The sequence below is a fragment of the Phaethon aethereus genome (assembly GCF_964289735.1).
Source record: "Phaethon aethereus genome assembly, chromosome: 2".
Lineage (NCBI taxonomy): Eukaryota > Metazoa > Chordata > Aves > Phaethontiformes > Phaethontidae > Phaethon > Phaethon aethereus.
The window spans coordinates 26,270,417-26,414,595 of record NC_138582.1 but is presented as its reverse complement, the minus strand read 5'-3'; the positions used below and the strand labels follow the sequence as shown (position 1 = coordinate 26,414,595).

At 44.5% G+C, this 144,179-nt stretch overlaps 4 protein-coding genes across 6 annotated transcripts in view; 1 reads left to right on the top strand and 3 right to left on the bottom strand.

Annotated features, from left to right (window-relative positions):
- GDF6 (growth differentiation factor 6) overlaps positions 1-4,239 on the bottom strand; it is a gene marked incomplete at its 3' end in the record, with an annotated part of 10,377 nt that extends 6,138 nt beyond the window's left edge. The window contains exon 1 of the mRNA XM_082014982.1: positions 3,737-4,239. Within this exon, the coding sequence (XP_081871108.1) occupies positions 3,737-4,073 (337 nt within the window). The 5' untranslated portion in view covers positions 4,074-4,239. The remainder of the gene's footprint in view (positions 1-3,736) is intronic.
- Positions 4,240-40,046: 35,807 nt separating this feature from the next.
- Positions 40,047-44,756, bottom strand: UQCRB (ubiquinol-cytochrome c reductase binding protein; the record flags this gene model as incomplete). Its single annotated transcript, XM_082014572.1, has 4 exons — positions 40,047-40,284; positions 41,427-41,593; positions 43,366-43,437; positions 44,738-44,756. The coding sequence occupies 4 exons, from the start codon at positions 44,754-44,756 to the stop codon at positions 40,207-40,209; spliced, it is 336 nt and encodes a 111-aa protein (XP_081870698.1). The 3' UTR covers positions 40,047-40,206.
- A 3,858-nt stretch (positions 44,757-48,614) lies between these two features.
- Positions 48,615-64,142, bottom strand: MTERF3 (mitochondrial transcription termination factor 3; the record flags this gene model as incomplete). The annotated part of the gene is made up of 7 exons (XM_082015423.1): positions 48,615-48,809; positions 51,125-51,286; positions 54,190-54,261; positions 55,558-55,705; positions 60,297-60,486; positions 61,504-61,656; positions 63,812-64,142. 7 exons carry the CDS (start codon positions 64,140-64,142, stop codon positions 48,615-48,617), a joined length of 1,251 nt encoding a protein of 416 aa, XP_081871549.1.
- Positions 64,143-65,063: 921 nt separating this feature from the next.
- On the top strand, positions 65,064-93,964 carry PTDSS1 (phosphatidylserine synthase 1; the record flags this gene model as incomplete). 3 transcript variants are annotated; one of them, XM_082015258.1, is made up of 13 exons in its annotated part: positions 65,064-65,242; positions 70,676-70,767; positions 72,330-72,374; positions 74,608-74,732; positions 77,754-77,912; positions 81,275-81,426; positions 83,396-83,537; positions 84,415-84,527; positions 86,073-86,138; positions 90,554-90,653; positions 91,845-91,913; positions 92,444-92,513; positions 93,855-93,964. In XM_082015258.1, the coding sequence occupies 13 exons, from the start codon at positions 65,064-65,066 to the stop codon at positions 93,962-93,964; spliced, it is 1,422 nt and encodes a 473-aa protein (XP_081871384.1). The 3 variants fall into 3 exon arrangements, with proteins under 3 accessions (XP_081871384.1, XP_081871383.1, XP_081871382.1); XM_082015257.1 differs by having other exon boundaries at positions 93,852-93,964; XM_082015256.1 differs by having other exon boundaries at positions 92,444-92,544; positions 93,868-93,964.
- Between the last annotated feature and the right edge of the window lie 50,215 nt (positions 93,965-144,179).

Genomic DNA, 144,179 nt, shown 5'->3' with positions numbered 1-144,179 from the left:
GTGCTGGGGGGGTGGGGGGGTGTGAAAAAAACCCAAACCCCCGAATATCCCGCAGGCAGCGTGGAGCCGCATCCCGCCCGCCGCCTCGTTGCCGGCTCCGCGGGCGCGGAGGAAGCCGAGCCGGGCCGGGCCGTCCGTTCTTTCCGCGGGCGCGGAGACCGGGCCGGGAAGCGGCGGCTCGCTGCCGCGCTCCCGCCGGCTGGTCTGCATTAGTGCTCTTACACGAGGCCCGAACAAATCGAATACGAGGTCACCAAATAATTAACAGTTGTGAATTCCCTCCTTCCCCATTAAAATACTTCCCTGCTTATATTTCATTTTCCTTCTGCCAACGACAACACCGCCCGGGCAAAGGCGCTGCGCAGATTACACTGCATTGCAGCTTTCGGTCCACCCAGAAACCCGCTGTTTTGCATAAACATGTTGCACTAGATGAACTTCAAGTGGGATTTACCCTTTTTTTCTTCTGCCACATTCACAGCCTGGCCATTTCCAGCTTCTGCACACGGGATTCCCCCCCTTTCCTCACCGTCTCTCCCCCCCCCCGACCCTAACGGCAAGAGCGAAATAACGCTGGCCGGACCCCCCCGACCCATCTGAACCAGATGCCTCTCAGATGGAATACGAAACTGCACGAAGAAAACGAGGAGGGGGAAAAAGGAGACGATCCCGACCCCATTTCGGTTTCCCCGTCCCTCGGGCGCGGAACTCCGCATCCCCGCGGGGAGCGCCCGGCCCCGCGGCTGCGGGCAGCGCTGCAGGCAGGGGAGGGAAGGGCGAGGAGCCGGCCCCGGGGCTTTCCCTTCCCACGGGAGATCCCTCTGAAAATCGCGCTCCCTATTTCTAGGGACCGGCAACCCGGCTCTTTTTTTCTTTTTTTTTTTTTGGTTGTTGTTATTTTCGGTTTGTCCCGACCCGTGCCGCGTTTCTTGCTAGCTGCGGATTTGCTTGTTTATAGCTCCCTTCTCCAGCTCCCTCCCGCTCTCTCTCTCTTTTTTTTTCCCTCTCCTTCCCCCCTCGTCTGATGGAGTCCTTGCAGCTCCTAATTGTCCTGCCTTACTGCGGAGCTCCAATGCTGGGGGTCCTGAGGCCAGCGAGAGCACCATCTGCGTTTTAATGAGTTACTTCATGTGCCAACAGTAATTTTCCTACATTCAGCTAGGTCCTGTCTGATCTTGCGACCGTAACAAGGGGGGAGCGAGTGGGGGGCGGGACGGGATGGAGAAGGGGGAATCGCAAACCCTTTCCCCCTTTTCTGCGCTGTTTTTCTACCGGTGCGGGGAAGAAAATATACATATACCTATATATATATACACACACATATATATAACGCAGTAGTGTGGTTTTCGTCCTCTCGAACTAGCCTGAAAGCTGCGATCTTCTTAGCTTCAAGCGGGAAGGAGGGAGGCAAAGGAGAGGAGAAGCGGCTGCAGGGGCCGGGGCCGGGCGGGCTCCGGGGCTGCCGCAGGCAGGAGCCGGCAGCCGAGCTGCCTTTCACGGCCACGCAGGCACGGCAGTCCACACCGTGCGGGAAGGGTATTTCTCGGCAGGACTAAAAGCTGCTTCTTCGGGGTCCTGTCCCCTCGTCCCCCGAAATCCTGCGATGAAGGATGCCATGCGGACAGGAGGGACGGCCACCGCCGTCTCCCCCGGAGCTGCCGCTTAGGTAAAGAGCAGCCCATCTAATTGGGTCAATTTGGGCGGCTATATTGTCTGGAAATTAATTGACAGAAACTCAGCCCCCCCGCCCCCCCCTCCCACCACCCGCTCCCCTTTCCCTGAGCAAAGACTGTTCATCATCAGCACAACTCCAGCTCGCCAATTAACTGGACTAGGAGCCCACGGGGAGGTGGGCAGTAAAATAGCTACCACTTCAGAGGAACGGAAGCTCTCTTGAAGTTTTTTGGTGATGTGCCATTGGCTGGTCCGCTTCATTATGGGAGACTAGACAATATTTGATATGTTATGACATGAACACTCAATTAGATCACTGAGTTGAAATACTCCAATCAGTGGCTTGATGCTAAGCAACCCTCAGAAGGTCCAGCAGAAGGTCACAGCCTGTGACACATCAAATCAAAATCAATGGGGAAAAGTGAGGCATTTCCTTAATCAAACCAGGACTTCTGGGGCAAATCACTTCCCCCGGAGTAGAATCTCCCATGCGGCGAGATGAGCTAAATTTCTTAAATTAACTGTCTGTCTTCTGGTTATCAAGAATAAAATGATCTTGAGTGCGGCTCTATTTCCCCGCGGCTCGCAGAATTAGCACCCCGTTACCTCTCCGGGGGGGGACAGCGGGCCACACTGTTTCTGACGGCTGAACTTTCGAAACCCTATTTCTAGAAAGCGAGACCTCTTCCCCCCACTCCCCCCCCCCTTTTTTTTTTAAATAGAGACCAAGAAAACAACCCCCACAAGGCGAAGGCAGAAAGCGAAGCCCCTCTGTCCCCTCTCCCCTCGGAAGCGGCTGAGCTCTTCCCACCGTAGGGTTCCACCCACCGTGGGTTCTTCCACGCACCATCCCGAGCCCAGAGGGGCACTACGGGCACCGGGGCGGGAGGGGAAGAGCCCCACAGAGCCTCCCCCCGCGCGGGGGAGGACCCCCTGAGCCAGGGATGCCGGTGGGGAGGGGAGGCTGCGGAGGGGGTTGGTTTGGGTTCCCGTTTGGTTTTGGGAGCGAGCGGGTGCCGTAGCTCCAGGGACCCGGGCGGTTATCCCGGGAACGCTTCCCCCCTCCGAAACGGCCGGGGAGCGGGGAGGGCAGCGCGCTTCCCCGGCCCCCGGCAGGTACACGGGCAGGGTCCCGCGGGGGGGCGCGGAGAAGGAAAGAATGCACAACCTTCATTAAGAACCTGTTAATTAGTCCGTCGTTAATGGCTCACAAACCAGGGTAATGTAAAACAAACAAACATAAAAAAAAACCCCACAAACAAAAACACCACCAAAACCACTACATTTTGAGGGAGGGGAAATTCTCTTTTCCTCTGGATCGCAGAGAAAAATCTTCAGCCGCTGCCCCGAGTACGAGCGATAAAACAACGAGAGAAAAGCAAAGCAGGGCCCCGGGCGGAGCTGCGGGTCGCGGAGCCCCGCGGCATCGGTGCTGCCCGGGGGGAGCGGGACCAAGGCCCAGGATTAGCTGGGTTTCGGACTGAGCCCCAGCGCTTTCAAACGGGGCTGGTGCTCTTCCAGGTAACCCCGATAAAGCGACCCCCGGCGAGAGCAGCGCCAGGCAGCGACCGCTTGCCCTCGGGCCGTTCGAGCCTTACAGCCGCCGTGGCAGGAGCGACCCTTTCTTCGGCGGAGGGAAATAAGCCAGAGGAGCGATTATTTTTTTTATTATCTTTTCTTCGCCCCCAAGGTTGCATTTACACCTGAAGTGCGCCCTGCAAAGCTGGGGCGTGTTTCCCACCACCCCGTGATGATTCGGGAGCGAACACGCGTGTTTCTCGCACGCAGCAGTTAACGGCTGCCGTGGCCCGGGTTTCAGCGCCGTGGGGCAGTTTGCTTTAAAATCAAACAACGCGATCCGCAATTTACCGAAAGATCTACTTTTCTGCAATACCGAGGAGGGGGGATGGAAAAACACCCGTTACCGGTGCAGCGCGCTCCCCGCCTCCCCAGCGCCAGGCTCGGCGGGACGGCAGCCTCCTCGCACGGCGGAGCGCCGCGGGAAGGGACGCCCGCAGCCCGGGGAGGACGGTGAGGGGCGGGCGGGGAGGGCAGAACTTACCTCGTCCCCTGTCTACGAAACTAGTGATGGTGTTGGCGGACTTGGACGACTGAAAAAAGCTGGCGTTGATGCCCAGTTTCTCCGCGATGGAGTAAGTCCTGAACAGAGACAGCATGTACTCGTGAGGTTCCGCCCGTGGGAGCGCCCGGCCCACGGCGTGTCCCCCTTGCCGCGAGCGGTTCTCCCGTGGGGACCGCGGCACCCTGCGGCCCCGTCCGCCCTTGGAGGAGGCGGCGAGCTCCGAGGCGGCGGGGAGGGAAGCCGGGAGGCAGCAAGGTAAATCCCAGAGGAGGCTGGCGAGCAAGGCAGCGGAGAGCAGGGCCCGGCGTGCATTCATAGCGAGCGGCGGCGGCGGTGGGGAGGAAGAGGAGGGCGGCCCGACGTGCGGCTCCGGCGGCCCACGGAGCGGCGCGGGGACTGCGCGGCGGCGTGGCGCGGAGCGGGGACTGCACCCGGGCGGGCTCGGCCCGGAGCAGACCGCCCCGCCCCGTGGGTACCGCCCCGCTGCGGACCGCCCCGCGAGGGCGGGCTGGGTGCCCCCACGGGGCGGTCCGTGGCGGGGCGGGACACCCCACGGTTGGGTGCTTGGGGGTCCCTTTGCGCCCTCCTCGCTGTGGACTCCACGCGGGAAGAGGACACGAGGGTCGGGGAGAGATGCCGCACGTCTTGCTGCCACACTTCAGGCACCGCTTCCCGTCAACCCGCCAATGCTTTGGTGTGTTCAAGGTGCCTCTTGGGTGCTGCAGTTTCGGGTGTGGGCAGCCTCGTGCGAGGCTTATGATCTTGCTTGAGTGTCTCCATATTCCCACAGCCACATGCCCGAGAGCGGGTGCAAAGTGGGGGGGTCTCTCAAGGAGGAGAATTCAGTGGAAAGTAGGGGTCTTGGCTCGGGATGCACCAAGGCCCAGCTAGCGGGGAGCCTTGAGGCAGGCCCTGCCACCCTTCAGAGAGGGAAAAGAAAGCACAGGAGTGAAGAGCCAGAGACCGTTCTCCTCCTCTCAAAATCTGCACAGTCACTGAGAGCGGACCAGCCTGAGAGTACCATGCCAGGCTGGGTAACATGCAGCACTGGGCAGGCAGTGCGGGTGAGACAAGCCCGGCAGCCTGGGGCAGGCAGGAAAACCTCCTCAAAGCAGGGCATAGATCCTCCTTGCGCTGGTCATGCAGAAGACAGCAGTGGAGCAGAAGCAAGAGGATTCACTCACCCCTTTTCATTTGGCTTTTCAGAGGTGCATCTTCCAGCATAAGACTGGTGTCAGCTCTCCAAATGATTTCATCCAACCACCTGTCTAGGGTTCACAGCCATGGACAAAGCACGGTAACAAGCTTGCGTTACCCTACCTGTCTTGTTCCCTCCTTGCTCCTTCCCTCCCTCTCATCCTCTGAGGACAGGCTGAGAGAGTTGGGGTTGTTCAGCCCGGAGAAGAGAAGGCTCTGGGGAGACCTTATTGCAGTGTTCCAGGGGGTTACTTAAAGGGGGTTTATAAGAAAGATAGGGACAGATGTTTTAGCAGGACCTGTTGTGATAGGACAAAGGGTAATGGTTTTAAACTAAAAGAGGGTAGATTTAGACTAGACAGAAGGAAGAAATGTTCACAATGAGGGTGGTGAAACAATGCACAGGTTGCCCAGAAAGGTGGTAGATGGCCCATCCCTGGAAACATTGAAGGTCAGGTTGGACAGGGCTCTGAGCAACCTGATCTAGTTGAAGATGTCCCTGCTCACTGCAGGGGGGTTGGACTAGATGACCTTTAAAGGTCCCTTCCAACCCAAACGATTCTATGAGACTATGACTATGCTCCTGCCTGAACCACAGCACTGCTGCTGCTGGCAGCCAAAGCCACCCACCTCCGCTTCCCCACATTGCTTTCCTTTGCCCTGTGCTGAGCTCCTCTCCTCGCCTCGCCTTCCTACCTCTCCTGTCTGCCCCAGCTCTGCCACTGGTGGATTTTCCTCTCATTCCAGCAAGAGATGCTGCAGCCTGAGTGTCTTGCCAGTGAAAGCTCAGTCCATAGCTTCCGCCCCACATTGAACCTGACATCTCTGACCACACTACTCTATCAGCAGCTGTTCTTCATGGACGATGCAGTCAGGCACTGGACTTTCTTGTCTTTTTCTTCCCCCTTCTCATTTTCCACCAAGAGAGGGCAACTCACGCCTGGGTTTTTGGCAGCGCTCCCAGTGCAACACACGCATCGGTGAGGTGAGGCAGACCCAGCCGGAGCGCGTGGAGCTGGCGTCTAGCCTGGCAGGTCCCGCTTTGCCTGTAGGGAGCTCAGTCCCGCCGTGCTCCCTGGCTCTTGGGGAGACATGGAGCATGCCAGGGGACAGTCAAAGCAAGTGAGGGACCCAGGTTCCAAGCGACCCAGGCTGCATCTCTGCTAGGGAAGAAGATAACACCAAGGCAGGGGCTCACGCGTTGCCCTGCAACCCTCCAGACACAGCTTAGCGAGCTGCCTGGTGTGGTTTTGGCCCATGCCAGCTCACACTTTCCCAAGCAGTGCCCAGGCCTGTTACAAGTTATGGCTTGTGCTGGGGGCTGTCCCTAGATGGCTGTTTCGCTGTGACCATGTGGATGTGGGACACATTGTATAGCTTGGATTAGAGAATGGGACCAGTCACTGCCTTGGCTTCTTTTTAGTAGGATAGATGTACTGCGAGATGCTGGCAGATGAACTGTGACGAAACAGGGCTACAAAAGTATCAGTGACAGTGCAGAAATGAGGCAAGTGTTCTGCAAAACCAATTCCCACCTTGCTCCGTCCCGTTTTTTCACCCCCTTTTATTTATTGTGCTTTCACTCCTCCCGCATATCCCCTGGCTTCACAGCTGCCCTCCTGACCATAACCCTCCCTTTTCATCAGCTGCTTTTCTTCTCTGGGACCTTCCCCCTCCTCCTGTCCCTTCGGCTTCACTTTTCTGATGCCTCACTTTTGTTACTTCTGCTCCTGTTTGCAGCTCTCATCCCTTCTGCTCTGTACTTAGCATTTTGGCTATTTTTTCTTGCCATGACCCAGTTCCTTCCGGAGCCTTATCATCACTTTTTTGTTTCCTTCTGCCCCTTTTGTGTCCTCTTCACTTATTCCACGCTCCTGCCTGCTATCTCCAATCAGCCCAGCTCCAGTTTCTTCTCTGCCAACTTCTGCCCAACCCTAGTCCCCCAGGCTCTTTCTTTTCTCTCCTGCTGCATTTCATTGTCCTATTTTCCTTTTCTGATATTGTTTCCACTTCCCACATCCCCTCCTTGCGGTCCCCAGCGCTGCTGCTGCATGGCTGCCCTTTCCCACTCCCACCCCGCTGGTTTCCAGGGTCCCCTTGCCGCTCCCGAAGTGTCTGTTCCCTTCCTGCCTTTGTCTCTCGGTCTGTCTCTCCTCTTCCCTCTTTGTTCTCGGCTTTTTCCTCCCTTGGCCTCCTCCTCTCCCAAGGGAAGGTGATTTCGTACTAATGCAAAGCTGCAAGGGTCGAGTGGTCTCGAGAGCAGCTTCCATCAGCCCGATTTTGTTTCTACCTGCTGCTTTTGCACGTTTTAACACACTCTCCAAAATTGACTTGGACGGCTGCTTTCCACCCTCGCTTCTTTATCGGGCACCTGACTCGAAGCCCTCTGCAGCCAACGGGGGTCCTTCCCTGGGCCCCGGCGACCTTTCAGGCAGCGTGGAGGCTGGGTGGGGGGAGCTCACGCCCTGTTGTTGTCACCCCAAGACAGCGATGCTCACCGGATGGTAGCGTACGCAGGTAGTACTAACAGCCATGAAGTAGGCAGCGCTGCTCTCCTGCCGGTTTCTGGCCCCGTTGCTCGGGGTGTCCCCTCGCCATTTCGGAAGACAATGCCATTGTACAATACAGCTAATTGACAGGACAGTCACTGAAGGGAGCGATGGAGCATAGGGAACCAAAAAGATGTAGCAACCATGGCGCCTTATGGCAGCTGCACAGTCAGATCACTGCCAGGGACTTGAATATAGCAAAACTTCTTAATAAGTTTTGGGTTTGATCGGCATTGAGACAGCGGTGTGGAACCGGACCTGGGAACCGCAGGCAGGAGCTGGCACCTCGTGGGGCAGCGCGAGAATGAATCGGCGCCTGTGAAACACTTGGGATGCCGGCTTCGGAGCTCGGCAAAGGGCGTAATAATGGCAGCAACAATAAGAAGCGGCAGCAACAATAATAGCAGCCACCAGAAAAGAAGAATGGCATTTTTAAAAATTATTTCCTTTCCGGTTTTCTCAACAATAAAAGTTGGCCAGATTTCAGTTTATAGTTGCATTATAAATATTTTGTAACGATTTTTAAATTTCAAATATGTGTCTCCAAACTAAAGCAAATTGGAGACTGCAAAACTGCAGTTTTAAAGCCAGTTTCATTAATTTCCTTGCACTAGCACGCACAGTTTTCACATCTTTCGATTTTTTTCCTTTCTGTGAATGTGCTACTCTGGGAAAAGAAAAATCATCAGAGGCAAATTTGAAAGACAGGACACAGCCAAAATCAAATGTAATTTTATTTTTCCCTGGAAGTTTAATGGAAATTTCTCTTGTTATAACCATAAAATGAGCAGCAATGTTGAGGTCTAGTGACAGAGGTTAAAAATTCATCCCTGCACAAGCGGTCAAGCCAAGGCCTAAGCATCACTCGTTTCACTTCTGGTTTGTGGCCTTTTGGAAGACACTGTGGCGCAGAAGTGGCATTAGTACAGAGCTGATCAGTTTGTAGACAGTCCCTCTTAATATCTTTTCTTTTTTTACAGCTAGGTTGTGGCTTATTTTAACATGAATGATCCATTGTAGGGTATTCATTTCTGCGAACCAAAATCATTCCCTGTTAGGATGACTAGAAAATGTATCCACTCAAAGTACAGGCTTCTTCCTCCTTTACCGCAAAAAGCTCCGAAAAGGCCGTGGTCACACCACATAATCGGGGGGTAGGGATTCCTACTGGTAGAGCAGTTAGCACAATGTTTTCTGAAATGCCCGTGCAGTCCATATGTGCTGGTTTGCAGCAAAACATCAGCCTCCACAGGCTTTGGCTTTGAAAATGGGACTTGCCTTTCAAAGGCCCCAGATTTGAGGCATTAAACTCCCATTGCTTTTTGCTTCAACATTTTTAGCACCTCTGTTTCCTTGCTGCAGTGCCCCTGAGAGGGTTGCTTTTCAGCACTCCATACTAGCAGGAATATTTGTTTTCAGAAGGTAGATTTTGTCCCAGAAGTTCCTTCCTCTTCCCCAGGTGGGTCTTCCCTCGTGGGTAACACGCCAGCTCCTCTCCCTGCCTCCCTCCCGGCCGGGCTGCCCTGCTCTCGGCTGAGATCATCCTTGGGGATGGAGCACCAAGCTCCCTTCTCTGCTGCCTGCTGCCTGGACCATCACATTAGCCAAATACATGGGGTTTTTTTGCATAACACAGCAAACCATCGCTTTTTCTCAGCATATTTGTTTCAGCCTGCCTGCTCTTCAAACTGTTACCATAAACCTCAAAAGTCTAAGCGAACCAAGAATTTTAACTGTCCAAACTATGGCATGTGAGCTAACAGGAGGTGAAGGAGCGTACCCAAATAAATAGGGTTGCTTTTCGGAGTATCTGAACCAGCTCCCGTGTTGCGGTCCTCCAAGGAAAGCTCTATTTCGCTTTCCAAGCATCCTGCAAGGAATCTGCACCTCTCCCAGCGCCCCACGGCCCGCAGGGCCCTTCCAGGCGAGCCCCCCGTGCTCCGGCTCGGCAGAGGCTCGTGCAGCCCCACAGCGCGGGGACGGGCTTTCCCATTTCTCTTCCTTTTGCTCCTGCTTTTGGCGGTTAGTCTTTTCACAAGAAAAGTCAGGAGAAGTAGTTGGGCTAACCCTACGAGACACTGTTGCTTTTTACAGCGTTTTATTTTGCCACGAACCAGTGGCAACGTTGCTTCTCTGCAAGCTCTCTGCATTTTTGTCACTGTCTTAGATTAGAACCATATTGTCTCTCGCACACAGTGAAAAACTTAATATATGGGCACGAAGAGTGAAGCCACTCCTGCATTCTTGGTGCGTCAAAACACATCCTGACGTCGGGGAAACAAACTGCGGCGTATAGAGCGGGAGAAAGGGAAGAGGTTTGCAAGAGCGGTTGTTCTGCTGCTTTCGTTCTCTCTGGTGTACAAAATTAAAATGAGGTAGGAAAGTGTCCTCTCTGTTTAGGATAGATTTGGGTTTGAAAAATTACTGCTAACTTTGTAAACATTAAAATAGAAGCAATAAAGATGTGAAATTTCACACAGGGGATCTACAATGTTTGTATAATTATAAGCATATGGTTACTTTACATGAGGTCTCTGTTATACTTTTATTTACTAGTGCTTGGGGAAAAGAGAGGTTCTCAAATTCAGTGTTTATTTACATGTATAGGGAATGTCACAGTCCCCATTAACCTGTCATAACCTGTATTTCTGTCTCGAACCTCCAGCTATATAAACGGAACCCCCAGTTATACTATCATTTCTAATTTGTTGAGCTACACTGCTAACTCAGACAATTTCTGTTGTTCCTAAATAATGTATATCCTGCTGCCGGTGGCAGGATGGGAACCACTTACCGCCTCGGCGCCTGCTCATTTCAGCTCTTGGGGGGCTAAAAGTGAAAGGCTGTTGCTTCAGTGGAGTTTTCTCTCTTCTAAGGAGTTTGGTGGCATTTTAATTTATTGTTTTCTTTTTAGTCTGACTTTCAACTAGGCTGCGAACCCAGCCCTGGAGGATACGCAGCATTTCTTCTTCGGTGCAGAGTATCCACAATTCCTAATTTTGTAGGACACAAAAGGCCCTCAGCTCCAGCAGGATCCAGCCCTCCATTTGTGGGCTGAATTTAGACAACTATTAAATAGACAACTATTTGTTGTCTTTAATACTTAGTGGCCATATGTCTAGGGCTGCTCTTTGCTTTAGTGCAGTGAGTGTAGGAGTTCATATATGCATAGTAATTTCTGATCTTAGAAAAAATGTGTAATAATTTGCAGATTTGTACTTTCACATTCTACTTAAGGATACTTACTTACAGTTTTGATAAGCTAGATTTAACTGTAGGTTTTGGGGTCTTTTTGGGGTGAGTACCTCAGCTCAGGCATCCAGCTTTGGCTTCGCTCAGGCTGGTGCTACGAAACGATGCTCACTGCCACGAATGATCACAACCACACGTTCTGCCCGGAGAGGGACAGGGACATACAGCAAATTCCTTTTTTAAAAAAATGAAGGAGTCCGTACAAAGTGCTGCATCATCACAGTTTGGCCTAACAGCATGAAGGAATTTATTTGTATCCTTTTATTTTACAGTTCCTTTCTCCTTCCTCCCGTTTCCCTCGCTTCCCTCTCGTCACTTCAGCAGTGCATGGGCACTCTGCACGGCAGCCGGGTTTTCTCGCAGGCCCTGAGATGACTTGACAGCATCTCAGTCATTGTCCTGTTACCAGGGTTGGGATGCAGGTGAGCAGCTTACCTGAGACCCTGAAGATGTGGGTACCAACCTCATCCGTACTCACACTACCTCAGGAGTTTCACTCCATCTCTCCTTGCTGTTGTTTCTGCTTCATTCCTTGTTTCAGCTGCAAACTCTTCAGGACAGGGGCTGCTTCCCACCATACCACTGCTATTTTTTTTTTCTTCTTGGAAAATTTAATTTTTCCGTATGTTTATTCAGTTCAAAGCAGTCCACCAGTGCCAGCTGTGCTGAACCCACTGGGTGGTGTTTACTGCTTTTCCTGGACAAGGACATACAGCCGTTTCCCCTAAAGAAACCCCTTTAGGAGCAGCGTCGGAGTCTCGCCGCATACAGACCCAAACCAGGGGGTGCCAACTGAGCAGCCTCTGGCAAAGGAAACCAGCCCCTGGGAAGTACAAACTTCGTGTTGACCCTTGTCAACGCTTTGGTGTCAGAAGGAGCCGTGCTGCAGCAGTCCCCAGGCTGGGGACGTTCCCTGATCTGTGGAGGTTATGCCTGAAGACGGTGGCAGGGGAAGGGGAGGCACAGGCTGAACCGTGTGATGGTGACAGCTGTCATGTTAATTCCATTTTTTTTTCCCCCTATTCTGTTTTTTGTTGTGTTTACTGAGGAGAGAGTGAAATGCATAGAGGGGAAGAGGAGGGGATCAAGGAAGGAGAGGAAAAGGCAGGCTGGCTGCGGTTTTCTATCAGAAGGTTAGCTGTTGGCTGGATCTGCCCCACTAAACAGAGGGGCACCATCAGCATGAATTCAACTTTGCCTGAGAAAACATCCCCGCATGCTGCAAGTGTTCCTTTCCCTTTGCATTTCCATTTTTGCATTTTAAAATTTCTGTAATTTTAAAAAGCCACTTTTCTGATCCCTGGTACAGGGTGAGAGACAGGCACAGTGAGGAGAAGGCACTGACTTTCCCCAGGGCAAACAGTTAAAGTATTTAACTTCTCGTACGGGGCAGCACTACGGCACACAGCCCCACGTCGAGCCGGCTGCCATGGAGGGCTTCCCTGGCACGCAGACCCGCAAGGCCCCAACCCGAGCCAGCTGTGGTGTCCACATCCTTTCTCGCTCCCAAATTAACTCAGTTATTTTGCTGAGGAAAAGATGATTAAACAGGCAGCGAGATGTTATCGTTAGAGGCTTCCTATTAAACTATGACTACAAATACTGGCACAGGGAGGATAAAACTTCCTCAAGCTAAGCCTGTTAGCAGCTAATGTTTCCTTAAACATTGTCCGCAAAATGCATTGGCTGACCAAAATGTTTATCAGCGCTACCTCTTAGGAAGCCAAACCATTTTATTTTCAGTTCCTCTGACTGCTTTATATTTAGTGCAGTAATGTGGTTACCTTTTACATAAAACTGCATCATTAAATAGAATCCCCAAATGATTTTCAACACCACAAAGGCAAAAGACTAATACAAAAGAATGCCGAGGCTGAAAAAGAAGCATTCACCAGGCAGAGCACAGCAAAAACCTCTTGCCCATAGCATATTTCGATTCCTTCACAGCTTAATCATAATTTCGGTTTTCCCTTATTTGAAACGCCTGTTCTGGGATTAATTAAATCAGCTGGTCCAATCCTTGAGCTACCGATGTGTACGCTTACTCTTTCTTAATGTAAGGTGGGTTTTTCCCATGTACAGGAGCAGTGGTAGCAAGCCAGAGCAGCTCCAGCGTGCCGTAGCAAAGAACGAGGTGTGAAGCAGAAGTGGATGTCGGAGCGCTGCTCGTCCCTGGCGATGCCAACACTGCCCTGGCACAGGGAACCACGCTCCCACCCCTCCAACCACCACACCTGCACGGCTGCTGGCGTGGGCAAACACCAGCAAGGCAGGAGGGAACGGTGAGCAGCGGCAGGCTAAAAATATTACTGCATTTAAAAGCAGAAAATGTGGGAATTGCTTTTATCCTGGGTATTTTATCTATGCCAATCAAGCAGTGAAAAAGTCCTTTAAGAAAGCCAAGCCGAAATTGTGCAGTGTAGATAACAACCCCCATGCTTGCTGCGGACAAAACAGAGGATAAATGTGCAATACTTCGTGAGGTGCTGGTTTGCCTCTGAATTTCCAAAGTCCGGAGAGATTTATTCATTTTGGGCCTGAGCCCAAAGCCATCCGCAGGCAAGGGGAGTCTTGGCTGGGGTGAAGGGTCGACCTTTTTATGGCAGGGCTGGTCTACGGTGATCGGAAAAGAGCTGCTTCTGTTCAGCCCATGTCTCCTTCGCACGGGGGAACGTGCAAATGTTGCTCTCACTGACGTTAATGGGAATTATATTTGCAGTTTAACTTCCTCATGTGCCAAGGTATCCCACAGGTAACAGCCTGGGTGTGTGTATATGAATTAGTTCTTAAAGCTGCACGCATTTCTCCTTGTTATAAAAGAAGACCAGGCACTCTATAACTGCTAAGAACAGGCTGTCTGAAAGGTGTTTTATTAACTAAAGTTGGGGAAGAAAATGAAACTGAAAAGAATACGACTGCATATTAAACTACATGAAGTGGTCATGACAACCGGGGATCTCAGTATCATAAAATTTTAACAGCTGGATGCAATCAGTGGGGATTTTCCATTTTTCTTTTTTTTTGTTAAGCGTAAGAAAGAAAGGGGGGGGGGGGAGAAAAGCTTCATTTTACTCTAGCAAGCTCTTTATCCAGCTCAGCTTTCTTTGCTCAATATCAGAAGTTGTCTTTACTTCTCTATAAATCTCAGCACTGCCTGTGCTCAGCCGATGTCGTCCCCTTCCTGAGGCAGGGATTCCACAGCAGGAGGAGTTCAATATCCCCAACAGCAGCATGACAAGGAATGGAAACCAGAGAAATGTGCATTATAGGGAGACTTCCCCACCATGTATACAATTTTCAGAACTTAGAAAATAACAACTAATCGACAACAAATTTTGCCTTAAAATTCATCAAGACTCATTTGTGCCTGAAATCCCATAATAGTTCTTCAGCAGAAGGACTGAGTTCCAGGGTTAGTCAATAGAAACACTTTACTGTTTGGTTGGGCATCTTCCTTTTCATCACATGTAATCACAGCCTGGGCTTTCCCTTATATACATTTCTTTTGCTCTAGCACCACTTACTTCTCAGTGATGTTAACACTTGCTTTGAGGTAGCTAAAGAAATATTTCACAGACTGAGCTTTATCAGAGCTACAGAAAAGGAGAGCATTGGCCAAAAATAATGCAATGGGCTTCTTAACAAATTAATTAATGTATATGTTTAGAAAACAAGTCCAGAATTGTATATAACTTACTGGAAATGTGCTCCTTGATAGCTCCATCGAGGACTGCTTTATTCATTCAGGGAATAACAGGATATTATTCAGCATAAGTAAGTTTGATGGCTCTCAGTCTGATTCGTATGGCTTTGCTCAGGCAGTCTTACAAACAAGCGTGTTTCCTCAGTTTGTTGTTATTTCTGTGTCTGTTAAAATGCAAACCAACTCCAAACTTCTGACTTCACCTTCCAATGGTTACATACGAATGCTTGTTTATTGAAATAACTTCAGTTTTCATTTACCAATGCCTCATGAAGCCTACAACAGCATCCACACATTTGAAGAAAATGTGCTGCTCTTGTTGCATTTTCAGCCCATCCAAACCCCATTTGTCTCCAAAGTCACAGGTTTTCCAGAGCAGAGCTTGGGTTCTGGATAAAATCTGAAGCCCTAGTTTTGAGAACTGCGGATGGTCCTTGCTTCTCCCGAGGGTCTCGGTGCTGCGCGCTTATACCGGGGCTCAGAGCAAGGTGGGATGGAGCACTGAAGCTGCAAAAAGAGCAGATGTCAGCCTGGGGAGTTTTCACGTTGTCTCCCAGTTCCTTCAATGGGTTGCCCTAAATCTTGTTTGCCATTTTTCTCCCAAGAAAGTAATTTGGAAACACCTGTAGGAGGGCCAAAATAAACATCAGCAGATGGTGACTGGAAAATGTCATGGGCTGCCCTTTGCCCAGGTGCCTGGGAAAGGAGCGGAGTTGTCCTGGCAGTGCCCGTAGCAGAGAGCTGTGGAGAAAACAACTGGTGGGCAACGAAATGCTGGCTGGACTCGGTGACTGCTGAGAGCTGGGAGGGGGATCCGGGCTCACAATTTGGGAGAACGTGTCTGGGCTGTGATGGACATCTCAATTGCGTGCTTGCTTCGATACCGAATGTCTCGGAACTAAAGCGAGATGTTGCTAAATGATATCGTGAAGCTGCCGCAAGCTTCTTGGGCAGAAATGGGAGCTCAGAGCCATCAGCACAGAATAAAACGATCAGAGGGAAGGGCCAAGAAACGTGCCTGTCCATAGTAAGACCAGTTCACAGTAGGACCAAACCTCAGTGCTTGAACTACGTGGTGCATTTCAGAGGCTACTACGAGGCACTGGGCAGTGAGAAGGCTTTTTCTTCTATTCCAAGAGAAATTGCGGCCTCAGAGGGTCCTTGGGAAAAGCACTGAGCCTTTCCGTGCATCACCCAAAAGGAGCCCAAGTGAAAAACCCGGGCAGCCGGTGAATACACCCTCCGGGGGGAATACGTTCGCTTGAACATAAGGGTCATATTCGCACCTGAGGGAAATCTCCGCGCGATCAGCGGGGTAACGCCGGCAGCGCTGTGCCGGCCAGGCCCGCGGGCTCCCGGCAGGTTCCCTTCCCTCAAGGCCGAGACCGCGCACCGAGGGCTGCGCGGCCCGGCGAGGGGAGGCACGCGCGGTGTAACGGCTCTCCTCTCGTGCTTCCTGACCTCCTCCTCCTCCTCGCGGACGGCGCGCAGGGCCCGCCGTGCTCCCGGGAGCGCAGGGCCGGACCCTTCCACCGCGGCGGCCCCGGCCGGGCCGTGCTCGGGGCGACAGCGCCACCTGCCGGCCGCAGCCAGCCGCGGCGGTCGCATCCGGCCCCCGGCGCGGCTGGATGGGCCGGGGGGGACACACGACACGGCACCGACACGACCCCGGCGGAGCCCCCGCCCCTGCCCAGTAGTGTGTCTTCCCCGCTGTCAGTCCACTTCTGGCAGACAGGCACACGGACACGCCGTTCTGAGTGTCTGCTGCACGCCTCTCTGACAGGCACGCGGGTCTTTTTGGGGACAGTTCACTTGATTTTGTGTCTACTTCCTGGCGTGGGGCTGTACCGCCGAACTGCCCGGACTTCAGGAAAATCTCTGACCTCATATCTGTGTTTCTTTTATCTGGATGCTCATGTCTGTGCTCAAAGCAGCGGCCCGCAGGCTCATTTTTCCGTATGACGCTTGCCCTGTGCACTGCGAGGATCAAACAGGGATGACGGCAAAGACATCAAGCAGCTACAGAGAGCATCCCAGGCGAGGAAGCCGGAAGGTAAAGGTTGAAACAGCGGGCACCCAACCTGGAAATCACACAAGCCATTCGCAGCACAAGGGAATGAAGAGATAAAGGCTTTTCTCACAGTAATGAAGAGGAGAAATGCAGGGCTATGAAAAATTGGAAGTTATTTTCCCACACTTAGTGTTAAGTCCTGAAATAGTGAAAAGTTTGGGGGAAAGCAGCTCAGTATGTGCTGGTCCATCGGCTTTGTCAACCTGATGGGTGCAACAGCTACCCAAGGGACTCGTGTGGCCTTTGCTGCAGGTGCTCTTGCAGGGAATACAAGCTTTCTGAGGATTCACGCTTTTTTGCATGTCCTCAAAGGACAGCTTATAAACCCTGTGAGAGCGCTGCCTGAGACTACAGGCTCACAAAGGTACGCTGCAAAATGATAAAGCCAGCGTGAACTTCAGGAGCGGTTCTGTAATGCATATAGACCTGAAACCCATCAGCACATATTCTCACGAGGCTGTGGAGAGCCAAAACCCTGCCCTGTGTGTCACTCACCAGTGTCAGAAACACCACTCATGTTTCTAGATTACTCTTTTCTGATGGTGTAAAGTGCTAAACTCTAAATTGTGGCAGATAGATTGAGTCATGTTATATTCGGTTTTGTCACCCCTGCTAGGTAGCAATGACTTCCAGCAAACTGCCGAGAGGCTGGCACCTGAAACCGTCGCTGTGGTATCTAACGGAGCCTGCCCTGTCCACAGGACCTATGAGATATACAGGCTTAGCATCCTAACGGTCCGTGAGGCGGCACGTATGGCCCTGCACCTCCGCTTACACAGCCAGGACTCAGGTGCAGAAGTAAAGTTCTTCTGTGGCACCCGAGCCCTGCAGGTCCCTGTTTTCCACTCCTTGGAAAGGTTTCTTCTTGATGTAGAGTGGCCTTTTAAAGATTTTTCTTTTCTAACATTCACATACATTTTCGCCTTTGAACTTACTGATAAATGCAACAGCCCGCTTTCCATTTTCATGATGTGTTTTGCCCATGAACTTAATCTTCTCATCAGATGTTGAGAGCTGCAGAGGCACTTGGAAAGCTCGCAGCTCACATGCGCTGCCTCAGACCACACCTTCTCCTTGAGGAATTCCCAGGCTTTCAGCTCGAGACTGTGATCTTGGTAAACCCTAGTCTGTGATGTCTGAATATTTGTAGTGCTTCCAAGTGCACGGGGCGGCTTGCCATTCACCAGCAGAAATGTGCCGGGCTTCCTCCAGCAAAACTTTCTCACCTCCCCAAGCTCTCCTGCACACACCGGCAGGCCATCAAGGAGAGCCGGGGGCAGAAAATCACGGCCACCTCAGCAGTCACTAGAAAACCTTCCTCCAGCTTCTGCTGAGTCCACGCCGTGCCTTCCTTGCAGATGTCTCACCCCACTGTCCCCCAGGACGTTGGCTTCTCCCTGTTGCAAGCTGCACCCCAGCATGGCGGATGCTGCTGTGGCCGGGCGGTGAGCGCGAACCTCGCTCGGCGCCGGTGTCCTGCTGCGTCAGCCACCGGCCACCTCTGTCAGAACCAGGGAGCTGCACGGCTATGGACCCTGAAGGAGTTTGTGGGTGGGAGCAGAAAGTCATCTCTCTTAAACATACTTGCTCTGGGCATGAGAAAGATCAAGTCTTCAAATTGTGCCTGGACTACTCGGTGCTTCATAAGCTTTGGTGCAAGAAAAGGGAGAGCCTGGGAGTTCCAGTGAAAGAAAAAAAAAACCCCACAGTACATAAATAAGATTTAAGACTAATGGAGCTGTAAGAACAATAATTGCGGAACTACATGCTGGTAAATTTTTATCACACAATAATACATATGGCACCAGCAAAGAGAGTCTCTGATTTCTTTGCTTAAGCATATAAAGTACCACACATTTATAAAAGCAACCATTCCTATTCTGTTATGCTGTTCGGAATGTGTTTGAAAAGCACATTAAAGTGTGGGGAAGTGTCCAAAAAAGTTGGATCGGTCTGGTTTATGACTGACAGGAAAGGCCAAGCAATTATCTGAACTCCTGATGGGACAATTTTGTTCAGATGTATTTTGGGGTCAGGAGGCAAGGATTTCATCAGAGAGAGTTCTTCAGCTTATGAAAAGTACAATGTGTCCAAAACAAGGTCTGAAGTTGATTAGACATAAGTATTCAAAAGGAAATGATTTACATGACAGCCCTGGATGTATCGTCCTCGCAGTAAGATCTGACCCAGCAAAGCTGAGATAACTTACTTATGAAATAGGACTTGTGGACCCAGCTAAAAGATTCTTTTTTTCATTATAGTGCTTTTCAGGGAATTAGTACATAAATCTTCATAAACCAGGTGAAAATAGAGGAACAGTTCCTCAGCTGGTGTAAATCAGCATACCTCCACCAACTGCGCTGGTTTACATCAGCACTAAACTGGGGCCGTGGTTCCTACATGGGCTGAAAGGTTTTGCTGCGTTTGGGATGCTATTTGTCAGGTGCTTTGAAAGACACATTTCTGGGCATTTTTACTCCATTTCTAAGTAACTATCATGGACAAATGACAGGTTCATGGATTTCAGTGGAGCTCCTGTGAAAAGATGCCAGTGTGATTGCATTCAACATCCAGGTTGCCTGAGCTGGCTGGGTTGCCCAGGTGGTACCGGGGTCTTTTCCTCCGACGCATCACATGCCTCACACATGCACAGCTTTGGCACAGCCACTGGGCTCATGGAGTCTGCTCAGGAACAGATGCCAAAGCCAAAAGAGATGTCTCCTTTGCCACATGGGTCTTTGCCACAGTGGGCACGTTGGGGAGACCTGCAGTTTGCGTGGCAGCAGGCAGCATGAGGACGGGGTCTATGTCTGGTGCAGCATTTCCCTCTTCTTTATCAGCTGGAAGACATATAGTCCGAGTGCCTTCACAGGGAAAGCTTGCATAGAAAGTATTAAAAACCAAACTAGTTTTCCTGCATTTTCTCCCCTTCTTTCTTTTTCCCGTTACTTTTTTTTTTGTTATTGAAGTAGACAAAGCAACCTATCTGCAAGTGTTTTATCCTTGGTGTGTTTAAATGTTGTTACTAATTTCTATGCCTTTTGCATTTTTGTCTTCAAATCCTGGCAGGCACGCAGAATTTGCTGTGAAAGATAGAGAATGGACATTTCCAAATTTGAACAGGTTCACTTCTGCAAGCTTTCCTCTTACAGGTGAGATCCCTTTCTCACACCTTCTTAGAGGGCTTTGCAATGTTCCCTCATGCTTTTAGCAAGACAGGCTTGATTTCTCTGGGAGATTTATTATGAGTCACAACTTAATCAAGGAACCAAGAAAGATTCATTTTTCATGCAACTTGTACAGCATCACCACCTGAGAGACTTGGCCCTAGTAAATCTTGCTGGCATACTGTGAAGGGTGATCCCAAATTTTCAGAGACTCCGCAAATGCAAACTGAAGGGATACACTGCTTTATGTCTCCTTCCAAGCCGAAAAGAAATATGTTTGGGAAATAAGCCCTTTAGATGGTAATTTAATTTGGGGCAGATGTGCCCAACAGCTATGACATCATCCTAAAGCAGGTCTTTTCTTCTTCTCCGCTCCCCCCCTTCCCAGCTTTACAGGAAAGATACAGAACGTAAAGGGATTTATCAGGTGTCTTATCATAAATGTGCTTTATATCCTGAAGTGCCTCTGTGAGCTGGTTCTCATAGGTAAAACCAGCTGTTAGCTCCAAATCAGGACAAATAAACAGAAAAAAAAGACTGTGCACAGGAAAGAAAGAATTTCTAGCAATCGTATATGGTGTGGGAAGGAGGAATAAAATCAAATATACATTTCATTTGTCTTTAAGCTCGTGATTTCTTTTGCTGTCAGAACTGTAGGTGAATTTGCTTTTCATCTGAAAGCAAATTCAGCTCTGGATTTAGCAGCAAGCAGAGCTGCTTGCAGTGAAACTGGAGAGACCATCTTTGGCTGGTAAATAAGGCTCCATCCGTTTAATCACTGGCAGCTCTGCCGAGGCAGTCAACGCAAATGTAAAGTAATGTCACCTGTCGTGGTGGTTTTGGCTCTCTGAACACCCCTCCTCAAAACCTTCACCCACCACCAAATTAATTTAATATCAATTAACAGTTACCATCATGGGTGGCAGAGGTTAGGTGCCAGGGACCTGGGAAGTGCCAGGGACCTGGGAAGTGCAAGGGACCTGGGAAGTGCCAGGTCAATGTAGGTACCTCCTGGGAGGAGACAACCCTGGAGACTAAATCACAGCCTAGAATATAGGTGGATTTTCAAGTCTGAAGTCCCAATTTAGTTGAGATTTAGGTGGCCTAGATCTTGCCCCTATGTCATACCAGAAGTAATATATTAGAAGGAAGAAACATGGGGCTTCGAGATGTGGCAGGCATAAAGGGATTTTGTGGCATGCTTTTGTAGGCATAGCATGCAAGGGATTTCGCCTTCATTTTCCGTAGGTGTATTGGGAAGCATGGAAATGCTGTAGTCTTTCCTCAGAGGTTTTTTTACGTTATGCTTTTTTTTTTTGATGTGAAAGTCTTTAGGTTTTCACAGAGCAGTAATGTCCAGCCTTTTGGCAAAAATGCAGAGATCTCTTGGCATGGGGCAGCTTGTGAGGGTGAACGCATAAGATGCCGCATCACTTCAGCTGGTCCTTGTGCCCCACCACATGAACGTGCTCCTGTCACATGATGGAAAACCCCAGTGCTTTCACCACCCAAACCCCACATGTTTTGTTGGGTAAGGGGCAAAAGTGCCTACCCCGAGGAGAAAGGCTTCTGGGACAAGGAGTATTGCTCGTCACCGTGCAGCTCTTGCTGGGAGAATAAGATGGCACACGCTAGTGCTAAGAGGCCCAGGGGAAGTTCTGCATGTCCATAGAAGCATAAATATCTGCTTAAATGAACAAAGAGGAGGAAAAAAATGTTAAATGAAAAAAAAAAATGCTAACTGCAGTACTTGCTTTTTTTGCTCTTTAAATATCTGCAGCCAGCAATGCTCACAGCAAGTGCCAGGAATATGAAAAGGTTGATGAAGGGCGAGCGCCAGCAGTCTCAGCCTTTTCACACTTGTTGCTGCTGAATCATACATAACTCCACATAAGTCCGCACAGCCCTCTTTGGGGGTATGCCAGCCATTGCCAAGACAGTGACATCTTTGGGCCAGCCTAGACTTTTAGAGCGTGGAGAGCGGCGTTGATCATGCTGAGGGAACTGGGGGGGCAGGATTTATCCAAACATGACAGAAATATGTGTATTTGGGAGAAAAAAAAATGAAGAGATCAGGATAGAATTAATTTTTACTGCAGCCATTTAGGTCTTGGCTTTGTGAAAACTGTTTCAAGCCATTGCCTTTCCTTAGGCGGGTCAGCGGGCCAAATCCAATGATAAATACAAAATTCTGAGATCATTATTCCCTTCTTGGATTTTAACTGATGAAAAGCTCCATTCTGTTTGGCTGGGCTGCGGTCCAAAGCCCAGTGACCACCCTGCTGCAGCAAAATGCTGAATTAGGGTATTCTTGAAAACGTAAAACATCACTTATGCTTTTCCTGATAGGAAACAGATAAAATTCGGCCATGTCTCTATCTTTAACTGTTCATGCCCTTGCAATTGTCTTCTTCTAGGCTTGAAAATAACCCTCCTGCAGTTGAAAGGAGTAGCAGTTGGGGAGCTCAGTGCCAGCACAGATTTTTGTGCGGGGATTTCACTCCTGGAAAGCAGGGGAAGGCTGGCTGCCCGCCGGGCAGCGTGTGGGCAAGGCTGCCTGAAAACCCGCGGCGGGCCGGGGTTGTGCCACTGCCTGGGCGGCGGCTAGGACATCCATCTCTGCTTCTTGAAGGTGTGCACCAAAATCTGGGTTGAGAGCATCGTCTTCAGTGGTGTTAGCAACACCAACTGGATCTAGACTGAAGTAATGTTTTGATTCGGCAGGTTTTAATCTGGGGCATGAGTTCAGTACATTTTCTCAACAGTCTTAAACACTGATTTCCAGTGGTCCTGTATGTTCAAGCTGGAATATTTTAACATTAAACTCCACCTTACTTCTGATTTTAAGTGGGGATGAGCATTTCAGGACAAAAAGAAACCCAAGCTCCTTAAACCTGTCCACCTCCACTGCAGTAGGTGAAACTTGCTTTCCACAAGAATTCCCAAGCATATTACGGCAAATTTCCCCAACCTTTCTGCAGCTGCGCTGGCAGGGGGCCAGCAGGCTAAAGGCAGTATCAAACTGAATGTAAAGGTGCAACATACATAGCCCAGAGCTACCAGCACAAAAGGCTCTGCCCCGGGTCCTGCTGCTGCAGAGGCCACCGTGACACCCAGTGCACACCCAGCCTCCGGCAAGAAAAGTGCGTATTAAAAACTATTTATCTCTTCACTTATGATGAATAACGGAGTCCTGTCGCTCCTGGAGCATCTTCTTCATGTTTGTGCCTGAGGAGCACAGCCAGACTCTCCTCTGGATGCTTCTCCTCCCTCTGGGGGATCCTCCACCAAAGGAGTGGTCGCCTTTCTTGGTCTGGGTAAAAAAATTGTATCTCCATTTTCTGAACTCCCTGTGAGGGCTGCATGGAAATGTTAATCCTGTCTTGAATCAAGGAGAATGATTTTTACCTTGAAAAGGCAACAGTATGACATCCCTTGGCCTTTCTGGGGCTGTGGGTGCTGCTGCTCTCACTTGCTGGCTACCAGAGGTGTTGGATTTTGGTTTGGAGGAGGCTATGGATGAACCCAGGTGCAGATACAGGACAAGGGAACAGGCTGCTGCCTGTGTGGGATGCTGCCTTGCTCTCTTCCTTCCCTTCTTAGCTGTTTCCTTGGGTGCTTGGTAGTAAGTATTGCAGATTCGTGATCATGGCAGACTGAGCTGGGTGGGAGTGTTGATATGCTGGAGGGTAGGAGGGCTCTGCAGAGGGATCTGGACAGGCTGGATCGATGGGCAGAGGTCAACTGTATGAGGTTTAATAAGGCCAAGTGCCAGGTCCTGCACTTGGATCACAACAACCCCATGCAACGCTACAGGCTGGGGGAGGAGTGGCTGGAGAGCTGCCCGGCGGAAAGGGACCTGGGGGTGCTGGTTGACAGCCAGCTAAATATGAGCCAGCAGTGTGCCCAGGTGGCCAAGAAGGCCAACAGCGTCCTTGCCTGTATCAGAAATAGTGTGGCCAGCAGGAGCAGGGAAGTGATTGTGCCCCTGTACTCGGCACTGGTGAGGCCACACCTTGAATCCTGTGTTCAGCTTTGGGCCCCTCACTACAAGAAGGATGTTGAGGTGCTGGAGCGTGTCCAGAGAAGGGCAAGGAAGCTGGTGAGGGGTCTGGAGCACAAGTCTTATGAGGAGCGGCTGAGGGAACTGGGGTTGTTTAGTCTGGAGAAGAGGAGGCTGAGGGGAGACCTTATCGCTCTCTACAACTGCCTGAAAGGGGTTTGTGGCGACGAGGGTGTTGGCCTCTTCTCCCAATTAACTAGTGATAGGACAAGAGGAAATGGCCTCAAGTTGTGCCAGGGGAGGTTTAGATTGGATATTAGGAAAAATTTCTTCACCGAGATGGTGGTGAAGCATTGGAACAGGCTGCCCAGGGAGGTGGTGGAGTCGCCATCACTGGAAGTGTTCAAAAAACGTGTGGATGTGGTGCTTCAGGACATGGTTTAGGGGACACGGTGGTGCTGGATTAATGGTCGGACTTGATGATCTTGAAGGTCCTTTCCAACCTTAGTGATTTTGTGATTCTGTGACTCCAGCATTTATCAGCAGTAAGAAACGCCGTATTTAACAATGTGGTGTTTTACAGTTTTAAAACAGCAATTGCCAAAAAATTCCCTGACTCCAACTGATGCCTTGCAACTGGTTGGGCAGGAGCAGTCCTCCTCACAGCCTGGCGTGGCATGGCCAAGGTAAATCTGATTTGGAAGAACAAAGATATTACCTCTCTCTTGGCGACGGGCAGGGAGCAGCGATATGGACCTTGACTAGAGCGGGGCATTTAACTGTGTCCCCCGTGATATTCTTATAGGGCCAGATAAGGAAATATGGGCCAGATGAAATCATTAGTCAGTGGGTGCGTAAGTGGTTGAAAAACATGCTGAATTTATCACGGTTTGCCATCAAACTGAAAATTAATTTTTAATGGGGTCACCCAGGGTCTGCCTGGGGCCCGTTTCTGTTTGATATTTTCATTAGTAACTTGGATAATGGAATAAAGTATGCTTATAAAATCAGCCCATCACACTAAGCCAGGAGGATTGCGAGCATATTGGGGCCCGGGATTAGCATTCAAAATAGCGATGAAAAACTGGAGAGGTTTTCCAGAATCAACAAACAGAACCAAAGAGAGACACGCGGAAAGTGCAAGGAGGTCAAAAGGACTTGTATTGAAACAGGGGGTGGCTGACTGGATGGCAGAAGAGACCTGGAAGCTACCGTGGGGTAAGCACAGACTGGCTGACCCACGGGGACGGGAAAGCCAAGGGCTGGGTGGTAACTTCACAGCACTGGGAACTTCTCAGCTAGAGTGTTGCATCCAGGACTGGGCATCACCTTCTAAGAAAGATGTAAATGAATTAGAAAGCCCTGAGAGGCCAACAAGGGTGTAAAGAGGTTTATAAAACTTGACCTGTGAGGAGAGGTTGAAAGAACTTGGGGTTGTTTAGTGTAGCCAAGAGAAGATGGTTGTGACTGGAGGGAGCAGGATAACAACCTTCAAAGATTACTGTAAAGAGGATCAAAATCAGTTGCCTTGATGTCCACTGAGAGTGGGACACAGAATAATAGGTTTAACTGGAAGCAAGGGAGATTTAGATTAGATATTAAGACGAACTTTCAAACTGTGATCAAAGATAAGCTCAGGAGCAGGCGAAGTTAGTGGGCTGGGGGAAAGCAGTCATTAGAGGTTTTTAAGAACAAATTAGATAAACATCTGTTGGAGATGGCCTATTACAGCTCGTCTCACCTCAGTATCGGGGAATAAGCCAGGCAGCCCTACCTTTCTGGGATTGCTTTATCTTTCCCTGCAGTAATTCGCTGGAGTTCTGCTGAGGGAGCTGTGTCGATAGCTTTTGGTCTGCTGCCTAGGAAGCAGAGCAGCACCGGCAGGAGGAAAACCCAAACTTCTACCTGGAACATGAGTAACATGAGCACATGGTGGCTGGTACTTACACACGCAATAGCCACAGCTGCATGTCTTTGCTTACAGAGCAGGCAGAGCTTCATTTGTCATCAAGCTGTACTTGAGCTTGCTCACTCAGTGGGATCCTTCCTTAAAACATCTCCTAAGGCAGCTGAAGGCAGCGATGTTCTTCTCTGAATCCTCATTCCTGATGTTTAAGCAGGTTTGGTACTTGGAAGTGGCTCTCACAGGAGCCATCTAACACCACGGTACCGAGGTTATACATTGAGTCAATCTCTACGACACAGTTCCTAATTAAAAGTACTGAAAAGTAAAACATCAAAGCTGCAAATGGCAAAGGCAACCATACATCAAATCAATTGTACACTGGTAACTCATTGTCCTCCTATTTCCCTACCTTTTTTCGGTGTGAGATAGCCTGTTATCAAATGTGCTTCAAAAAGCAGATGGTTAAACAAGATGTGCAATCTGCTTACTATTACAGCTTCTGCCCTGAGCTGTGAATCAGTGCCTCTTCACTGTGACAGTCCAGGATTATTTGAGCATACAGGTTTGTGTTCTAGGAAACAGTAAAAATTGTCTACTCAATGATAAATAATTGCTTCTTCTTTAGAAGCACTTGTTATCACCTCCTCGTAATGAGTATTTTTAGTACTAGCAGAGTATCTTCGTTTCAGCTCCTTTGAGACATCTGCTCTCCATATGGCGGACTTTCCCCTGCTTGCACAGCCTGTTTCTGGGAAGGAGACTCCCGATATGACAAATTGGAATTATTTCCAGGTCTTCAAACACTTCACTAGTTCCTGACTCCTGTAATTGAGCCTAACAAATTCTGCACAATTGTACATGTTTTAATCCCTCTTGCCTACCTAATTTTTGTCATATTGCTTCCGCTGTCAGCAAGCTGCACTTAAAACATCGGTGCGAGGTTGTCGGTGGCAGAAAGCCACTTAGGAGCCAGCGCAGGTGTTGAGCCCACCGAGGGTACATTGATCCGCCGAGCGCTCCTGCTCCTCAAAGGAAATCCGCTGGAAGCAGCACGGTCACCCCATCCCGGCCATGACAGCGGGGCCGCCGGCGCAGGAGCACAGCCTTTTGGAGCATCCATGCTGGCTCCTTAGCACCGCGACTCATGCAAGAAAAACGGGGCCATCCCATCACTATGGGCCATGCTGTTTGGCTTCTGTGGCTTCTAGACATCCTTCTGTGGAGTGGAGACTCCTTCTGCAATCACACGGAAAGGGAATGGCATTTTTTTTCCTTTGGTTTGGCAGTGAATGGCAGAGGATGGATGAAGAGCTAAAAAATAACCACTCACGTTTGTGTTGTTGTGCATATATCTATAGTTACCCTCTTATTCCCCATTGTACCCTGTGATGTATGTGTACTCTCTGACCTCACACTGTACAAATATATACTGTACCCATGCACTATTCAAATACATTTCCTCATGCCTTACTATAGGAACTGTCAGTCTGAATTTTTCTAGAAACTGTTACAGTACAAAGAGACACAAAGCTCTGACAAGTAATGAATTCAGCACAACAACATGATATTGCGAGCAACAGTGGAGGAAAACCACACGGATGATGTTTTAAGGGCAAGACCTTCGTAGAGAATGAGTGGACAGCACTGAATATTGATACCTCTGAGTCATAATGGTCGCACATTTCAATAACGGTCAAAGCACCCGTTCTCCTTCCGTGCTTGCAGAAATTGGGGAAGTGCTGTACCAACTGATCGGAAGAAAGCTGTGTGTGCGGGGAAGAGCAGCACCAACGCCCCGCTGAGCTGCAGAGGAGTGGGGAGCGCCCCGCGTCAGCGGACCCCCATCATGCTGACCCCCCAGCATGCATGGTCTTGGTTTATACTGAATCAGCTGTGATTTCGTCTTGAAAATCTAACGCTTTAAACTCTCCACACTGTATTTTTTCCAAAATCTATAGCTAAAACTCCAAGGATATGATATGTGGCCATGCGAAATGCATCTAGCCACCCCATTTTTTCTATGATACATATTAAATCTTTCTTAATGAGAAATAAGAGAAGTCAATTGTTTTGGCAGCTGAGTGCTACATACAAAGTATCCGGTGAAGAGAAAAGTGCTCTGGATGCTACCGAAAATACTGGGGACAAAGTAAAAGCAGAGTAACCCAGGTGAAAAATAAAAATTGGGAAAAAAACCTCAATGTTTTTCTTAAATTTTTGGTTAATGAGAAACTAAGTTACCTGTCTTTCTATCCCTTAAGTAAGATATATGGAACAAAGAATTTCTTTCATGCAAATTGAAGTAATATGCATACTTGCTCTTTTGAGATGTCTCAGAAGTCTGTGTTTTACGGAGATGCAAATAAACTTTGCATACAAAGCAGCAGATAGGGCACATTCAGCAAGCATATTATCACTTAGCTTCTGCATATAAGAGAGTTTCTGCAGCTAAACAATATTAAATACTTTAGTAATTCATTGCATCATTAAGGACCTAAAGGGCAAAGACGTGTCAAACTGAGTACACTGCTTTGTCTCAGCTTTTTCTACATCCAAGGTTACAGCAGGACAGTTCGGTGGCATGTTCCCAAACACTGAGCCACTGCCAACATTTTCTTAATGGGATTAAATGGTGCCTTGTTACTGTACAAAGACATACTTTAAGTATGCTTGGCTGTTCACTTGATGTATGATTCTCTTTGGCTGTATTATTATCCTAGATTTGTAAATAGTAAAGTCTTTTTCATTACTTGCTGTAATTCTTCTTCTAAAATTTATCCAATTAGGGATAGAGATATTAATAGAATGGAGAAGCAAGATGGATCATTCAGAAGTTTCTCCCTTCTGTTAGCATCTCTATCAAAAATTTAATAAGTACTAGGAGAAGTACAGCATCTTGATGTATGTACAATTTAAAAAAAAATGTTGAATTGATAAACAGCTCTCTGGAGGGATTATCCTGAGATGACACCCTGCTTGGCAGAACCAGAAGGAGGGGTTTACAGATGGCAGCAATACTAACCACAGCTAAAACAAGGCACAGGCTGGTCAGGGACAGGGCTCAGAGGCTGGCATGAGGATGGGGATGGCGATGAGGATGGGGATGGAGAGGGGACTCCTGCCAAAGTGGGCCTTTGGCATTTTTCTGCCACAGGCGATAGAGCAGCAGGGATCATCACTCCAAAGAAAGTCATCCTCGGGCTGTGATACAGGTGGTAGCCACAGCCACAGCAGATTAAACACACCGAAAATATCTCCAGTTGCCGCAAATTCTAGATGAAATTGTAACTAAAAGGCAGTTTTCCCTCTCTTGAAGCTGGCCAGACACACATCTGCAGCACGCTCAGGTTAACCAGGCCCCTTTCCTCCCAGCTCACCCCTCTCCCGCGAACGCAGCAGCTCAGCCTCCGCAACGCAGGCTGGTCCCCCCCGCCCTGCCGAGCAGCGACAGCGAGCCCCGGCGCCAGAGCCCCGCGCCTCGTCCGCGCGCAGCAGAAACACATACTCTGCTGCAAACGCCGTTTTCAAGGTCTCGTATGAAACAGCTTGCGGACTTTTGAGCGCCTATAACAACAGCTTGCGGATCGAGGGGACCATCCCCGGCTCTGCGATGCTGCTTCATCCTCAAGCCAGGACCAGCACCCAGCCTGGGCAGAGATACCCAGCCTGAGGCGGGAGGGAGCGAGTCCCCGCTACAGAGGCAATGGGGGCTTCTATCAGGTTAAGTGAATCACACAAGTGCAACCTGTTGCAGAGGTGGGGAGGAAATTAGGAAGGTGTAATTAAATGTATTTGGGGCCGCACAGGCAGGTGACACCCATGCAGGACCCCAGCCAGCAGCGCTGGAGACCTCTGCGTGCCCACAGCGGGTGGCTGGCTGGATACCAGCAGCATGCTAAAGCCTCTACAACAACCACAGTCTGTATTAATGCGGACACAAGCTCTTACCGCAGAGTTGTTAACCATCATAAAATGTCTTCTACAATATTTTTTGAGAACTCAACACTCAATACTCAAACTCAAACTCAACACCATGACCGGCACTCTACACCACTTGGTTCCTGCAATTGTTCAGCAGGTGAAGTCCTTCACTCGCTTAAACATTGATTTATTAAAGATCTGATTCCGATCTTATTTCACAGCTATATAATTCCACTGCTATGACGTTATCCCGTATGACTTTAAAATACAATGCATAAATGTGGAAAAGTTAGGATTGCCAAAAAGAGCGTATATATACATGTGATTTTGATGCTGAAGCCCATAAGCCTAATTCTCTCCTCTTGAAGTCTGGTAGAAACCAGGATGAGTGTATTGCAGTTACGCTGGTAAATACGAGAGAATAATTAAGGCAATGACTTATGTCACAGATCAATGTTTTCTGTCTTTCTAGTTTTATTCTAAAACCCTTTCAATTTCTGTGTATAATCACCAAAGGTGAGCACTGGTGACTAACTATGCTTTATAACGAAGGAGGGTTGCTCAGCTCCTTCTCACAAAGGATCTGAGACAACACTACCAAGGTCTGCACTGCTAACAAGGACTGCACCACTTCCAGCGCAAAAGCCACCATTGGTAGAATTAAAACAAATTTATGGCAAAAATTAAAACCTTTATATTTTAACATCTCCAGACTTTATTAGGTGTTCTTTATACAGTCATCTGGTATGTTTAAAGAGTGAGCAATCATATAAAAGGAAATATGGTCATAACTGATTGAAGTAATAAAACCCTGAAACTAAATAACATCTCATAACTCATTACACAGCATATATTAGATTTCATTACATCAGTATATGACTTAGTAGTAAATTCTCCTGTTGGTCATAAACCTCTAAAGTGTTGTCATCCTGAGAAATGAAATTAAAAAAGAGAAGACAATGCCAGACGCTTCGGTGGTGCTCGTACTGTTACAGCAGAGCCCCACCTTGCGTCGGGGTGAGCTGGCCTTGGTGGGCGCGGGGGATGGGCAACGCGTTTCTCCCCACTGCCGCCACCACGTCCAGGACAAAACCGCCCCTTGACACGGGGGACTGGCATTGCCAGGGGTTCATTTTTGTGTAGCCGACCTGCTGCTGAGCTCGTCACCCCTATGCGCTGACGAGGCCACATCTGCCTCCGGCACCGGCCAGCTCCTGCGAGGGCGATGGGCGAGCGCACCCTCCCGACGCGCGCCCGGGGGTCGGCAACCCCGCTGGGGTAGCGCCCGAAAGGCAGCGACGTGCCGGAGAGAGAAGCCAGAGCCACGGGCCGGGTGCCCGCGTTCCCTCTGCCGCGGCGCCCGCGAGCGCGAGCCGCGGGGGCCGTCGCTCACCGCCCCGGGCGGGGCGGGCGGAGGGGTCGCTCCCCGCCCCCTGCCAGAGGCCGCGGCACGGCGCCGCTGCCGGTTTTCAGGCGCCGCCGTTCACGGCCTGACGTACTGCTGCGCGCGGGCGAACGCAACGCGCAGCTCTGCCGCGTGCCCTGGGCTGCGGGGAGCTGGACAGACACCTCAGCTACTCGCCACTCGGGGAGGGGGCAAACGTCCCAGAGGAATGGCGTGGCTGGAACCCGGCGGGACTGTGAGCTGGGGCTGCTGGAAAGGACCTCGGAGAGGCAGCTCACCAGCCCATGTTACCCTATGGAAACACCAGCGCGGGGGCTTTCCAAAACCCCCTCTCTTTCTGAGCCTGAAGCACCTCCCAACACTTGAGCTGCTGAGTCCCAAAGGCTCTTCAGGGTGCTGGTGCCTTCCAGTGTCCTTCAAAGGGCTGAGCAGAGGGTCACTGGTGGCTCGAGCGCACCCCATGAGGCCAAGTGCCCTGCCTGTGGGTGTGAGGGGTAGCACCCACCCTTGGGGAGGAGAGGAGCTGGGGCTCATCCCTGGCACAAGCTCACCAGGCCTCTTGCTCCCTGTGCCCACAGCTGCTCTGTGCTACAAACAGCAAATGCTTCACAGAAACTGCACAGAAACGCACCTTTGAGCTGGGGACAGACTCCAGTAAGTGTTTGAGCTGCCCAGCTACAGCATCAGGGACCTGCTCTCCATCTTCTTGCAGTCCTCCAAGTCTTGAACTCTTGTTGTGCTGCAGCACAGCACTGACACCTTGTCTGGGGCTCTCTCCTCCAGCTGCACAGCCCAAGTCCGAGCAGGGGACCAGCCCTGGAGCTGGGTAAATTGTTTCCTCCCCCAGGGCCAGCAAGGCTGAAGCTTTTCCCCAGGTCCCTCTTCCCATCTGGGTGTCACGGCTGGCATCTCCTGCCTCAGGACCAGACGGGCTTCTGCTAGTGAGGTGGGCAGCAGGTCCCTCACCCAAGGCTGGGAGATGCCGCCAACATAATTTCTGAGGAGCCCTACAATAACCCCACAGCAAGCTCCTTGCTGGGGGGCTCACCCCCTCCACGCAGCACAGGCATAGGGTAGGCTCTGAGACATGTCCATGACACTGGCCTGGCAAAGCCAGGCATAAGCAAAGGCTGTCATGACTCTGTGTGTCAGCTATGAACAAGGGATCTTCTCTTCAATTCCCCAAAAGGCTCTTATGTTTTTTTTCTTTGAGAACCACCCTCCCCTCCTCCATTTGACAGTTTATAATTACCCAGAGCAACCGATCGGCAACTATGCCATTTGAAACATCTGGGAGATTTTAAGGCAGATCCCAGTCCAAGCTGCACTGATGTAATTGTTTTGCTGGGTGAAGGATGATAACTCTCCCCACGTGTGTTTATACTCCTTCAAAATAATCCAATGGGTTTTTTTGAAGCTCACTTATGTCAACACGTGCTTTACTGTGTCTTATGTGTTTTTAAAGTGCTGGATGGAAGCACCTGGAGAAGTCCCCTTTCAAAGCATATGTCCTCATGTTCTTTTGAAGTAGCTTGTCGAATCACTATAAAGTATCAAGGCTTTAATGGCTGTTTTAGAGGTGTCCAGCCACACTATTGGGTTCGATATACCTATGAAAAGCTAAGTATAAAAACTCATGAAAGAGATTCCCCAAAGCTCCCGGCGTGAAGGTGGCTACACCCCTCCCTTCCATAAGAAACAGCAAGAGCCTGCGATCAGAGCAGGACAAGGCTGTGCAAACCCACACACCCTGTACCACCAGCTCTGCACTGAGAACCAGCTCTGGGGAACGGCTGCAAACCTACAAGTTGTCCAGCAGAAGATGCTGCTCCCAGCAAAAGTTGTCCTCAAGACCTGGGCAACAGACAGGGTGGATAATGATGCTCTTTGGGGTAAGCCAGATGAACCTGGGCTACCATGTGCAAACATTAAACTACAGATCTAAATGTCTGTCATAATGACATCACCAGCCTTATAATGGGAATAGCAGCCTCTCCGTAAGACAGCTGTACTTCTGAAAGGAAATGTGCTTTGTTGCTTTTTCCCCTGGATTTTTTTTTCTTTTTAAAGAAAAATAAAGCATCTCTGGCTGCTGCCAGTGCAGACCTGGTCCTGACTTTGCCCTGCGACAGCCTAAGTGCTCCTAGGCAGGGATGACTGCCTCCATAAAGCTCCAAAATCTCACTCCTCCTCTGGTACCTCAGCTTTTGCAACGCAAAGAGCAGACCTGAGCCAAACCTCACCTGGCAGGAGAACACCTTTTGCTTTTTATCAGAGCCACCTCCACACTGCCATGACAGTCTCGTGAGCTCCAGCAGGCAGGCTGGGCACCGAGCATTGCTGGAGGTCTGCTTATACACCAATGGAAAATTAAAGTTTTCCTTCGTCTTCTTCAGGGTGAGAGACTGCAGCTGAGAAACATGTAGGATTTGGAGAATTTTTAGTTAATTGAAGTAAACCAAACATATCTAACTGCTTTTATGACTATTTCATAATAGTATCTTTTAAAGCTAATACTCCACCGGGGAACACAACTTGCAGACAAAAAAAAACCCCTCTGAAGTGCCTTGAAGAGATCTGAGCTTTGGACTCTGAACTTTGCTGCTTATAAACAATCATTTCAATCTGCTGGGCCGCAGCGGGAGTATGAGGCTTCATAAAAGGGCTTAGGTGTTGTAATACTGAGCGCAGCAGCATTTAACTCCATGTCTTGCTATCCAGCCTCCCCATGCAATCCAGAAGATTTAGACACAAAGAACCAGATCCGCACAGGCCAGCGGGGAACCGCTTTAGGAATCGCTGAGGAGAGCACAGCCCAGCTGTGCTGAGGTACCTCTTTCTGATCGGGTTTCAAGCCCCAGATCCCTTCCCAGCACAGGAACTGAAGCAGCACGCTCTCATAAAACAGCAACAACAATTCCAGCACTTGCTTAGGGTTTGGAAGGGAAAGATCCAGTGCTCCTCTTTCCCTGCAGAGATGCGAGCAACCCAAACCCAGACCTGCCCTGTAGCTGTCGGGGCACCCTCTTGAAGCCACTATGGTTTTCCTCGAAAGAAACAGATGAGATTGGACCAGAGGAGATGGGCACTTCAAGCACCAGAAGGTCGCTTCCAGGAACTCTGGAGGGAGAACAAGGACAGCTTGGGCTCCACTCATGATCCAGTTCAACGAATGATTCTTAAATATTCTTTAGGGAAAACTTAAGCCTCAGTGAGTGCTATGAACTTGGGTTTCCCAAAGTTAGGAAACACAGGCATCACCCTCTGCAGTAGTCTGCAAAGCACCCTGGCCTTTGCCAAACCACCACATACCTCTCTTTCCTCACTGTCCTACTCAGTGCTCCTATTTCCCAAAATGTGTTCAACCACAAATTTTTCTTCCCTCCCCCTTCCCAGTGGCCATCTTTGGTCTGCACATAAATGCCCCAACCGCACCCTCGCCATGCACCCGCAAAGCAGGCAAAAGGGATTGAGGTCAGCTTATTTTCCCTACACCTCTTCCGAAATCCTGCACATGGTTTCATAACTTTGCGTCTACCCCAGTCCCTCACCCATCCCATGTTCCTTGCTCAAGCCCTTGGCTTATCTCCTAGGTCCAGGTGCCAGGGCTGGCTCAGGACTCAGGTACTGCAAGAGAGAGCTGAGCAGGCCAGAAGCCATGAGTGCAGAGCTGGTGGGCAGTAATTGCCCAAGCAGGAAAGTGCCTCTAGGCAGGTGGAGTCAGGCATTGCCCTTATTTTGAAGCAGTTTGTAAACGAGCCTAGAAAACAGCTCTAACCAACTGACACCAAGCTGACTGGTGTGGCTGACACACCTGAGGGACAGGATGCCGTCCAGAGGGACCTGGACAAGCTCAAGGAATGGACCCGTGTGAACCTCATGAGGTTCAACAAGGCCAAGTGCAGGGTTCTGGACCTCAGTCAGGGCAACCCCCAGTATCAATACAGGCTGGGGGATGAAGGGATTGAAAGCAGCCCTGCCGAGAAGGACTTGGGGGTACTGGTGTATGTAAATACCCAGCAATGTGCACTTGCAGCCCAGAAGGCCAACCGTATCCTGGGCTGCATCCAAAGCAGGGTGGCCAGCAGGTCGAGGGAGGTGATTCTGCCCCTCTACTGCACTCTGGTGAGACCCCACCTGGACTCCTGCATCCAGCTCTGGAGCCCTTGGCACAGGAAAGACATGGACCTGTTTGAGAGGGTCCAGAGGAGGCCACCAAAATGACTGGAGGGATGCAACACCTCTCCTGTGAGGACAGGGTGAGGTGTGGTTATTCATCCTGGAGAAGAGAAGGCTCCAGGGAGACCTTATTGCAGCCTTCCAGTACTTAAAGGGGGCCTACAGGAAAGATGGGGACAGACTTTTTAGCAGGGTGATAGGACAAGGGGTAATGGTTTTAAACTAAAAGAAGGTAGATTTAGACTAGATATAAGGAAGAATTTTTTCACAGTGAGTGTGGTGAAACCATGGCAACAGGTTGCCCAGAGAGGTGGTAGATGCCCCATCCCTGGAAACATTGAAGGTCAGGTTGGATGAGGCTCTGAGCAACCTGATCTAGTTGAAGATGTCTCTGCTCATTGCAGGGGAGGTTGGACTAGATGAACTTAAAAGGTCCTTTCCAATCCAAACAACTCTATGATTCTACTCGAGTCACAGTCTCTCCTGGTGCAGTTAATTACACCTTTTAACGCAGAAAGAACAGAGTCAGCCAAAGGGACTAACAGGCCCACATGCACTGTGGAAAAGATGTTAGAGAACTAAAGCATTCACAGAGAAGGGAACTGTGAACCCACACCTTTTTGTGAAGAAAAGGGAATTGAGCCCACAGCCTGCTGGCATAAGGCAGCATTTAATCACCAGTGAGCAGGCAGCCTTGAGGGCTCCTTCTCCAGAGATGCCATGAGAACACCCGCCTTGCCAGGGAAGCAGAAGTGCATGGGATTTCTGGCACCCTGGGTCATCAGACCAGCCTGTCACCTAGTCCCAGCTAGGCACGCCAGGAATTATTTGACACTGAAGAATTTACAAAACTGCACCGAAGGAAGCTTGCCATTCTGCCTGGCCTGCAGAGGAGTTTGGGAAACTGAGTTTTGGGATAAGGCCCAGTTCTTCAAGAGTACTTAAGACGCTAACCCAAATTCCTTACAGTGGAGATAGTTGCCTACAGATTTTTCAGGATCTTAACCCTTTTGGCCTTAGACCAGCTAAAAGAGGCTAAGAAAAGTGAGTCACTCAAGGTATTCAGGTCTGCTGCATGCCACGTGGGACACTGAGTTCCAGCCCCGGTCTCACCCTAGAGCAGTGGTGGCTCAGGTTGTCTCTGCAGAACAGTCTGCACTGCAAGGGCAGCCCTTACCCCGGCCAAAGTTTCAGTCCATGAAAACAGACGGCAAAGGCACAGCAGCACTGTAGGGAAATCCCGAAGATAATCTTTGACCTTTGCTATCTACAGAGAAAACGCTTCGCGTAGGAATGTGTTTACCATATTAAAGCTAAAACAGTTCCATTATAATGACAAGCATGACATTTCATCAAAATTCTTATGAGATTTATATATGCTGTAGCTCTCCTTTGGATGGAAGTTGGATTTAAAACAAGCATATGTTTCTTGTTACAGTACTGCAAAAAAATCCATTGTCTCCGGGTTGACCGATTCAAAATTTAAAGAAATCAGTATGCCATAACAAACGTGATCTTCAGCCATCAAATGTGTTCTTGTATTTCACTATGTATTTAATAAAAGAACTTCAAGTGAAGCACAGGTTTGCTTAAAAGTGATGAAAATTAATTCAAGCTAAAACTGTCATCAAACTGCAGGATTAGCAATATCAACTCAGACTCTCTCTTAATTTGACCGGCATAATTTAGTTGTGCCAAAGATGTTAACTCAAACTACAAAAAGACCTCAGTAATTTATGGAATCTGTATAGGATTTATATCCAAAAAAAATACATTAATGAAGATGAAGGTTTCAAGTCAAGTTAGGAAATGCAAGATGTTGGAAATGGAAATGGCACAAGGAAATGCACAGTTGCCTTGTGCATTACGATATGACCTTAAATTGCAGGTTTGCATTTTTCCCAGTAGAAACTCCTCTCTCATTCAGGAATTCTTTTCAATCCTCTTCAGTGCATGGCTCAGCCTTGCTTTCTGCACTCCGTACAGGCCACAAATCTATCAGCTTCTTTACAAGTATTTCTGCACTTACCATCAGAGCAGTAAGAGTTGTGAGGTCTTTTTCAAATCTGTGAGAATCCCGGCAAGATTTGCTCCTAGTACCACCACCTGTAGTATCCATTGCATGCATGGATGAATATCAACACTTTCACCTAATATTTTCAGAACAGATCTACTGAACCTAGACATAGATGCAATAGTGAGTTTCTGTGAGCCAAGGGTCTTGCTCAGTGTTACAGAAGAACCCTCTGACAGCAGCAGAAGGAAAACCCAGTTCTCCAGACCAGAATGCTTTTCCCTTCATTATCTGACTATCTCTTCACCTCTAGCAATTTGACCCCCTTTAGTGTTATCTTTTCCTTAAAATGAGGCAATTTTGCAGATAGCAAGCTCATGGCTGCACAATCCTAGATCATTCACAGAGGAACACACAGCCTGCACAAGGAATATGGCAAGATCCCACAGAGCACTGCACAGGTGGGATGGAAGCATTACAAGGAAATTACCAATTAGAAAATCCCTAATTTTTGCAAGCCTATTCCTTCCCATCCCAGATACTTTTAAGGATAAATGCAAGGATTCAAAAATGGGAATCACACTGACCCTCCAACTTTTCACCAGGAGGATTCAGATCTTTCATACAAGAAAACTCCTGTTTCTCCTAGCTACAGATTAATGCTAGTAGTTCAGTGAGCACAGAGGGGAACACCAGAGGGTGAAATATGAAATGTTTTCCAAGTTATTCATCTATTAGCCAGTAGCACAAGCATCCAAATCTCACATCACATAATCTAGATAAAAGTTTACAGCCTCTAACACAAAGCTGCTACAGCTCCTGGTTCCCAGGCAACAGATATCCCTATCTTACACCCACCTCCTTCCTCTGTTTCTCACTATTTTTAGAGTCTCCTAAACATCTCAAAGGATACACACCCATCACTGCCAAAAATGACAAATGACATTTTCCTTACTAATATCATTCTAAGAGACAACTAAACAGCATTCATTGAACTTTTTCAAAATACTTCAATGGGAGAGTACTCCACATTATGGGAATTAAAATTAAAAATGGTCAACCCAAGCCAGAAACATCTGAAAACACATCTAAATGAAAGCTGTCAAACAACCTCAGCAAACTGGCAAGCTCTTAACATGGCTTCCTTTTCTCTCTCCTCCCCTTGAACTGCTATAAAGATCACTTGGAAAGATTCTTTTATTAACTTCTACTACTCACCTCTGACTCTTAAAGTTAAATTTGAATGTAAAGAGGTCAGTGATTTCAGGTGTGTTAGGCCAACTGGAGCATGGCAGCTTTGCACTCCACTTGAAGGTCACCCTATATTTAAGTGCCTGATGCCAACAAAACCTTTTTCTCTACACCAAGTAATTTTTGAGAGACTTTGAAGCACATTAATCTTCATCCAAACATATGGTCAAACAAGCAGATGCTGTCTTTCTACATAATCCTAGCTTTTGTAGAAGTTTGACCAGCTATGCCTTTCAAGTGCTAGTTCCATTAGATAATTAAGTCTTCTAATACTATTCTAACAGATAATTAAATACTTCCAATGCCATTAGAAAAAATAAGTATTCTAATAATTCCATAAACAGAAGTGTGAAACTTCAGGCCCTATTTGTCCCTTGTAAGAAAATTAGAAAGTTCGCAAAAATACATCATATTATGTATGCTTCAATCGTAAGATATTACTAGAGGAAAGGAAAGAAACCTCGCATTCTTAATATAACTCCCCACAGACTTTTAAGGCATATCAGTGATGCAGATATTTTTGCAGCATTTTGTTCTACTGCATCAGGCTGTGAAATTTGGAAATAAATATTTCACCCAGGGATCACTGTAGCCATCCTACAGCTGTAAGCAACTGAGGCAAGCAGATGAAGGTTAATAACAGAGTGATGAGTAAAGCTAAAAGGCAGTTTTCATTCTAACTTCTAATCCAGTATTGTATTTATCTGGTGACACCAATTCAGAACTACAGACATGGTTTGCTCCATGTTTTTTTCTAAACTGCTCTAGCTTTTGGCCAATGGATTCTTGCATTTGGCAGACAAGAATGTGTAACGAAGAAGAAAAGCAAGCCTTGGGACTATCGGACAAGATTGTGTGCTTCACACAGAGGGCTATAAAATATGCTTTGAATTTTGCATGTAATACCAAAATCTGTCTCAAACACTACCATTAAACTATGGAAGACTAAGCACAAGGTCTTCAGCCAGCAAGGGCTGGTATTTTCCAGATACAACTGAATTTCTTCTATTTTTAAGCAGAGCCTGAATTCCATGTGTACCTGTAATGTCATTACGCCTGGTAGTTTAAAATACTTTATAACAATCATTGTAAACAACAGCATGCCCTAGGCCATGAAAAAAATATACGGGAAATTAATTATTCTGTTGAAAGTACATTAGCATACCACTTTTACCCTTTTAAAGGATAAAAAGTCTCAAGAAGCTGAAGTGAGACAGTCATTATGGTTCATATGAAAACAGTCTTTTAAGGACTGACAGTGTCTATGGTATAAAAAGCTAGTGAAACTTCCTGATTTTGTAATTAAAGAATAATTTATATTTTCCATTATTGTAATATGTATCTGCTTAGATGCACAGAACATTACATTCTGCTGTCTCATGATGCCATTAACATCAAGCACTGATCCAGTATTGTTGTCTCCAGGGAGGAATGAAGGGATGAAGGAAATAAGCAACCCCTTTTAATATAACAGCACAACTAGCACCAAGAGCCCTGCGTGTTTCTTACCTAACCCTACAACTGCAGAAAACAGCCGTACTATGAAAAGAGTAAGAATCAAAAAGCTGGAAAGACGACTGCATACCACTAAGCTAATATGTAATGTATATGCTCATAGAAAAGATCTGAACATTAGCTTGTCAACATCTACAAAGAACTCTTCCAAGTAGATTTTATACTTTGACATGTTTATTTTAGTTGGATGAACAGATTGAGTGAACAAGCTGAAACAGTATTTCTCAGCCTCACATTTGCCTCTCTGTAGACGTCTATAACCAAATGTTTAAAAATATCAGAAATATATGGATATTTGCATGAACTAGTTCAATAGTTATTTCTTGTTCCATGCTTCTCTCTCAAGTCTTTCACGGATTACTTCTTTTAGGTACGGTTCAAGATAATGCTTATCCTGAAAAAGAAAAGAATGTATTTAAACATATAGGGAGGTCCAGAAACATCTCAAGCCATTCCTACAGATTAGTTCTCTCATTTTTCCTCAGATTTGACTAAAACCCAACCTAATAAGGAAAAAAAAAAAAAAAAAAATCAAATCAAAGATTACTTACTCTGAAAAGGTAAACTCGGTAACTGCCAAGTCTGCAATGACAAGTTCTTTACTAATTCCTAATGCCTCACCAACATTAACAAGCAAAGTAATGTTTCCAGCTATACCTTTAGAAACAATGTGCTTTTGGCAGATACCCATTAAATGTACAAGATCCACTTTCATTAGTTCAAAGTCCAACTATAGTACTGTGGAGAAATTAATTTTGAACTTAACTTCTAAACAGCACTGTAAACTTGGATTGCAATGGAACACCTTGACCGTGTTTAGCGCAAACCAAACTGCTGCTTAAGGAACTACGCAACCATTTATTCAATGCAGCAGTTACCTAAATATGACCAAGACAACCACAAGAAAGAGCCTCTGCTTATATAGAGAAACATAATACCCTTATACTATCCTATAGTCAAAAGTTTAGTTGCAAGATTCCTCTCTGCCTGGTAATTTGGAGAAAGCTGAGATGGACAGTAATGCAAAGTCTGTGAATCAATGCACTGGAAAAAAAAGGGAGGTGTATTTTGTTTTTCAAATTACAAGATGATGCTTATTTTAATGCAAGTTTTCCCTCTACATTATTCTTCCTTGGCATCTTCATGAATAAAAGCTTTGGCTCGAGATTTTCTATAAAAATAAGAAATTAATCAGAAAAGCAAGGGACCTTTTATGAGAATTATCAAGCTAATTACAGTGTATTTCTTTATCCGACAGCTTAGAAGTATTTTGTCTGAATACAATGTGCTACGGCTCTGAGCTGTAGCTTAAGCTTTTGTCATCTTGAGAAAAACTTTGTGATTTCCACTGAAAAATAGAGATTTTAAACATCAATCAAAAGCTGTGTTTTCCAGAGGTACCCTATCAGATACACACTAACTTACTCATTATAAAGAACATGTAATTATGTATTTCTTCAGAGACTGAAAATCCCAAAGACCAGTCATAGCAGTCCTATTTAAGACCTCCACTTTGGAAACACTCTGTACACGTACTTCTTCATACTTCACCCATTGGTCTTTTGGAAGGATCTGATGTTTCAGGCTTAAGTCAAGTGCTCTCTTTATGCGAAATATTCTTTCATTGTAAAGATGTTCTGGAAGTCTCTTCAGTGCTTCTTTTACATCATCATCTTCATACAATGTATCATCTCGCATTAATCCTGTAAAAAGATTTTACAGTATCACTGAATAAATGTTCTTAAGTAAGATTTAGGATTGACATGGGTGTTTCTAAGTAACATGGGCAAAACACTTCCAATGCAAAATTATGAAGAAAACCCAAACCAATCCAGAAGAGATCCACTAACTGCTCACAGAGAACAAACTCTCAACACTGGCTTTCACACACTCTATTTACTTATTTTTACTCCTTTTCTTAAGGAGGAAGAGGGAAAAAGGGTATTTAATTCAAAGTGTTTTGTAAGAGTGTATATATATATACACACAGAACAATAGCTATTCTGAATATGAGGGGTGGACTTATGCTCACCTAATTTTATATCCATATTTAAGATGACTCTCTAGGTAAAGGGTTTAAGAGCTGTGAATCCATTAGAGTCAGTCAACCACAGATGTGACTACTGCAGTACTGAAACTCCACCATGCATAATGACTAGATCTCCATTGACTATATTAAGCTATGGAAAGCTGAAGCTAGATGTTTATGTGTGAGTTGGTTCCTTCCCACACTGCCCCAAATCAGAAGTTAAACCAGGGAGAAGTACCTATAGTTTTCTCAAAGCCAAGAACACCCCCACAGTGTTTCTGAAACAAAGGATTCCTGAAATTCAACCAACTCTGCTTTAAGTTTCAGTATTAACGACACAGGACAAAATGTTACTTCTATAACATTCCAAGACTGATACAGATTACAAGAGTGTACCTACTGACTTGTCATTAAAGATTTTGATCTCATGTGACTGAGTCAGCAGTAGTCTCCCAATAAAACAGAGATTTCTTTTGAGCCACATATTCTTGAATTCCGTTTTGTAATTTATTGCAGAGACACAGCGAGCACGGGTGCTAGCTTCATCACTAGATTAAATCTGGTGTTTCTCCTCAGTTTTTAGTTGCATTCCCAGAAAAGTGGCAAAAAGTATTAATGCCTTTAAGAACTTCAGCATACAGATATAAAAAGAGGGACTAAGCACTGAATCTGAAGGAAAGACCTAAGCTCTACAGTTGTCTTGCAATTTTTTTTTTTCTAACTTCCCCAGGGCATGTATGTTAGCTTCCTTTAAATTATTTGCTCATATTGTGGCCAGCAGTAAATTATAGCCTCTGAATATTCAGATTCTCTTGTCATTCAAGAACAACTCTGCCATCTAAATAGTTGAAACAAACTTAGTAACAACTCTGAACAAATTGAAGACAACAGCATCAAGGCTACCTCTTCTACTTAAGCAAACACTATTTTTAGACCTATGTCACCATTGCACAGGCCAGAGAGACACCAAGTGAAGTTACAATGATACAAAGGGCAGAACTAACTAAATCCTTTTTTGCGCTTTGGATGATTTGCATAAGCATCGCAGGCAGACTGACTGCTATCAGTGGGAAACTCTCCACCTTCAAGGGCAGCCTTTGGGTTAGAAGACACTGGCCGGTAAAAGTGACTTGGTGGGAAAAGATAAATAATCAAGCCTTCAGGACTGATTTGTGCAAGTTTTTTCAACTGCTCCAGCTTAGCCTTAGCTGTTATTTCACTGAAAACAAGAGCAAACACAGAAATAACAGAAAAGTCACTGATTCATTACAAGGTAGCAATCATGATGACTGAAGCTATTGCTACGTTTTTTGCCCGCAGAAGCGGTAGCTAATTTTGATCAAAAAGACTTATGCCAAACTGCACATACACACACCAGTTATAAACCATAACAAGCTTGAGGATTGTTACATTTGCAGAGTTTTTAAAACTCAGTGACACACTTACCGAGTTTGTTGAATCCAGCTGCATTATAATACCACTTGCGAATCCTGTCTAACAGGCGACCACCTCCTGCAACTGAATGTGACCATCATAAATGGCAGAGCAAGATAAAATTCAACATTTACACACTACTACGACAATACACAAATATTTGCTGGCCTCCTTCATGTGCAGTAATGCAACACTACATCAAGTTGGAATTTGAGCATATATGACTTCGCCCCTCTGCTTTTCAGTATCCCTTAACTGACATTGAACAGATGGAATAAGTGCTTGTTACGTACAATAATTTGAGCTCCGTTGCACTAAATTTGAATATTAGACTGCCTTAAGACTTGGAAGAATGCTAGCAGTTCGTTGTCAAAGACAGCACCAACACTTTTAGGCTCCATAACTCTTACATGAGCTAAAAACATAATGCTCTACATAAAGCACAACCATCATGCTTTTCAAATCATTTGCTTAAGTTCCACAACTCTCACTATGGGTTAATGTGATTTCAAGGCCATGATATTATTATGTCATTAACCTTCTGCTCTCCTCTCCAGTTACTTAAATACTATTCCAGAGCTTCCTTTGTCAAAAATCTGCCAAAGGCAATCAGAAAGTAACCACTGAAACCTCAAAAAAGTCATTGACTTTAAAAAGAAAAAATAAAACACACCGCACATAGAATGTTCATCTTTCCTTAACTGTGATTCTGAATAGCAAAGGCATTTTTACATATAATCAAGTATAATGCAATACCAAATACCACTAAAGTAACTCAACAAGGGGTCAAGAAATCCAGAAACAGCACAATATGGGCAATGCAGCCAGCGCAGGCTATCTATCTTTCATAGCTTTAAGTCAGTTGTCTTACTAAGTCACCCCACTGAACCAGGGCTATGTGTGATACCAGCATGCCATTAGCACATTACCTCATCAGGCCTTAATCCTTCGTGCTTTAGGACTTGAGAAAGAATAACATCAGACCAACTAAGCCTGGAGCCAGTACCCGGGTAGGACAGCGATCCCCGAGGCCCCTCTGGAGAAGCCCAAGGGCTCCTCCACTGTTCCCGAGCACCCTCTGCCCCACTGCTTCTGGAAAACCTCAGCATCGGAGCCAGGCTCCCTCCGTTGAGGCCCAGACTGAGGGGCCGCCGCTCAGGAGGGAGGAACGGCGAGGAAGCCCACCCGCCAGTGCCGTGACAGAAGTACACTAGCTGCGGGAGCTGCACCCGTCAAGGGCACACGGCACACTGCGCACACCGGCTCCCCATCTCCCCGTCACGACCCGCCTCACCTACCGACGTGTGACGGAGCGAGCCCAGCACCGCAAGCGCGACGAGCGCAGCCTCGCACAACCACACCTGGCCGCCCACCACCGCCTCACCTGATGCCCTCGCCGCCATCTTGACCTCCGAGCGGCGCGGTGCCTGCTGGGTAACCCGCAGCGGCCCCGGGGAGCGAGGGGCGGGGACGGGGCCGCCAATGCCGCCTAGGCGCGGGCGCATGCGCCCCCGCGGCGGTCCGGCAGCAGCGCAGGACCCGTCCGCTCGCCCGCGGCCTTATCCGAGCGGGTGGCGAAAGTCCCCAAGGATGGAGGCTGCCCGTCGGTCTCCGCCGTGGCGGCCTGTCACTGCTTTGGCTTCCCGCTAGACCGTCTTCTGGCGCGGGAGCTCCGTCCTAACCGCCGCCGGGCTGCCCTGAGGCACCTGCCCCTGGACGGAGAGCACGGCAGGGGGCCGTGGCGGGCATGGGGAAGCCCGTGACTCTTGCCGTGGCTTTAAATAACGCTTATAGGGTCTGAGAATCAGCAATTAAGCCGAAATGAATTAATGCTTGTTCAGAACAAGAGAACACAGCCGCCTCACATGCCTGTGCACTACAGCGCTTCTGCAAACTGGCAGGGGCTCAAACGAAATGTTTTGCCACCATAGTCCCGGCCGCAGCCTTCGCTAGCGGCGCCCGCGTTCTCACTGGCAAACCCGCGTGGCCAGGCCTGTAGCTCGGGGCCTGCAGAGTGCATGGGAACAGCCACTGACTTCAGGTTAAGGTAACCCTGCTGTCAATCAAGGCAGCCGCAACTGGTAGACCAATAACAGCAAACTGAAGGGTAACGGTCAGTATTTGCTAAAAATTAAGTTTGTAAAGCACAGTAAGCAAAGCACCACGTCAGTCACAGAGAGAAGCAGAAACGTCCCTCTGCTCAGGTATCGCAGCTGCCAGGTGAGTGGCTCTGTTTTCTGAGGCGCAGATCGCTGCCTCTTCCCCAGCAATTTTTTCAGACATGGACCGCTGTATTTTTAAAGAAATAAAATAGGCGTGTGGAATTATTCTAGAAATACTGCTACAGTAGGCAATTTCAGTCAGAAAAGCATGAGGCTGAATGTGATACGCAGGCAACCACCACAGCTCAGAGTGCGTGTCAGCAGACCACAAAGTGTCTTTACCATACTGTACCCAGCAAGCCTCAATTAATCAACGTGCTCAATCAAAGGCTGCTAGCCCTTACCAAGAACAGCCGACTACAATAGATTTGGTAATTCTAGGCCAAACATTTCTTCTAAAGATTTTTTTAATCTTAAAGCCAAAAAGTATTTGGCACGATCCTCAAAAAGTTCTTCTATCCTCTCTCCCCTTTCCTTTTAGCACTCCCATAAAATCTTTTGCTTCCTTTCTTCATGGTATTTCTGGGAAGCTATTTTGGCATAAGCTCACGCATTTAACATTTCAAAGAAACTGGTTTAGCTCTGGCAGCAATCATTTTTACATTTAAAAATATTAAAGGAATTAAAAGCTCAACATTTAAGACATTCAAAATATCATGTGCATTCTATAATTGTGCTGCTTTTGGCTGGGATAGAGTTAATTTTCTTCCTAATAGCTAGTATGGGGCTATGTTCTGGATTTGTGCTAAAAACAGGGTTGATAATACAGGGATGTTTGCATTACTGCTGAGCAGTGCTTACACAAAGTCAAGGTCTTCGCTGCTTCTCATATCACCCCACCAGTGAGTGGTAGGTAGGGGGTGCACAAGAAGTTGGCAGGGGACACAGCTGGGACAGCTGATCCCAACTGACTAAAGGGACATCCTACACCACATTATGTTGTGCTCAGCAGTAGAAATCTGGGGGAAGAAGAAGGAAGAGGGGGACACTCGGAGTTATGGTGTTTGTTTTCCCAAGTAACTGTTAGGAATGATGGAGCCCTGCTTTCCTGGAGATGGCTGAACACCTGCCTGACGATGGGAAGCAGTGAATGAATTCTGTGTTTTGCTTCACATGTGTGCACAGCTTTTGCTTTCCTCATTAAACTTTATTTCAACCTGCAAGTTTTCTCACTTTTACTCTTCCAATTCTCTCCCACATCCCACTGCAGGAGGGGTGAGTGAGCGGCTACGTGGGGCTTACTTGCCAGCTAGGGTTAAACCACAACAATAATACAATTTGTATTACAATGATAATATAGATTGTGATAAGGACAGCAGAGTAAATCTGCAAAAGCAAAGTCTTCACTTGGGCATTATGAACACACATCTTTCTCTTAACATCAATTTTTACTAGATTGTTTGAAGATTATAGTTTGTTATTAGCATTTAATACAGTCAAAATGAAGTATGCACATTGAATTCGACTTAAGTATTTTTATTTGACAGGAAGGAATGGGGGAAAGTGTTTAGCTATCACAGTTCAGCCACTACTTTAGATGAAATGTTATGCATCTCCACCAACAGTCTACTCAACAGAGGGTTTCAAGTGATCTTCCCAGGCCAACGGAGTGGGAAACACAAGAACAAAAGACAAAAGAGAGCATCTCAGATATAAATTGCAGACAATGAATGTGGCTTTTTACTGTGTTTCAAGTGAAGATGCCCCAGTAAATCATTTTGCACCCTGCTTGTTCTGACAACAGTCCTTTTCGTGGGTGTATCAATTCAAATTCCAAATTTTTATTTTGGATAAAAGACCCAAGTTGTGATCCAGAGATCACTACTATTCTCATTCTTTAAATGTCTTCTTAACATTACTATATTTCCCACCTATTAGGGGAATTCAACCTTTTGAATTTTATTTTGCTGTCTGCATATGGAGTCTTCTTCAGGCTCTTGCACTTCTGTGACTCAAACTGGTATTTTAAGCTCCAACACTAAGCTTTTAAAATACTGAGAGTTTTTCATTAAATAAGCTTAAATCCAAATGAAAACATCTGGATTTCAGTTTCCTGAACTGTTTTAACTGAAAGAATGGAAACTTCTAAACAATAAACTATCAAGTTTGCATTTGGGTTTAGTCAGATTCTTCACTTTGCCCAAATACACTGTGAAGCATCTGATAATTCTGTATTAACGCAATTTGTTTACTGATAGGATTAAGTACTTTTAATACTCCTGTGATTCCTAATGTTAGCATTTACTTCAGCTGTTACAACTGAGCAAGATAACTCTGTCTACTAAGTATATACTACAGCCTCTTTTCGTATGGTTACTTGCATACTAAAGCCATACAAATCACATTGAGGTGGGGAAAAACTGCTTCCCCTCCTCAAGGGGAAAAGTGACTTAAAATAAAACTATACATGTCCCTGGAATCTAGAAGGAGCTTATTTTCTTTTTGTAACTGGCCTAGATTCAATTTGCTGATTTTCTTTGATATGTCAAACCAAGTTTCACTGCACAGCTTTTAGGATATTAACTTTAGCAGCCAGCTTCACAAAGAAACACCTTTGCAACCTGTTGAAAAATACTTCACACATGTAACGGTGTACTTTTCTACCGCACAAGAAAAAGAATAACATTATTAGCTCTTAAGATAAAAGCAGGTAAACATGTCACTTCTTTGCCACAGCATTATCTTGTTATTCTTACTTTTGGGAGGGAGGGTGAGGGGAGAAGACAGAGGGTGAGACAGGGAATAAGTCACTAGCCCGTTTTTCCATCTCCCAAAACTCTGAAATTATTGAAAGAAAAAAAAAATCTACTTTAATTTACTTTTCTGTTAGTGTGCTGTATCATTCACTCTGAATTAAGTTAGCAATTAATTACAAGGATTGTATCAGTAGCAAACAACACATTCACTTAATCCTTCTGAAATATATTTTTAAGTCACCACAAAGAGTATTACTGTGAACCGTTAAATCCTACAAATGTTTCATAAGCAACAACTTCTTAAACCAGTAATTAAGAAGTTAAAAGAGCATAAAGGGGAGTAGTTTTATAAAATATGTTTATTTCATAACTTTATTCTATTCCTTTTTACATGTGTTACTAATTAAAGTGTTTTTAAGAATTTTTCAAAGTCCTGTATAGAAGCTTTGGCAATCTCTGTACAAAACACCTCATCGGGCAAGGATACGAGCTGGTCCAGAGAGATGTAGCTGGGTTGTGCTGGGTCATACTGGGCTCTTCCCAAGAATGTAAGAAACATATGTCTCTCTTTTATTCGTAATAGCTTTGAGTTGAAAACCTAAGAAAGAAAGAAAGAAAGAAAGGGAAGAATCTTTTAAGTTGTCTAAATTTCAGACGTGATGAATCTAAAATAAGAGCATGTTTTTGTCGAATTGAAGATCTAGGAAGAAAACAAATAATTCGCATCTTTTCTTCTCATTTACGTCAAACACCAGGTAGTTTATATTTATATATAAGTTATCTAAATTCTAAATAAATGCTTCAATACAATATTCTGAGGTACACACACAAGGGAAATCAGGGAATGATACAACTCTCGAGCATGTTAAGTTTTTTGTTTATATATAGCTCTATTACTTTCGTGTAATCACAGCCAAGAAAGCAAAGAGGAGACATACAGAAACTGGGAGCGAGAATACCTAAGCATTTTCCCTATATTATCGGGAGTGTTTACATATACAGTCATATTCAGATGAGTGTTCTATAAGGAAGAAATGAACAGGTGACCACACAGCATGATACAAAAGTGAATTGCAGCGACAACAGAAAAGGTGTGCAGCTGCACCTCCTGTCATAACACAGCCAAAAGGCACAGTGCTGTGGTTCAAAACAACCGCTGGTCTACTGCTGCACAACAATGCCTACTTTTGAAGATACTTGTCACAAAAAGAATTGTAGACAGTCAAAGGCAAGAACAACGGTAAGGGAAACATGAAAGAAATCAGTGGAACATCTAAAAAGAGAGAGAAGCTGGGAAGACATGTAATGCAGTTAAGAAGTCTTAAAAGCAGAGTTCTAGCTGCATTTCTGAGCAGTACAACTGAAGAGAGAGAGATGCTGCTTTAGAGAAAATAATAGTGAAAACAAGAATGCTACAGCAACAAAAGCAAGCAGAAGTTTTGCTGAAAAGGAGAGACTACAGTACTGAAGGCAGGATTTCATGAGGATGCAAACTAATTTGAACTAGGACAGAAAGCAAAACTACTGTTCCTCCTCTGCCTTCCTTCAATGTTAAGAGGGAGTCACAGAAAAACCTTAGCCACTGTTTATGGAGATAGTTGACAGGAAGGATTGTTAGAACAGCAGCTGTAACATCAGAGAGGATTTGACAAAAAATACTGTATGCCTCTTATTTTCAGCATTACTGTCATTTAGGATAGAAGCAAGAACAGATGAAGACAAGTATGCATTTGTAAATGCACAAGTTAATGGCTAGACCATATACAGACCAAGCTGCACTAACCATATGCTAGAACTCAGTTTTTGAGGATGGAAGGGAAGAACAGGGAAGAGAGATGGTGACTGCACCAAGAACAAGGAGCAGAAGAAACTCTCCACTTACCCTTTCAAACAAAGGGAAGGGAAATAATGAGGTGAACCACCAGGAAGCCAACAATAAGACAACCGAGAAGGAAGCGAGAAAGACTTGCGGTCAATACAAGTCAAGGAGGGCAAAAATGACACACAGACTGCAGCTATAGCAAGCATACTTGTTAAGTAAAGATATATTAAATAGCAAGATAAGTAACCAAAATCCTGGGGAGTAGTTTTACTTCTCCATATAACTTCGGCTTTTTAGCCAGTTAGATTAGAGAGTTAGATTCCCTACTAGACTTGCTTTAGGATGAAAATTATTTCAGTTCAGAAGTTGTAATCTGTGCTTTCGTTCTTTCCTTGTAAGAAGCTAGTGTGACTGCATGTCAGCATTAGATGAAGCAACTAATGCTTTCAACTTTTAATTTGTGAGGAAAGAACAGTAATGGCAAGATAGAAAAAACCCAAAATAGTCAACAAGAAACTACTCTATTTTCACTCCTGTGATTTTTTAGCTATTGCTGCAGCAATAGGAAGGTCAACAAGAATCTGATTGCCTCGTGGACAGAACTTCTCTTACCTTTTAAACTATATTTTCAGATCTTGTAATCTATAAAATTTAATTTTTAAATACACAAATCCAAAAGAAGTGTTTTCATATATATGTTATCTAATGAACAGATCTTACGCATGATCTCGTCTTCCCTTGTGTGTCTTAGCTAGGTAAGATTTCAGGACAAGGAATGCCTAAACAGGCAGTACTCTTTCTTGCATGAATCCAGACACGAGCATGACTACTTCCGTTGAAAACTTAAAAATTCACCAAACTGGGGGTGGTGGGGTCACCTGTGCCAGAGAGTGAAGAAGAGCACTTCCACACTGGAATCCTCAATGGTTGCCGAATTGCTAATAAAAGTTATCCCAATTAGAGTAAAAGCCACAGACAAGCTGAAGAATTCACACATGTCCTGCATACAGTGAGGCTCCACCTTCAGCACCAAGCTAGTGAAGCAGCTGTGCAAAGAGTACCTACAAGTTATTCCCAGATCAACAGCTCACCTGAGGAAAGTGAGTAAGCATGTGGTGGGGAATGCCCATTATGTTGTGTAAGTAGTCAAATGTCTGTTTGAGTCTCTTTTTACTTGCAGTTAAAATCTTGGGGGTCTTAAAGACAATCTGTTGAATTTCATTACGTTGAAAACCAAGTTCAATCTGACAAACCTGAAAAGGAGCACAATTTTATCTTCAGAAGTCAGCTGCAAACTTAGCTTATTTTAACATGCCACTGAAATAAACTAATGCAAAATTCTTCTACCCTTTGTCACACAGCAACAAAAATGCAACCCACCGTAACATCTGCCACTCCAGTTCTTCTCAAGTCAGACAGTGCAATTTATTTATCATTCTGGATTAAAGTGTAATTTGTTTATAGAGTATCCCTGAAGTAAAGATGACTTTTGTGAATGCTATGTATTTTTCAGCTTGCCTGAAATATGAACAAAAGCTGCGTCTCAGTGTGCATGGCAGTTACAAGCATAAAAATTCTCCCCTAAGAGTCTTTTATCAGTTTCAATACCAGGCTGTCAAAAGAGACGGAGTTTCTAGTTGTAGAGCTGTTGAGCTCTGTAAAACACAGCAATCAAATAACTAGTGACTACTCTTGTTACTGTGCTTTCTTTTGCTAATGTATCCAAGTTACATTTTTATACTGGGGAGCATAATTTTAGTTCTGTAGTCTTCAACCGAAGTCTGTTGAACCTGAAAGAGATGTGCAGAATATGCAGTGTATTCAGTTTATTTTACAGTTGGGTAAGATGTCTTTTTCAGAGGCTGCCTTTACTTCAATTATGGTTTCCCAAAAGGAAAACACATTTTTTCAATAAAATCATGAGCACTCCTCCCAAAGTGCAGAATGGCAAGCAGTTCATTGAGTTGTTGAGAAAGGAATTCAGCATACAAGAGTGTCTGTTAATTCAGCTATTTCTCCTATCCTCCAGTGACATTTACAAGCAGCTTGTTTTCAGTCATGAAGTGGGTGTGCTGGCCAGTCAACATAGTGAGACTTTCAGATTCAACTCAGGTACTTCTTCAGTTGGCAATAAGGTTATGTTTTTTGTTTTCCCAGTTTGATGTGCCAAGACTGCAGCTCCTGCCCAAAACTGCCTGGCAAATACAAAGGGAAGGACTTACAACCTGGGTTTTGAAGCTACCTTAGGACTTGCAGATCCTTAGAGGGAATTGTTTCTAAAGGTGGCTATAACCAGGTCTTTCAATTCCTGGTTCTTCCTTATCTGCTTAGAAATATTTATAAATATTTACATAACAAACATACCAATATAATATATAATATATTATAAACACCATAATTATCTATTATAAATATATATTATAATATACTGTGTATTATAAATATTTGTGTATCACAAGAAATACTAATCAACTAAGACAGCATTCAAGTATGAAGAGATGTGTTTGCACTTCAGTGGTGTCTTCCACAGATCCAAGCTGGCAGGGGTAACTTACTGCATTAAGATACAGAACCAAGAGTAAGACCTGATGTTAAATCAGTGGAGATGTATAGCTGGTCCCACTGTAGAGGTAATTGCGGCAAAAATCTTGAGCTTTTCTTTTCTAGTCTGTGAAATGGAACAGCTCTTTCTTGACATAAATGGTAAGTTCAAGTGTAAGTTGCTTTGACTGTATTCAGTTTGACAGCAAACATATTTAATAGTCATTAATTTTCTAGACCACATATGCTAATATCCTTACTGTGTAAGCCCCAGCAATATTCAACATACTCCATATGATACCCACAATAGGCAGAGGTAATGCAAGCTTTCCAGTTTTAACCAATCAGTGAATCTCTAATTGTGCTTTATGAAGCCTTCAGAGGATGGAATAAGCCATCCTTTCTGCTCATTTAGTCCATGATTGGTATCTTTTGACAACCAGTATCAGCTGCAGCAGTTGTTTCTAAACAACAGCCCACTCAGACTGAGGGATACCACCAGATCACTTCTGAACTGCTGGCATATGGTTTCACTTCCTGAGTACTGCCTGCCCACCGGCAGCCTAGGACATACAGGTTCTCAACCCAGATTCTGAATGTGAGACATCCAATTCCCTGAAAGCTTCTAAGTATCATCAGATTCTAATAGTGAGGACATAAAAATCCTTCCTCTCTTTCTAGAGCGTGTGAAAAATAAGGATGCTACGCTATACACTTTTTGGTAGATAAAAAAGATAGTCACACAGAACTGAGGATCATAAAAACACATTCAATTATAATATACTGAATCCCTAGCCTGTGGAAACAATGTTCATTAAAAAGAAAGCTCTATTAATTGGAACAGTCTGCTACTTTCTAGTCTCCTCCCTTACCACACACACATTTCAGATTGCAAGATTCCCAGTGTTTAATAGTTTCATAGCAGTGAGTCTGTCTGAAAATTATATATTTTAATTCATAGTTATGCGTTATAGGATAATGGGATTTCTCAAATTGTTACACTACATCATGCTGTTTGGCCTAGATGGCTTTACAGCACAATAATTAAACCAATACATAGTTACATTTTCAAAGGGGAAAGGAGTCCCTGTGGGTTTGAAGTTATTTACCCAACAGTTGTTAATAACGACCATCTGCTATCAGACAATAGGTGTCAAATGCACATTTTGGCAGACTAGCTACCTGCCAAGAGGAAAATAATCAACTGCACATTTCTTGCTCCTAAATCCTCATGGACAATCCAAGTTAGCAGAAAACCATAATAATTAAGAAAATAAGAAAGGAGGGAGCAGGCTCTATTTTTCACTCGTAAAGAAATGGGTAACAATTTGTGTCAGCAGATAGCAACTTTTGGCAAGAAGGAACCCAGATGAAGTTTCTAACCTACATCAGAGTAGAAGACAGAATAAGATACTGCTCCACATATGCTGTAAGTTTGCAAGCTATAGAGGAAAAGAAATTGTTTAACAAAATCCTCAGTCATTTTATACCTTCACTAAAATTATTTCATTAAATTATTTCTGTGCGGGATTCTCCTCCAGGAACTTTTATCTTCTGTCAACTCTTAAACTATGTGGATACGCAGTACACTTTTATTATCTACTAATAAGCTCACCTGAAGATTTTCTTTTACAGGCTCTAATTTGCCAGTCAGTAGCCTTGGAAGACGAATTACCAGATCCTTTGTCTACAATTAGGGAAAACACACAACAAAAAGATTATTATTGAAAGCTTGTTTGTGAATCCATCTGTGAAAGAAAAATAGAGATCTCATAAAAACTCTTTTTTTCCCCAGTTGGAAGAGGGATGCACTTTCACTTGCATTTCATTTTATCTCTACCCCAAAGATGAGTTAGCGTGAAGCAGTGATATATTAAGATGCAAAAAGTTACTCAAATACGTTTATTTGGAAAACAAAAAATAACATAGCTGTTGTAAAACAGACAGGAAGAGGGAGTAAAAGCATGCCCCAAAAGTTAAGAGCATGCTTAAGTGCCCAATCTCTCTCAATGCTCAAGCTGCTTCTTCCCACCTTTTTAAAAAAAGTAAACAAACACTACCTGATAGAGGCTATACAATGCCACTGCAGTTGAAAAATCCTTTGTCTACCTCAGGATCTGGTTGGACCATAGTAATAATACTAATTGCCACAAGGCAATACAAGAAATTACTCCACATCCCTTAAGCCATGTGACTACTTGTAATCTGCCCTGAACTCAAGGCAGTGACTAAGCCCTTTTACCAGAGAGGTCTCTTACCTCAAGTGTGGAAAGGCCAGGAACAGGAACTGTGACAGCTATGACCATCACAGTGCCAATACAAAAGCCAATAGAACAACACCAGATTCCATTTGGAACTTGACATTTATTGCAATCCCCAGCTAGTGCAGGAAACAACTAACACTGCTCACTTACTCCAGGAAACTCCAGCTATTAGCTCCTCTGGTCCTAAATACCTCCTAAGCACACAGTGTGGTAAGCACTCACAAGTGAACCCAAGGGTTACGCTTGGTGAGCTGAGCATATGATTTGGCATTTAGTTTGATGTGATATTCACAGATTAGACTATTCTTCACCGATGAGTTAAGTATGTTACAGTAGAGTTAAGTATGTTACAGTATCTTGAAGAGATGAAGAGTGCCAATTAATTTTCTAGAAGTTGAAAAAGCTGCTTGCTGTTTCAGCAATGGATTCAGTCCTCTGACTCACCTCAGATAATAAAACTGGACACACACATGCTTGTTTGACAATAACCTGCAGCAGATCATCTTCAAGAACTGTACTTCAGGACCTTTGAACGTTAGATGTCCATACTACTTCTATAGATAGTTAAAATCACGGTAGCCTCCTGTAACCCTTTGTGTTCCTATTGGTAATGTCACCAATGTTTGTGGATAACCTCCAAATACTTGAGGTATTCATGTTCCAAGGCCTTACAGTTGTCCCTGACAAAGCACCTAAAGACTTCAGTGTACAATCTTTACCTTTTTTACACTGAGGCCAAGTTCATTTTTGAAGAAACCCAGTCTGTTATCCAGTCTTTCCACTGAAAACAACAGCAAATAGGGAGCTCTTGAGACCATCTGAGCAATTTCTGCCTTACCAAATTTTTTCGATTTTAGGTAAGCCACTCTAGAAAGAGAACAAAAACAAAATAAAATCCAGTGATGAAAATTTTATTGCCTCCATTTATTCAGTACTTGCTTAAATTCCTCAGTGATATCTTATAAACAGACAGATGTTCTAGCATTAACATGCAACCCTGCCAAAAATAATTAGGGGGAAATCTGCAGTTATCATAAAAGCAAAATACCATCCCTTCCAATTAATTAGAAGTAAAATAAACCTCAGAGCAGAATGTCAATACTGAAGACAGATTTTAATTCCTTCCAGCTGTCCTTAAGCAGATAACTATGTTAACCTACATTTAACTACCAGCCTGTCTCCTAGATTGCAAACACATTAATAGATCATCATAAGGTATGGACAAGAAGATATATACAGCCTTTTGCTATTTTAATGAATTCCATTTCTACTGCTGAAAGAACAGAGTACTATACATCATACGTCCCTATTTTGCCAATAGCACTGGAGTAGAAATATACAACAATGCTATCTATAGAGACATTGTCCAAAAAGACATTTCTAAATCAGCTGAAGTTACTTTTGTTACAATAGGTCCCTACTTCAGTCACTGGTCCAAGAATTTAGTTACAAAACATCTGGTTGTCAGAAAGGAGAAGGAACTGACTGAAGTTTTTATGTTTAACAGAGCTTTCTTTCTTTCCAACTCAAAACGTTTTCCAAATTTTTTTTGAATTCAGTGAAAGTGAAATCTGTTTCAAGTACTACTTGCAGTGGATTATTACCATAGCTCCCAGAAAAAGGAATAGGGGGGAAATACAGCACACAAAATAAAGAGACACAATTAACCCATGTGCCACCTTATAAAAGAAAAAAACAACTGAACTACAATTTGAAGAGGTTCCCTATGTTTCTAGATAAGCATATACAGAAGTATTTGCTGTCAGACAAACTTAGAGCATACAAGAACTGAATTTATCTGGCAGTAAATAAGATACAAAATAGATCGAAGAATATTCTGCAGAAGCAGATATTCAGCAAAAGATGGGCTGCATGTTACATCATCTCTTGTGGAGAGAAAAAACCAAAAAATACCTTCCAGTCACTGCAGCCTCCCTCTCCTTCCACAAACCCTAAAAAATGAAGTAATCACAAGCCAAAAACCTCTAGACAGATCTAAGAACAAGCTCTAAGAGGACCAATTCCTAACTAAGCAGGCACCCCAACACAGAAGACAGCAGCCTCGGCTCCAGGTAATGCTGATGGAACTGGCTGAAGCAGCCTCAGAAACAAGGAGATGTTAGGAGGGTGAGAAATGCAGAAAACTACAATAAACAACTGGCCCTTCAAAAATTATCCCATTATATTTTGAATGCTGCAGCTTGGCTACACTATACTACTTCCATTCAATTTTTCAAGGGCACAACTGCCAAGCGTGCTAGAAACATAGCTAAATGAGCAGATTAAAAATAAAACCTTTTGGTTGTCCTGACTCCCCTCTGCTTGTTTTCTGTTAACAAGTCATTAAAACTCACACCTGAAGCATTTCTTCACATCCTGGAAAGGCAAGAAGCTTAAAAGAGGGATGGCAAGACTGTAATAACCAGACTCTAGAAACTGGTGTAATTAAAAGAAGCACAATCATCCAACCTGACCAAGGTTTGGGATAACTTTGTGAGTGTTGGCACCAAGGTTAGCCCTCGTTGTACTACAGGGGTCAGCAGTTCTATGTAGCATGTTAACAGTTTTAAGTCATCATTAACAATACCGTAAAACAAAGCATCTGGTGCAGCTGCAGAACAGACACTGATGTGCAACTGTCAGAATTGTTATGAATTATGGAATGTTTTGACTTTTACAGTGTTTATCTGAAGTCAAATGCCAAATCTATTGAAATTTGTGTTTTGTTTCCTGGCAACATGGAATCCATAGCAATAAAACATTCCAGAGTGATGTAACCAATACCACGTCCATCTGCACCAAAGTGTTTATGCAAAGGTGATACTCAGCTTTCAAAAGACAGCTATGTGAGACACATTCACTTCACAGCCTGCCACATGCCCTCCGCAGCACACTTATTTTAAAGCTTGCAGGAAAGCATTCACCAGTGCCAGAGATAAACTTCCTGAAAAATCAAGCTGCAAAAAAAGAAGAAATTGGATTGCCCTGTTCAGCCCCTACCTCACTAACCAGGGAGTGACACATGACAGTCACGGAAAAGCAAATCTAACTTCACAGAAGAGTTAGAAAGTTTATCATCACAAAAAATACTCTCTTCAAAGTATAAGCAATTCTGACAATCCAGACTCAAAACTACTGCTGAAAAATGAAGCAGGTTCTTTTCAGATACAGTTTCTGAAAGGCCACTTACTGAACAGAAGAATGGAAGAACAGAACAGGGGGAAGAAGAAAAGTCAGGTCTATGTTAGACGGGAGTCTGCTAATGTGCCTGTTTCCAAAAAGCTGCATTTTCACATTTCTGTCTTGGACAGCTGCAAAAGCCAAGCAGACAGACTTTCTTTTCTGGAATTAAATACCAAGGCATTTTGAGTTCATTACAAAGTGCGTGCACACATACATGAGTTGTTCTGTAAAAGCGTGGAATTAATGCAAGCCTGTCTGGGGTAATTTTAAGAACAGAAGTCCATTTTCCTGCAATTTTTTTTATAATCAAGACACCTAATGGAAGCAAGATTTAGAAGAATGAAGTAATTCCACTTCAGAATCTAACTTATCATAGGTACACGCCAAACAAATACAGCTGAGTAAAGAAAGCTAAGATCTCTATGACTTAAAGGCACAGAGAAGTTAAAAAAAAAAGTACAACCCCATAGTCTGGTGCTGGTACCTTCAGTCTGTCATGTCTTAATGCGATCCTACTTGCAAAAACTTGGAAGGAAGAACTAAAGCAAAGGAATATAGTAAAGCTGTTTGTATCCATCAACAACAAGGAAAAAAGTGGCAGTTACAAGCCACTACGCCATCCCTAGGGCAGAGAACCTTTGCAAAAAGTGGCTGTGGATTCATGAAAATACAGGTTCAAAACCTACATTCAGTTATTTCAGACAAATGAAGAATTAAGAATTTTTTTTTTTTAAAGATTGTTTAGATTATTACAATACAATATTTCAAAGATCTTTACTATTTTAATTCCGGTTATTTAACTTCCGGAAGAGTTTTCTTTAGAAGAGAAAGGCTTTCTGCCACAAATACAAATCTCACCTTTAAAGCTCTAGAAATAGTCCTCCGAAGTTAACAATGCAAAAAAAATAAGGACAGGCTTCTGTAAATAGACATGTACAGTTACAACCATAAGACCTCAACCTGACCAGCATCAGCTGGTATCTCAGTTACTGCAGGATGAAGCCCAGCATCCTAGCTTAAACCCACTGAAGGAACAGTCAAAATCTGCACTCATGCAGCCAAAGTGCACACGCACGTGATAAAACAGTACAATGACAGTTGATTTCTGATACAGGGAGAATGGACAGCTGCTATCAGTGTCTTAGTCCATGCTGGGTAGACCTGCCACAGCTCCTCAATATTCTTGTTTTGACCACCTTTATCCCTTTAACTCAGATGCAGGTTTTTAAAGCTACTTTAAATACCAGTATTATCCCATTGTATCTCTCGAGCTGACCAGACAAAGAATTGTTAATGAAACTCCAACTGCCATTAAAGAGAACAAGAAATACAGTTTGATTCAGACAACACTTGGAATTACTGAAATCAGAATACTTCAGTCAACTTCTGACACAAATCCCATCACTTTCTAAGTAAAGCTGCTGGAGAAAGAGGAGTATGCATATATAGTTATCTTATTTCTTCAGTGCAGAAAAAAAGACCCATAAATGCAATTTTATTAAAAAAAAAAAAAACAAAAAACACAAACCCAACAAACCAACAAGAATTCCACCTTTGGTGTTTTTTGGTACACACAAATAAGCTTAAAAAACCCCAAACAACTCCAGAAGAAGGCAGCTCACTAAATAAGCTTTGGTCTAAGATACGATATCTTCTAAAGAGACTATTGTTTACCCTTATGGCCAGACAACCTTGGGTGACAGTCTAGGGCCATACAAGCATGAACACACAAAAATTAGTTTGCTGTAGTCTTGTGCTCAGTTTGAGCTGGACAACAGGAAAAATAAAGTCACCAAACCCTGCTGCTGCTATTAGAAGTAAACACAGAAGAGATCTGGTCTGTTTCTTTTTCTGCAGAATTCACAAGGTATGCGTAGACATACCGTCTAGAAAAGCGCTTTCAAAGCATGACTGAAGAGGTTAATATTGTTCTACAAATTTAGGTAAAGCCTCAGGGACCAACATTTTGGAATCTAAGCTGACACAGGTAAAGCAAGTGGCTTAGAATGGCAAGATGCTTCCTTTTTGGCAGACACACAGGGCTGAGCAGTAAAATTTGTTAACAGTCAGTTTTCAGATGGATCAGGATGTTGACTCGACTTGTGATACCACCACATGTTAATGCTGACTGATGGGAAGGGACAGAAACATGGAGCCAGGGATAAAGTGAGAAAGGAAGCAGCAGCAACACAGGTTCAGAGAAGGTTAAGTCAACTGGGAAACAAGATCTTCAAGCCACAGGGCTCAACACCCAGCTGCTATTTGAAAGGCGTACCTGGTTTCTAAAGCTTCCAGATCTTCAGCAAGGATGTATGGATTTTTGGTCAGGAATAGTCCCAGCTGATTGTCTTCTACACCCACATCCTTAAGAAACAGAAGTATTTTTCTTATATCTTTTTCAAAGTCCAAGGTCAGTAAGAGTTGACCTGCCTTTTGACGTTTCTCCACTTGGGATAAGTCAACTCCTACAACAAACAAAATTAGATATTGTTTTAATTAAACATAGACCTTACTTCCTGTAAATGTTTCAGAAAGGCATGTTGAAATTTACAGGACTACTCCTTTTTTGCACTGATTTAGTATACTTCAATCGCTCAACAAAGCAAGGTCACAACACCTTGTATATTGTGGAAAGATTACCGGTAAAACAAGCAGTCATTTTAGACACTTTTGCCAAGTTTATTTTTTTGAAGGAAGACATGTGCAGTGAATCCTGCATGTGAAGAATCAAGTACGCTAGCATGTACCACATGCAGAGACCTACTCTTGTCGCACAGAACTATGTGTGCAAGGAATTCCCAACTCCATTATACAAGGGAAGGGAACAATTTTGCAGTGAAGTGCCTTTACATACTGGCTCACACATAGCCATTTGTTACTGCATGGAGCCAGATCTCTTCTTCTCAAACATTTATTTCTCCAACCTCATTCTAGTGTTCCTTACACTTTTGGGAAACAAGGGGGTGGCCAGCAACCTTGAATTCAGCTATCCTTGCACGGCCCAAGTGCAAGGCCCAAGTTTTTGATGAGAACTAAGGTTCTCTTCCTCCTTGCTTCTCCAGTTTACTGTGCACTACTTCTAAGGTTCTGCACAGCAACTGCTCTCCTTCCTTCCAAGGACAGAGCGCTGCAATTTCTTTTGCAGCAAATTAAAGCTTCCTTAACCAGCCCAAAAGAAGAGAGACCAATCAAGTTACACAAAGTGCTCCCAACCTCCGGAAGCTGTGGGAGATGCCTCCTTCTAGCACTCAGAGCAGTAAGGGACTAAAGCTAGCCAGCCTTGCAACTAATATAGCATTGCTAGTGAGTCATGCAGTCCCCTTTCTTTTTCCACTTGCCCTGGGTAACATTCTGCTGCCCTTAACCATTGGTTGCTGTTCCTGTTCTCAAGTTTACAGGGCAACCAGTAAGATCAAAACACAAATTATAGAATCTCCAAAGCTCCAGATATAGGCAAACCACGTAAAGAAAATCACACATACCTAGGTGGACAAGTTTTGCCAGGGTTTCCGAGTGATCAACATAATCTCGGAGTGTTGAAGACTGAAGGGGAAGAAGTGGTTCTGCAATGATCTGTACAGCTTCTTCCTCTGAAATCTCCTCCAAAGCAGACGAAGGTGGGATGTCATCCCAGTCTAAGAAACAAATACAGAAGACCTAAATGCATTTTGTGAAAGACAAAGCTGCTCCCACCAAACGCTATATAGATTTCTTAAAATCCACTGCAAAATAAAAGAACACTGTGCATGAGATGAACAGCCAATATATTATTATTTGAAAACATATGAAAACATAGACTTTACTCCCAGTTTTTGTCTCTGTTCCATCTCCTTGTCACTGCCCATCAACTCTTGCTCATGTGGCCAAATCTGAGTGTAGTACCCCAGCAAGCCTGACTTCAGTCTGCTGCCTTGATCGTTGCAGACAACAGATCACATCACCTTCTTGAAATAGAATTTTCTTTCATGTCTTCACAAATGCATTCTTGCCTGATCATATCCAGATCAAAGGCTACTGCAAGGATTATTTTTCATAACCTGACAAGCCCGCTGCTTTGTGCCTCTTTGGAATCTGATGCCTGAACTGCAGTCGCTTTAACTTTCAAGGTACTTCACAGCCAAGTCCAACCAAGTTATTGTGTCTTATCCATTACAGAATGGCTGCTGACTGACACCACCTCAAACAGCTAAAGAAATAAAGCTCCATTTTCTGCTCATTAAGGTTTCCAAGTCAACATCATTATTCTTGTTTCCTCTTAAGTGTTCCAAGTCACAGAGCTCAGTGTCTTTTTAAAAAATATCTCTCTACACTGATCTATTTTTCCATTGACAGCTCAGAGCAGTAATCAAGATTACTGTTTTGCACGCTGGCTGCTAGCATCCACCTCAATTATCAAGCTAATTACAGATCAACAGCCCTAATTATGAACTCTTCAGGACGGGGATTTTTCTGTGCCCTGTACCTTTGCACAAGGACTTCCTAGAGACTAGGGTAACACTTTCATGTCAAGAAAACAAAGTCACACCAGAACTACCAAGACAGGTTCCAAAGTAAGTTGGAAGATCCTACTGTTCCAGGAAGAGTTGCACAACAGGTATCAAAGGCCTTGCCACTTCTTTGACTCAAAGCCTCAGAAACAAAAGCACAGTAAAATGTTTTTAGCAACATTTACAACTTAAACAGTAATAAGAACTCTCTAGGAATCTATATGGATATTAAGCACTTCCTTTCAACTTGTTGAGGACCAAAACAATATATACCAAGTTCCCTTCTGGAAGCACAGATGCTCTTTTTTTGCCTTTAAACCTTGTATCAGGAAACATACCTCAAGGTACAAAAAAAAAAGTTAGCAATTATGTTTATTCCACTATATATACTGCCAGCTGGGCAAAATGCTCCACACACATATACATAACAGTAAGTTGGCCAGCAGATAAAAATCTGGCACATAAATAAACTGCACCGCAGGTGCAGACACATACGAGCTGGCTGACCTGCCAGTTCTGGTGCAGCACTGTTTCCAGAACCAGCTGCACAAACACACAGATCTCAGTTGCAGCTCTGAGCCACCCCAAAAATGAGCTCTGTAGGATCCAAGCTGGCCGGGCTCAAAGCTGAATCTGAACATACAAGACTGCTTAGTAATCCAGAGCAAGTTTCCTCAGCATACTGTAATTATTTTCAGAGGGTGGTATTTTTTTAATCCTCACTTAGATATAAAAGCAGAGAAAAGTGAGGCAATTTCCTCAGCGCAACAACACCCAGGCGACCTCGTATCTATCTTTCCTCAGGAGGCAGTTTAAGGAGGATTTCTCCTCAGGGCAGGCTTCACACTGCTGCCTCCTGTTGTTCACCCCTGACCGTTCAAACAGCCGTGCGGTGCAGGCTGCTTCAGGGGTGGCCTCCCCCACCCCTACTCAAAAAAAAAACCCCAAAAACCAACCCCAAAACCAACAAACGAAACCCTTTATTTTGTACCAGAGCAACTATGAGGGAAAGGCTAATGCTCAGCTACTGCAGGTAGACATACAAAAAGAAAAGCTCTTCAAATAGCAGCTCCAGACCAACATTTCTACCCAAAACATACACCTTTAGCTTGTCTTAAAGGTATTCTTTATATACTAGAGTGACCACAGGAATTCTGCGTTAACTATGGGTCCTAAAAACAAGTGAAAGCCGGGAACTTCAGGGAAATATTTTATATAAACAGGCCAAAAAAGGAGAACCAAGGGTAAGACTGAAAACATCATATGGAGGTCTGGGACAAACGGTATCCCTAAGGCCTCTTACCTTCATACAGTATTTCTGTATTCAGATCAGGTAATGTTTCTGCCTTTGCTTGTTCCTGTTTTACTGGCGATGGCAAGTGACTTTCGGGAGAAGAAAAGGATCCATCTTTGGTATTGTCGGGTGGAGAACAGCTTCCTACAGATACATGCCTGTATGCCTGCAATCTCCACGGAAGACCGTCATTTCTACAGAGCAGCAGAACCAGAGGGCCGAACCCACGACAACCCTGTGCCGTGCTGCTGCGGCCCCTCAGCCTCCGAGAAAATTCAGCACCACGGGCTGTTTGCAGCAGGCAACACCAGCGGGAGACCTGCCGAGCCCACAAAGCCATCTTCCACCTCAGCGCTGCATCCTGCTGGGAGAAAAAGGGCTGAGGAGTAACACAGGCGCTGCCTCACCTCGCTCGCAGGGCTGGGAGCGTAAGCGCTAATTCCCTGAGCACTAAAGCAGAAATTACTCGCTACAAAGCACTAAGTAGATGCTTTGAGGCTTTAAACCTCCAAACGGGGGAGGCATAAGTGAGGAGAGGAGCCGGCTCTGAAGACAGCCGTCCCCTTGGGAGCGCGGCGGAAAGCCCAGCCGGGACCTAAGCCCTCCCCAAGGGACGGGGCCCTCCGCTCAGGGCCGTCACCTCACACCCCGCCACATGGCGGGGGGAAGCCGGGACGCGCTCGCCGCCCCCCGCAGGCCGCCCGAGGCCGGAGGCCTCTGCGTCCAGCCTGCGTGAGGGCGCGCCACTCCGCACGCACGGAGCCCGGCCCGCGGGAGGGCGAGCGGGGCCACCCCACCACGCAGCCCTGACCCACGCCACGCCGCCCATGCGGCCGTTGGAACCCACCACGGCCTCACCTGCCCCTCGCGCAGCTCCCACGCACGGCCCAGCCCACGTGCGTGCCCTCCCCCGCCCCCCAACTCGGGCGAGACCATTCGGGAGCGGGGGGGGCAGTCAAAAAAGTGTCCTTCCCACTGCTTGCTCGAAGGGGGCGGTATGGCTCCGCCTCCCCCACCCTCCACCCCGTTCCTTCCTTCCTTCCTTCCTCCCTCCCTCCCTCACCGCGTGGGCGCAGGGTGCCGCGGGAGCGGCAGCGCGAGCTCCGCCCCTTGGCGAGGCGGGCGCGGCGCTTCTCCCCTCAGCGGTGTCGCCGCGGCTGGGAGGCGGCGCGGGCGGCCGGGCCGGGCCGGTTCGGGCCGCGCCGCCCCGCCCCGCCCCGGGAGAGCTTGAGCTACCCTGAGGTGAGGGGAAGGGGGCGAGATGGCGTCGTGCGTGGGGAGCCGAACCCTGAGCAAGGACGACGTGAACTACCGCCTGCACTTCCGCATGATCAACGAGCAGCAGGTGGAGGACATCACGCTGGAGTTCTTCTACCGGCCGCACACCATCACCCTCCTCAGCTTCACCATCCTCAGTCTCATGGCCTTCGCTTTCACCAGGTGCGCGGCCCCTGGCGCCGCCGCGGGGGCCCCCCGACTCGTCCCTATCTGCCGGCCGCGCGTACCGGGCCGCGGGGCGACAAGGGGCTGCTGGGGAGGGGGCCGGGACTGGGACAGGTCCCCCGGGGGCGAGGACGGGCAGTGCGGCTCCGGCGGGCGGTGGTTGCTGCTTGGGGGCGGGTTAACGGGAGACTTGGTGTCGGGCCGTGACTTGCTGTATGCTGTGCAGGCAGGGGTGTTGCATCGGTGGCTGGCTGGAGAGCACCCTGCTCAGGAGGCCCTCATTTTGGAGTGCGGTTATTCTCCGCTGCTACGTTTCCTGGGAACTTGTTGATCGTTTTGTGGCTCTCTGTTAAAGCATTTACCAAAACGAGCGTGTGTTTCAAGCAGTTGCCAAAAATGGCTTTTATTAGACTATCAAGAAGCCTAGTGATGACATCACACGAGTAGATGACAGGCAGTCAGTGGACAGGAGTGACTGTTTTGTATCGTCAGTTTTATACAACACACCCTCTCTGAGCCCCATCACACGTTGGCTTAGGCCCCAGGAGTGATATGCTTAGCCACATCCTTTCTCCACCGCAGGAACAGCTCTGTGGGCTTTGCCACTGCAGTCATTCATGGAAATAAAGCCAAGAATGGATGCATTTATTTTCAGGAGCCTTATTTGTAAACAAAGGGTATAGCAGTGCAGTGTGAAGGGTACCTTGCAGTATTTTTTTAAGTTGTGCATACTTTTTATTGCCCCCTGCTGAATGGGGCTGTGAAGATGGTAACGTAATCCTCCTCTAGGCTAAATCGTGCAGTCTCTGGGAAAACAGTGATTCCTGAGAGGTTTTAGCTGAGTTGTGTGTAGTGTTTTGGGGCTCATTTATACTTCTGTGACATCGTATGTACACAATCACAGATTTCAATGGCCTTGTTGATTAAACTCTGCATTTGATATAACATCCATTATTTGTCCCTAGGCCTGATATACAGCTCAGTGTGTAATCTATCTTATTCTAAGAATCCAAATATATAGGTTTTTACCAGCTATGAAAATAATGGTCAAGCCTGTGTTGAGCTGAGGAAGGGGAATAAGGAAATGTAAAATAGTGTAGCTGCAAATGGTCTGAGGTATGCCTTTTCTTGTTTCAACTTGTGTATGGCCCCAAGGAAGATATTTTTTGTGAATAAGTCCCTTGTTCTACTTAAGTAACAAGATCTAAGATAAGGTGTAGAATGTCCCAGGGATCCCTTCTTAACTCTTAGATCAGAGACATGTTTCTGTGCTTTGGTACAATGTTTAATTAGAAACCTTTGCTACAAGTGCTCCTCTTGTCTTGTTTCCCCCCACCTGATCACTTTTCTCACTCTAGAGCTAATTTTGGTCAAACTTGTGAGTTACTAAAGGTTTCTCATCCAGACATCGTTCTGAAGGATTAATGGGATTGATCGCTCACTTTAGGAAGAGGAAAGGAATTTTGCCATTAATTCTTTCAAGCAGAGGATAAGCCAAGCAGCAATTTCAGAACTACTGAGTCTTCTAGGCCCAAACAGTATTGCTTCACTTCTGGGATGTTTGTTTGCCTTTTTCCAAGAGGATTGCTAGCTTTTCTCTCCATTTTTATTGCTAGCTTTCTAACTCTGACTTCTTTAGTTTAACTTTCTTCCCCCTGTCTGCCTCTGCTCTGCCCTGCATCACTTCCTGTGTTTAAGTATCCGTTGACTTCTTTTTAACTCCTCTCTGTTTCTCCTCTTCTCAGGTTGTGCAAGCTACTGTGATTTTTTTTTTTTTTTTTTTATTCACCACCCCCCTCCCCACCCCTCCTCACCTTTTGCTATTTCCAGTTACCGCAGGAGTTTCCTAAATCTCCTCAAGTGATACCAGAGTGCTGCCTCTGCCTTATTTGGGACACTGCCCAAACCATAGGTACTCTTTGGGAAGCTGTGGGAGAGGACATAGTTCCCCATGTGCTTAGAGTATGTGCTCCTAGGTCTGGTCTTTCTATTCCCATCAGCTTATTGCCTTGAGCCTCCAGTGTCTGGGTTTGTATTTCCACCTCCTGAGCACAAGGTGCTGTAGACTTTTCAATAAGGTGTGACAAGTGATTCTTTGCTTCCCCTGTGCTGTCAGTTGTTCCATAGGTCTCCTGGTCAATTTGTTAAGCAGGGGATTTTCTATGATACATTCACACGGATACTGTTAAGTAAAATACAATTTTTTTCAGGAACTTCAGCATAGGCAGAGGAAATTCTGCTTCCCGTAAAGTCTTTCTTGTCTCTTCTATAATTGTTTTATGTCAGAAGTATGTGGGGGTTCTGATGAATTTAGAAAATGCTGTAATGTGGGGTATCCCTTGGGATCACTGAGAACAGTTGATACTGTCTTTGAGCTGACAGATAAGGGTGAAACTGAGCTTCGGGTAGCAGTAAATGTCAGGTAGCAATATTAATAATAATCCAGAAAAAGAAACTTGAGTGTGTGTAACTTTTCCATGTTAAAGTGGGGTGTAGAGGGTATTCTGGTTTTTAAAGCACATCCTTCTAGTGCTTCTGACAATGGCTGCAGCTGCCTTGGTTATTTCCTGCTGAATGAGCCAGATGGAAGCTCCTCTGCTTCCAGGCTGCGCCCTGGAGCGGAGGCGTGGAGTGGCTCTAGCTTTCCCTGTCCTCTTCCTCCCTAGAGAGAGGGATGTGGCCTTCTCTGAGCCCAGAGGCAAGCAGCAGCAGGGCGGGTGGGTGCTGGAGGAGGTATTTTGTGGAGCCCAGCAACAGGACAGAGCAAGGTGACAGATTGGTAGCTTCTGCTCTGAAGTTGCATGGGTTTATGGAAGCACGAGTAAGACCTGTGAGGATATAGGGCTGTTGTCTTTCACATCCCTTGATTAATGGAGTTGATTAAACTGGATTATTGAGCATTTAAGTTTGATTTGGGGAGTTTATGGAAGATTTTTTTTTTCCCCAAACACACTCTAAATTTAGTGTCCTAGCTATTTTTTCCTCAGTTGAGTATCCTCTTTTTTTTTTTTAATTCATGATATAATAACTTATTTGTTTACATTTTTGTAATGTGCCGGTGTAATGTAGTGCTCTGGAGCAGGGAGAAGAGCAGGAGAGAGAAAAAGGCTATGCGGTTGTTACGTGCTTTGTTTCTTTTACTATTTCTTTTCCAAAAAGCCACCGAATTGAAAAATGCGCTGGTAAAGTGGGTTTAAATTCAGAGAATTTGCATCTTTCCTCCCACGCAAGCATTAGAAGTCTTGTTTTTGCTGCACAAATGTTTATACTTCAAAGTCAGCATCAAAGTTCCTAAGGCTAAGTGAGGAGATGATTTAGCACATTTTCCTCATTGCAGCTTGTCGTGATTGTGTCTTTCTTCGAATAGTTATTTTGCCTCCCTGTTTCTTTTGGTGTTCCCTGAAATAGTTCTTCCAGGCAAATGCTATAATTCTTATCCTAACTCGTGCACAGTAGCGAGTGTCCTGCTCGTACCTGTTTTTACCGGCTTCTGGCAAGAAGATTGCATGTCTATCCCTTTTGAAAGGTATCTACAAGCCAAAATGAAATGCCTCTACTACTCACTTGGAATAAAATGCAGTTTAACACCATATACAACATTTTTGTTGATTTTGGGGGAAATAGTGCCGAAGTGACTAGGACAGCTTTCCTGAAGCTAGTTGTACTCAGAATCCTGATACGCAAAGGTGAGGACCTTTCAGCCCAGCTGGCGACAATTAAGTGATGTGATCACAGAGTCTTTCACTTCTTTCTTGGCCACGCTGAATTGTGCAGTGGTGTGACTAGTAATCTTTCTTGGCCACGCTGAATTGTGCAGTGGTGTGACTAATAATCTGTTCTCTCTTCAAAAAAAAAAAAATTCCCCCTCTTGGTGGCACCCGTGACAGCATGTGCGTGTGTGTTATTTGCATATGTTAAAACAAGAATATGGTTTTGCTGTCTGAGCCATTGGAGCCTGAGGCTTTGTCTGGGAAGTGCACTGGATGTCATGAGGCTCTTGGGATTGCCAAGGGAGCCAGAGTTAAGCTCTGGAACTTGGGATTCATAATTGTAAGTGTCAGCCTGTGCAGCATGGCTGCTGGAAAATGATTGGTAAATCTGTACTGAACTTGTTTAAAAAAAAAAAAATGCTGTGGGGAGTCCCTGAGGCCTGCAGAGAAACCATTCATGGTTTAATGTACTTTTTCCTGCCATACAGTTAAGCTAACATAGTGCTTAAATGCCTCACAATGATGAAAGTCTGCTGTAAAGCTGTTAAAGTTCAATTTTGAGGGAAAGGGAAATAATTTGGCAAAGTGAGAAATACTTTATAACTGCAGCAAATATCTAATGTGGAGCACGTTTATGCTGTCACAGATTCTCTACAGAACCATCCAGAAATGTGACTGAAGGTCTGCCAGGAAGAGCTGTATCCCTCTAAAGTTTGCTGGGAAGTTTTTGGTATCGTAGGTTGGGAGTAAATAAAGGAATATATTTAAATAGATAAACTGATCCTAAGTACATTAAATTACCCAAATAATAAAACTTTAATTTGAGTTGTAATGGGTGATACATTATGAAATATTAGGTGTGCATATTATGATAGTCTGAAGTTTCTTTCTGTTTGTATTACTGAAGTATCCTAGAAGCTGTCTGCTGGTTAGAAGACTTGGGTGGGCTTTTTTTTTGTTAATCTCACTGCTGTACGCCTCATTCTACCTGCCTGAAAAGAAAGAACTCCTCAGTCAAGTTTGCCTTTGCGTCCCAAACTGTATTTTTAGGTCTGTCTTCTGGCCGTAATATGACAGTAGCACAAATAATACCTGATATTTTGTTCAGAGCCTTAGCTTAATAGATCCATAAGCAAGTTGATGTTTTTCCCTGGTTCTTTTAAATTTTGTTGTCTTGATGTTATATATGGATTCTAAGCTGTATAATCATTACTTCCAAAGGCTGATTGTAATCATTATTTCCCCCCTTTCTGCACTCACCTCAGGCATTTGGCATTGGGAATAGGCCAAGGGAAGTGAAAGGGGATTGCGAGCAGCACCAAAACAGCAAAGGGAAACCTAGGAATTGCATGAAGGCTTCTAGAGTTTTTGGTCTGCTGTGGAAATTACTTTTGATGATGTTTCTGTGACCGTTAAGGCAGGAAGATTTTTTTTCACCTTGTATTAAATTTGGTCATTGCTTCTGCATTGACTTCTAACAATGCTTATGGCTCGCATGTATTGATTATATGCTTAACTCTCTTGTAAGCAAGTGATACCCAGAAGTGCAGGGTGAAAATCATTTGGCACAGCTACTATCCTGACTTGTTATATAACCAGCATGCTTATTTCTTATGCTTATTTCCATGTAATCTTTATTTAAATAATATGATATCTTCAGAGCCTTTCGACTTCATCTTTATAATGCGCTTTAACACTTTGATGTTGTCTGTCTCTTCAGGGATGATTCTGTCCCAGAGGATAATATTTGGAGGGGTATCCTCTCTGTGATTTTCTTCTTTCTAATCATCAGTGTTCTAGCTTTTCCTAATGGTGAGTAAGGTTTATACTGTTTATAATTCACTTTTTGTAACATGTGAATTTCTCTTTATTGCCACTATATTTATTTTGGTTTTTATTAAAGTATCACTTTCAAATGTATTTCTTTTCTTTACTTTTTGAATTCCTTTATGTTAAGGAACAGTCTAAAAATGGGTTGCAATCATACTGAGCAGAGATAATGGTAAAATGCAAGTTATTTATAGCTTGTCTGTATCTAACAAAGAAGTCATGTTTTCAAAATCCCTGTGTCTATTTGCAGGTGCACAGCTGCAGCTCAGATTGCTAAGTAATGATGCTGGTAGATCATTAAATAAAGTTTAAAAGGAGTCTGCCTCGGTGTGTTTTAACAGAAGTGGCGTTCTACAAATTCTCAGATGTATAACACCTTATGTAAATCAGCTTACCAGAAACTAGTGATAAATAGAAATGATCTAAGTCACATTGCAATGTAAAACCACAATTGCTCAGTAGAATTTTAAGTTGGACAACAGTTTTGGTAATTGTGTGAGGAGCAGAAAGAGCAAAAAGGTAAAACTCATTGTATGACACTTAATTCTGTGGTGGAAGTGTTGTCTTCCTGGTTGTTTTTGGTTTTTATTTGTTTTTTTATTTTAATTTCTGTATTTTTAATTTTTACTTATTGCTGTCAGCAAGAGCATAATTCTTGGGTCAAATCTAAACTGTCTCAGAATTGTCAGTGTTCAGGAAAAAAACAGTGATTGTGCTCGGCGTGGGTTTGTAGTTCAGAGTTGGGATGTATTTTTCTGGTATTTTAAAAAGCATTAATCCTTACTTTTTACAAAGCACTGCCTGAAAAACTGGGTTCCAGATTAAAATGAACTTTATGCATACAGTGGAGAAAGAGCAGTCTACAGGTTGTGCTGAAAATATTTGTTCAGCCACTTCTTGGTACCTAAATGTATGATTCATGTTTCGAGGTCTTCTAGTTTCACTAGACTTACCTTCTCTGCTTTTCACATTAAATGAGGGGGTTTTAATCTAATAAAGTCAGTTTAATCACTGGCTCTAAAGTAAATAATATTGGCACTGGTAAAGAGCATAGGTATCTCACTTCTTGTCAGGTATATGATACTCAGTTTGGAAGTTTTAGGAGGCCTGTTTGCTAACATTTCATGGTCATTTGAAGGCTAAGCACCATGTTTCTTTGCTAACACACAGAAATTTGTATTTGATGACTTCATTGGGAGCAAGCCACGTGTGGGCTGTGGTCTAGAAACCAGATCAAGAGATCCTCAGGTGACACCTGAGATACGGTGTCTGCTGAGCAAACGGCATATTACTGCTCTGGAAACAACTCCATAAAAATAATTGAAAATTTTGACTACACCCTACTAATTGTCAGTCTCGTTTTCCTCTCTGTAAGTTTTTTTTTTTCCCCCTGAACATAGAGCCCCAACATTTGGGTATATCGCATAGTTTGGTGGAGAACTGTTCATGCTTATGCCAAATCTGCATATGAGATATACTCAAAAGTAGATTATGTGGTTCTTATTGATGTGCCTTCTAATAGGGTTTTTGTTTACTGTCCACAGGGCCCTTTACACGTCCCCATCCTGCAATATGGAGAATGGTTTTTGGTAGGTTTAAGTTGAGTTTCTGACTTTTTCAGTCCTTCTGCAGGACTGTTCATTTTAACTTTCAGATGAATGGAATTGTCATGAAACATAATTGTGCATCAAACTTATGTGAATGTCTTCCACTTTTGAGTAGTTGCTTATAGACTGTTCTTAATTACATTTGTGAATGTCATTGTAGCATTGTAGTTACTCTGTATTGGGATGGTGTAAATTAAATCACCAGAAAGGGATGATTCATTCTGATGCTCTGTTTTAAACCTGTTTTGTGTTTGTGCTTCCTAATCTCTTTCCCCCACACCCTTTCTACTGCCGTCTCTTCCCACTCCAAAAAGGTTTGGGTTTTTTATAGCTACAGCATATACTATCTAACTTCTAGTAGGGTGCTGCCTTTCATTATTGGCTAATTATGCTATTACTTTATATGTTTATTAAATTGTGTCGTTGTATAGCTTGACATACATTTATTAATATTCTTAACGTGTATATATATTCATATTCTTAACTTATAATTTCAGCAAAAAATACCTGTAAATATTAGTGGCATTCATAGTTTGGAAAATAATTCTATTAACTACAGAACTTACTGAGTGATATCCTGCTACTTAAACATCTGAATTACATGGCAAAAACATAAGGAATTTTATTTTGAAATAATTCAGGGTTCACAGAGTATATCCTAGACTTTGAGCACGTTTGCAGAGAATTAGGCATATTTGATTTAAATCTGATCTGTGTCTTTTTAAGGGGACTGAATGTTTCTTTCTCCCTCCACCATACATAGCTAAAAATAAGTAGCCTCCCAAAGTAGCTGATTACTCATCTGTTGACTTTGAGAGGATACTGCTGATTAGATAGTACTTGTTAAAGAATCCTGTTCCTTGTGAAGTTTGGGAAACACAGGTCCTGCTGCTTGTTTCAGGTTTCAGCAAATGAAAATTAAAAAGTCACTCTCAATGTTGATACTGTCAGAGCTTGACGCCCTGTACTTTTGGGAGAAGGCTGCATGCAAAATCAAGAACATTTTTCACTGTGTAATTCTGCTGCTTCTGGCATTGCATATTTAGCCATGCTTTTGAGTCTCCAACCTGTTCAGTAGATGAAAGGCAGGATGCACCATGGCCTGCAAGGCTGTACTACTTGTAGTAGTTTGTCATCTGTTTACCTAGTGTGTTTTTAGGATGTACTGCAGAGGACAGTAGATATACTTTCTGTTCATGTGTCTGTACTTAAACAGAAGTCATTCTCTAGTGTACAGTGAGGATTAGTAACACATGAGTTCTGGTTGTAGTTTAAAATATCTTTTTAGAATTGCTATAGCTTATTTTGGATGGCAGATACTAAGTTTATTCACATTAATTTTTCTGCCTTCCATGACATTGCTGCAGGACACACGTAAGTTTGAGTGCTAGACTATGGAAATGGTGTTAGTATTTAATGCTTCTTCCAAATGTGGTCTTGGGTATCTGTGAACTTGTGAATAATGTAAAGATATGCTCCAAACAGAAGCTTCATCTACCTGCAGATCTACACCTAGGACTCTTAACTTCTTACAAGTCTTTCTTTTAATAAAAAAAAAAAAAAAATCCATAGTCAGACATTGGGAGGAGAGAGGGAATAGTCCCAACTGCAGTAGTGTTTCATAATTTATAATGGTGTGAAAACAAATCATAATAATCTTTATCTTTAAAAGCTTCAAACAGCAAATACTCCAGCTCACAAAAGTAACTCAAGCATGCATTAGTTTACAACTACTCTTTATTGCCAGCATAGCTCAAAATTGCCAGGTGGGATTATTAAATTGATCTTCATGTTGAAATTTGCATATAGGCTTAGGGACCTGCATTAGTGAGAGCAAGAATATTTAAAGCAAAGGGACAGAGCTAATCCAATCCTGGGATCCTAATGTATTTCTTACTAAAAAGCTTCCTGATCACAACCTTGTGATCACAACTTCTGTCTAAACTGATTGGACTGATTTTGTTTTGATTGAGGTCATGCAGTTGAGCACATAGTCTATCACTTGAAACAGGAGGTGATATGAAGGGCTGAGTGGTCAGAGATTACTATCTAACTTGTGTGTCTTAAGTTTTTTTGCATGTAGCCACTGTATGTAGAAAACTCACTTGTGCAAACTGGGCATGTATAGAGCAACAATTTCAAAGTAGCTTTTTGGACTCTGTGTCCCAAAGAGTTTTGTGAGTGAACATGATTTTAAAGCTGAGTCTTTTTGCAGGTCTCAGTGTGCTCTATTTTCTGTTCCTGGTGTTCGTGCTCTTCCTTAACTTTGAGCAGGTAAAAGCAGTGATGTACTGGCTGGATCCTAATCTTCGATATGCCACAAGGGAAGCAGATATTATGGTATGTATCCATGGCACTTTATCGGACATTTTGGATATACTTTAGGCATGTTTTACATGAGTGGGAAGGGGTAAATCTGAATTTGCTGGCATGAGCAGTGCAAGTTTGTGCCTATACTTGACAGAGTCAATGAGCCATTTGTATCACCTGCTATTTCTTTACAATGAAATCTCTCATTTTTTTCTAATGCAGATATTCAGATAAGTGTGCAGTTGGGAGTGTGAGATATGCCTGCACTGGGGCAGCTTTGGATTCCTTTAAATAATAGATATGAGCCTGGATACTGAAAATAGACTTAGCAAGGTCGTATCTAAATGAGGCCTGTATGGTGTGTATCCCCCAGATCAGTTTTTTTGATGCCACAATGCTGCACTCAAAGAATTTTGCTTTATTGCTCTGAGCTTAGTACATGACAGGCATGCTACTGAGTATGTGGAAATCCAGGTACAGCAGCCACAGGGCTCTGCTGCCTTCCAGTTGCCCAGCTAAGCACTGTTGCTGTTACCACTGGGAAATTACTTCCATAGGCCAATGTCTGGAATGGCATGGAAAGACAGGCTTGTTCTTCTGCCTGTTGAGCAGCTTGCAAAGAGTTTTCAATACAGAAAACATTCCCCTTCAGGTGAGGACACTAGCACAGATAGTTGAGGTAGTAAAAGGAGGCCTGGGAGAAGTATGTGAGGTATGTATACGCAGAAGAGGGTGTGAGCAGCTGAGCACCAAGCAGAAGAGGGTTATTGCATGGAGAGGCAACAGTTGCTGGTCTTGTCCTCTTCACTATCACATCAAATTACTGCCCACCACCTGACCAGTGTGCTTCCTTGCCCTTGGGTTTGCACATCTGCGTATCATGGTCACCTGTTGTATAGTAGGTGCTGTTGTCGGACTCAAGCCTCAAGAGTAAGGAAATACACTGAATTTGGCAAATAGCAATTTACTGCATGTGGAAACTACTGCACAGCACCTAATCAGCAGTGAATGCAAACTCCTGCCCTGTAGCACATAAGAGGTAATGGAAAACTTTACAGTGCAGTAAGCTTACATTAGTTGACTGATAGTGAGGGCTGCATACGGACTCCTTGCCTGGAAAACTCTGGATGCTTCAGGTGTTGCACCTCAGCTGATCAGCAGTAGGTGTTGTGCAACTCCAGCATCCAGAGTAGGGCTGTGACTTTCTGTTCTGCAGGAGATGTGTGGTGGTGGTGAGGTGTGGGCAGTCTGCTATTAGGGTGGTGGGAGGACACATTGCTAAATGTGAGCATGAGCATGGGGGTTAGTGATGTTGCTGAGCAACAAAAGGGAGCTGAGATGAGGAGTCTGTTAGTAAGTCAAATTCACCTGGCTCTCCTGTCATTAAGTTAGAAATAAATAGATTCAAGTCAGGGGAGGACTAGTATTACTACTGGCACAGAACCATAGTACAGCAGATTCCCTGACTGTAGTAGCAGTCAGCAGAAACTACTCTGTACTACTTTGCAATTCTGATACTGTCACTTGGAGTAAATTTTTGAAGTGCAACTATAATGAAGGCTGCAGCTTGGTCTCTTGCACAGGGCTGGCAAAGTTGATTGAGTATGAAAGAAAGTTCAACACATTTCACTGTATGACTGTCAGAGCTACAGCTGGAAAAATGAGATAGAGGGGGGAAAAAGCCCCAGTAAAAATAAAAGCAAAAAAGCAAGTGCCCTATAAAAAGGCTTATGTCTGGAGTAACCTCATTGTGTTCACTCATCATAGAATTTCAGGTATAATGGTGTAGCTAGGAGCCTGCACCTTCCATTGTGCATTTAGAGCTTCTTGTGCAGGCAGATGAGCCAGTTTCAGAGCTCTCTGGGTATGTGCACTAACGCTGCAGCTTTGCCATCCTTAGGACAGGTGGTGCACCTTTCTCTGAATGACCAGCAGCACTGGCACGTGCGAGAAGCAATACCATGCTTTCACTTAGGGAGCACCAGCAGTAAGGGTTACTTATGGTTTCATAGCGGGACTTAACTGCCTCTTGATAGAAATATTTGTGTGAAATCCTTCTATGCCATCCCCTTTTCAACTTGGTTGGTTCGTTTGTGCAGGCTTAGCAATAGTTCTGGCCCGAAAGAAAATCCTTTAATTCAGCAGCACTGAGCAGTGCTGTGTCGTCACCTGCAGGTGGCAATGTATATTTTGGAGTGTTGGAGAGCACAGATTTTTTTAAATGTGTGCTTCCAGTTGGTAATAGTTCAGTTCGTGCTCAGTGACGAGACAGAACCTGACAGATGCAGCCTTTTGATGGCATACAGATTTTTTTTGTTGTTGAGCAATGATCTCTATCACTTGCTATACAATATGATGGGAGAACACATTTCCTTTGCTATTGATTAGTAGGATATTAATTAATATTCTTAAGGAATCTGCAACTCATCTGTGACAGAACAGTTGCAAGTTACCTTTGATTTTTTTTTTTTTAATTCAGCCCTTTGACTGAAGTTTCTCAGTATGAATGTGTTCTGGGAAGTTGCTTTCATGAGGAAAATAAGACACAAAAGATACTCAAAAGAATGAGTATTATTGAGATGAGTAACATAACATCACAAACTAGGGAGGATTAGCCACTGATGGGCCATACCTGAACACCAGACAGCATGAAAATGGGGAAAGGTGATTATTTTAAATCAAGACCCCAAAGAAAAGCAAATAACTACTTTCAGGAGTATTATTTGCTGGTTTGATTATTATTGATTTTATTGCTCCTGCTGTTCTTCTGTCACGTAAGAAATACATGCCTCTTCAGGCACCAAGGTCTATTCTGTCTCCCTTTAAATTAGAGCTGTACTGTGATGACACTGAGTCTTAATACTGAAAGTTTTCCTGCAGAGTTTAGGAGGACAAGAAAGCAGAATAATGCATATTTTAATATCCTTATAATTTCAGGCTTGTCGTGCTGGATAGAAAGAAGTTTCTTCATTATAGTGTTTCTGAAGTTGCCTGTTCATTGAGGTTTCTTGTTGTTGGTTGGTGTGTTTTGTTTTTTTTTTTTATTAACAGGAATATGCTGTGAACTGTCATGTTATCACCTGGGAGAGAATCCTCAGCCACTTTGATATATTTGCTTTTGGGCATTTCTGGGGCTGGGCTATGAAGGCTTTGCTGATCCGCAGCTATGGGCTGTGCTGGACTATTAGCATCACCTGGGAGCTCACTGAGGTAGGCCACTCATTTATGTTAGTTATAAGCAAATGTATGAGACTTGAATTGTTCTTCGGGGAAAGTGTTAATGTTACTAGAAGGATGACTCACTAGTTCTTAGTATAGATTTACATATTAAGCCTTATAAACCAGACACTGAGCAATTTGTGCAGTTGCATTAGTGGACAGCAGCAAGCTAGGGTTTAGGTAAGTGACTTTACTACTACTTGAATAGGAGGAAAGCCTAGGCCAGCCTATTGATGCCATCCACAGTTTGTTTTTCTGCTCTTATGGGAGTCAACACTCATGCTACTTCAGATGTTGACTAATATTCCCTGATTCAGGCAATTCTTCTCCTTTTTCACCTTGCAATATCTGTGATCTACTGTCATCCCCTTAAAAAAGCCCTTTTGTTAAATCATACCCCAAAAGCCTAGTTCATTCATGTTCACTGACATAAAAATGTGATTTCCTCCCCCCGCCCAGACCTGAATCTAAGCTAGTTAACATGCAGTGTAGTCCCCTGCTCCATGGTTTGGAGGACGACTGACTTATTTTTGTTATACAGCTTTACCACAGTTCTCCCAGGCACATGCTTAAGTCATTGACTGTTGGCACTTTCAAATCCTATTTTGGATTAAAAGCACAGATACTTTACTTGATTCAGTCAGCTGACTGTTGGTTGGACTGCTGGTCTTTATTGTTAGATCTATTTTAAGAATTCAAGCTGATCAATTGGTACTCTAAATATTTTCATTTGCATGTAATGTAGAGCTTGATTGGTAGAATATGTGTCATCTAAAATCCAAGTATGCATTTCTATAAAAATGAGTTTAATGTCATTATATTCTTTGATTGGACAATTCAAAGCAAAGGAAGAAAAATCCAAGTTTTATCAGCTTTTGGGACAGCATAATCTAACCTGTTACACTTAAAATACCTGAAACACCTGAATTTAGTCTTTAGAATCATAGTTTTCTGTAGAGCTTACTGTCTTGAGAATGCTTGGCTCATCTGACAAGGCATTTATAATTCAGAAATGTAGATAAGGGTTTAGTTGTCTAGAATTAAACTTCTGTGTGTGAAAATACTGATCCCATGAGTTCCTTTGCAAAACATGTTTTCGTTCTGTGGCATTGAAGGATACGCTGTTTTCTAAGGTATTTTGAAACCCCTTAAATTTGGCATTTCACAAGTATCCATCCCCAAAAAACAACTTTGCTAGTTATTGTAGTATTTTTTTTTCCTCTGGAAAAGAATAAATTTGTATTTGTTTCACAAGCACTCCTATCACTCAGTTGATCATCACACAAGCATCATTTTCAATTTGACACCACATAGGGTGTTTAGTATTCCCTGTTGTTGAAAGGCAGATTACTGGAACAGACAATGTGTTGGGTAAAGTTCAAAATATAGGTAGGTTATCACCACTCAAATGGATTTTTAATGAATTCATTAATTCATGAGAGTCATTAGAAACCTACAGAAGTTATCAGGGCAGTTACACAGGGATTTAGATGTGCATCTCCTATTAGCATTAATGGATTTCAGCTGGCTACCCATTCTGAAATGGAACACTTATCTCATGCCCTGTACTATTGGATTAAAGTTGGGATGCAGACAGACCTTGGTCTCATTCTGAGAAAACAGCTAGCACCTTAGAGATGGTCTGGCTAACACCTGTGCTCTCGTTTTTGCTGCCTTACTATCTGTAACATCTGGTGTCTTTGGCTGGATTATTGCAGACTGAGATTTGTAACCTAGTGCCCCTCTCATCTTAATTTAAAACATTAAAGAGAAACCAGCAGGATAATGGGCAACATTGTATAGTTTGGGTCCTGAAGAGAAGTTCAAGTTTTCTTTTCTACAGGTTGAAATTCCCATAGCCTTGTCAAAGGAAAACAAGTTGATTTGATATACTTTCGAAAGAGTTTTCAAAGGAACTGTCATTGTCAGTATCAGTCATTGTAATTTATTATAAAAGGACCAGTATTCATTCTTGCAGTATACAGGAAACATTCTTCTTGCTCCTTTTCCCACATCTGACTTTTTTCAATATTTTATTTATACGTCTGATAACAAAAGATACCTTATTACAAAATCATACCAATAATCTTTCACAGAAAACAGTGTATGTACATTAACTGGCAAAAATTGTACTGGTTTTGTGGAGGTAAGAATATTATTTAGTTTGCTATGTGTTTTCTTAAGCACCTCCTTGAGTATTCCAAAGGGACTGCTTAACACATGGCTGTCTTGATTTCCGGTCCACAGCTAACTTTTTCAGTCTATTTTTTGGGTTGCTGTGGTTTTTCTTGTAGAATAGAGAATACAATTATTTTCTCTTATATAAGAGTGAGAGCCACTGAATCCATTTTTAGCTCTCAGTAAATTATGTTTATATCTTGCCTTAACTCTTGCCAGTTGTCCTATCAAAAGTGTAGACTCACCAAATGTATCTGTAAATATATAAATGCCTTACTAATGCCTCACAGTGGTCTTTAGTTAAGTTGAAGATTTGGAAAGAAACAGATTGCTTCAGAGGTAAATGATTTGTACACTTCCCAGGGAAAGGCTTTAAGGGGCTGAATATGTTCTGATATATCCAGATGGTATCAGCTTTTCAGTCTGATGTTGGTTTGTTTCTGGCCTGTTTTCCAGTATCTTCCTTGTAAACGTACCTTCATCATTAGTGCTTACCAGAGACCGAGTAGGATGGGAGAGTAGAATATCCTCTTAACTTCTTGAGCTGTTCTGGATCAAGTATAGCAGCAAAACTTGTAGTATCTGAAATATTGGTGAACTCTTAATCTTTTTACAGTTACTAAATTTCCTGAAAATAATAAATGTAAGAATGAGTTTTGAAATAGAACAAGTATTAAGTCCTGAACTCCAACATGCTTTAGTACGGACAATTTTTACAAATGCATCAATTCTACTTACTGCATCTTGTTGGTGGTTTAGAAAACATGCTTCTTAAAACTGCTTAGCAAAAATAAAACAAAGGTTCTGTCCAGTTTTATTTTTTAAAGCACTAAACACCACCTTTCCTCCAGGAAATGCAGTAGTTTTGCTTGTTTCATGCATTTCTATGAATGTTCTGTGTATCATCTTTGAGATGCCAAGAGCTGCATGACATCCTTATATATAGCATAGTCCCAACAGGGAACAGTGAAAAGGAAAGCTCTGATGTCTTGTGTGGTTCTGTCCAAGGCCTTCTGAAGATCATGGAAGGATGCCCATCAAATTTCAGTGATTGCGGCTCATGTCCTTGAAGTATGACATACTGAAAAGCAGATTTTTGAATGTGTACTTAGAAAGTGAATTTGTGTGAATTCTGTGCTGTTCCTCACCCAGAATCTTTTTGCTGTATTCTGTAGCTCTTCTTCATGCACCTTCTGCCTAATTTTGCTGAATGCTGGTGGGATCAAGTCATTTTGGACATCCTGCTTTGTAACGGGGGTGGCATCTGGTTGGGCATGGTAGTTTGTCGTTTCTTGGAGATGAGGACCTATCACTGGGCAAGCTTCAAGTAGGTCTAAATTAAAGCTTGATAACCATTATGTTTGATGTTATAATATTAAATTAATTTCCTTAGGCTGTTGACCTTCTTTGCATATGTAAAATGCATGTGGTATAGAAATAGCATGCAATCTGCATGTGCTAACAATGCTGTAAATTTATTTTAAATTCTAAAAGTCCATCTCTTAGTAATGCTGCTGTACAGCATATATTTGTAAATATGATGATGTATGTATAATTTTCCTTTGCAATCTAAGTTACAAGCCTTGATGCCAAATTAAAATATAAAGTAGTAAATCCATTTACATTTTCAGTTTATTTTATACAGTTTAAACTTTGAAGAAGGCAGTGAACAAAACTAATTGTAATTGTTTTCTCATTATACAATGTTTTTAAATTAGATTTGGCCTCAGCTTGATGAGGCATTAGTGTGGCAATCTGTCAGCACTGGTTGTAATTGCAGAAGAGGAATCAGGCTGTGAATTGCCTTACCCCATTGCTGACCCTCTAAAATAAATGGAATAATTGCAAAATAAAATAGCATTTGTTGTGTAAAAGGGCAACAGCTTGTGGCCTAGTAAGTGTCAGTTCCTAGCTGTCCAGGTACGGTTTCTACCGTAGTATTTTGCCCCTCTCCTGCCTTTTTCCCTGCCAGTTGGTGCTAAGCCTGGTTATCTGCACATTACTAATGGTATAGGTGAAACAGGATCAAGTACAATGAATTGCCAAATTGCCTTGAGAGATGGAAAAGGAGCTCAAATCTTGACTTTTGGATTTGTACCCTACATGAACTTCTGTGCTGTTTTCTTTTCTTACTCAGAAATTTAAGTGCTTTGAGGACCATCCAGCCTTTAGTCTCAATTCAATTTTCCCGCATTTCGGTTCAGGAGGAACAATGAGCGTTATAGAGTTGATGGTCTCCCTGTTTTTAGAGAGTTCACTGAAAGTTAAAACAACAGAATATCTATAGCAGGACTAGTCTGTACTGTCTTTGTGGAATAATTTTTCCTCACATTCTTTTGAATGCATGACTAGATTTTTTTGGGGACCTTTAATATGAAGAGGAACTGCATAGAATGAGAAGCTTTTGCTTGTGCCCTTTCGTTTTCTTTTTATTTTTTTATTGAATAAACATGGATCTAAAGATTAGAAGGTTCCCTGTTACCTAAGATCCCACTAGTGCCCACTAAAAGAACACAAGTATCGGGAATATAAAATCTGAATCTCTGTTGTTGTCCAGAAGGGCCAGAAAAATAACAGGGTGAAAACTGACTTCTAGCCCTGTTAGTCCTCCTTCAGAAAAGGAAACTGCCCTGCCCTTTGGATGCTGTTCCTCATCTGAATTAATGTTATCAAAAGCAAGAACCAGTAACACATCTGTCAAATGAACCTCCATTTGCATCCCCTTTCAAAAGGGAATTTAAAAGCCTTCTAGCTTTTAAGAGTGTTATCGCATCTCTCCAGAAGATTTGCATGCATCTAATATCAGAACAGCAGAGGTTGTAGATGCAGTATTTTCAAACCTGTGGAGCCAGCCCTTTATACAGTTAATGAATAATGAATCTGACAGATTCTTGAAGTATGGGTGTCGGTGAGCTCTAGAACAAGGAGGCTGTGGAGAAGAGCAGTGGCAGCATACATTAGGAAGAAATATCCTCCAGATTTTCCAAGGAGGGTGCAGAATTGCAATCCATGTTTCTTTCCTTCATGGAGAGAATGATAGATTATGTTTTGTAGTTAGTCACTGACTGAGGATAGAGGAGGCTGGGCTTTCATAGCAGAATGCACCCTGACTGAAGTGCTTAATACATATGTTTCTTAATTCACCCTTGCCTGGTACACAGTTGTGTCTGTGAAGATCTTTGCAGTCCAGCAAAAAAGTGTGATTGTTCTGAAACATTAGTAACATGGCTATTGCCCCCCTGCCCCGCCCCCCCCCAATATTTCTTGTGTTTACTCCAGCCATTCTCTTTTTCTAGGGACATTCACACAACCACAGGGAAAATCAAGAGAGCTGTATTACAGTTCACCCCAGCCAGCTGGACCTATGTTCGCTGGTTTGACCCTAAGTCTTCATTTCAAAGAGTGGCTGGCATCTACCTTTTCATGATCATTTGGCAGGTAAGAAATAAATTCTGTGAAATCAAAGCTGCCATCAGCTCAGTTACTTCCTGGCTGTGTTTGGCTAGAAGATACTCTAATGCAATGTATGTCATCATTGAAATACACAGTTAAATGATAATACAGAATTGGTTCATGGGAGTTACACGATAGTTCAGGAGTGTAATTACAGAATGTGTAGGGGAAAAACCCAAATGTTACAGGTTGCTGTACTGGGCATCAGATTGCTCTTTGCAATTGATACATTTTTAAAAACTGCTAGACAGTGGGGTTTTGGGTGGGTGTGTTTTCTTCTTTTTTCTTTTTTCCCCTTTGACTTTTGGATGGATCACTGATACTCAGAATTTTGGCCTTGATCCAGGAAGACTCCATAAGTCCCAACTGCTTTGGTACTTCATCATGCAAATGCTAGCAGACTTCATTAAAACCTGAACTTTTTTTTTTTTAATTTGCTGGATTTAGTCTTTAAAAGGAGAGCTGTGCTTGATTTTATTATTTTTTCTTCTTTATATGATCTCTTCTACTACTCTACCAAATTTCCCTCAGTTAATCATACCTGATTTAGGGTATGAAAGTTAACAGAAGACCTCTTCAGTTTGAATTAGTGTCTGGTCCCTTAATGGGTTTCTGGAAAGAGAGCAAATACTTGCATAGAGGTGTCTAGTGGAGAACTCTTTGTTTTACTAGTATATTCCATTCTTGTCCTAGAGCAGGAATCTTAGACTCTTTAAATCCTCAATCTAACCAGCAGGGCTATAGTATAGCATAGTTTTCCTTCCATGTTTTAGTTCCTGTATTAATCATTGTATGATTTCTGTAGTAACTCATTAGGGGTTACGTAAGTTGAACACTACTAACTAACTTTTTTTTTTTTAAGCTGACTGAGTTGAACACATTCTTTTTGAAACATATCTTTGTGTTCCAAGCAAGCCACCCTTTAAGTTGGGGGAGAATCCTCTTCATAGGAATCATTACAGCACCCACTGTAAGGTAATTTTGTTGCCGTGGTGTTTTTTCTTATGTTTAAAGTAGCTTGACTTTTAAGCACCCAAGAACTGCATGTAGTTTGTGAATAAGTACAGCACATTTCAAGAAATTTATGCTTTTCCCACCATGAAAAGTAAAACATTCATCACTTCATTGAAAAGTGTATTTTCTGCCAAGTGAACTAGTAAGGTAGAATGTATATAAACATCGGTGTTTCCATAGGGATGCAGAACCAGTCTGTTCCATCTTCTATTTGTATAGCATCTGCCTGTGTTGTGAGTTAGCTGCATATGTTATCCTTGAGGACTGTGTGAAACTATCCAATTTGAGTCAGATGCTCACAAAAGTGTGGATGAGGAAAACCAAAGCTGTTGGTTTTTCTAATTGAGCTCCTTATTCTGCTTGTTTACAGGAAATGTTCGCATGTTATAAGAAAAGATAAAGCAGTACTGTATTCTGAGTAACAGAACAGTATATACGCAGTGTTAACAGTTGTGTAGAAACATTAACCTCCTTTTAGTCGTGCACGGTGTTTCATGCTGTTAACGGTCCCCTTAATTTTGTGTTTGTTTTTTTTTTTCCTGTGACATAGCTGGAGGTAGGTAGAATGCACACAGTTTTGAAGTTAAGAGACAGGGAATTTCCCATTCATGAGTAAAGTAATATCACCTTGGACACTTAAAGGGCAGCCGCACATTGGTTTATTCCTAAATTGCAGCTGTTCATGTCTCAAGTTATGTGGAGTGATTTCACAGTTAACTAGATCACCTTAAACATCCTGTAAGCTCCTGAATAGGTGAGCTTTTAAGTATTTTTATGGCACTTGGCAACCTGTAGAAGTCTTTATTCTTAAACAATCCTTGTATTGTTGGATTAATAACACTTGTCTTCCCCATCTGTCAGTGGAAATCAGACAGAAACTGAGAAAACAAACTTTGGTTCCACTTATTTGGAATTCCCCTCTCTAAACTCTTAAAATTTAGAAGCATAAAGAGCATAAAGAACAGAGCAGAATGGTCTCCAGACTGTTTCCAAAATAGTGAGAAATTCTACTCTGTTCTGGAGAGGAAAACATGCCAGTGGTTAGAGCACTCACCCAGGGTATGGAATAGCCATATTCAGTTTCTTTCAAGATTCAAGCTCACATCTCAAGAAAATACAATTGTTAATAAATTAAAGACAAGCTGAAAAAAGTGGGGGATTCTCTAATTCTTTCTAAGCTGTTGCACTTTGCCTAAAAGAATTGTAGATTCACTGGAGAGGCAGGAGACAAATGTGTAGCTTTGTTAGCCTACTAGTTTGGGTACTTTCCCAGTCCTTGCTCTCAGGATTGTTTTCTGTGTTGTTTCAAGCTATTCGATCTATGTGATAATCTGTCCTACTAGAATTGAAGCCATCTGGTAGACATCCAGTATGATCACATGTGATTTTAACCATCAGCAGTTCATTTTCAGTATAGATACATTTGTAACATAAACGTGTTTTCTAAATGTAAGTACTCTGGGGACTTTCAACTCCACTGAAGAATTTTCTTGTTTCCTTTCTCAGGCAATACTATGCGTACCTTACAGATACACAGTGCAAGAGGGTGGGAACTCAGTGCTGGGTGTTTGGGTAAGTGTTCTAGCTGCATTCTTGAAGAACTTGGACAAGCGTTAAGTATGAGTCCAGCACAGGAGCAGGCTTTGCATGAAGCCAGTCCTTGTCACGTGTCGTTTTTAGTATAAAGGACAGTATGGAGAGATTTCCTTTTTTTACAAGTTCAGAGGAAAGGAAAATTCTGGATTTGGAGGTAGGACATGGGAGGTGATGCAATGAGTAAGGAGAAGAACAGAAGGAAGAACTAGAAATTGCTGGATAAAACTAGACTCCTTCAAAGTAGCATTTGCCTTGCTGCCCATATTCTCAGACAGGTGAGAAGGATAAAGCTTTTGCCTCTACTGCTTGCCTGTCATTGGAGCAATGTTTACCTGGCCATCAAGGTGGGCATTGCGGCTGTTAGCAAAATCACAGCAGAAGACAGTGAAACAAACCATGGTTATCAACTATTTCTGTTCTGTTCTCAAAGAGGGAAAAGAATAATGCTATGAACAGTGGTTACCTTGGCTACAATCTCTTTCAACATGTCTCTTGGAGGAGACCTTTAAATGAAGAGTTTATATGATTGCTTCTGGTGAGAACTTCCTTCTCTAGATGGCTTGACTAAAATGTACTGGTCTGGATACCAGTGCAATAGCATGTGCTATTGTAGTGTTCTAAGAGCTTCTTGTAAATAAGCAGTGTAGTAGTGTCCCTTTTTATTTATGACTTGGAAGCTTACAAATGGGAAAACACAAAAGATCCTAAATCACATCTTAAAGGAAAAAAATATACATTTTAAGAGATTGAGAGGCTAATTTCTGATGGCAATGATTTTAAATTAAAACAGCTATTTCATTCTCTTTGTCAAGATTAGTGTATGTCTTGTTTTCAGAATCGTCTGAACCATTTGTGTGTTTAATAGAAGAATCTATTACTGTTTTAAATTGGAATAGCATGTCAGTGATCCATAGAATACTCAGATCTAGTTTAGAGACAGTACTCTGGCAAATTTATCTCACCTTTACTGTTAGTCTCAGGGATGTTACAGAATTTTAGGAACAGTGCTGGGCTGGAAGGCATGTTTCCAGGTGCACTACACCACCGCATACCCCTTTTTCAATATTTGAGATGAGAGCAGAGCATGCTGCATTGTAATGGAAGGGTTTTTCTACCCTTGTTTTAAATGTACTCTGGAGAACGTGGCATGTCTCCTTGGGTTTGGCTGGGCTTAAATATTCACCTCTTTCACTGACTTATCACCTTCCTGGATGGATCTGTTACTGTGTTAGACTTACGACCATAACATCCAATGGACATACAAAAGGTAGTAACTCTGTTCTTGTTTAGTTTTACTGTTGCTGAGTAGGAGTTGATAAGATTTTCTGTAAGCCTAAACCCCCTTACTTAGGGAGTATCACGCTGCTCAAAACATGCATTATGATTCCTAAAGAGAGGCTGTATGATACAGAGTCCTTAAAAAGGCATTGGGGTTTTTTAATCACGGCAGAGTAACATGTCTTTCTGGGTTTAGTATGGATGGTGCTTTAGTACTGAAGATAACTAATTAATTGCACAGTTAATATGACTACTTAATTTACGATTACAATCAAATAACCTTGCTCTGTTTGTGCATAAACATATTAGTAGTTACAGATCAACTGTATTAATATTTTGGAGATACGCAATTGAGTACAGACATGTTACTGAAATCTGTATTTAAATGATTTAGGAATTTAGATGTTTATATAAAAAAGGAAATTTTCTCAACTATAGATGGTAATTTTAGAGTCTTACAGAAGACACATTTTAAACAATTTTATAATTTTGTGGGAAGAATTTTCAAGTTCTGCATTATGCGGAAAGAAAGATGAACTACTGTTTCATCCAAGAGAAAGAATGTAAACATATTATTTTGCAAACTGAAGGGAAATATGATGCTGAATGTTTGCCTTCTGGCTCTGAAAAATTGTTAAGGATTACAGAAACAATCATCCTTGGTTCAAAGCTCTCACTGAACATATTAATGTAATATATGTCAATAAATACTGATTAACCTGATTCTAGTTGAAGATGTCCCTGCTTATTGCAGGGGCGTTGGACTGGATGACTTTTAAAGGTCCCTTCCAACCCAAACTATTCTATGATTTATTAAATAGATGCCCAAATATCTCTTTACAATTGCATAACAAGAACTGCAAAAGAGTATTCATCTGCAGTCTGATCTAATAATGGGAAATGCACTTGGAGTAAGTATTCTCCTTGATACTGCTTGCTTCTGTAATCTGCTAGAAAAAAAAGCAATGGTAGGAGTTCCTGTTGTTGGAAAAGCAGCACTGTTCCAGTAATTTAACTACCCAGAATATAATTTCTGAAGCAATTAAAAGCAAGTATATAGAATATTCCTATCTCTGGTGATCAAGACACACTTCAAAAGGCACGAATTGAATGTGTAACAGCCTAATCATGGGAATAATTAAAATCAGTGCTTTGCATTAGTATGAAACTATGTTCTCTGGAACCTGTAGCATTACTCGCAATAGATGGACAGTAAGTGATGTAAGGCATGAAAAAGGCCAGTGCAACAGCTCTGCTGCAAATTGCACCATTTTCATTACGGTGAAGCCTTTCAAAAAAGACTATCTGTTAGGATGTTACAAGACCATTTTGACTGAATAAAAACTTAGTGTCTGTAGTTCTATTGAGTGTTCTCATCACCCTTCAATAGGACACTAACACCTTTCACTCTTAGCATTCTTCTATCTTTTTATTTACCACTTCTTTAACTGTAATAGCTATCCTATTGTACAACGCACTTAACCCAAGTATTCTTGACAAGAATAATGAAAAGATTGTATAAGTGCAGCACAAACAGCTGTATAACTTTTTGAGTCCTTGTTGAAAATAGCCTATTGTTTTGCTTATGCCTTCGAGTATATCATACCCTCATATGTTTGCCTTTTTTTTCCTGATGGCGGTCTTTCTGTTCCCACTGCTGTAGTTCAGTCTGACTAATTTTTAATCTGTAGCTTGATGAGTAAGAATAATGTAAAACCAAGAAAGAAAGATAGTTTGTGATCTAACAGAGTAACACTGCTCTCAAGTTTTTACTAATATGCACCTCATTAATTTGCAGTATTGGTCAATGAGGTGTTACTTCCAAAATTCTAAGTTTTGGCCCCACTCATCACGCTGGAAGTCACATTAGATGGTACAGAGAAAGCTGTAATTTATTATTTGCACTAGGACCATCTCTGCAGTGCCAGCGGTTAAGTTACGCACACATCTTTCCTCCCTTTTTCATGGAGGGAGCTGGGTCTTGTCTGCCAGGCAGTAGAGCTGTTTTTGGCAGCTCCCTGATTGTGGAGAGTCCTGGTAGGGAATGTGTCTTCAAGTGTCCCTGCAGAGCTTGGGAGACTGGAACACTTGACCTGATATTAAGTGTGCCTGTACACATCTGAGGAGGAGTGTTCATGCATTTGCTCATGTACAACCTCAAAGTCACTATTGAACAAGCTAAGTATTAAACTATTTAAAAATTAGTAGTTTTCTTCATGATTTGCTTCAGCTTGAGAAGAATCATTTTTTTACACTTTTGCTGCACCGGCCATATGTTTACACTTCTATTGGTTAAAAAGGTGTTATTTTGTGTCCAGGACCTCCACAAACTAAGTATATTTCTGTGGCAAATGGTGGAAGCTTTGGATTCATAATCTCTTGTTTCCCACCAAGTGGTGGACAAGCCTCCATAGCCTAAAAAGACATCTGGTAACAAAGAGAGAGCTGGAGACGCTTGTTTTGACTCTTATAATGCCAGAGAGGAAAGTAAATATTGCAATTTTTCCTCTTGTGTTTCCCCCCAAATCCTCTACTGTAATGTGGACCTGGGTTTACACATAAACCCAAACAAATGCATGGATTCTCAGATAATTTGAAATGCTGTTTCTTGCTAATTTTCTCATTAAAATCCATCTGAAGCAAGCAAAGTAGTCTGTTTAGGTTTGTAGTAAATTTACATCCGGTAGAGGAATACCCAAAGCACAGTTCTAGTTCACCCAACAGGGAGTCTATAGGTTGTTCAGCATGGAAAAGGAAATTTATATCTGGTGAGGGCTGAAGCACAGTGGTAGGTATAAAGATAAATTCTCTTGCTATTGGCATACACTCCTGCCTGTTCCCTGGACAAGCAGAGGCTTGCGGAATTGTGAACTACCAGTTGATCTCTTTTTGTATGCTGTTTATGCTAAAGAAAAGTATAGAAAGAAAAATAAATTTCCTAAAGAATTTCAGTTAATGGTAGTGTTGGGGAGGTGTGTGTTCACTGGAGAGTAGTACTTGTTTAGAGCTGACAGTCTGGGGTCTGGGTTATGAACATGTGAGTTAAATCCTTAGTGTTTGTAACCACTTTTTTTTCTCCCCTCTCTCTCTCTCTCTCTTTCATTTACCCACAGGGTTATTGCTTTCCTTGAAGCTATTGTGTGCATAAAGTTTGGACAGGACCTTTTTTCCAAAACACAAATACTGTATGTTGTGTTTTGGCTTCTCTGTGTGGTAAGTGAGATTTCTCCTGTGAAACATAAAGCATGGCAAAAGCATTGAAAGCATCTAAATAGCTTCCTCTCTGGAACATTGGCAGCAGGGGATCATTGGGGGGGGAATGCTGGTAAAGAGCTTTGTGCATGTCCTAGGAAAAGCAAATGTGAGATTGTTTAGAACATACTTTGAAGGGACTAGAATAACTTTTTTCTTATTTCTTGACATAGAAGAATATAGCCACTTTACCAGTGCTTAACAATGAAACATTATAGGGCTTTAGTTATAGTTATAGGGCTTTTTACCTGTATGCGAGAAAATGTCAGCTTGATTGAGGCTAATTTTGAAGGTGCTTCCTATAGTGCCTACTGGAAAGGAACAGGACTTAATGAATAGCATTAGTAAGTAACGCATGTTGTTTCACACTTCAAGTCTTACAACTACATAAACAACCCTCCTTTATCAGGCAAATCATTCTCACTCAGCCTGCAACTTTCTGTACTTCAGTGTGATTACTGCAAATGCAGCATGAAATGCACATTTTATAACAGTAGATTGATGTTTATCTTGCTAGACTTGTAACTCTGATGCCAAACACATTTTTAATGGTCAGTGAGAAATAAGGCATTTATAATGGGCTGACAAATACTTCTCTTTTCTAGTTGGGAACACAGTTTTGAACAGGTGATAGGGAGTCAGATTTATTGTTCTCTTGTTTAGCATGGCAATTTTATTCCTGAAACTTCAGAGGAGAAAAGTTTTGAATTTCTTCCCAAATCAGAGCACTATAAAACCAAATGTGTAACCCAACCTGAAAGGTGGGGCAAGGAGAAGGAAGTCGTCTTCTCTCAGACTGGTTGTTCCTGATAATATACCTATAAGTGCCTACCAACTGCCTTTGTATGATGACTGTAGAGGCTGAGGACACAAATCATACTGACAGTATATCCTGTTTGTATGTGAGTGATCTGTATGTATTCTCATGCTCCCACCGAGAATTATTCTGCATACCCCATGGTAGCACAATGTTACATGTACGTTGAAGTTGAAGCACGAGTCTTACTCATCCTGACAAAAGATGCAGAGAGAAACAGAGCATGAAAGTCTCTGAATGCAGAATCTCCAGGGACTCTCAGACCTTGAACCAGCAAGGAACTTGGAAAAAGTTTTACAGTTTATTATTTCTTTTTCTTTTCCTCCCTTGTTTAGGCCTTTACAACTTTCCTGTGTTTATATGGAATGGTTTGGTATGCAGAATACTACGGCCACCGAGAAAAGGTACTTTATTAGGAAGACTGTTTTTGTCTTATACCAGAGTTAAAACTGCAAAGCTTCTAGATATTAGAATTCTTTACCAGAGCTAGTATAAATGGGGGTAAGGGGGGGATGGTCCAGAGTCTAACTGAAGTCAATAGAAAGAACTCTGAATTCAGCGGGCCTTGGACAGATCCCAAATTACACTGTGGTTTCTAAAGAATGCTGTCCTCTTAGTTACTCAAAATGAGGCTGTAATTTTAGCAAACCGTTCAGGGATGAATGGTTAGCTAATGTTCCTATTGTACAGGTGGAATGCTAGGGGAATATTAAGAATACTTCGTTACACAACAGATCACGTGGCAAGTGGTGAGTTCTTATTGTATCATGTATGTTGTACCTTCTAAGTAGGAAGGGAAAAGTCCTAAGTACTTGTGGAATATTTTATGAGGACTTCTGCCAGAGTTTAAATTTATAAGTCTAATTACAAACAGAAGTGTTGATCACAAGAACCACCAGCATCCCAATGACATGTATCCTTCTTGTTTTTGCAGACCTTATCAGAAAGTGAAGACAGCCCATACAGTCCAGATGCTTCCTGGCTTCATTCTAAATTCAGTAGAGGTATTGGCACTTTTGCACCTATATTCTCAAAGTGGTAGCATTAAGGCTGAGCCCTAGGAAATGAAGCTTGAGAAACTTACCTTGGAGACAACTGGACTTATTTAAACATCCTTGCAGGAGCTATACAGATAAATCATCTGCAAAGCTATTTTGATTTACTGCCTTTTTTTCTTCTAACTCTTGGAAATGTATTTATTTTTTTAATGAAGCAAGTGATTTTTTTTCTGCTATTATTCCAGACTGTTCTTGTAGATTTGGGGCATTATGCATTTCATAATTGTTATAGATAGGTTTTATCTCTGAACATTGCATCTTTGATTTGAAACATATGAATGTGAATTGTGCTTTTATTCCTGCTTGTTAAGAAACAGTCAAGAGTGTGCCCTGGAGTTTGTGTTCTTACTTGACACTTGCCTAGACAATGCAGTGCTGATGATCATAAAAAGCTTTCTATGTCCTAAGCAAAGGCAGCTTCCTTCCCTGACTTCTTTTCCCTACACAAGAGGTCAGTTAAGTTACCTGCCTCCTCTGTTAACTCTTTACTGTGTGGTCTTGCTTATTGAACGAATACCAAGATTCACACCTGGAAGTTATCTCTGTCAGAGTTTATGTTCCAGGTGTTTGTATCATTAAAAATACTTCTTATTTATCCTGTGCTTGAAAAGCACCTAGGGCAGACCTTCTTTGTATTTCATACATGGTTTTTCTGGATGCTGATATTAATTTATTCTCACTTTAGTAAATTTGTGGATTTTTATGTTTTGGAGCGAAACTGTTGCGCTCAAAATGTTTTTCCCATTTATATATGCCAGAGAAATCTGGCCAAGCAAATCTTTCTCTGACTTTCTGTTACATCATTAATTACAAACTTCAGCCTCTTTCATGTTTTGTTCTTGAATTCTTGTTTCAGTCCCAATTCTCTCCCTCTGCTTTCTCAGTCAAACATGATTTGTTATATGAAAGACTGAAAACAAGAAATATACCCGTACAAGGATCTGTGACCTTGCTTCCATAGTCCTTAATTTCTGATAGTAGTACCTGCCAGTACTAAAAATGTGGAGGTTTAATTACTGATGTCATTTAAAATGGAAGATGTTTCACTACTATATTCTGCCATAGCAAACTTCTGAATTTTTTTAGAGGAATAATTTTATGCAAGTCTTAAGAATTGCTTTTTTAAAGTAGGCCACTAGATGGAGAACGAGTATCAATCAGTTTGTATTAGCCTGAAATAATCCATACTGTAAATATTGTAGCTCTAGATAGCCTTACTGTCTTTCAGACAAGAGCTTGACAATGTCAAATTATATACATAGTCAAAAAATATTTATTTCTCAGCAGGTGCTGACAATAGTCCACCAAAACATTCGGTCAATAGTGAAAGCCATTCATCTAGAAGGAGGAATCGGCACTCCAAATCGAAAGTAACGAATGGGATCGGCAAGAAATAAGAATGGACTCTGGAGATATCCTACCGTGTCACCAGAGGTGACAAAAGAAAATCAGACCTGGCTCTGAATTTCCAAATGGAAGATTGATTTTTCAATTTAAAAGTTTAAAAAAAAGGAAGTGTTGAAGAAAAGGATGATCAAAATGGAGCCACCAGTGTAGTGCAAATCATTGCCTTCTGACACTTGCCATTCACTGATGTACATCTAGTTTCTTCAGCATGTAGCACCAAAAGCTAATGAAGAGTATGCTGGAAAGAAAAGTAATTTTGTTGTAGCAGGTACACCCTGTTTTGTGTTCAAGTGTTTCAAGTGCATTTTTTAACATCTGAGTTGAGGATTTAAACATGAAGGTTAGTAAACTGATAATCAGTTGGCATAGTTGGTTGGATTTTTTGTTTTACTGTGTTTTTGTTGTTTTCTAGAGGAGTATGCAATCCTTTGACTAAAAGCAACTCTGCCCTTCTTAGTCTCACAACTAAACTCTTCTATACAATCGTTAGTAAATATTTAAAATTTCCATACTTGCATCCAGCTGCTTGCTTTTATGTAACGGCTCTTTAGACCTGGTGACAGGGTTTTACCAGTGAAGAAACGGGTCCAGGTTTCTTGTAAAGGATGTGAAATTGACCTTCAGACATGGTTCTTTTGTTCTGCATTGTCCTTCTGCTTGATTGTTACATATTAGATTTCTTTTAAGTTTTTAAAATACTTATATAAAGACCTGTTGCAAGATGGAGGGCCACACCGCTGGCTCTCAGGCAGATGTTGTGTGATTTAGTTGTTTTTCCTCCTTTACTGCAGTGCGTTTTGCATGTTCAAGTGCAAAATAGGTTAGTCTTTTAGCTGTGTCACAGTGTGCAATGTTCCTTCCCAGTCCCCTCTAATTTGCCTCTGCCTCAGTTGGAACCAGAAACCCCAGCATCTTCAGACTGATATCAGAAACTGCTTTGAAGGCTCTGGTGCCCTGCTAAGCCTGGTGATAAGGCAGTTTTTTGCTGAAGTTGAGTTGCTTGCTACTGCCATAAACATAATTATTTGTGAAGGCTTGCTGTAGTCTGGTGTCTGAGAGGCAGCAGGATTTTACTGTGATATACCCCATTGCTTTGGTATTTCCTACCATCCAGTCAGATACCAAACAGCAGAGTCACTCTTTCTTGCAGGGTTGGGGTTTTTTTGTGCTTTTGTTTTGGTTTTTTGTTTAAATATATTAATTCTGACATCTAGCAAAGTGGATAATTCTCCAGCAGTGAACGTAATGATTAAGTCAAGAGGTAAACAATAAAGAGCAATCAATTCCTTTATTAAGTTATTGAAACGTTTTTGTGCCAGTTAGATTTTGGGATTCATGAGGTTCAGAGGGGTAGATAGCTTAAGTGAGGTTAAGTAATACCCATTAGTCACTTAGTCTTTATACGAATATGGGATTTTGTTTTTCTGTGAATAATGTTACTGTGATTTGCCACAGGCTAAGTACTAAAAAAAGAAAAAAAAAAAAGCAGCAGAGACTTTATACATGTGTATGATACTGTAAATAGAAAAAAGTATCCTGTGTAATCCATTAATTCCTATATGCCACAGATTATCAATGTTTTCAATGCACTTAAGTGTTGCTGCCAAACTCCTCAGAGGCCCTCATTTCCCACCCCCCTTTTCAATCAAACATAGAGTGTACAACTTGGGAAGTAACATAGTAGAAGCTGCTATATTATCATTGCTACAGTGACATTAAATGTTACCTGAGAAAAAATATTAGGAAGGCTTTCAGGCTTTCCTACAACTATTTGGTTTTCATTCACGCTATAGCAATTCCATGTATTGCCTCCTTATTCGTAATGTACTACATATTGATGAATGTATTTGCAGATTTCTTTGGATACTCAAACTTGTTACTTTTTTATTGTCTTGGTTAATAACTCAGTCTGTTTAAGACTGAAGAATGACATTGTAAACTTTCTATCAATTCAATACCAAAGCAAGAGGTTGGAAGTCTAATGGTTCAGATATTTTAAGTACTGTGGTTTTCAAAGGTGAGAGCCTGTTTTGTACTTGCAAGGTGCAAACACACCAAGTATGCACACAAAACTTACATGTGTAAGCAGATGCTGAAGTACAATATCTACTTGCCTGTGGGGACAAGCACACATTTTGTAAATGCAGACCTGGTGCTCATGCTGATGAACTGCACCCTAAAAATATTGGAAGGCAAATATGAAGTGTCATCTTGTTGGAAATTGACTTCTGTATGCTATTAAAACAGCTTGGCCTTGAAGAAATGTTGTTTGACAACACCTTTAAAAATATTTCTCATGAAGTCTTTTTACTTCAATTTTTTGTGTTTGTTTGGGTTGGTTTTTTGTTTGTTTTTTTTTTTCCCTTTTCCTACTTTAAAAGAGGGATGGCTAGGGAGTGGGGAAACTTAAGTAAATTATTCAAGTGCTGCTTGGAAAATGGCACTTTGTCCTCTGTCAGCAGTTCTGGATGGAATTCACATGTGTTCTCAAAAGTCCTCTGCTGACTGGCAACTTTATTTTCAGCCCCATCATCTTTGGATGTGAGCTTTGCACTGGCAGGCGTTGGAAAGGTGCTTTTGATCACTGCTGTAAAATGAGTGGTCCCAGTTTTATCATTTACTGCGCTATTGCTGAATTTTTTATGTGTGTAACACCTACAATGACAAATCACCGAGCTGTTTAGCAACAAGCATCTATGTATGAATTCTGCTGCTTGAACAATATTTTGTGATGGTCACAGATGCGCTGTCCTGTTTTTAACTACTTGTTCTGTCACAGGCTCTCATTCCTGCTTTTCTGCTTCTGATGTTGTTTCCATTCTCTGTCCTCTAGTGATCTTCCATGCTGCTGTGGAGAGATCTGAATTGGCCCTCCAGAGGCTGTCCATCAAGGATGTCAGTCATTGAAGGGAGGCTAATTTGGGGCAGTATGGTATAAGCAGAGGGTAGTGGCAAGAACTTTAAGTAGTGAATTAAATAAAAATGGAAAGTTTTAAAATGCAGGTATACAGTGAACCAGAGCTAGCCTTGAGTACTGAATTCCAGTATTAAAGTTGCTGCATAGATCATGCATCGCATCTGATAAAGTATTTGGAGTGTGATTGCAACCAGTGCTTTTGTTACTCTTCTGTGAAGATCATAATTTGATGTTTCAGCTGTTAAAACTGTAATATTTTTTACTTTGTTATCACAAGAGGACACAGATGTTACCATGTAATTAATAGTTTTTGAATAGACTTGCTCTGTATTGATTGCAAAGTATTGTATTTTGCAATGACTCAGTAAATCAACCCATGTCACCAGTATGTGTGTGTGTCTCTACCTGCAAGCCATAGGAATTGATTACGTACTGCCTTTAGAAGCTGTTGCATTTTATTCCATGTAATTGCATGCTGACGAATGCAGCGGTTCCCGAGCAGCCTACAGTGCACACTAAGGTTTTGCTGTAATTTATTATTTTGCAGGAGCAGATCTGATAATATGAAGTTATATTACACCTTCTGAAGTTTCTCTAGTATACAGGATAAGTCTTAATTACTCATTTTGGATCTTTTTTACTATTGGATGGGAGAGCTGAGTTGCAAGGTGGTCTCATCTTGCAACTTCAAAGAATGGACCTTCAAAGAAGAAATGAGACTTCCTGAAGACAGGCTATCAGCAAGTAAACTCCTGCCAGGATAAAGGTGTCACTGAGTATCAGGAACACTTTGCTTTGGCTTTCACTGCTGCCATAATTTCCACAACAGCAGTTTCCAGTTGTTTTTATACTAAAAACCTATTGTGGGCTGTTGATTGCTCCTCTGCTGTTGGCGCTAGCCTGATGTCTAGTGCGTAAAGAAGCATGGCTTTCCCTTTCTTCCGCAGTTCCTTCTCTCTACAGGCATTAGATACCAGGATTTTCGGCCTTGCTGGGAAGGGCTGTTCTTCAACATGACTTACCTTTTGGAATACTGATTTATAGAGAGCCCACAAATTCTGACGTTGTAGTCAAATTTGGAATAGCCAGGACTTAAGCTTGTTCATCCTCTGATAAGAACAGCTAAGAGGTAAGCATTGAGTATAAAACCTCTTCTGAAGAGTTGGGAAAATACCTGATGAAACAAGTTATAAAAGCCACCTGTCTCACAGGTCACCTGTCTTACGACATTTGGACAGGACTTTTTTTAGGTCTTCCTTCTGATCAATTAAAGTGTTAAAGACACTGGGGAAAAAAACCTGAAGCATTGGAATAACCTTTAAGAAGCAACACTTGGAAAAATGTGCTACTTTGTAAGCATGGGGCTCTGCTACTTTGGAAGGGTCACTATTTTGTGTCTTGGTGGTTGCTGTTGTGGGTGGAGCTGTAATCTGCAGTGGGAGCGCAGGGGTAGGTGATCTGGCCAGCTATGTTTCTGCTCTGTTGTGCTGGGGCAGAGCTTGCACGCTATTTTGATAATGTGGTCTGGCACAGACTGGAAGCCAGAGCCAAAAGCTGTCATGGTACTGACTGAAATAGGTATTGGTGTCCATGCCTACTTTGATACCTTTCAGTTCATTCTGTTTTAGTCACTGGTGTAGCAATTTGCCTTGCAAGCACTGAACCAGCTCTCCCCTGTATGGTGTGCTTGAGGAACTGCTGCTTTTGCTTACTTTTTCCCTTGGAAAAGGGAGAGGCACAGTACTTTTTTTTTTCTTTCTTTTTTAAGATGTCTTGAGTGCTTACATGCAACTACATCCTGATAACATGCCCATAAACTGCTCCACTCTTTTTCCATGGGCATTTCGCCATCTGACCATGCTGGAGCACTAAGGAAGACACAGTCATGGGCTGGGGTTTAACCAGAGGTTTCTGAGCTGATTTTAAGCCTCATATACTCAAAATACCTCTTGCAATATTCTGTCTCCCTCTCCTCCAGCTCTGCTTTGCCTTTTTATCTCCCATTGCCACCATGTAGTTTTGCTGTCTGGAGACCTGGCAGGGGCTGGTCCTACTTTAACAAATTAAGGCAGTTCCCTAAAGGTGCAGTTTCACAATTTGGTGGAAATGTGTTTTGGACAAACACCCCTACCTCGCTACCCATTACTCACTTTGCTTTTGCTTTTTGCTGGCTGATGAGGAATTGAGAACATACACTTACTCAAAGAAAATGGGACCAGAAACCCACAATGCTCTTCGTACACTGGGCTGAAGGCATGAGCACAACCGGACTGCTGGCTTACGCCCAACAAGATGCGTGGCCTGTTACCAGTATGCCTGCTCGCTCGTCTGTCAGTGCTGTAGTGGGAGGTCTGCCTTGCAAAGGAGCGGTCCTGCTGCCCTCAACAGTCTGAATTGTATGATGGTAAGGCCATGTGAGTTTCAACTTCAGTTCAGAAAAAAAAGTTAGTCTGGGAAAGAATGTAAATTGTAAACATCAAATTCCTATAATCAGCAACTATGTAAGTGCCAGACTATACTAAGCATACACATGGGTTTAATTTTCATAGTTTTCGTGGATCTCAGTTTGCAGATGATCATGAAATAACTGGATGGCTTATTTAATGTTTTTTTGGAGTAGGGGAATTTACAGCAGTAGCATTCCTATGGACATTATCCAAAGTATGTTCTATTACTGCTGTGCCCTCCAGTGTTTTGGTCGTTCTTGCTTAAAAATGCGTAAAATACTTGTGTGTACATATGTATATATACATATAAGTCTACCAGAGGAACTTTCTTACCAAAATGCTCAGGGCCTTGTTGAGTGTAGTCTCTGTGACAGTGATTGCTGTGCGCTTGGACATTTGGAAGCATCCCAGTCTGTATGTACCTCTATAATGTCCAGGACAACTAGGCATTGATCCCAGCTGCAGCCCCTAGGTGATGCTGTAACACAAACACAGAGAACATGACCTGGTTTTCAAATGTTCCCTCTAATTTTGGGCTACTGGCTTTAGCCACCCTGGCTCAGTTTTAAAGACTTCATAACTCCTGTTGACTGTAATTACATGTGCCGTACACGCCGGCCTGCAAAGTGCCCATGTTGTCAAACTTGCTACAGAACAACCAAAGCAAAATAAAATCAAATGAGTAGCTTTGAGGAGGCTTCTAATTAAAATGTTAAATGATAGCTCTAGTCTTTGGAGAGCAACAGCGAGAGACTTCTATTTTGGTTTCTGCCAAACACAGACTACCAATTTGTTGTTTTAAGTACCTTCCCCGTTTGAAGGGAGCACTACTCTCTCCAGAGGATCTTCAGGATGAAGCTCTGGGCAGGGTTCTTATGGCTTCCCTCTGGTTCCCACTGCCCTTTCTGTAGGGCATCGGGGTGGGACAGGGTGACTGCTGTTTGAAAAGGTTGGTTGGTTGGTTTTTGTGCCAGGAACTCAACCGGATAAGGCCACAGCCTCCAGTGCTGCCCACTCGCCTGAGTTTCTGGCTGTAGCAATGAAGCTGTGAGTTTATCTGCTTGCTCAGATGAGCCTGTCCCTCATGCCTGGAGTCCTGTTTGGGAAAGGGAAGGCACTGTGTGTGGATTATTAGCACTTTGTATCTTTATGTGGCCCAGAGTTTGGGATGGCTCAGCGTATTTCAGCAAGCATTCAGAAATTCACACCATCTGCAGAGAATTCCCTTTTTCCATCAAGAGCCACTGAGCATTTTTTCTAAAGATACAGAAAATCGTGGTAGTCACAAACCTCAACAGGGCACCCGACTTGTACCAATTACTATGGCTTCTGTCTGTTAACATTAAGATGTTCCTATTGCCTCAGGAAAAAAAGGTCATTTAACTTGTATGGGGTCAGCTGAAAGAAGAAATTGCAGCCCTCATTCCTTACAGGAGGAAACACAGTGTCTTTGCTCTTCTCAATCTGGCTCTGTACAGGGTGGCTGACTCCAGTACTTAATGGAGAGGAAAAAGAATCTAGTGAAAAATACCACTAAAGGACACATATTTCCATTAATCAAATAAATAATCTGGAAGAAAACCAAGACCTTTTCTTAAATTGGCTGAGACATTTATTTTGTTTTTTTTTTTCCCTAGGTATGTACTGTAACACAAAATGATGCTTACAACTTTTAAAATATGCTTATTTCTGCCGATTTGCTGACTTTGTCATATTTGGATCCCAAATCCAGATCTGCACATCCTTTTGCCCACATTTAAAATGCATTTGGAATAGCAGGACAGAGATTGGGGCGGGGAAACCAGATAGAGCTGAATTGCCATTTCCTGGTGACATGTTTTCTAAACATCCCAAAATATCTCTTGGGGTAAAAGGTTCCACGTGTTGATTTCAGGTTTCGGCAGCACACACCGTTCATTCAGTCCCGGTGCTTCTCACAGGGATGTTAATATGATTACCAGTAATGATCTTTCATGCTGTAGAGTTTTCTTCTTGTACCGCTTCCATGTTGAAGGCACTTCTTTGAAACAATGCATTGCAAACTTGATAGGGGGGTGGCCAGCAAGTTCGTGTTAAAGATTAGAAATGGGGACAAAGGGTAAGTGACTTGTCTACATTTCCTCAGGAAGCTGAAGACAAAGGAGAAGAGTAAGATCCCAGACCTTTGGTTCCCATGCTGCTACCAGAAAATTATCATGGGACTTGCTAAAGAAGGGCTTCTATAGTAAATTCAAGAATGTTACCCACATCTCTCAATCCCTAAAAACAAAACCATACTGTGTTACATGAAAAGGGAACAGGAGTGAGGTGATATCCTTGCCACCACCATTCATATATTCTAGTCTTCATTTCATTTTGCTGACTTACTTCAATTTACCTACTTTTTCCAATGATTTTTCATGACCAATACTTTGGCTGTTGATTTAAAATTAGTGTTTGCTAAAGGTAGGTCAACATGTGTAGGGCGAAGCAGATGATCTTCAGACCTCCAAGGTACATTGGAACATTGGAAAAATGCTTTTTTTTTTTTTTTAACTAACCTAGCGGCTCTCTGCTTTTCTCGTTAGCGCTTGTAGTCCAGTACATTTGACTTCCCAAGGGGTGAAACAGGCAGGCCGTTTTGCTGCCTTCACATTTCACCAAGTCCAGCGATCCTGATTGAACCAGGGCTGCAGAAGGGACAGCAGCCAGAGGTGAGGAGCAGGGTTCTTGTCCTGTGTTTGAATCAGAGCTGATTTAAAAGGGAAATCTTAGTCCTTTGGAAGACTGTTCCCTCATGTACATGAAAAAATAGCAGCTGGAACTGTTCTAAAATAAATAATGTGGTAAACAGTGTTTTGGTCTCATGGTCTTCTTGCTGCTTGTTTGGACACATGCAGGTGCTGTATCCATTCTCCCTGCAGAGCCACACTCTTCGTTGAGATGCTCCACATCTATCTTGGGGTGTGAGATTAGTTCAGACTTTTTGCTTCTCTCGAGTGTGTCCATTTCTCGTGGGCCAGAATCAGTTCTGTCTCTCAGCTCACTGCAAGGTTGTCCTTATTGTGGGCTTCCACAATGGCCATCTTGCTTCTTGCTTATCTGACCATCCAACCCCTACCAAGTTTCCACAGAAGTTGAGAAAAGCTGCTGTGATTAGCTGATATCACAGTCTTCCTGTGTCTCTCTCAACAGCGAATCTTTCAAATTCAGCTCTCGTTAGCTTGGTTATGGAGATGGCTATGATTACTCCTTGCGCACCACTGGCTGTTAAAACTGGCATGGACCACAACTCCATGCCAAATAACCACGGTACTTCCAAGCAACTGCTGACTCAAAAATACACTGCTATAAATCACTTGGAGCACGAAGTACTGAAACAGCAGTCGCATCTCTGAAGACCTTGATTTCTGCAGAGCCAAGAGCTGGGATAAGGTAGGAGTTTGGCCACCAAATAAATTTAAACTTTTTTTTTTTTTTTTTTGGTGAACGACTCCACGTTGTTGCAGAGAAGCCTGTTTGCTGGGGCTTGTGTGCCCAGGCATGCATTGCCTTCTTGCACCTGCATGAGGCAACTGTAGAATTGGGTGATTTGGCACAGTCCTGCCATGAATACCAGGACCCTAAGGCCCTCATGGTTTTGGTTTTGCATTTATCAAAATTGCTAGGTGAGCTGATCTCCTTTGCATCATGCTGTCTTCCCTGTTTTGTTATAGCAAGAGTAAAGGAGATGATGTCCCAAGTGTGTTTGTACAAGGCTAAAAAGTTTCAATTTCTGCTCTTTAAATACCGTTCTCGAATCTGGCCAGGCCATAGTATTTGCTTCCATCAGCCACGCTCTTCTGCCTTGACATGTCAGAGATCTTTCACCAAGGACTAATTACTTTGTACTTGATAGGAGGTTGCCAACGATTTTAAAGTGAAAAGAAAAAGGAACCAAAATACAGCTTTTGTTTCTGAGCTGGGTTCCTGGCTCATCTCTGTCCTTCCCTTTAATGTGATCCCACAAGGCTTCAGCTTTCAGTGAGTGACAGTGGTGTCTCGATGACAGTCTGGTTCAGCCCCTGCGCTGCTTTGCTCACAGTTATTTCTTACCCATCTCCCTCAGCAGCCGTATCGCTTTCCCCCACACAGCAGCCGGCCTCTCCCCTCCCAGCAGTGGGACGGGATGCCTGGATTTGTCTCCACTTGGGACAACAGACAGAAGAGCCTAAATTAGGTGCAGAGTCCCCCTGGGCTTCCTTGCCAGTCAGTAATATTCAGTAGTCACCTTCAAAGAGCAAGGCAGGTTGTAGGTGGTTTAATCACCCTCTGGAGTTGCAGGTAACCTCCAAAGGAGCCTCCACCGCTAGCAGCAGGCACGCAGCTACACCAGCCCTCTCATTGCAGCACCTCCTGGAACCACCTAAATTACAAGAGAAGAGTCCAGGCTCTTGTCTCATGTCGCTCCGTTGGTTTGAGCCATCCATTTCTTTTCCCTGTTGGTCCTGACAGTGTGATGCTGTTTTCCAAATGCAGAAATACTGCACTCTAGCAGTGGATAATCCCCATCTGATGGGATGGGAATTATTTCAGTCGCCCCTCTTCCCGACGGCACTGTGTGCTTTGAGGACGCTGCTGATACTCTGAGCCTGTTACAGGGTCAAAAAGGAAACGAAGGGATCCGTGGCTGAAAGAACTGTTGTTCACCTGCTTTCTTGCAGGAGACACTAAATTTGAGGCTGTTTTCCTGCTAGTATGACAAGTGATATTCAGTATGGGAAAAGATAAGAGACAAACCTTTCTTTCTTTCTTCTCCCAGCTCTCCCAAGCTGTAATTTATACTCCCCAGCTTCTCTCTTTAGGAGCTAGCTGCAGCTGTTAGAAGAGAGTTAAACAATCTCACTAGGAAACAGAGAACTTTATCATCGCTAAGGAGGATTAACGCATGCGTAATCCCCTTAACAAAGCCACTTGCCTTCCAACTCCAGTGCGTAAAAATAAAAAAACGATTGGATCAATGTTATTTTTCTCATATCTAATTCAAGAACAATAGAGCACATTAAGTAATTAAAGTGTTCACCTTTAAGGTGCTTAAAAGCAAGGCTGCTGGCAGATATATAATTAGCTCCAGTTAGCTGCTTGCTTGTTTACTTCAATTAATTTATCTAGTGTGGAGTCTTTAGTCTTGGAGATTTATTTAGAAACATTTTGTTGTTGCATAAGGTAAAGGAGTGGATAGACAGGGACCAAAGGTAATAAAACAGAAAAAAGATAATTTACTGAGCCAACATACATGTTAATATAGGATATTTCAGGTCCTCTTTGTTATGCTATCTGCAGATGCTGGCAATTTATCTTTTGTCAGAAGTATAGTACTTAATACGTTGGGTAAAATCACCCTGAGCATTACTATTTTTCTTATGTTGTTTTTCTTTTGCAGAGGATCCAGTTTGCTGCAGGCAAAGAGTAAAGTCAGGACCCTGAATTTTAGGAAAGCAAAATTCCAGCTCTTCAGGGAGTTGGTCAATAGGACCCCCTGGGAAACTGCCCTCGGGGACAAGAGAGCAGAACAGAGTTGGCAGATCTTTAAGGACGCTTTCCATAGAGGCGAAAGAGCTTTCGATCCCCAGGTGTAAGAAATCAGGAAAGGAAGGCAAGAGACCAGCATGGCTGAGTCAAGACCTGCTAGGCAAACTAAAGGGCAAGAAGGAAACGCACAGGCAGTGGAAGCAGGGACAGGTATCCTGGGATGAGTATAGGGACACTGCCTGGTTGTGTAGGGATGAGGACAGGAAGACCAAGGTGCGGCTGGACCTGAACTTGGCAAGGGATGCAAAGAATAACATGAAGGGCTTCTGCAGGTATGTCATCCAGAAAAGGAAGGTCAAAGAAAGCATAACCCCCTGATGAGCAAGACTGACAGACTGGTAACAACAGACGAGGAGAAGACTGAGGTGTTCAACAACTTCTTTGCGTCAGCCTTTACTGGCAGTTTCTCTTCCCACACCTCTTGAGGAGATGTGCTGCAAGACAGGGACTGGAGGACCAAAGTTAGAGAAGATCAGGGTCAAGACCACCTCAGAAACCTGAACATGCACACATCTATGGGACCTGACGAGATGCATCCCAGAGTCCTGAGGAAATTGGCTGATGTAGTTGTCAAGCCACTCTCCATCGTATCTGAAAAGTCCTGGCAGTCAGGTGAAGTCCCTGGAGACTGGAAAAAGGGAAACATTGCACCCATTTTTACAAAGGGCAGAAAGGAGGACCCTGGGAACTACTGACCTGTCAGCCTCACCTCTGTGCCTGGGAAGATCATGGAACAGATCCTCCTAGAAGCTCTGCTAAGGCATATGGAGGACAAGGAGGTGATTCGAGACAGCCAGCATGGCTTCCCCAAGGGCAAGTCCTGCCTGGCCAACCTAGTGGCCTTCTGTGATGGAGCAACTACATCAGTGGACACAGGAAGAGCTACTGATGTTGTCTATCTAGACTTCTGTAAGTCCTTTGACATGGTCCCCCACAACATCCTTCTCTCTAAATTGGAGAGATGTATTTGATGGGTGGACTGTTGGGTGGATGGGGAATTGGTTGGATGGTCACACCCAGAGGGTGTGCTCAGTGGCTCAATGTCCAGATGGAGACAGGTGACAAGTGATGTCCCTCAGGGGTCCGTATTGGAACCAGTACTGTTTAATGTCTTCACCAATGACATAGACAGTGGGATCAAGTGCACCCTCAGCAAGTTTGCAGATGACACCAAGCTGAATGGTGCAGTTGACATGCCTGAGGGACAGGATGCCATCCAGAGGGACCTGGACAAGCTCAAGGAATGGGTCCATGTGAAACTCATGAGGTTCAACAAGGCCAAGTGCAGGGTTCTGGACCTTGGTCAGGGCAACCCCCAGTATCAATACAGGCTGGGGGATGAAGGGATTGAAAGCAGCCCTGCCGAGAAGGACTTGGAGGTACTGGTGGATGAAAAGCTGGACATGAGCCAACAATTTGTGCTCACAGCCTAGAAGGCCAACCGTATCCTGGGCTGCATCCAAAGCAGGGTGGCCAGCAGGTCGAGGGAGGGGATTCTGCCCCTCTACTGCACTCTGGTGAGACCCCACCTGGAGTCCTGCGACCAGCTCTGGAGCCCTCAGCACAGGAAAGACATGGACCTGTTGGAACAGATCCAGAGGAGGGCCACCAAAATGATCGGAGGGACGGAACACCTCCTGTATGAGGACAGGCTGAGGGAGTTGTGGTTGTTCAGCCTGGAGAAGACAGGGCTCCAGGGAGACCTTACTGCAGCCTTCCAGTACTTAAAGGGGGCCTATAGGAAAGATGGAGACGGACTTTTTAGCAGGGCCTGTTGTGGTAGGACAAGGCGTAATGGTTTTAAACTAAAAGAGGGTAGATTCCAACTAGGTATAAGGAAGAAATTTTTCCCAATGAGGGTGGTGAAACCCTGGCCCAGGTTGCCCAGAGAGGTGGTAGATGCCCCATCCCTGGCAACATTCCAGGTCAGGTTGGACGGGGCTCTGAGCAACCTGATCTAGTTGAAGATGTCCCTGCTCATTGCAGGGAGGTTGGGCTGGATGGCCTTTAAAGGTCCCTTCCAACCCAAACTATTCTATGATTCTATGAGTCTCTGCCTGTCTCTGCACATATTATACAAAGCAGTGGGGTTTCTACTTTCTCTAATGGAAGGATGACTTAGAAACATGCAGAGCTGTGCATGCCCAGACCACGTGGGCATTTTGAAAAGAGGGAAAATATCAGGGCTTCTACATGCACTACCAGATAAAAAGCAGCCTTCAGTTGTGAGGGTTTGCTTACTATTTGTATTTGTTCCCATTTTGTCTGTGCCCATGCACAGGGGTGCGTGCGAAGGGGTGAGGAGCAGGATTTTGGCTTGGTTTCATGTGCCACCTCTGCCAGCCCGCTGGCTGCCCGAAAGCCAGGAGGGTGCAGGTTGACAAACCATGGTAGGACAGACAGAGAGACCCGAGTGGATGGAAGGGGAGAGGAGAGAACAGCAGGCACAGGCTGCTGTTACCAGCTCCCTCTCCCTGAGAATGCCCATGGGTCAGGACCATTCATTTTGCTTGTTTTTTTTTTAAGGTGTCTTAACAGAATATATGACAGCACTGGGAAAACAAACCTCGGGGAATGATTTGCAATTATTTATTTTTTGGATGTTACGTGTGAATGGGTGACTCCACAGAGAAGCCCACAAACCATTAGTGTTTACAATCTGGATAGGACATATGGGAGGCTGGAAGATAATGACTGACATCGGGTAGGAGGGGGAAATATCATTATTCTGGTGTTTTGTGAGCACTGTAGAGGAAGTGAGCCTTTAAAGTGTGAAACCTCCAGTACGATAAGCAGTGCCTACAGAAATCAGCTTGTGGGATCTCTTTCTCTTGCTAAGCTGCCTTTGAAGGTTGGGGGGTTGTTTTGCTTTCAGTTCCCCCGGGGAAGTTTTCCAGCCTTTCTAGTCTTGCCCGCTGATCGGAGTGACACCCGTGATCTGGAGGCATCTGTATTCCTGTGGCAGGCTATGATAAAGCCCAGTGGTTTTTTTGCATAGTATAAATAATTGTACTTCCCTGTAGGTCTCAAGTTCAACAGCCACAGGAGGCTGAGCCTGTCAGCAAATGAGCCCTTCATGGCTTCTGCTTTTCTAGCGAAATGTTGGTTTCATGGCTCCTGACAAGTGCATCTCAATATAAAAATCATATGTGCAAGTTGACTTTTTCCCCCCCTTCTTTTTTCCTGCGGAAAACTTTTCTTTGCCTTCCTGTATTTACTCCCTTGCTTAGGGACTGAGGACTAAACACCCGCCTGCCAGCTCCCGTGCCGAGCCCAGGGATCCCCCTTCCCCCCAGGAACTGCACGTATTTTCAGCAGCTGGTTGGTGTTCAAGCGGCCTTGGACAGACTGAAGACCTGGAGAAGCTTCTCCATCACGGCCTGCTTCAGCCTTCTTTGCTGTCACTGAGCTGGAATGAGATGTGGGCAGCTGCTGATCTAGCATAAGGCCACCAAAGCTGGGGTGGATTTACCAGAGAGGGACCCATCCATCCATCCATTTAAATTAATCTAAGGCCAAATTAGGCAGGTTACCTATTTATGCCCATGACTTACTGGGTTTGATTCAAACAATGAACTACAACATTGCCTTACACTGCAGACAGTCTGGGTACCCAACTCTTTTAAACCCCAATTTCTCACTGTGAGGCAGTTGCTTAATGCAAGGCTGGCATCTGGCCCCTGTGACACTCAACTAATATCACCGCTCAGTATCTCCAGCAACATCAAAACTACCAGCTCAACAGGGACGACTATATCAGCTCCCCCAGCCTACAGCCACAGAAACACCTTTTTCTTGCAGAGAAAGAGCTGCCACTGCCTTCCTGAGCTGGCCTGACTGGAACGCAGGAGCCAGCCATGCCAGGAAAGCACAAAATCTGCTCTTCCCACGCTGCCGTGGAGCTTGCATGCCACCGGCTCTGCGGGGTGTCACAGCCCAGCTGCCGCTCCTGCTTCTCAGCTGGTGGCCAGGCACACGTATGGAGTCTTCAAACTCAACTTGGGCAACAGGCACAGGGGTGGAAGGAGGACAGATCCCAGACATATGGCATTCCCCCTCTTTTCTGTCCCCTAACCTTTCCTCTGACAGCCTGTGTCTGACCGCTCGCAAATCCACATCAGCTAATCAACTCTCACAGTGTGCCCTGAGTATCTCCAGCTGGTCTTCACCGAATAGTGAAGGAAATGGTGGAGCTTGGACCTCATCAGAGAGACCCCTGGGCTCCCCTCGGCTTCCTTGCGAGGGGAGGGAGGCAGCGAGCGGCACACTCAGCCACTGTCTCGGGCAGACAGGCTGTCCCCAGCCCAGCACATACACCACCATGTCAACTATGGGAAGTCCTACCAGGGAGCCGCAAACCAGGCTTGAGTTATTCTCCAAACCTCCCAGAGCTTGCAGGAAAGAAACAGGGTCTTGTGTTCACCAAGCATGGACCCAGCTACCTCCAGGAGTGGGCAGTGATGCTGGGTCAGTACAGCTAAGAGCAGCCAAAGAGGACACCAGCTCCATCAGAAAAGCCTACGTGAACAGTCAGGATGGAGCAGGAACTTGAAGCTACATCTCCAGACAAGAAACTACAGACCTTGACAGGCTGACTCAGAAATGGGACAAAAGGTAGCAATTGTGTTTGTTTATCATTGTAAAGATCTGCCTCACCCTCTGACTTCACCCTTCCTGTTTCAGATGGGTCACTCTGACCTAATTTTCAGACAATATTCTTGGATTTCACAGAGCCATGATGAAGTCTGGATAAGTAAGAGCACAGAGGGCTTTCCTGGTAGCTTTGCAAATGCAGGTGGGCTTGGATTCAGGTCTGAAGAATGATCTGGTGGAAAAGGTCCTCAATTGTCTTTCTTTCCCCTGGTCCTGGATTATGCTGTTTTCTTTACAAACACCCCTGTTAGAGAGGGGGCTGGTGGCAGGTTGCAGCGGTGTGACCGAAAGGGCCAGTACGGGAGTGCGTGGGGCTACCTGGGGTTTCCCATTTAAGCCAAATCTCTTCCTCCCCAGCAGCGATAAAGGTTAACTCATCTGCGCAAACTAATTTATATTCAGCCACACGTGGCTCTAAAGTGTACTTTTTGTTCCTGACAAATACGGATATCATATTTGCTCTGAAAATTCACTGTTTCTCATGCAAAATCTTCCCCCTTGCCGTTTGTGATGTAGAGTTTTGCTTGGCAGAGGGACAGTGCAGGAGGGTGGCCAGGCTGCGTGGGAAAGCGTGACTGCCCGGGATACGGGGTATCCTCTTTTCCTCTGAACTCCTGTACAAGTTTTAACAAACTAGTGAAATACAAGGGAAAAAGAAGAATGTTCTTCCAAACTGTTGAGCACAAAGGGAAGACATCCTCCAGTGAGAGGATGGACAGGACAGTGGTGGATACAGGCCATGACAGAAAAGTTGTTTCAAGTCCTTTTCCAGCTTGGAGATTGGATTTAAAATAAGGGGGCTGTCGGGACTCGGAGCTGTTATTCAAAGGCGTACCGTGTTTTTTCAGCTGCCCTCCCTGTATCGCCATGACTTTTTCTGGGTGCAAGGGCCTGGCATGCAGACTGTCCTAAGTGGAAGGAAGTACATAGTTTCACTTGACTAAAGGTTGTTACCAAAGAGCATCCATCTTGACCAGCATGTCACAGGACTCATCGTACAATTTTTGGTAGCCTTAAGGGACACATATCAGACACATCTCTCAGTTACTCAGCCAGCTTTGCCACTGTCTCAGTCTGGAAGTCACTCCATGAAGAATTTTTCAAGGATTTGAAAATTTAACTTTTAAAAGCTTCCCACTCTCTCCCAAAATAGACAGGCACTGGCACCCTCATTTCTATCCTGTAAAAACTATGAAATGACCTACATAATGTCAGTCAGACAAACTGTTCTAAGAAATTTCTGCTTGAGCTTGGGAAATAATGGAAAAACTCTCCATGTGAATATTTTATGTTGCAATGTCAGAAAATGCATATATATGTGTGTGTGTGTATGTATGTATGAACATTTGCAAATCATTTCCCTTGCTCTGGAAGCTGGGAAAATAATGAAGAAAAATTGTTAGATGGTGTGATGCTGTTGGCCATAGAGCTATTTTGAGGTTATTATCCAGCCTGTTGCCCTCGGCACAGAAGAGCTCCCCGTTCCCAAACCCGTCATGGTAAACACAAGACTAAAACACAGGCGCAGAACTGAGGAGCACGGGAGAAATGGAAAAGCTATTCAAGAAGCTGGCAGTTGACAACAGGATCTTGAAAAATTATTTCCCTGAGTTCAACAGAATTTCTTCCCCTGCTCCAGACAGGGCTCTGCTAGGAGACAGTTTGGGGCACTGTGGTTGAACCAGCTGTTGAAATCCGAGCCAGCTCCTGAGTGAGCGAAAAACTAATCAGAAACCGCCTTCAGCAATCTCTGCTTTCCTAAGCACCACCATCTCCTCACCCAGGCAGCGTGCTGCCCATCACCAAATCAACAGGCAGCTTATTCCTGCTTGGGCCTCGAGCAGGTGCCTCTGTCTCCTGGCCCCATGCTATGCCCTGATTGCAAGACCCCTTGGTACTCATTTAGCAGCACACCCACGCCTCCAAATGTCATTGTCCCTTAGCATGGGGGACATGCTACATTCTACCAAGCTAGTAGAATCACACCTACTACTTTGATGGGTCTGTTTGAGATGAGGTGATCAAGGTACGTTGCAGGGTTTTGTATCAACATTTTAAGACTCCAACAGGTCAACCCTTGAGTCACAGCAGAGCATCTTTAGGATGCGTGTCAAGGCTAGGGCACCATTTTCAAAAGCACCGCAGGCATGGGAGACTCAGCTGGAAAGCTGAAGGAGAAGTCTAACCTGAGTGTCTCTGCAGGGTTACCTTTATTCGGCCAGGGAAGGTCTCCTGATATTAGTACAGCTCTACTGGAAAAGCTTGATGGTCTACTAGGCTAGTAACAGGAACATGAGCCAAATCCACGACACCAGCGAAAAGTTTCTCATGTTCCTTGGTTTACCCACTAGCTTTCTGTCAGCACAACACCATTGACCTAGGACCAGGGCTGTTTGCAGACCAGGACTGTTTGCAGACCTGGCCGACAGTCATGGCTGGCTGACCAAGAGACCAAGGGGCCAGGAGGCAGAGCCACTAGCTCCAGACTTTGATTTGATGATGGGCAGCGTATCGCCTGGGCGAGGAGGTGGTGGTGCTCAGGAAAGCAGAGCTTGCTGAAGGCAGTTTCTGATTAGTTTTTAGCTTGTTTAAGAGTTGGCTGGGATTTCAACAGTAGGTTACAGAAGCTGTTCAGAAGACCTCAATTCTGGCTGTTCCTTCACCTTAGTGTTAAGTACAGCTGTGCACCCCAAACACTAGCACCAGCCCCGAGGCAGCCCTGGGTTCAAAGGCTGAGGCAGAATTTGGGTTCTTCAAATATGGGCTTTCAGTCCTGTTAGCAGTTTCTGGCAATCCCATCCCCACATCCTCACCTTTAATCAAATGGACGGCACCTCAAGGCAGAGGGATGACATTGCGTGTCCTCTCTCTCTGTGCCATTGCTTGCAAGACCAGTCTGGGTTAAAAGGGACTGGTGTTTTCCTGCTCGGCGGTCCACCCTGGCTCACTGCACGGGTGTCCCTGCCATGGCAGAGCAGGGCATTGCAAAGCCACTCTGTCTCTTCCAGCTGCGCAACGAAAGAGCCAAGCTCAAGCTTGCCCTGCCATATGGCTCTACTGCTAATCCCGTGGAAACACCAGAGATGCAGAGGATTGACACGTGGTTTTAGCAGTTTAAACATAAGCCCGGCTAGGACTTACGCTGAAGTCCTGGCCCTGACATAGCAGCTGACATGAGGATGCCTATGGCTGGCACACTTGGGGTCCTCATGCCACAGAGGTGGCCTCAGCTGCAGCCCTCCAGTGGTCCTTCTCGCTCACATGTGCTGCAAACTCTTCTCCGATGATTAGATAAGAGGAATTGCCCATTTACTTTCATTTCAGTTGTGCGTGACTGGATCAAAGGATGCATGCTCTCTTTACTTCAATTACGCATTTTGGTCTAATGTAGTCCAGATGGCTATTTCATCTCAGCCTTTATATTTATTCATGGCCTTTCTATTTAACTTTCCTAAAACAAATACTCACTCGTAGGCGTATATTAATTCAGGGACAAGAACTGCCTCAATCAATATGTTGAGGTTAAGTTTTACACCACAATAGGTCCTGTGTACATAATTTCTGTTTTTATTACCCCACTGCTAGCCTCAAATATATGAGCAATTTCTTTAAAGAGTTTATTTTGGCTTTTTCCTAAATTTAAACAAATCACAGCTCTCCCAATTATTAGACTTACAATGCGCAGATATTCTTTCACTGACCTTTCAGTTAAACCCTTCTGCAAACTTCGGCTGAATATTAGCAAATTTGCAAAAATACCGAGGAGCCCAAAATGTTTGACAACATGATATTGCACCGCCTCTGACTGCGGCTCAGGTGTCCAGCGGAAGATAAAATTTGTTGTCAAATTTAAGTGCAATCCTGCAATGAACTTGTCAATGCAGAAAGTGGAAAAGCTCCGGAGATCAATGAGACAAGATACCGAGACTTTTCAGTTTACATCTACATTGTCTTTCAAACTGGAGCTGGAGGTTGGGTGCTGTGGCTGGACTTAGACGCTGCTGGTGGAGAGCCGAAGGCAGCCCGTGGCAGGAGGTGGCCGCGGAAGGGCAGTTCCTGGCTCCGGGCTCAGCGGCGAGACTGGCACGCGTGGTGGAGGGGATGTGGGAAGTCACTGGTTAATCCGTCTGGCATTTGATTTGGGCTTTTGGTCCTTGTTTGGATAATGGGATTGCAATTCCTCTCGGTACACTTACAATAAGAATATCTGAAACTCGTCTGCAGCCAGGCAACAGACTTTCATTTCGGGTAATCTGATTTTAGCTTCAGTGATTAGCTGCTCCGTTGTCAATGGCCAAATCTAATTGTCATTGTAGTTTCTCTTTTGGAGCCAATACTTGCTAACGTTTTCCAAGCTGGGTTTTGCTTTACACCTCCTCTTCTCAAGTAATGTCTCCCAAGGCATTCGCAAACAGAGAGGAGGTGATTTCAGACCTAAGCGTGAGAAAGCTGGTAGCAGTCACTGGTCAGTTTTTCAGTTGCATGAAATGGACACGGTGAGCATTTTAAACTTCTGGGCATTAATATTGGCCTGAAAATCTTATATATATATATTTAGTGTTCCTAATATAAACATACATTTCATAAGTTACGTTAGATGAAGTTTTCCAGAACCAGATTCTCTGCAGCATATTACACCCATATTTTTATGTGTGTGAGTGGCTGCTCCAGAAATCAGTGTGAAACTGGGACTAGATGGGTCTCCAGGTTTCACTGGAGTTTATTTTTTGTTTCTTAAACAGTTTCCTCCAGAGTTTGTTTGATATTAAAAAAAAAAAAAAAGGATGGGGAAACAATTTGTGACAGCTTTTCCCTTCCCTTTTCCCTGCCAACCCCGTTAAATGAAAAAGCCAGTTAGAAATGTAGAGTTAACTTAAATACAAATCTGGGAGGAAAAGGAGATAGCAATGATAGTATCGGGACAAGTTTCTTCTAATGCCACTTTCCTTTTGGTTGGACTTTTGCACTGAATGAAGCTGTAGGTTTAGATCCATAGCCCAGCTTCCAGACCCACCGGCTGCTCCAGGAGAAACTATTCCAGTCTTTTCCTTGGCCAAAAGCATAAATAAAATGCTGTGATGGCTTGGAAGGGCAGATGAAAGACAGCCTGCTCTGTTGCGTGTGGTGGGATAGCACTGCTAACACCACATGTGTATAAAGCAGCATCCGAACAGTGCCGCTCAACAGCCTTGGGACTCTCCGCCCATGGAGCTCCCTTTGGGAAACCCTTAAAAGCTGGTTAAAAGGCACCCCCGGTCCATGCTTCAAAGAAAGCCCCCAAAAACCACACATGAGAAAACAAGGGCTTTCTAATGAAGTGACCTCAGACTAACTGGAAAAGCGGGAACACTACGCAATCACCCTCAATATGGCAACATAAGAGTTTGCCTGCACAAATTAAAGTCCATCCATCTGTCAATATTTCTCCAATCTCTAGGCCACCGGCGTGCTTGCTTATTGCCAGCTCTGAGCTGCACCAGCCACCGTGGGCAAGCACATGCTGTCTGCGGCTGCCAGGATGGATGGAGGCAGGACCTGCTGGGCTGGACATCATCCCCACCAGCCCCCTGAAGTTCCCAGGTGGCTAAACCACTCCTACTCCACTCCTAACGAACCTGAATGAGATGTCTTGTTTGTTTATAACAGCACGGGTACGGCTGGGGCTGGCCTCAGGTGCTTGGACCTGGGTAATATTTTCCCCATCAGCTGGGGACTAGTCCACTCACTGCCATCGGTCTCCCATCAGCACTGGCTGCCATGGGCAAGGGACCACCAGTTTTGGCGTCCGCATGTGCAGAGACGGTGTGGGAATAAGAGGGAAAAGAGGAGAGGATATGGGACTTGAAGAGCTTAGGAGGTAGGTAGTCTTTTCAGAGGAAAGATGAGGAGATTGTTTCACTGCAAAACCCCCATTGGCAAAGGACTCAGCGAAGAGCCTTGGCTAGAAATGCAAGCTGTAGCTTGGCTTCAGAGTCACCGAGCACACCCTGGGCAGTACAAATGCTTTCAGTTGCTGCGGCTATAAGAAGAAATGTTAATTAGTCAATTTTCTGGGTAAACAATAAATACACGTGTTACGATAAAATCCGACCACAAACTTGCTGGTTAGAATTTCTGTCCCTTAAATAACATCTTTGTGAACATGTTTTCCAGATCCCTTCCCAGCCTTACCCACACCAACCACCCGGTACTTTGGAGGGCGTAGGCTCTGACGGGGCCAGCAATGCGGGAAGACAGCAGAACATTTTGGGTTACTCTCCCCAGTCCCTGCATCGACAGCCGAAACCTTCTGCAAAAACTTGGATTACAACTATTTGATGCATCCTGCACACACACCTGTAATGATCGCATCGAAATTTGATAACCGTTAATGGTGTTGAAAAGAGGAGCCAGGTTTTACTGTTTGCTGTTATGCTTATTATCTTGAATTCACTTTCCTTTATGGCTGTGATTTTCTCTCCTCTGTTTTAACTCGGCCCCATGGGCCCTCTTTAGCCAGATTACTGACAACTGATTCAGTCGGTGTTATAGGCATGAACTCCGAGAGGGTCTGACGGCATACTGTGAGCTGCCTGGAGCTGGCACCCAGTCATAATGCACCCAGCTTAATTTTCCCTTTCTGTTTATTTTCCTAGTGTTGAATGATGATGCTCTTCTTCATAAGTGGATTGGTTTTGGACAGCAACAGGATGCTACACAGTTTTGAGAGTTTGTTACTGTTTTTAATAAACATCACTGTAGTGCCAGATGGGAATTTAACTCATGGTTGGAAATCAAGAGGCCATCAGTCCTATACCCAGCTTGACTGGACAGGCTGAGTCAATTCTTCTTTTGGGTACCTCTATGTGGAACAGGACAGTGCGAGCACAGCGCTAAGGAGCTGGGGGCAAAGCAGGTCATTCGGAGCCATGTGAAGGGCGCTGGGGAATGGACTCTATTTTGGCTGGGGAGAGCGATGTATGTGGGTGGTGCTGAGTCAATGGTGTTACCAGCTCTTCTGGCATGAGATTGGTATCTAGGAAGCATTAATTTTAGCAACAGAAAGTGACTTTGTGTTAAGGGGAAGTACACAGAGAGCTTTGAGTAAAAGGCACATGACTATAAAGCAGGGTGATTACTTCCCAATTGTGAAATAAATGAAAGTGGCTTGTATATTGTCTTTCTTTGGTGGTACTTATAGACAGCGGTTGTACAGCAGCACTTGAGTTTCCTCTCTGGAAACACACTGTAGACCACAGGAAATTGCTGAGTCTAAATAAATGGGCTTATTAACTAAATAGGAAAGCTACCAAGTCCAGGCTCCTTGTGATCACATTTCCCATTACATTATGGTAACTGTTTGAAACTCAGGCAAGAATCCTGAAACTCTAAGTATCTGGAGCCACATGGACTGTCCCCGACTTCAGCACAGCTGCACGAGGACATGAAGAGGGACCGAAGCATTGAGTCATGCAGCTTTACTAATAGATATCTCGCCCAACCTTCACAGCGTGGGATCTCAGATGGCTCTGATTACCCGAAATTTTGGATTGCAACTCTCCCATTTCCTTGCCATTTTCTCACTTCCCTCACTTCACTAGCCCTTGTTATGGAGGTTAATATCACACTGCAGAGCTAATTGCTGCTGGCAAGTTGGAATGTGGTACTTGTCATGTGCCAGAATTTGCTGCAGCCGAGCATGCCTGCTTCTGAGATCCCACTGAAATGACTTGACTCACCTTGGAAACACTGCAGGTAACGGCAGGATTGTATTAACTTAATACTGCCGTGAGGGGAAAAATGAATCCCAGGGAGGCAGGCAGAAGAGGCTGGTAATAGCAACTGCTGCCCACAAGACATATTGGAAAAATATCATGCTGAAAAAATGTCGTTTTAAAGCCATTTGATTCATTGGTTTCCTCCTTGGAAATGTAAGAGAAGTGGAGAAAAATACCCTAGAAATAGAACAGAACTAGGCAATACTTGCATTCAGAAATAAGAAGAAACCTTTTCCTGCCATAGTGCGGGCAACAATTGACTAAATGCCATCATCAAAGGTTAGTATCTGAAAACAGTACTGGCCAGCATTTCTGTAGCCCCACACAACACTCCAGGAGTCAGCTGTTTGATGCTTTCGGCAGTCCTCTGGGAGCACAGCTGCTACTGAAAAACACAGAGCTTATGGCTTCCTAGGAACTTGGGGCTCCCAGGTCACTGAGAAGTGGTCCAACAGTTCCTTAAAGTCCTTTACTAAGTGCATCAAGCTCCATCATAGAACTCATCAGCTTCTTTTGTCCCTACTGCCCTGACTAGGAAGCTGACCCACAGCCTTCATGTCCTTGAATGGCTAGAAAAGGACTTGCAGACAGCAGTTGCCCAGGCCTGGCTTTGGTAGGCTGGAGGAGCCAGCCCCCTGCTATTCTGTCTAGTAAGAGAAGACTGGGGCAGCCAGAAAGCCAGAAGGGTTGGGAATGCTCTTTGGGAAGCTCTTAGGGTGTCATTCCCCTCGTTACCCAGGTCAAGGAGTTGCCCAGCTGTGCTGCATCTCCCCCAGCTGTGCTCCCGGGTTTTGCTCCTCAGAAACCCTCGCTGGGTCCGTGCTGCCAGCTCCTGCCTCGCTGCGGGTCAGGGTGCGCCTGGCACATGCGCTGCGGAGCAGGGACTGAAGTCCTCCTGGTTTGCACAAGTTAGATGTGGCCTGCTGCTCCTTCCTTGCACTTTTTCCAGGCTTAGTTCATCCTTTCCAACCGTATTGAACACGTACCTCTGGGTTACATCTTACCAGCCGCTTGAAAAATAGTATCGACAATTCCCATTTCTGCTGGGAATGTCTCACTACTTGTTGCACCGTCTGTCACATTGCACTGGTGATTTATAGCCTGACAATAACTGAGACACCTACATCTTTCCCTTCCTCTATTCCTTTTAATTCCTTGCTTATTGTAGGGATCCCCATTTGTTACCCCTGAAATCCTGAATTCCCACTTTTCATTCCACTTCTTAAAATCCCATCTATTACCTGTGCCTTCAGAAGAGTTACCTTGTTCTCCCCGTCCAATATCCCATTCCAACCTGGCAATATTCTGGAACTCTATGTCACAACCAGGCTTTTTTAAGCCACTTCTGTGTTTTGTGTCAGGACCATTTATGAAGATATGAAAAAAACCAATCAGTTCTCAGTCTAATATCTTAATTCACCATTCATACTTTTCCATTACCTATTTCTTTTTCTTTCTCATGGAGATTTCTGATTGAGATCCCCTCTTCCCTATTTCAACAAATAATTCCCCTTGTGTCCTCCCATCAGTTGGTTCACTGAAGTCCAGATAGATGAGATCTGTGATCCGTAAAATTTCCATCATCCATACGATCAGCTCCTTATTAAAGAAAAATCTCTATATCTACCATTTTAGCCCATTTTCCAGTTACCTCCATCCTTGTAAATACCTTTCCATACAAAATGTATTTTAAATTGTTCAGAGCCTTCCAGAACTGAACTTTGTGGGGGTAAGGGAAATAGTCTGGGGATTACCTAGATTGTTTTCCTCTCTGCTCCCTTTTTACATATAGGGCTTTCATCCTCTTCTCAAGCTGTCCAGTGCTGCTCCTGACGTGAGGGATTTATTACAACTCATCACTACCAAATCTTCACTTTCACAGAGCAGATCTTCGAGGAAAACTTGAACAGACTGAGCTCTCCAAGTATTGCTTCTCCCCTGATACAGCATGGTATTTGATGATAACACGGGTGGCTAAATGCTGCAAAAGGTGGATTGACTGAGCATCTTGGAGGAGATGTCTGCAGCCTGCAGGGAAAAGACAAGGCACAGAGCGGGTGGGAAAGGGCATGGCTCTGTCAGGATGGCAGAGGGCCAGCCAAGAGGCTGCCCCGGGTCACATTCAAGCATCCACCGCTTCTGCTCGTCATCCTGGGCTGAGCCGTGCTGGAGGCTGACGCGCCCCGCTCTGCACCGTCCCACATGGCTGTGGAGGGCAGAGCCCAGCCCTGTGTTGCCAAACAAGAGCAAGTCTCCGGCTCTGCCAGGGAGGGAATGAGTTCAAGCCTGAAAGACAACAGTGGCAGGTCACTCTTCCTTCGTGGAAAGGACCTCTGATGTGCAGCTATCTCTCTGTCCAATTAAGAAGCAAGGCTAATGAGGGTTGTCCTGCCGGAAGGCTGCTGGCCATCACCTGAGCCATGGCTCTGGGGCTGAACCCGATGGCACTTGGCTGACGTTCACTCAAACACCCTTCAAACCTTTCTGGATGGAGCCAGCCTCTCCAGCAACTGTTTAAAGAGCTGGATCTTGACATTGATTTCAAAGGGGATTTGAATCACTTGAAATTTTGTATTACAGCCACGTTATGCTTGAAGGCAGAAGTGTCCACGAGGGTTGTTCAAACGCTATTTTTGCTTCTGCAAACAAAGGAGTCCTTGATACCAAATGAGTGACTATATCCCCCAAGTATGTTGGCCTGTCTAAATATGGAGATATTAGTAAGCATTTATTTTCATTGTCCGAAAAAGGAGGAATTACTGTTTCCTTTTTTTTCAAAATTTTAATGGGGAGAGTTAAAAAAAAGACTTTTGGACAAGGACACTTTTTCATTTTCCCAAGAAAAAATATTTCTCTGTGTGCAGCGCTGGCCTTGCTTCTGCAACAGAAATATTCTTTCAGGATATTTTGATTATGTCCCTTGGGGGGACATCGTCATCAGCTGTTTTCCAGATGTTTTAGTCTTTCTTAATCATACTTTCTCACTAGCTGTGAGATCTGATTCAAAGCTGAAGAACGTCATTCCATCCGGCACAGCTTTTCTGAGTCCCCAGGAAGTGTTGGGGTTTTGCAGCTTACAGATGCAAATTTAATTAAAAGATAAACTGAAATTAATCTATTTACAGTGTAGTTGTACATATGACACCCCCTTGGCAGTCTAGAGCTACCAGCATTGCCACTAGGAGATCTATGTTCAGGAGTTTCTCTCTCTCATATGTTTTATGCATCAGGTTGAACTTCATAACTCTGCCCTGGGGAATGCAGAGTGCCCGGCTATCCTGAGTACTTGCTATCATCAGAAAATACTCTCACCTTGCTGCCCACCTCTTTGTCTAGGTCATTTACCAGTCTGTTGTACAGCAGGTCCCAGTACAAATTGCGAAACTCTCTCGGTGACCTTCCTCCGTTGCAAAAAGTTATGCTTTGCTCCCTCTCTCGTAGCCAAGCCTGCAGTTTCCCCGGGGCTCTGCGGAGGAGTTTTGTCAGGAGCCTTTGGTCAAGGAGCCCCGGCGAGGCCTTCTGACTCTCCGCGTCTGCCAAGAGTCAGCGCGCAGCAGTTCCTCCACCAGCTCCACAACACAGGGCTCTGCCTTTACCCCAAACAACAGACCTTGGCTTTTAGACTGAAGTTCTCCATCAAAAAGACTGCTTTCCCCAGTGCCCCACTCCCCGCGTAGTCATTTATTCCCGCACGTGATAGAGGTAAACCGCTCCTTAATCAAACCCGTACCTTCCGCATCCATTTCCTATTGTATTATATAATAATAACAACTCATTGAATACTTCTGCTCTTAAAAGTAAATTGGCTGTGCATGTCTCATGGAGCTTGTGCAGGGCCTTGTTCAGTGGGGTCCAAGCTGTGGATCCTGGATCCTCTGGGATCCCTCTAAAAGCCTAATGTGCAGATGACAGCCCTTCTGTGTGACTCGGATCACGTCTGCTGCACACATTGCCGTCCTCACATTTTCCTTGCTCCATCGAGGGATGTAATTCCCAACTAGCAAAAAAATAAGTGGGAAAACTTTTGAAAAATTAAGCTCTGACCAATTCTAGAAAAGCAGGTTGCGATTTTTTTTAAAAGTATTTTTTTTCCATTGCTTTCAGTAAAAATTGAAGTATTGTCTTTTCATTGTTTTTACGTTATTCCTCCAGGGATTTTTGTTTTGAGGCATGTTGAGTTCAATTATTTTTTCTTGTTTTCATTCATAAAGGACCAAGTCCTACAAACACCTGGGCATGGCAGAGCTTTGTGGGGAGTGGACACATACAGCTTTGTGTGGACTCTCACTCTCTGCTAGATTCCTAGAAACATATCAGCCAATATTTTTTTTTTCTTTCAGAAGGGATGCAAAAAAAAGATCCTGTTTATGTGGACCTTGAAAATAAATATTTTTTAAATGGATGCCAAATGTTAGGCTAACAACCTTGAAAGCTTGGTCACGCCTCCTAAAAGTGCAGATGAAGGGAAAACTCTTGAAGAAGTTTCTCCATGTTTCACTCTGGATTTTCCTAGTTATCAGACTCCTGGGATTTGCAGTTTTGGGAAGAAGGATGTGGTGTGGCCCCTTGGCTTCACAGAGCCTGAGAGTGCATGAGGTGTCCTTTTGCCAGACTGAAGACAAGACCTACCACCTCCTTCCCACTCTCCCATCCCCTCCGCTGGGCAGAGTATGGCAGAGCGATCACAAGTCAGGCTGAGGTCACGATGCCACCAGCATCGCAGGACGACCTGAGAAACGCTGGCGTTGACTTAAGTACCCACATGCCTGGGCTGGGGAGCTGGCTGGGAAACGTGGTCCTGCTGGGCTGGTCTCAGCTGAAGTGGTTGCTCATGTTTCTCTTCTATTCACATTTTCAAGGTTTCATCCTCCTCAGCCATCACCCTGTTTCTTTCTCTTCGAATACGTGTTGCCAGCTCTCTGGGATGGTGGGTCTTACTTGCATGTCCGTACCTCGGCTTTTTGCTGCTGCACTGGGGTTGTGACCCCATCCACTCTTGCCTTCGCCATGACAGAATCAGAAAGGATTCAAATCAAAATTCTTGAATTCTCAAAAATATAAGGTAGAATAATTATTTTTCTGCCATTTATTTTTGTCTCCAGCCTACCGCTGCCATGGGAGAAGCCCACCGAGGTGGACGGCAGAGGAGGTGGATCAGGCGAGCCTGTGCGCAGTTCCCGTCACTGCTGACCCACCTCCGGGGGCTGCAGAGTCCCACAGAGCCGGAAAGGGAAGTTTTCCTGTTGTGGGGATGCTTGAAATGATTTGGACACCTGCTCGCATACTTCCACAAGTCTCGGTTAGGGGGGAGAAAGAACCACAAACCACAGGAAGAAAACATATACATTGGAAAGTAAGAATTACTGGGGTTTTTTTGCTTTTGCAAAGGAAGTGGATGCAGGTAAGTGAAGAAAGGAAAGCAGTTTCTAATTTCTTGACATTTGATTACTCAAGTGCATAAGAGGTACAGCAAAAAACTAACCTGCAGCTTGGCAGAATACAATACCATTATCCCATAGGAAGTACAGACCATTTATTTCGGTGCTATCTATCTCTTTCTGATTTATAACCCCCATGTAAACTCTGTGCAGAGCAGGACTGTGGCAGGTTCAAGGATTAAGGTCTTTACTGTACAGTTAAATTAAAACAAACCTCATGTTCGCCAGGGGCAACCTCCAGTTTGTTTTCATAAAGAGGAAGTGCAGTGAACTTCACGGAGATTTCACTTAGGACCTTCCTTATTTTATTTCCCCTTCATCTTAAAATAGATCTTTTAGGCTGAAAGTTGATGGTTCCACTTTGTACATGGAAAGCATAAGAGAACAGTGTGAGATGAAATGGAGGAGCTAGTCCAGAATGACGCAAGGAAGAAAACAGCTTCAGCTGCAAATGCTGAACCAGTCAGGATGTGAAAATCGTTTCTCTCCTTCAAGCTGAAACAAAAATGTAACTGAAAATACCATTTCTAGGTGGCATGAGCAATAGTCCTGGGATCCGTTGCAAAAAAAAGAAAAAGGAAATTGTTTAAATGTATGAAGTTTGTGTTAGGAGCTGTTGGAGGGCAGACAAGAAGAAATTATGTGCTAACCGTGCCATACGTTTTAGAGTTTCTCCTCATTTATTCTAGTCACATACAAATGCACTGATTCTTTTACTATGAAGAGCTATTTAGCCCACAGAGAACCACATTTCAATGCGCATGCATTGTAAAACCACTATAGGAAGAGTGTTTAGTGAAGAGTTAATGACTTCCTTAAAAGGATAATACAATTAACAGTTGAGAGGATGTACAGCTAAATATGGCCCTTATAAAACTTAGCAGATTCCATTAAAAAACAGACGTGCAGGAAGTGTCTAGTTCCTATTAGAACTGATTGTACACAGTTGCATGGGAAGAAATAAATTTAGTGTACAGAATTTTACATCACATCCTTTGAAAGCACTGAAATTCTCTGGGGTCCACAAATCTCTGCATCTGGTCCACATACACATACACACAGACACACACACAAACAATTAACTGGCGTGCAATTACGTTAAAGGAAAATGTGCATCTAAGAGTCAGAGCCCTCATATCTTGAAGCAAATGGCAATGACCTCCTGACTGCAGCAGGCCTGGGTTTGCCGGAACCCAAATCTGTAAGTTCGGCTCTCCTCTTGCCGATACCACACTCACCCGGGGGGACTCCATGTCTGTGTAAAGGGCGGGGGGAAATCTGTTCCTGTAATTTCTGTGTTTGTCAGAAAAGTCATTCCATTCTCTTCTTTGATCTAATTTTCTATTTTGAAAATTAGAACCGAGCTAATGCTAAAATTTCCTTCATTTGATTGTTCATTTATTACAAACAGCAACTACGCATTGTCTTGAGGACTCAACCGATTTTAAGGGGTTCTGTGTGCTTATTTTCAAGGCATTTTCAAGAAAAAAGATCTGGAGCCAGAATTGTCTAACATTGAAAGGCGGCTGTTCATAGGAGCCTGAAAAACCTTTCTCAACTGTATTTGAAATGATTTTTTAATTCATTTGCAAGGACATCAGAGAATCAATTTGCCTCTAGCCACAGTCCTTATACTGGCAGGTAAAGCCAAGGAAATGACCCAGAGAGCATCAAGACAAATCCCTGATGAAATCCAAGGCAAAATTGCTCACCAGAAGCCTAAAGAACTGGACTCAGAGGTTGTTCATGGATCCAAACCCAAGGTTTTTATTCCCCAAAGAAGACTCACTTCCCATCGACACTCAGTGGCTGCTTGGGCTGCTCTGCAGTCCACAGTGGGGACAAGAGTCGTGCTGGGCTTCCTTGCTCCTCATGCTGCCCTGTGGCCTGGGAGCTGAGGAGTCACCATGGAAAAAAATATTTAAAACTAAATATCCTTGAAACCTCTTACTCTGTAGCACCCCAAAATAACCCCTATCCTTTGGTGCCCAGTCCATCATAAAGGGGGTGGTTAAAAATCAAGGTTAAAATTCAGATCGACGGAGGAAAGCAGCAGCAATCATGACATGGAAAAGTCCTTTGATAACAACGTATCTCCGGTAGTGAATTTTTTTCATATTCTAAGAAGAAAATTAAACCAGTGTGGCAGATCCATCAGGGCTCGCAGTACCCGTAAGCAAGCGGGAAGTGAAGAGTATCACTGTTGTAAGAAGGTGGTTTAAAAAAATGAAAAGAAGAGGATTTTTCATTGTGAGGTCTGGGTTTTATGTTGTATTTTTATTACTACAGATGGTTTTGTGTAGAATATGATGGCTATCCTGCTGTGTTGGAAGAATTATGTTCAATTTAAAAGCCTGAATTTCCAGTCTACAGGTTTTGTAGGAAATAAATAAACAGTTTCACACAGGAAATGAGCAGAAGTCTCTCTCCGTGGCACACGGCATTTACAAATCTTTGGTTTGTCATCTGATATTTAACGGACTACCTTGCATTGAGAGTATGGAGACAAAAAGTGAAATTGAGTGACACTGTCCAGTACCTGCTACCAGGGCAGAATTAGTCTTTGCTCTGACCAAAGCTGCCTGCATACGGGGTTGTTTCCACTGGCATCTGCTGGCTTTGATACAAGCCTGCACAGCAAAGCCTCCATCCATGGCACTAACAGGCATTTCTTTAAAACAATGTTAATTCAAAGCTCTGGGAGAACTCTATGTTATGAGAATCCAAAGCAGCAGCAGAACACTATTGAACACCATGCCTAACTCATTGCTATTATTTACCATGTGGTAAATGTTAAATATTATTAATAAATATTATTATTTGCTGCAGATTTCCAGAGCCCCTAAGAACCACACAAAAAGAGCTGTAGCAATTTTTTTTATGTTCTTCATAACCGTTTCCTTAGAAAGCCTAAACAATTCTCCTGTGTAACACTACCCAAGCAACAAATATTCAGTAACAGGAATATGTATCATTTTGTACAGTGTTGCTTAGAGGATTCCTCAGTTGAATTTATCAGGTGAGGACAGGATATTGCCATGTTAAAAGTATGACCTCCCGACATCAGCTAACCCATGTTGCTTCTTGGGACATCAGTAGATTGGAAAGAAATTTTAGTTTTACCCACTAACAGCGGCATCAAGCTTTTAATGCGCAAACTTGTCTTCACAAACAGCACTGACAACCCGCTTCCCAAGAGCCCGTGGAAGATGAGTGGAGTCCCCAGCATCTCTTGTCACATCCCTTTTCCAACTCTGTTGAAGCACTTGGCCTAAGAGCTGCTCTACCTGCGACTTCTGCATAGTTTGTCCTGAGCTGGAGTGACACATTTATGCATTTGCATATATAAAAATATAGGCAGGTTGTAGAGGTGTTGCTTAGAAACCTCTTTTAGCAACAGAATTGTGGGATCTGCTTCTGCTGAGTCTGAGTCGTAACTACTTAACACGGGCTAACACAAGCCGCGGCACAGGACAGCAACTAGCTCTGGCGTGACTCTTGTAGGCCTGTCACCAACCTCTACTTTTCCCTTCCCAGCCTAACCAAAAGGCCACTAACATCGCTGTTAGCACAACAGAAGTTCTAGCACATATGAAAAACCTTATAATTTGCCGTATTTGCCCAAGACGTCAGCGCAGGCTCAGGAGTTCCTTGCCTCTTCCTCCCCAACATCAGCATTTCTGGTGTGGTTCAGGCTCCTGCACCAAGGGAAGGCAGCAGCTGCGCCAGTCCCGAGGCAGTGTTGGTGCCATCCGTGGTTTGGACCTGTGAGGTTTCCCTGGTGTCGCCGGGGAGGGAGCTCGTTAGCTCAGGTCCGTAACGTCGCGTCACATCATGTTCCAAGGCACAAGGACACCGGTGGCCACGGCTGTCTCTGAAGCCTTCTCAGGCACAGTGGTTGCTTCAACAGCATTTCCTCCTCCTCCCAGGGGCTGGAGAAGTTGACACTTTACCCACCCAAGGTGATACCCTCATACAGCCTGAGCTAGGTCCCCCAAGCACTTTCTCCATCTTCAGTGCAGGAGACGTCCATCTTCTTTCCATGATTTGTTCATACTGTCTTGCATCACTCTTTGTTGCTTCAAGCCAGCAGCCCTCTGAGCGGACACACAACAGCCACCCTCCAGGCTCATGTCATGCTCTTCACAATGCCCTTGATCTGTGGAGAACCTTTCTGTTTCCTACAGCTCCGTGTAGGGCAATGTGGCTTTTCCCTGCAGGTGCCATTTGGTGCCGTTTCTGTGTGCAATCCCAGCTCAGGCTCCCCAGAATTTTCTGCCTGATGCCTCTTTTCTGACAGAGCCATGGGGATGCCTGCTCCCTATTACAGATGTCTTCAAGACACAGGCCCTCTCAGCAAAGATGAAGATCAGAAAAAGCCGGGAGAGGTAGATTTTGTCTTTAGAGCAAGGACTGAAGAAAGAAATTGTAATTGTCAGAGGTGAAGTGGCTTTTTCTTGCAGCCATTTTTATACACTAACACAGTGACGTGCTGAGACTTGTGTAGTTACACCACCACACTATCGCATTAAGACCATCAAAGAGCCGTCAGCCCGTGGTCTTCTCTGTAGCAGTAGTGGATCAGGGGGAGGGTCAGTCCTTCAGAAGATGCCTATGTTACCTGCTGGCAGCAGGAGCTGAGAGAGGCAGCCTGGCAACTCACATCACCTCTTAAGAACAAATCCTTGGGATGACTGCCTGAATGACTCTCAGGCAAAGTTTAGAATGACCCAAGTGATGTAATCCTAGGAAAATCTCAACTATATCTTCAGGAGAAGGGTATTCTCCCACAGCCCCAGCAGACAGCATGCCCATTCCCCTCCCAGACTAATCCACCAAGATTTTCCCTAATCACCCCACAATTCACGTGCACGCCGAGGCCACTACCCTCTATCTTTAGCATGCCACCACTGTCAGCAGGCCTTCTTTACCTATGGAGATGGGCTATACCTTCTCAGTTATTGATCTGGCAAAGCTGTGGGACCACAAAACACCTTCTGGAGGGCTGTTTTTCTAAGAAAGGCTCCAGCAAAGGAAAGATGCAGCCAGGTCTCAGCCAGGCTCAGGACACCTATGGCTGGCTGGGAGGTGGTAGGCTGGCCTGGCAGCTCACACAGAGGGCGTGTAATTGTGCCTGTGACCTCCTTGGAACCAGCCACAATGGGTGAAGATGTTGACTAAAACAGTTATTGCAAAGCCAACATAAAGAAAACTGCCCATCTGAGAACACCGTGTAATGGGATGAAGAGCAGAAGGTGTTGGCCATTGATGGTGGTCTGTACAGCAGAGGCTGTCCCAGCAGCCCAGGCTCCAGGGCTTGGCTGAGGAGAGTCTGGTACTGAACCAGAGCCTTGCTCCGTTCCCTGAGGAGCTCCAGGAGGAGGATGAGAGGAGCCATGTCTGAGGTTCCCCCCTGAGACAGTATCCACAAGCCAGACATACGTGTCTCTGTGAGACCACGAGTCTCAACAGGCAGTTTAGTTGAGAAGGAGGTTGGAAATGTGCTGCAGCAATAGGCCCTGACTCTGATGGCAGATATGTTGACTGTGAGTAATGTGTGGTCATCTCTTCTGTCTTCATCTTACTTTTCTATTCACTCTCTCCTATAATCCCTGAATAGTGACAGTCTTTGCCTGACTGGGGATATAAACACATATTTTTATGCATATAAATTCAAGGCCAAAGCATGTGGCCATGAAATTGGAGACAAACAGGACAAAGAAAGAGATGAGACCCCCACTCAGCTCCTCAGAGGCCACTGGCTCCCAAGGGGACTAACCAAGAGGGAGGTGGCATGTCCTTCCAGCCACCCTCTGGACGTGCCCCAGGACCAGCAGCAGCATCAGCCCTCACCCCAGCGTGGCCGGGGATCCTCTCTTTGCAGCAGCTGCCCGGCCTCGGTGCCCTCAGCCCCATGTGCCCAGCTCCGGGCACCTGAGTGCGGGCAGCAGGAGCAGCAGCACTCCGCCGTCACGCTTCAGAGCCCGAGCACACACGGGGTGTCGAGGGTCCCCCGCAGGGAACCACCGACGACACCAGCGGGTACCTCCAGGTGGTAAATAGCTGCAGCAATGAAAATCAGAGGCGCATCAGCCACTCGGGTGCTGCAGCTGCACCTCTGGGCTTGTCACCCACACCGAGTCCCCGGGGAGCACGTCAGGTACAGTCCCGGCTAATTAGTGGTGACATCTGCGCTTAACATGGGTCGAGCCCTAGCCCTGCCTTTCTCAAAACAGGCTTAGTAATTATTAACTTCAGGCTGGATGAGGAGAACTCAAATGTTAACTAATAACCTTGATTTCCTAGTATACACAAAATCGGGTGTTTTTTTTAACGTTGGCTCCGCTTGACTTTCTATTTGCCTGGGAAATGCCGACCCAGTGTTTTGCCTCCTTCCTGCAGTTTTACACCGAGGGAAGGACAGAAAATCTGGACTGATGAATCAACGATGCAAAGTGAGGTTGGAGACGTGGCCGAGTCAGTAGGTACGCAGCCGTGCCGACAGAACCCGGGCTTCTTTTCTTCCCCTGACCTTATGAATTAATTTGCCATCATGTCAGTTCAGTTGTGACTAAACCGGCTTCTTTTCTTCTTATTTTTTTTATGATGCACTCTGCAGTGCTTCACATAGCCTGAGGGTCTCGAATGGCATGTAAATGGATATTGCCCTGCAAGCTGCATTCTGCCATACAATCGCCATCGTCTCCTAAGTCTTAAAAGCCGGAGCATGATGTGAATTACAGGCTTTTCTTCTCCATGTGGGGCTCACAGCTTATAGCCCTAAATTACATTTTGTCAGCCTGTTAACAAAGCAAGATAGAAGACCATAAAAATAAGCTGCCGTTATGTAAGTGTTCATGAGTGTCTAAATATTAATGTCAGGACTCTGCATAATGGAACCGCTCTAAATAATCCTTTTTAGCCTTTGTAGTTTAATCTTTATTCATATTTTATCCATTAGTTACCTTTAAATAGCATGGTTCTTTTGATAAATAAGAGGCTGTGAATAACACTGAAATTCAACATTCTTGTCTTTCACCGTCACAGTTGAAAATGACTGTATTCCTGGGGCCACTTGGTCTTTGGTATTTTAATTGCAAATGAACTACACAACCTGCAGAAGTTAAACAAAACAAAACAAAAAGCAAGCATCCCAGCACCCATCTCCTGCCTCTACCTACCGTCTGCAGAGGTATTTGAAATCTCAGCCCACTCGCATTATCAGCACTTAACTCATACCACTTTTCTACACGGTGTTATTTACCAGCTTCCAAAGCTTACCGATAAAATGCTGCCTCAAATGATGTCAAAGTGATGAGATGAAATGATAACAGGCAGGAATTAGCAGCTTTCACGCTGCGCCTATACTAGCTGCCGGTGTCCACAACCGATCTATTGTGTCAGTGAATTGCGGGGCTCGGCTGGAGACCCCAGCGGTGGCACCATGCACGTTGCAACATCCAGCTGTGGAAGGGAAGGGTTTCACTCATTGCATGTGCTCGCGGTATGGTACAACCCCTGCCCCAGCAGGGCTTTCGCCTAAAAAATGATACTTGAGCCGTAGCTGAAGGTAAAGGATGCAATATCTGCACATTAAAAAAGGTCCCGAGGTGGTAATTTGCCGTGTCCCGGCAGCAGGCTGGACCTTGTGCATGGGCAGCCGAACCACCTGCTGGAGCCCAACAGGTCCTTCTCCTCCCGTCCTCCTCACCTGCTGGCACATCGACCTACGCTACGACAGCTTCTCCGCCGGGACTGGGGGCTCCTGCTGCCCAGGCAAAGCAGCGGGTGTCCCCCCGCCCACCACCTGTCGATCTGCACCGTGGTGCCTGGGCTTTGCCGCTCGGGGTTCTGGCTGGAGGCTTGGCAAAGGGGATGCATGGGAAGGAGCAGAGGCAGGACCTGGATGAGGCCAGGGGATGGGTCTAACAGGAGAAGAGCTGAATTTGGTTCACGGCCCCATTTGCAGCTCTTGCTCACAGCCCTGCATGGAGAGGACAGAGTCTGTGGGGCAGCGCTACGAGCAACTGGCATCAAGGAGTCATGGTTTTGCTAAGACAAAAATAAATTCCTTAAATATCCTAGCCCTCCATTTCTCAACAAACGCAGCGAGATTCTCATTGCTTCAATATCTTGTAAATAACTGACTATATCAGATGGTTATAAAGTTTTGAAATCTGTTTCCAAAATGCTCAGTAGTTTGTTTGTTAATTTGGATTGCACTTACTTAAATAAAAATAGCCAAGCAAGAGGGAATGAAAAACTGCAGGAGGGCTTCCAGTGGGAGAAATAATCTCAGTTTAACTCACTCCGTCATCATTGTTTAGGGCCATGGCCTTTCTCATATCCCCCCAGCGCCACAGGAACGCCACGCAGCCAGCTGAGGAAAAGCTGTCATTAAGGAATTCCTTGCCATTAGATTTATGGGCAAGGATATCTTCTAGGTTGAGACACAGTCTTGTGTCTGAAGATCGTATTGTGAAAGCTTTGCAATTTTGGGTTTCTAAGGAAGTTGTGACAACGATATGTGCTGATGAGAAAGCACTACACGCTGGTGCCGAATGATTCACGGTGTCACACTGGAGCCTGTTGCAGAAATAGCTACTGGTAAGAGAGAGCATCCCAAACTCTGGCCTACAGCGTGAATCACGTGGGAGTGATTCTCTCCTCTTACTTCCAGCTGCTCAATTACTTAAAAGGTTGCTAAAAATATGACTGTTGCTTAATATTACCCTTATATGTAGTCCTTCTGCAATAGCATCTTGCAAACTGTATGGGGAAATCCTCCCACCCATGCGACAAAAATATTTGATAACTCTTCAGAACCCAAATTTTCCAGCAGAGGCATTCACCTTCCCTATTTTAAACACATCTGTCCTAGTTTCGTCAAATGAATGTGATCACTAGATCATCAACGAGGTGAAAAGGAACGCTCAAAAGAAAATACACCGAAACCCTCACTTTTTGTTAGCCCCAAAACGTGCTGGGGGCTCCTGTGGTGTGGGGAGGACTCACTGCCAAGCCTTGCTTTTCCACAGCCTCGAAATCCTGATGGCCACCACTGCTGCCCAGCCCTTGGTGGGAAGAGTCACGGGGCGGCAAGGGAGCACGGTGTGTTGCTGCCCTGCCCCAACACGCCTGGGATCAATAGCACCTTTTTTTGGAAAGATCTATGTGGCTGGCTGGTTTTATATTATATCAGGGCTTCTGCTGGTGGTAATAACTTTAAATGACAACATAAATTTTCACTCTTATTACCCAGGCTTTCTAGAGCACCCCAAAGTCCTGAATTAAAGCAGAAATAATTAGGTACCATTGCAGCGTCTAAATGTTATTTGATTTTGAACACCAACATTAAGGAAATCCACAACAAATAAAAATTCGGCACTCTGATTTTTCCTGCTGAGGCTTTTGGGCTGCTAACCAAGTGCTAAATCAAGGCAGCATTCAGAGATTTTGTACCATCCATAACCTAATATATGTCACCAAACATTTCTTCAAACTTTGCAGAGGTATTGCAAAATGATACATTTTCACAGTAAAAGCCTAGAAACTGGTCGTGCATACAGTATTTGCACAAGGTTAATATTTTATTTTTCTGTTTGTGTGTCCGCACGTGCCCCTACACAAATGTGCGCACATGTATGCACACACACAAGGCTAGGTGGTAAAAGAAATCTAAATTACTAATATATTTTTTAATACCCTGCGTTCAGTTTGCTGCAAATGGTGGAATTACCTTTTTGACGTTTTGACAGTATTTGGACCATTTGTTGATGCCTACAAAAATCCCATGGAAGTCTGATGAACTGTAGAGGAAATGTGTCTTCGCAGCAGAATGGCATTGTTTTCTGTCTGCCGTTCTCACCTCTTCTCTTTAAAATACTTCAGCCATCTAATCCGGGATCAGAAATGACACCGTGTCACTTAAATTGCCAGTGGCACAAAACAAGTCCTGAATAGGGAGCTGCTGAAACAAAAAAAAGTTTGTGCACAACCCGTAATCTGCAAATCATCTGTCCAAGCAGTTCCGTGATGGCTTATGAATAACAAATACATTTGAAGAAATAGGTGGGGGCTCACAAATCGACCTGATAACCATCATCCAGGGTGAAGTATTCACAGCCCACAGCAACAAATACTTTATTATCATGGAAAAATCAGAGCTTGGTACCTAGGAAACACTTCTAGGGGAGTCTGCAGTGACCTTTCTGGGTTGCCTTCTTCGGGATGTGGTTTAGTGGGCATGGTGGTGTTGGGTTGATGGTTGGACTTGGTGATCTTAAAGGTCTTTTCCAACCTTAGTGATTCTGTGATTCTGTGCCTAATATTTGGAATTGAGCGAGGTCATCTCCTACGAAGCTCTGATACCTCCCTGATGTGCCTGATGTGCCACCACGTGCTTCAACACAGAGGAAAGCAGAGGAGGGATGATGCCCGCCCCGTGCTTTTGGAGGTTTCCAGCACTGGGCAGGCAGTTTTGCAAGGAAATGCTGGCAAAAGGTACCAGGGACCTTTGCAGGAGGCACAGGGAGGGACGGCGAGGGAGGCGGGATGCAGGGAGAGGAGCAGAGGCGCAGTGGCCCAAGCAAGGGCTGAGGTACTGTGCCTTCCGCGCGGCTCTAACCCCCACCCCAGGGCAAGGAAACCGCTCCCTTTCTCATCACCATGTCTTATACATGGGCTTACACACATGTGTACCCAAAAAGCGTACATGAGGAAGCATGGAGTAGTTACGTTTTTCATCAAAAGCTGTATGTGTGCCAGAAATAGGCTTTAGTTCTTTGCTGGCTTCCAGTTCGTGTTAGCAAAATACAGTGAAAGCGATTGCTGAGCGAAGGCAGAACCCGAGCGAGCTGCAGAGGGCTGAGAGACTGTGAAAAATGAATGGCATCCCTGCCCTGCTACCCAGTGGGAGTGCGGGCTGCACGGTACTGCTGGGATCCTACCAAGTACATTCACTGACCAGGCATCACATATTTTCCACCTCCCTAACCCCCCCAAAAAAAAAAATTTTGCTATTTTCTCTTTGAAATCCTTGGAAACTCTGCTAGAATAAACTCTCTAATCCTGTTTGAACAAGTGTGATTTTATATCCCCAGTGTTTGCTTTGCGTTGCATTACAAACCCCCACAGCCACTCACTTGGAAAAATGCTTGTGGCTCAGATACATTGAATAGCTAAAAACAAACAGTTTACTCTTCTGATTGAATTAAAAGCATTTTATTTAAAGTGTTTACAAAATCTTCTACATGTAAGAGGAATTCACTGCAAAGTCGGAACAGCGCCTTTAGGACTTTTTGAAATCATTGCCGAGTAATCATGGTAATTTGATTATGTTAGCAAAACTGTTTAAAAATTCAGGAAATTGGGTCTCTATTCAGTAAAATGAAAATAGGCTGTAGGAAAGAGATACTCGGGCACTAAACGCCACAAGACATTCTGCTGTAAATTGCCAGATGCTCCCATGCGGCGTACTGAAGCTAGTGAAACGTTTTCATTGAGGATTGCAACACGCTGTAGGGAATAATCAAACCGCCCTCAGGCAAGGGGATGAAACTCCTCGTACCCCGCTGGAATCATCCAGTGCAGCGAGTTCCCGTAATCTCCTGGCTCAGTGCATGGAAGCGGCTCACAAAACCGACTCAGTGCACACGTTTAGAGTTTGTCACTTTGGCTTTCATCAGCCTGTGCATGTGCCTGGCAGTAGGTATCGGTTCTGGATAAACGCTTCCCATCCCAAGTCTTGTTTAGGTGCCCGCACGCCCTCGTGCCTTGAGTTCGCCTTCTGTATCTGCCCTGCCTGCGCGCAGCAGACGCCTAACATAAAAACTGCTGTGAAATAAGCCCTAAGGAATTTGGCTTTGTATTGCGTTTTTCACACTTGGGGTATGTAAAACTGCGGTGGAAATTCATCCGTTGCACAGGTATTTCTCAGGCACAGCAGCTCCGATGGCTCTGGATGCCTGTTTCGGCTTGTTTAACAGCCAGAAGGAATTTTGGCGATGTTGCTGGGGTTACACATTCACTCTTCTCTTTTTTAAGGAATGCCACGGGATTGATCTCTGACCTGGAGGGCGACACGGAGGCGACCTCCACCTCTGACCTCCCTTCCTCCAAAGGACCCAGCTGGGTGATGGCCAGAGCAGCAGCCTGCCAGCCCTGAGCTCCTCGGCAAGTGCCACCCTCAAGCACAAGATCTCCTGTGATCTTGAAGCAAATTTTTCCCGCTTGCTTATGTTTCAGTTTTAGTAGCAGGTATGCTGAGACCCCCGGTTCTTTGGCAAGGATGTATCGCCAGAGGAGCAATAGCAGGATTTTTATGCAACAGGCACATCTGGAGAAGATACCCCTGCACTATGCCCACTGTGGTTTACGGCCCCATTTCCAGCTGGGATAAATAACAGAGCTTCTGGGAATGCTCTGCACCTATGCAGTATCTGGGGGGGCAGCACCAAGGGCAGGGGAGTGTCCAACAGGAGAGGTGTGGTGGTTTCTGCTGCTCTCCTGAAGACACTCAGGGTCTCGTTTTGGTACTAGAGGGCAAGTGAGGACTATCTATCTGAGCTGGAACACCACTGAAATCCAGAGATCACTAAGAAATGGTCATTATTCCCTGGGACAGCTGTGGCCGTGGGCTGCCTGGATCTCCTTTGAACCCTTTTTGCTGGTGTCCATTTCCACGGGATGCTGAACCTTTCCCTTCCCCCAGGTGTACAGATTTTGGGAACCTCTGCAGGAAGACCTCCAGTTTCCCGTAAGTCAGCGTGCCATCACTCGTACCTTCCCCGTGTCCAGGGTGGTGTGAGCAGGCATTTCTGGCTCCAAATGATGCTCGCCCACTCTCTCTAATCTCAGTTTCTACCTGTTTATCCCTCACTTTTGGGAAACTTATTGTGAAGCTGGTACAGATGTGAACCTCCACCCACTAGGTCATAACTCTGATGAATACCCCTACAGCATTTATACCTCCCAAGGGTTTTTCTTTAAGCACTCTTGTCAGCAGCACATTTGGGATCAATTTCAGATTTTCATTAAAAAGCCATACTCCTTATCTGCTATATTGTCACTACTCAGTACCTCTTTCTAACAACCTTCAAAGAGCAGGTCCAAACTAGAAATATGTGATTTTTGTAATATGTAGAATACCCTTTAACAGTTTCACCACAGAGTTGTATCATACTTTTCTTTATTCTTTTTTACTGCTGCTGTGACCATTAAACTCCAGCAAACTTTGGTGAGAGGTACGCAGGCAGGAAGGGCACCCAGAAGAGCAGGCTGGTAGAGAAGGGCAGGAGGCCCAGTATCCATGGCTGTTTTCGTATTGTGCTGCCCTGTGGACCATGCAATGCCTGGGCATCAAAAGCGCAGTTGCAGAGGCAGCAAAACACAGCAAGAGTTTACGAACATGAGTGTAGCTGGATGTTGCCATCACAGAGAGCTGGGGGTGCAGGAAGCTGCTCTCGGACATTGATGTGGAGGAAAGCATCATGATGTGCGTTCATGGAGTTCATCTGTCCCCTGCTATTGACACCAACCAGCAGGTACAAATTCAGGGTTTGGGCATCTCCTTTGACAGGACCTCTTTTAAAGGACCCATACTAGCCTGTAGTGGAGAAGGACTTCCTGCAAGGGCTTGCCTGGCCGTTGCAGGCTAAGTCAGATCATCAGACAGCTACCGGTGGAGGGACCGAGTCCATCTTGGCCTCCCTCCCTTCCTGTAGCCTACAACCAACATCGATCCCAGCAGCAGCTCATTCTGTGCAAAGCTCTTCAGCCGCCAGTAGCTGAGGGGGTTTGAAATCAGGCTAAATGTGCTCATTCAGCCTTGTCTTCTCCAGGCAGGACTGACTGCAGGGGTTGGAGTCATGCACCGCTGCTGCCCAACGCTGCAACATCAAGGACCCGGCACTTTACGAAGCCCTTTGAAGGCATCAGTTATAGGGTGCTCCTCGGGCACAGAGCGATGTGCACGCAGCTGCTTATTGATGTGATGCTGGAACACCAAGAGACAGCAAATTGAATTCAGCCTCTTAAATTTAGATTTCCTTTAGCAATGGGCAAGAATGAAGGAGGGCGTAAGAGGCCAGGAGACTATAATCCTTTTAGACACTCAAGCCCCCAAGCAGAGTGAGGTGAATCTCCAAATGTTACATAAAAGAAATGAGTGACTGGGGACTGTGCCCCAACCATGGGAAACACGGGGAATCCTCTTGCCTCTGAAGGAGGAGAGCAGATGATGGCTCAGAGGTGTTTTCTCCCCTGGCTTTTGGGTACTACAGGGCTTAAGAACAGGGGTCATAAAGACAGGGACTTAACTGGCATGAAAATTAACTTTCTACAAGCTCTCTCTTGCAAAAATTTTGTAAGAAGCAAGGGAGATTTTGCAAAATCCATGCCTTGACTATCAAGGCTTGAAGACACAGTGTTCTAAGCTGCTGAAAAAGTATCAAATCTTTCAGCAATGAATTTATAAAATGCTTAAGTGATCTCTTTGTAATATGAAGTGGAGCTAGTATCCTTGATAATACGGTTTCTTACTGAGCTAAATAATAACGTAGGATTTTTTAAGCAAATCAACTCTTGGAGCCTACTACTGTCACTGTGCTTTTTCATCTCAGGAAATTCTGGGGACTCTAACTGGTGAAAATTTATTTCATTGTGTACTTCTGAAGAAAAATCCATGTTAGAAAACAAGGGCTGGAGCTGCGGCAGATGGTGCTTTTCTGGAGAAGAAATTAGTGTTTAATAAAGATTGTAATAGTGTGAGCCAGATGTTCATCTCACATTTTATCTTTGAAAAGATTTGGGACGGTGCCAGATAGATACATATGTGCATCACAGATCTTGAATAAATACACAACTGGATCCCCAGGGGCTCATTATGGGAGGAGTAACTTGATGTGAGCCATCAAACTCAGCTGAAAAAGGAACGTCTGTTTAACCTGTGACTAAATATCTCCTAGGAACTCCCTTTCACCTTTCACATGGACAGACCAGCACTCCAGAAGAATAAGGGTAGCAGTAGTCTGATTTTCCAAGGAAAATGGTGACTCCAGTTTCATCATGTATTTTGGAAAATAATACTGAACTAAATAAGGAAAGCTCGTTATGAACTGCTGCTCTTACTGGGCTTTGTCTAGCTCTCCACTGGGATGCAGAGGTGAGTTTCTAGCTATACAGGACAACATTTTCAAGTGCCCTGAGTATTGGGCCCTACAGCAAAGCCTGAGCATGGCTATATTTACTGTGCCTGAATTTCTCCTGCTCTGTGACAGCCTCCCAGTCTTCAGTGAGCTGATCGCAATTTCTTCCCATGAGGTGGAGAAGTGCTCCCACCCCTGCTCTCTGCACCTGCAGCTGAGCTACCCCGAGGCTCAGCCTCGCACTGGGCCCTTCACAGAATCACAGAATCATTAAGGTTGGAAAAGACCTTTAAGATCATCAGGTCTAACCGTCAACCCAACACCACCATGCCCACTAAACCATGTCCCAAAATGCCATGTCTATAGATCTTCTGAACACTTCCAGTGATGGGGACTCCACCACCTCCCTGGGCAGCCTGTTCCAATGCTTCACCACTCTCTCAGTAAAGAAAATTTTCCTACTATCCAGTCTAAACCTCCCCTGGTGCAACCTGAGGCCATTTCCTCTTGTCCTATTGCTGGTTACTCGGGAGAAGAGACCAACACCCACCTCACCACAACCCCCTTTCAGGTAGTTGTAGAGAGCGATGAGGTCTCCCTTCAGCCTCCTCTTCTCCAGACTGAACAACCCCAATTCCCTCAGCTGTTCCTCATAAGACTTGTGCTCCAGATCCCTCACCAACTTCGTTGCCCTTCTCTGGACACGCTCGAGCACCTCAGCATTCTTCTTGTAGTGAGGGGCCCAAAACTGAACACAGGATTTGAGGTACGGCCTTACCAGTGCTGAGTACAGGGGCATTATCACTTCCCTACTCCTGCTGGCCACACTATTCCTGATACAGGCCAGGATGCTGTTGGCCTTCTTGGCCACCTGGGCACACTGCTGGCTCATGTTCAGCCGGCTGTCAACCAGCACCCCCAGGTCCTTTTCCGCCGGGCTGCTCTCCAGCCACTCCTCCCCCAGCCTGTAGCATTGCATGGGGTTGTTGTGACCCAAGTGCAGGACCCGGCACTTGGTCTTATTAAACCTCATACAACTGACCTCAGTCCAACCATCCAGCCTGTCCAGATTCCTCTGCAGAGCCCTCCTGCCCTCCAGCAGATCAACACTCCCACCCAACTTGGTGTCATCTGCAAACTTACTGAGGGAGCACTCGATCCCCTCATTCAGATCATCAATAAAGATATTAAACAAGTCCAGCCCCAAAACTGAGCCCTGGGGAACACCACTTGTGAATGGCCACCAACTGGATTTAGCTCCGTTCACTTCTGGCAGAGCAGAGGCGTGAGGTCAGAGCTCTCAGTCTGGTGCTGAGGACTTGCGACAAGGCTATTTTAAACCCCGTGTGCGTGTTGCTCCCCTGCCTGTGCCATGCATGCTCTCCCAGGGTGACGCTTCGCCTTGGCTGTGCTTGTACTTCTGCTCAGGGATGAGGTCCTCCCTCCATCCGTCCCCCAGGGCTGGCTGGTGCGAGAGTGACTTGGCTGGATATGGCTGTAGAAGACCAGTTATCTTGACCTTGTTTCCCTTTTGCACTCACAGTAAACAAGTCCTTGGTTCCAATCAAGATCTTCTGCCTTACTGTCTTCACTTAGCAAAAATACACTTTGCCATAGTAAAGGAGCTCTGGATGGATAAATGCTTACAAATGCCTCTCCACTCTGTAACTGAGCCACTTGCAGTCCCAAGCAAATGAAGCTGCTATTGGTGTCTTGGCATCGGATGCGCTCTCTTTATTTTAGGTGGAGGGTCGTTCCCAAAAGAGCTTGTGCAGTAAGTACCGACGATGGCAGCCGCGTTCCTGCAGTTAGGGCAGGTGCCCATAGTGGGTTGTAGCATTTGTTATTGGCTCCTCTTGTTCCTGTAAAAGCTGTAAGTTCTACATGAGTCTCTGAAAGGTGATGTTGATTGATGACCTGTAAGGTTGTTATTTAGCATTATCATCTCTGTGTGCGTACACGTGTCTATCCACCGGGCAAAAATCCAGTTAAAAATGCAGGTGGCAAATACTTCAGCTGCAGCGCAGCCGTGCTGCGCTGGCGGCTTGCCGCAGTGCTGGGAGCAGCATCCCGGGAGCAGCATCCCAGGAGCAGGCAGCGTGGGGACAGAGGCACCAGCGCACCCTCTGAAGCAGCGTTACTCCTTTGGTTGGGCTGCAGGCCTGGGTCCTGGCTCCTCACGGGGTGGGGACAACTCAGGTGTGTGTCCCACGCCGGGGCCCGGCAGCACCCACAGCTGCTGGCCTGGGAGCAGGGGGAGCCCAAGTGGGTACATGCAGCAGGGTCTCCATTACGTTGTGGGACAACCTCTGGCTTCCTGCTGCCTTCCTTTAGTATGTCTCTGCAAGCCTGCCTCAGCATACAAACATACTCAGGAAGCAAGGATGCTCAAATTATGCGAGGCACGTCGGAGGAGCACACGGGAAATTATCTTACCTTAATTCCACGATGGGCATAATCGCCGGGATCTTTCCTCTGGGCATGGCATTTGTACTTCTGCGTATTGCTGGGGGATTCAATGCCATGGCCACTTTTGCTATTAGAGCTCAAGGTGTACTATCTGAAGAACTTTGCAACATGTTTTGTATAAACACAAAAACCGCATTAATTAATGGGACTTTAATTAAGAAGATGAGCGACACTGTGCACACTTAAATTGCTTTAGAACCGATTTACATAAATTTATTTGCTATTAGTCAGTTGTAAATCAATTAAATATGTCCACACAGAGGATCTGACTGGTATAAAATGCAAGACTGATTCACAGATTGTTTGTACTTACATTCCAGTTCAAGGTCTCCTCACAGTGGGGCCAGACGCTATCCTGTAAACAACACACTTATCTTTTCTAGATTATTGTTTTTGTGTGGCTCAGATACAAAACTGACCTACAGTCACTCAGTCGTGGAGGAAATGCTTCAGCTTAAAACTCTCCCACTAGAGTTCATGCTGAGTTGCCTCACCTTGCAATTAGAGCAAGTGAGGAGTGCACATAGATGGTTATTGACATCTACAGGAGCTCAGCTGATGCAAGGTTAGTTACTTAACTCAGTTGTCTGCTGGAGCCCTTGAACTAAAATAAAGGTTATTCTCACTGACAGCATCTTTTGTGCCTGCAAAAGCACAGGAGAACTCATTAAGGACTTTATTCTTTGAAATTCTTAGGAGTCACACCAAAACGCCATGGCTGCTCTATGTGTCCTTCCAGAGTTGGAAGTTAATGAATTTAAAATGTCATTCATTACAGAAAAGAAGAAAGAGGGGAAAAATCATGAGTGTCATCACCTAACATTAGTAAAGAATTTGGAAGGGAAATAAAGATGTTTTTTTCAATGTGAAGATATTTGCAAGGTCTTCCAGCTTTCCTGTGCTACTACAGAAGCATTGCAGCTTGTACTGTCAAGCCAATCCTACTTCTGTGAAGAATTTCATAAGAATATTAGAGTAAAAGAAGCTGCGATCTCTGAAGCGAGGTTCACTTGAGAGAGAGTACACCAATATTCAGAGCCCTCCAGCACAGCTCAGGAACATGGGCTCATTGCTGACCGAGGCACAGGTGGCATTATGCCTGGAGATCAGAAACGTCATCTACCTAAACCACCCGCATATCTCTAAGTCTTAAAAAGGACAATGTAATTCTCCTTCTTGATCCCCATTGCTAACTGTTAACGCAGGAAATTCATACCAAATTTGAACTGTTCAGAACTGTAGAGGCATCTCTCTCTGCTCGTTCTTGCCACTTGTGGTTGTCCATTATCCCTGATCCTTGTTCATGCAACATCGAAACAGAGAACGTTGTGGGAAAGAAGGAGCAATTTTCCCTGTGCCTTAAGAGCTGTTGTAGTGTTTCAGGCAATGTCTAAGCAGATAATTTGAATAGCACGCATGTTTGTGATTTGCCTGCCACAAAAGACCTCCTCTTCACCTTTGTACCAGGTTCTGTCCTGAAGGACTCCAACACTGTCCAGTGTCCATTGCACATTAAGACGCTGGCAGGGCCAGCTACTGCAAGCCAGCATGCAGAGGAAGTCACTCACAGAGCGATCCCAATGGCATACACATGGGAATATTCAAGGGACTTCTGTTACTCATATGGGCTGCCATTAACAAAACTGGGCCTTTATGGTAAAGTTTATGAGTGTGCCTACTGCCCCACATAAAGAAAGAGGGGAAGGAAGAAAGCACCCACCGCCTTTGTCAAGGTGCAGGAGATAATTCCCACTCCAGTGTATGTTACTCTTTTTTCTCCCCACTGCTTGCACCCTTCTCCCTCCCTCCTATCCTCCCATTTCCTTCCGCCACTACAAAGCCCTCCAAAGATCAAAGTCATCATTGACCATGAGTTTGCACAATGTTTCTGCTTCGACACTGGCTGGGAGCCAGCTGGCATGTGTTAAAAACCATCATCAGAATCTGTTTAATTACTGTTCCCAATGCAGTATTTTAACAAAACACTGGAACGGACACAGTTCCAGCAAGCTGATGCCCAGTGATGGGACGCTGCAGCAGCGCAGCCGTGACTTTGATGTTGGCTGCTTTAGTTATTTTTTTATTTCATACTACTAATCCACTTTCTGTCTCACTTTGAAGTGGGCCTTTTGCAGACGCAGTAAAAGGAGATCTCTAAGATCTTCCCCGATTTAGTATAAGTTTATGACTAAAAGAGGTCCCATGTAAATTTGGGTTCAGAATATATCACTCACAAAAAAAGATTGTCTGTGACCTGATGCTGGGTAAAGATACTCTCTGGGCTAGCCTTGGAGCTGAGGGATGCTGCTCCAGGCAGTGCTTGCAATTAATCCACCTCTTAAGGACATAAACCCATTGCAGGTGCTTCTAAGCCTTTTCCTGGCCTTTGATACGCCGCTCTGGCACAGGGGCACTCACAGCCAATGCTACCGTTGTAACAGGACAATGGCAAAACCAAAATCAAAACCTCTACTTTTCTCAAACTGTGCAGCTGGACACCCTCCAGGTCATTCCCTGGTTTGTGTCTAAGACTTTGCACTGCTGGTGACTCTGCCCACATGCCTCTGTGGTCACACTCACTTGATCAGACTTGATCTCCTTGACTGGTGGATGGTAGATCCAAAAAATCTGTGGGTGTATCATCTGCACTGCTGCCCAGAATTACAATGCAGGATTGACAGCCACATCACTCCAAACAAGTGCAGCCAAGCCGTGGAAATGCAAAGACTACCTGGGGCAGGAGAAGTCTGAACTATCTGGTGGCAGAAGAGCACCCAGCCCAATGTGGAGGGGAAAGGTGACAGCCTCATTGTGCTGCTCAAGCTGGAAATAACATCTGTGAGGCAGCACCGTCCACAGAGAGACATAATTGTGGCAGTCTGTGGCCAATGCACGAGATGTCCCTGTTTTGAGGAGTGAGACTGTGTTATCACGACCACTTTGACCATGGCTAGGTACCTGTCAATCTTCTTGGCACCCAGGAATGCGAACAGCAGGTGCCCAGGGCTGGATGGGGATGACAAGGCAAGTCCTGCAGCTGAGGATGTTGCTGTCCTGGCAGACATGTCCTGCAGCCGAGGCCATTGCTGTCCTGGCAGACGCGTCCTCCTGTGAGCCAGGGAACCACTCTTGCCGCTCTGCAGTGGACAGCCTCTTTGGCAGCTCAAGGGACTGTGAATAATCCTTTTGAGTTCCTGCCACCAGTCCCAAAGAGTGATCAGTACGCAATGACGCCAATGACACAGCCTGAACCTTCTCCTGCTTCGAGTGGCTGGGTTTGAACAACAGTGACAAGAAAGAGCTGGGATGTAGGGGACATTCGAAAGGACTCTCTCCTCCGCACAGGCCCTGTGACAGGAATGCAGTCACACCATCAGATCACAGGACAGTCTTGCACACAGGTCATGTGTTAACGACATCGTCCTGGCACCCCCACCTTGCCCCTGGCTCATGGGACAAGCGCATCTTCTTCTCCCACAGCCGGATGCGGACCTCAGCCCCGAGAAGCCCGACTCCCAGTGTCTTGCTGCAGGGCTTTGCCCATGCCCAAAGCAAGAGGCAGATGGGACAGTTATTCATCCTGTTCCTCACTGCTAAAGCCTGAGGGGGAAATATGCCTTCAAGACCTCCAGGATGCTGGAGTGGGAGCCTCAGCATCCAGGGCCCCCCAGCAGGGCAGGGCACGTGCGGTAGCTGGGGCACGCAGCACTGTCCCCTGTGATGGGGGTCACGTTTTCAGTTCTCACCGATAACTCCTCTGCTGTTATTTCTTCTATATTAATAAGCTTCATCTCCCCCATGGTGGATTTAATGGAAGGTTAACTCCTC